Source organism: Lycium barbarum, chromosome 3 (genome assembly GCF_019175385.1).
Source record: "Lycium barbarum isolate Lr01 chromosome 3, ASM1917538v2, whole genome shotgun sequence".
Taxonomy (NCBI): Eukaryota; Viridiplantae; Streptophyta; class Magnoliopsida; order Solanales; family Solanaceae; genus Lycium; species Lycium barbarum.
The window spans coordinates 21,148,225-21,268,763 of NC_083339.1; the positions used below are offsets into that span (position 1 = coordinate 21,148,225).

Genomic DNA, 120,539 nt, shown 5'->3' on the forward strand with positions numbered 1-120,539 from the left:
CCCTCATATTAAATTGTCCACACTCCAGATGTCCAAACCTGGGCGTGTGGGGGGGGGGGGGGGGGGGGGGGGGGTGCGAGTAAAGGCGATTGACACTGCTTAAAACAAATGAGCTTCTTTGGCTCGCTGTTGCTGCCGCTAACCTCCCGAGTTCGAGTCTAAGCAAGCGCACTTGCGCCTTCACTTTTTATGCTTTTTCATAAATGGCCCTTCGTCTGTACTAAAAACGTCAATGTTGCTAGTCAGATTCGAACTCCTAATTCCTTGTCAAGTTAGAACAAAATAAACTAGGTTGACCAGATTCACTTTAGAGAAAATTGTAGAGATTAAATTACTTGTCCAACGAGGAACTGGACACAATAATAAAGTTTAAAGCTAAATCCTGGTGTTGAAAAATAAATCATTCTCCAATCTTGAGAATAGTATTTTTGTTAACATAACATTGTTATGTCAATTATTCACTTGTTTTTTTTTTAAAATGTCGACACTGCTTAAAAAAAATCCTATGTACGCCAGTGAGTGGGTTTCTTTTTTATTTTCTTGTGTTCGGTACGTACGCAAAACAATCTTATCCCAAAAGCATTTGTATATAATCTAGACACATATTATGAGAGGTGGGGGAGGGGTTGGGTAAGAGTGTATGGTGGGTGGGGGTGTGGGGTAGTTTGGATGGGGCCTATGGTGGGGGTGAAGATGAGGTGTCACTACTGGAAACAAAGGTTTTTTCCATTGACATTTAGTGGAAAATTTGTGCTATAAAACATGATTTTTCCACCTCATTCTCACCGAACCAGCTCACTGGAAAAACGCATGGAGGGAAACAAGTTTCCATTGAAACGCTGGGAAACTTCCAATTTTTTCTGTGTTGAAACCCTACTATTTAGGTTTTTCCACGGACATTTATTGGGAAATAGTCACTGAACATTTTTCAGTGAGAAAATAGAGAGATTTTTTTAGTAGTGTGTGTTGGGTAATGGGGAGGACACAATCGATGTGTTGTGAAACTTGTTTCCCTACTTTTACTAGGAAAGTCATTTTCCTCATTTTTAAGCAACTTGTTTTCCTAGAGAAAATATTTTTCAAAAATTTTGACCAGCCAAACATGAAAAAATTCAAAAAAAAATCCTCCAGAATACACCGTTTATGTTATGAATTTGACTGATATAAATGGCCTGCATAAAAAAGGTTTACATAATATATGCATTTTAACTTCTTGTAGTAAGTAACTTGACTAAATTTACAGGTTGTTAAACATTTTCCACTAATTATGGTATGAACACACATAAGTACCGAGTCCGTGGCATTTTGCACCCTTAATGTGTGTTTTTTTTTTCAACTTGCACCCTATCCTATTTTTTTTTATGATTTAAACCCCAATCTCTTTATTTCCTTGCAAAACAATAAATTCACCCTTTTTATAAATTTACCATGAGGGCAAAATAGAAATACAAATAATATATCTTTTTTTCCTTCAATTTATTTATTTTATTAGAACTGCAACAACAATAAATTTTATTTTCAAAGCTCTTTTTTTATTTTTTTATTTTAAGTGATATTTCTCTATCAATAGTTGCTAAACATTTGGAGTTCTTATTGTTACAAGTTTGTCGTTTTTCCTTTATAAATTAGTAGTAATTAAACTAACTACTCTCGTGAATTGGTAGAGTTACTTTATGTTAGAACATCGGGAGGTAGTGGTGGATCTAGAATTGATTATGTTGGTTCACTGGAACTCATTATATGTTTGTTCCAAACTCATTTACTCTAAATATTGTATTCACCCCTTGAAAGAAAGGTGTTCGCAATTGATTTTTAATCCTTCTTTATCCAGTACTTATTTTGTAAAATTATTTATGTGATTCCGCTTTGATTATTATTCCCTCACGTATGCCAGAACTCCACAAGAGATTGCCAGGATTGTGTACACCACTGGAAATGAGAGTATTCCTGGTGGATTCTATCCCCATGATTGCCAGAGTATTCCTCAAGAACCTGAAAAATGAATAATTGCTGTGAAGTTTACTTCATCATCTTTGCCTTTAACTTGTATTGCTAAGAGCCTGTTTGGATGGGCTTATGCTTATAAGCTGCAAACAGCTTATAAGCTAAAAAAAATAAGTTGGGGTAGTCTAACTTATTTTTTTTGGCTTATAAGCTGTTTTCAGCTTATAAGCTGCTTTAGATAAGCTAAGTCAAATGGGTCCAATTATTTTTTTGAGCTTATTTTAAGCACAAAATAACTTTAAGCTGGTCAACCAAACACTCAAAAAAACTGAAAACAGCTTATAAGCAACTTATAAGCCAATCCAAACGAGCTCTAAATAAACAGAGTTGAGATGGAAAACTTTTATGTTGTCTTCATATGTTCCTTGAATCCTCATCATACTTTTTTGGGTATGTTCGGTACAACGGAAAATGTTATCCAAAAACATAAGTGGGTTGAGTTAGGCTGTCCATTTCTTTAACACCAACAAAAAAAAAAAAAAAAAAAATTGAAACGTACGTCATTCAGTCACTATTTTTTTTTTTTTTGGCTAGAAAGCTGTAAAAACTTCGTAATCGGAAGGCCAATAACTCGTTTCTTCTACTCCATATAGTATGATATTCCTTTTTCAGAAACTAGAAGTTCACATGAGTTATCAAGGAGCAACCAAATTGGATCATCAACTAGAAATGGGATAAATTTTCATCATATGCATATTATTCACCATCTACGCTATGCATCTACTTTTCATTTATGTTAAAATTGAGCCACATGTCTAACATCAAATAGTAATATTTTGTAGTGTACAGACACGTGACATGTCTTTGGACTAATTCGAAGTAATTACCTTTATGGAGAGTACAGAGTTTTTTCTTCTTTTTGCATGTATGTTCTGAATCACATTATAAAATTTTCAAATGATGAATTAATAAATGGTACTAAAAGACAAGTATTTAACACCCAATTCATCTTGAAGATGAAAGACACCTCTTTTTCAGTAAGGTGCTGCGCATTTGTTCCATGGACATTTATAGAAGGAAGAAAATGGAAGTTCAACTAACCCTCCAAGTTCCTTGAGCTTACAAAAAGTACTTTCATCTTATTCTATGATATTTTATTTTTTATTGTTTTGCTTGAAGTGTGACGCGTTGACGAAGGGCGGGCTGATGAGGGCGGGTCAAATCATAATTCGAGTGTCTAAATGAAATTTACTGGCAAATTTAAGGGGTTGTCGATGTATTAAGACAAATATAAAAAGCTGTTTTTATGTTAGTTTTTGAAAAGTTTTAGGAGAAAAGTGTTGTCTTTGAATTAGCTTTGTAAATAAGTTTGGGGAAGATTTTTGTGATAGTTTTTGTGAAAACTTATATAGTTGGGATAAAAAAAAAAAAAAAAAACCAAATATAGGTTTATATATATCTCGCCAATACATCTCCCCATAGTTTTTGTTACATAGATATCTTTTTTTTTCCATAGTTTCTAGGGAATTTATGGGGAATCTACGATAGGATAAGTCAACATTCAATCTAAGACATCGTGATATCTTGTAGTGAACAACAGATTCACTGCAAATACTAGCTTGGCTCATTATTGCCCAGATAATGGTCTACTTCTTCACATTCACTGTGCAATTCATGTGGTTATTGATAGACAGAAGAATCATGGTTTCCACTTCTGGGTATTAGCAAAAACGCTATGTATATGTCTGGTGGGACGTCCACTTAGCTGTTCTCTGAGCTTGCTTTCCCGTTTATCTTCAAAAGTAGAGAAGGTTTAGCTGTCAGTAAGAAACTCCTCAATCATGATGAATGAGAAGGACTTTTTTCCTATTACATGTTAAGATCCTTTGTTAGTTCCATATTTGTTCTCCCATCTGTACTTTTTTGTATCTATTTTATTTGGATTGCTTTTGAAGTGCCGATGCAACACAACTCATATTTTTAATTTTACATAATTCATAGACATATTAACTTGGTTTAAGTTGGCCTCATAATTATCCTCTTGAACTTGTATCTTAGTTTTGAGAAGATACTCAAACATTGCGGGCCCACCCCCTCCCCTCTGAACCAATTCGAAGTGGAATTAATACAACCTTTCAAGCTCAATATCAGTTTTAAAGAAGGGTGTGTACATCATGCACCAATCTTATTTTGACACGTCATTTTTTATTTTTTATTATTTTTACATTTTTTTCGTTTTCCTTATTTCTTTTTCTTTCTTTTCTCTTTTTATTTTTTCCCTTTTCTCTTTATCCGCCTCTCTTCATAAGATTAGGGGACTTCATTTCCAGCGTCAGCCATTTTTTCGATGAGGAGAATAGGTTTTACGGAAACTAAAAGCCCAACAATCACAAGAACAAAACAAAAAGAGCAGCAAAATGAAAAATCACATCGGCTAGATTTGAGAAAGGCCAAAACGAGGCATAATTGCCGACAAAACATTCCAAAGCGATGAGATTATCAACCATAAGTTGAAGCAATTAAAATATATAAAGGATACATCAAACTAAGCCGCCAATCGGCCTAAAAAATAGCAGAACATCGGGCAATGTATAGGATTCTGGCAAAACATGTTGCTTCAATGGTGAAAGAGCACCGGAGCAATGTGAAAAGAATCAAAATCACCAGAAAAGTGTCGAGGATGAGTAGGTTTCCATCGTTTTCCCAGCGTGGTGGTTTCTGTGGCAGAGTAGTATGAAAGGATGAGGGAAAGAGGGGTCGCCATGACTGTGCTTCATCGTGGTGCTCGGACGGAGTTCTAACAGAGAGAGTCGTGAGAGAGAAACAGCGGTTGGTTTTGGACGAGTGAAGGAGGAAGAAAATTAATAATAAAATATATTTAATAAATTGTCAAAAATAAATTTTTAATCCTATCTATTTTATCTTTCACGCTCTCTAAGAGAGTGATATACACTCTCTATGTCAAGTCACCTCAAAGGGGTCAAATAATTCAACTTCAAACTAGTTCAGGGGTATTAGGACCCTCTCAAAGTTCTAGCGTCTCTTTTAAAAAAAGGTCATAGTTCATGAGGGTTTTTTAGGTATTATCTCATTTCTTTTCTATATTATAGAAAGAGGGGGTTCAACATGGCTGCTTATATGCCATTTATAGAAAGATTGAGAGTAGTTTAGTAATTGAGCTTCACTTCCTAACGCCCATACGTGGCATTTAACTGATTATACCCGGTTTTACATGTTTAATTTTTCCTGACTCTCTCCTCCTTTGACAATTATTCTCCAAAAATCCAATTACCTAGCGGCCAGTGCCATTAAATTCTCACCATTCGGTCGTCAGCCTCCCCTTAGACCATTCAATGTCATCGATGCGTATAGAGTTCGTTCTCTCCTCTTTCATCCTTACCCAATTGTTCAGGTTTTCTCTACCTATTCGATTTTTTGTAGTGGTTGATTTTCCAAAAGTCAGAATTGTCTAAGTTGGATTTGGAATTCAGAAATCGTTGAATTAAGAAATTGGGTACTAGCTAAGCCGCATAGAGTTAACTTCATCTACTTTACCCAGGGCCGACTGAAAGGGCAGGGCCTAGGCTTCCACCTTTTTGGGGTCCCCCACTTTTTTTTACCCCCTATATGTATATATTTACTACTAAAAAAAAAGTGTACTTTGAATTGGAAGTTTGAAGAGATATTGGGAAGAAGTACAACAATTATTTCTTTTTTTTATTATGGAGGGTGGGGTCCGCATTGGGGGTATTTTTGGGGAGAGAATGATAACATCTTCCCTTTTATGGGGGAGTGGATACGTTGAGCATAATTGGGGGAATGGGATAACTATTCTTGGTAATTGTATATTGTAGTATCCTTATTTATTTGGGTAAGTATTTTATTTTCTATATTTACGTATTTTCTTGTTCCTTTCATCATTCTTGTACTATTATTATTATTGAAAATTCTCAATTCTCCTAAACATCTAAACATTCTGCTGCAAAACTTAGTACTTACTGTTAAGGATCGCATTTCGCGGGCGGGCTTAGCTCTCGGAAAGCTACTAGGAGGTAGTTGATGCTCTTTCGGACTTTGTTTTCGAAAAAGAGTTGCCACCTAATTTTTAGGAAATTAGGAAAACCAGGTTCAAAGGATTTATTCAAATGCAGTGAAAAAGTCTTTGTAATCCAAAGTTCTAGGTAAGGGTTCTGGTGATCCCCTAGGAAAGGTGTTAGGCCCCCTAGCATTAAGGATCCGTACTATACGGTTAACCTTCAAATTCCAATGTGTGAATTATGCTTGTACTGTTTATTTCGTATTTATTTTCCTGTATTCATAAAAAGACTGTCGTTTGGCATATCATTTGGGTTTTGGAAAGAGTTGAATATATTCCCTTTATATATAGGGTCCGGATAAAAGTAGTATCCTTTTATGTATAAGGATAGTATATTTTTCTTATAAAATTGCCAAATTATTTTGGATTTGTAAATATATATATATATATATATATATATATATATATATATATATATATGTGTGTGTGTGTGTGTGTGTGTGTATTTCTCTTTTTATGTCCATGCATAACTCATACATCTTGTTCTCGGTCAAGTCGTATAATACTCCGGAACATCCTATTCTAGAACCTCGTATTTACAAACGCGTTTCATACATTTGAATAAATCCAGTTTATAGAAATAATTTAACTTGCGGATCCGTATATGTTATACACATATAAAACTGCTTTTAGTTTAAGTTGGGTTTGGGCCCCAAAATGTGTGTTATGTAAAAAGGATATTTCAGTTTGGGCTTGGTCCCAAATCTCCATTTATGTTTTCTGAAAAAATCAACGGGACTTGGCCTAAAATCCTTAAACTTTTTCCATTGGGCTTAGCCCAACATTTGACTTGTTTTACACCATCTTAATTCAAAGTCTTGTCTCCATTTAAATACAACCCAGATTTTATATCATCTTGCAATATTTTATTTTGTTGAAAATCTTGTTTGAAAATAACATCCATGATATTTATAGGGATTTTTTCTGAAAAAATCATTTGGCCTTTTCAAATTAAGCACGTATTGTTAAATCGTTTTGTTGTCATGTTTTCAAAAGCTGTCACATTATTCTGGGGTTTTAAAAATCGTTCGGGGACTTAAAGTCTACTAAACGGCATAAGCGTCGTTATCCTAAGACGACTAGTTCTAATCATAATCGATTCCAATAATAATGTATTTTTTTTACAAGTAATACAAATACAACACCTTAAAATATGAGAAATGAAACAAATAAGGAAGGAAAGTTAAGCTAGTGGCGTACCAAGCCCCTAGTTAACCATTTTCACCCATGGTTGGGCCTTAAATGCTCGTTCATATAAATTAGCTTTCATTACTCGCCTTCGCGGACTATTTGATGCGAAAGAAGCGACCTGCCCAATAGGTTTGGTTTTGACCGGCCCAAGTGGCCCATGCAGTAGAGGAGAAGAGGGGAAAAAAACCTGTTAGAAATTGTTTAATGCCCTTATTACAAATATATACGCACAACATATACACAAAGAGGGCATATACATACATGTACAAGTAATCCCAGGAAAGTGGGCCTGGCAGCCCAATTATGCTACCAGATCCTACCCCAGCCCATTTGTTTCCTCTTTCTTATCTATTGGTGGCACCGTACCGGACTTGGTTGCAAGAAACTCTTAATCCTTCCATGTTCCACCTTAATACTAAGGTTCAATTTTATATCAGTCATTGACTTAAGTTGGCCGTACTAGACTGGGTTGCAAGCAACTCTAAGTCTTTCCAGACTTCCCTTTAGCCTTTGAATCTATTAACTACCTAATTAGCCTTTCAGTTAAATCAATGACATTAACTTAATCTAAGGCAGATCCTAACTAAATGACAATTCAACAAGAAGGGATGCTGAACAAGTTTCACTCCCATATGACCTCAAAACAGTATTTGACATAAACCACACCTAGCATCAAGTAGGCCCTTCCAGGTATTCATAGCTCTAGACAAGACGAATGACACAACAAAGTACAAAATGCAGTAAACTCAAGCATATAAGGAGACCTCTAGGCAACTCTTGTATACCAGCATCAACTATAAGAGCAAGGCATGTAAAGACCTTATAAGGCTATTAAACCGTTTCAACTTAAGTCCACGCTTAACTATTTTGCAAATTCCTATAAATAAAACAGAAGTAAAACAACAATTTCGGGATAATTAATCAGTTACTAATTAAGACAGTCTTGCTAAAATTTTATTTCCTCTTTCAAATCTCAAAAGGCATGGGAATTAAGGGACCAGTCTTAAGATAATGCATTGACAGTTTTTTTTTTTGGACCTAGAATGACCATTTCCATGTAGAAAGGAGTTCATTTTGGACATAGTAAACTTGATTCAATGATGGGGCAGGAGATCAGATGTGTATCTATGGAAAAATGTACCCCCACAGACTCAAAGGCATGCCATGACACCTCTTATTTTGGAGAAGAGATAATAAGAGGACAACTAGGACTTAGCCCTTTCCCAGTCTTCGTTCTAAGGTGTCTTGAAAAGGCTTCCTGTGTCATGGAGCTCTTAACTTTGCACATCTACACACACCACCCTCCTATCCTATCATTAAACCGACTATGTTATTCTTGAGAGGTGAATAACTTTGTTAAGCTTATATTCTTTAAATGAATTATTTCAACTTCTTTTACCCAAACAGAATCTAGAGGGCCCTACATATTCCATCTAGTGTCAATTTTAAACCAAACAGTATTAGCAGACCCTTCCCAGATGTTAACTATAACACAACACACCTGACTTAGTCATCTCTATTTCCCCCTAGAGCAAGTAAATGCCTTTAACAGGTTAAGCTGGTATGAGAATGCCTTAAAAATCCTATCTATGGCATCTTTCTAACAATTTGCACATCATTTGAACTAATAGCTTGGCAGGCAAACATGAGCAACTCATGGCAATCATAAAAACTCAACAGGAAAATAGGCAACAAAATCTAGTTCTACAGAAATATTTCAACTCAAGCAGAGATAAAACAAGATTAAAGAAATACAGTAGAGAGGAAATGGTGCAGCACAACAGGTCTTATTATTCAAGACAGTTCCCCTCTCAACTCCTTGCACTCAGATTATCAACATCAGGCTAGGTGGTTTAGAACAAGCCAGGTTCAGGGTATATATATATTATCCTTATTCTTTGATTTTTATAAAGGACAGATCCATAGTAGATCAATGACTTTCATTTTTAACCATTTTAACCTTTTAAGACTAGTTGACTAATTTTTGTGAAATAGTATCAACACACATACCATATAGACATGTTATTAGCATGCTTAGCCTTTAATCCTTTTCTTAAGACTATTATAGAGGTTTAGCATCCTAAATTGAAATTTAGGCCAAAGCAGCAATTCTGAGACTCAAGCAGTTCTACTTAACTGGTTGATTAGCCATTTAAGTAACCAGAAATCGTATTATAGTTTTAAAGTTCATTCTTCCATTACTAGTGTTACCAAGTCCTTTTTAAGACTTACACATGAATCTGATTAGAGGAAAACAAGGTCTGTGACATAGGCACACATATTAATTCCTATTCAAGTGACCAGTTATCTCATGTATAGTTGATATGATATAATCTAGGTATTCTAATTTAGACTAAGTGATGCCATAATTTCAAGATCCTATACTATCTACTAATGAGCAATTTCAAAGCATTTTCCACAAGCAAATGAGTTTTAACTTTAACCTTTCATTTTCAGTTTCCATATCATACTTACGATCTTTGATCATTGCATATTTACCTTGTTTGCAACAATCAGACCATTTAAAGTCACATTTAAGCACATTTGGATAGAAGCAGATTAATTATAGCATCCAAACTAGATTATCAAGACTCAGAACCAACCAAACAAGCATAAACCTATACAAACATATACTTACACTATTAAGAAACTCACACCAACATTAAAACAATACTAAAACAATATTAACACATCTAAACTAAGCAAAAAATTGAAGAAAACGCAAACACTAAACAAGGAATTACCTTGTGTTGGTGCAGTCGCGGCAAGAACGAATTTGGAGCTTTGTGCTTCTGACTCCAACCTCAGCCAAATAGGAAGCAAAGCAAATAAAAATTTTAGACTATAACACTTAACTTCGAAAGCTAAGTCCTAAAATTTTTACTTGAAAATCCTATTTCGAGTTCTAATGCTCAAATTAGGATTCTCGTCTGTCTCCTCCTTTTTTGTTGAGATTTGGGTGTTCTGTTTATAAAACCCCAAAATTTGAGTGAAACCCCAAATTCCCGATGTGGGGTTTTTCAATAATCTATGAGAGTTTTTCCTTCGAGACACAAATCAACAGCTAAGATAAGCTTGAATAGACAGTGAATGGTCCGGTTTGGACCTATTCGAGTCGATCTCAATGGAATACAAACCTCCCAATGAAAATCGCAGATTCGAAGCCACAAGAAAACAAAGATCATAATGAATTCTTAGTTTTTGACTGAAAAATGACTAAAGAAAACAAAAAATGCTAGAAATTACCTGTTTTGGTGGTGTTTTGGTGAGAGAAGTGTGGAGAGATGACGATGCAATAAATTCCTTGCTCCATTTGGCCATGGTAAGGACTGAACGGGTTGTACCCTTATGAAACAGTGTCATTATATACATGGTATATACATCGTAGTTTGGGCCACATTTTAAATATTATGAACATGAAACAAAGTTTTTTCATTTTAGCAAAGTCAAATAGCCTTAATCATATTAAAATAATCTTCATAAAATTAATTAAACACTTAATTCAAACGGTTCATTATTAAGAATTAAATTACACTCATTATTTTACTTAATTAATTCAAATCCCTTGACTTTTGATGGAGTAAAATACTTAATAACTAATTGCAGATGCTTGAAATAGATGACTCGTAATTGTTTTACTATTTTTGAGAAAATAAATATTTCTTGAATTTCTAAAAAAATATAAAATAAGATACAGTTGCACTCTCGTTGGTGTTTTGCCAAATGTAATGGAAAAAATGTCACCGGGATAATTTTGTAAACTCAGTTTTGATTTATGAAATGCATATTCTACTCCGCCAATGGTCCAGGGACTCTGAATAATTAAATATAATTATTGGAGGTCAAAAATTAGGTGTCAAAAACTGCCCCTTCTTTACGCGGGGATGGAAAAGCCATATGCAGGCAACGAAATATGACGATCCTGATTTTTGGCCGGCCAATTCAAAGTGCTTTATTTTTATTCCAATTTTCAAAGTGATGGTCGGGCCCTGATCTCTGGGATTCTTACATATCTCGGGCTATACGATAATTCAGGTCACTTGTTGTTTGACTCAACAAAACTTCTAAGTGATTTGAAGGAAAGTTCCGAGGTCTCGGCATTGTGACTGGGAGATCCCAGGACGGTTTGTTAGAATGTGACTGACTCTCTATTTTTGAGCCCGCCTACATATCCTTGATTTTTGAAAATCAGGTCACATGTAGTTCGGCTCGGTGTGTGTCTAATCGGTTGCGTTTTTTTTTAATAAAGAAAAGAAAATAGACAGAATTGTGGTTGAGTCTGACATCAGATGGCTTCCAAATCCTGGCCGGAGAGCTTGACTCTTATGGGCACCCTATCTTGACCGGCTGCGCAAGAAAAAGTTCCACGTTTTTTCTACAAGCGTCTGGATCCAATTCAGCAGGCTTGTCCTTTCTGGCGGATCTGTACCTATTTCCGTATGTTGACAGCATTGTAGATGTTCCACGTGATTTATGCATGATCTCTTTGATGAACGACCCTCTTGGCCTGCTTTTCTTGAATGAATAGCCCTTTTGGCAAAACATGTTTGAATGAATAGCCCTTTTGGCAAAACCATTTGAATGAATGGCCCTTTTGGTATAACGTCTTTGAATGAATGGCCCTTTTGGCATAACGTCTTTGAATGAATGGCCTTTTTGGCAATGTTGTTTGTATGAATGACCCTTTTGGCAATGTTGTTTGTATGAATGGCCCTTTTGGCGAATGTTGTTTGTATGAATGACCCTTTTGGCGATGTTATTTGTATGAATGACCCTTTTAGCGATGCTCGTTTGTATGAATGAATGGCCCTCTCAGCATGGCTCTCTTGGCAGTGCTTGTTTGTATGAATGAATGGCCTTCTCAGTGATGCTATTTGTATGAATGGCCCTTTTAGTGAATGCTATTTGTATAAATGGCCCTTTTAGTGAATGCTAGTTGTATAAATGGCCCTTTTGGCGATGTTTTTTGACAAATTAATGACCCTCTCGGCAGTGCTTGTTTGTATGAATAAATGGCCCTCTTGGCGTGCAGATGCTTTGTTTGTATGAATGGACCTCTTGGCGTGCAGGATGACATATATGACCCTTGTGGCTGGATAATCTTTCTTTCATTCGTAGTGTTGGTTGTGACCCTTATGGTCGGATATGTCCTTTTGTTCTTTGTCATGACCCTTTTGGTCGGATGTGTCCTTATGGTTATTCATTGTGACCTTCTTGGTCGGATATGTCTTTAAGCTCATTCATTATGACTTTTTTGGTCGGATATGTCTTGATCCTCATTTGTTGACCCTCTTGGTCAGATGTATTTTTCATTTATCCGTTGACCCTCTCGGCCAGATGTATTTTTCATTCATTCATTGACCCTTTTGGTCAGATATATTTTTCATTCATTCACCTTGTGGCCTTCTTGGCCAGGTGTGTCTTTGTTGTTCATTCATCTTGTGGTCCTCTCATCCATTTTTTTATTGGCCCTCTTGGTCAGATGTATTCTTTTCATTCATTCATCGTGACCCTCTTGGTTAGTTATGCCTTTTCGTCCCTTCATCTTACGACCCTCTTGGTCAAATACGTCTTTTTCATTCATTCTTTGTGACCCTCTCAGTCAGATATGTCTTTTCCCTTCGTTCGTCTTGTGGCCCTCTTGGCCCAATATTATGTTGAGTTGTTTTTCCCTTTCATCACGAGAGAACACGGTTAATGATATAGCTGTCTTCCTAATGACATTGGGGGAACCTGCATCCACAAAAATAGGTTAGTTTCCTAAGAGGCTGATTAGCGTCGTCTCTCCTCCCGGTGTCCTTCTTTTGATTGCTTCCCTGAATCCGCTCCTCTTGGACTCGGTATTTCCAGAGATGGTTTTTTAGAATAAACTTATCCTAATTGTTGTTTGAAAAATCTAAAGACCAAGTTATAAAATATGTATCGTTTTCTTCAAAAATCTTGTTTTAATTTTAATGTCATGACATATGTTTCTGAACGAGGTTCTCATGTCTTTGGAGAAGGTCTGATTTTAGATTTATGAACTAGTAGAATTTTTGAGATCCTTCTAAAAAATTCTCCCCCAGTTTTAGGTCTTGTGTTGCCTGACTCTTGCATCGTCTTGACGGGAAGGAATTTTGAGGTTCCCTTAAAAATTCTGCCCAGTGTGCGGCCTGTGCCGATCGTCTTCTTCTATTGATTGTTTTGAAAGGAAATTTTGAGGGACCACAAAAATTTCGCCCCAGTTTCTAGGTTGATGTTGGTTGACTCTTGCGTCGCTCCTTCTATTTTGATTTTGCAGCTTCCTTCCAAATTCCATGTCTTTGAGGCTTCCTAAGGTTTTCTTGAGTTTTTCTTTTGTGACAACCAAGCTTGAAAGCACCTACATATCCTATCGCAGCAGGAATTAGGTCGAACATAGTTCGGAATAAAGTAATTGAGTTTTTTGTTTTTACTAATAATGCGACCGAGTCCGATGTGGACTGCCTACGTATCCCACTCTGGGAAAGTCAGTCATTCTGTTGTTCATATTACATAGAGTCAATGTTTTTCCTATTCTATTACAAAAGTGCGATTACAAGCAAAAGTACAGCTACAAGAAAAATATAATAATTCGATTACAAGCAAATGAAAGTCCTAAATGTAATATCTCTTGAGGGCATCTGCATTGGTAGCTTTGGGCCACTCTTGTCCAATCATCTCGGCTAGGACAGTTTCTACAGAAAGTACTTTTCGGACCATGTACGGTCCTTTCCAATTTGGTGTAAATTTCCCTTTGTATTCATCTTGATGTGGGAAGAAGATTCATTTGAGCACGAGCTGTCCTATTTGGAAGAGTCTGGCTCTGACCCATTTGTTAAAAGCACAAGACATTTTGACGGTACAATTGTTCGTGACATACTGTGACCATTCTCTTTTCGTCTATCATGGCTAGCTACTCATATCGACTTCTAACCCTTTTGCATTATCTAGCTCAGTTTCTTAAATGATTCTTAGCGAGGGAATTTCCATTTCTGTAGGTATGATCGCTTTAGTACCGTAAACAAGCAAGTATAGAGTTGCTCCGGTAGACATCCAGGTTGTAGTTCTGTATCCCAACAAAGCATAAAGCAACTGCTCATGCCTATTCTTATAGTCGTAAATCATTTTCTGAAGGATTCTCTTGATGTTCTTGTTGCCAGCCTCTATGGCTCTATTCATCTGTGGTCGATAGGCAGTAGAGTTCCGATGAGTTATCTTGAATTGTTCGCAGATGTCTTCATCAAATGACTGTTCAGATTAGCTCCATTGTCCATAATGATGGACTCTGGCATATCGAAGGGACATATGAGGTTGTTCTTTATAAAGTTAGCCACGACCTTTTTGGTTACTGACCTGTGAGAGGTGGCTTCTGCCCATTTGGTGAAATAGTCGATGGCAACTAAAATAAAATGATGTCTGTTGGATGTCGGTGGCTCGATGGGTCCAATGACATCCATTCTCCATGCCACGAATGGCCAAGGTGAGCTATTGCGTGTAGCTCTGTTGGAGGAACCTTGATTAGGTCTCCGTGAATCTAACATTAATGACACTTTTGCACGAATTTGCAGCAGTCGTGCTCCACAGTCATCCAGTAATATCCTGTTCTCAAGAATCCATTGGCCAACCTCCTGATGGTCTTCTTCTAATTTCCTGAACTGTCAGGTAGGTATTCTCTTTTCTCCAGGTATGCCTTGAGGTCAGCGTACCAAGGTTTACCATCTGGCTCTACCTTGACGTGAGTGCAGTGAGCCTCTTCTTCTTTCAAAGTGAGATCCAGTGGATCGATGTGACTACTTTCACGGTGCTGAATCATAGATGCTATGGTAGCCAAAGCATCGGCAAACTCATTCTGAGCCATCGGAGTGTATTTGAAATTAATATTCTTGAATCTTCCGCACAACATTTGTACTAGATTCACATATGGCAGAATCTTGTCATTCTTGGTAGCCTAATCTCCTTTCACTTGATGGATGACTAGATCAGAATCTCCGATTACCAACGGCTCTTATACGTTCATGTCCAATGTCATCCTGAGGCCGAGAATACATGCTTCGTATTCGGCCATATTGTTAGTACATCGAAAATTGAGTTTTGCAGCCATTAGGTAGTGCTATCCTATTTCTGATACCAGTACTGCTCCCATTCCTGAACCTTTGTAGTTGACTGCTCCATCGAAGTACAGTCTTCATTCCGAGTATGGCTCGGTCACCTCTTCTTCTACGACCATTACTTCTTCGTCCGGGAAGAAGGTTCGTAATGGTTCCAGTTTGTTACCAACAGTACTTTCTGCTAACATATAGGGTAGTTCTTGTCCTTTGACTACCTTTTGTGCTACGTATACAATACCAAGTTCACTCAGTAGCATCTGCCATTTGACTAACTTTCCAATGCGCATTGGCCGTCGAAAGATATATTACCAAAAAATTCATGACTTCTTTCTTTGTCGTAGAAGGTGGTAATTACTGAATAGCTTTAATTTTGGTAGGGTCTATTTCAATGCCTCTTCGACTGACTATGAATCCCAACAGTTTACCCACGGGCACTCCAAACGAGCACTTCACGGGGTTTAGCTTCAAATTGAACTTGCGAAGTCTGTCGAAGAACTTGCACAAGTGTGTGGTGTGTTCTGAGCTTTCCTTTGATTTTATGATGACATCGTCCACATAGACTTCAATCTCTCCATGTATCATATTATGAAATAGGGTAGTCATTGCTCTCATATATGTGGCGTCAACATTCTTGAGGCCGAACGGCATCATTCTGTAGTGGTAGACTCCCCAAGGGCTGATGAAAGCTATTTTTCTCAGCATCTTCTTCACTCATAAGTATTTGGTGGTACCCGACGAAACAATCTATGAATGATTGCGGCTCATGCTTAGCGTAATTGTCGATGAGGAAGTGGATGTTCGAAAGGGGAAAGTTATCTTTTGGACTAGCCCGGTTGAGATCGCGGTAGTCCACATAGATTTGGATCTTTCCGTCCTTCTTGGGTATTGGAACTATGTTGGCCAACCACGTGGAGTAGGATGTTACATCCACTATCCCAGATTTGATTTGTTTCTCCACTTCATCCTTTATCTGAATACTCAGACCTGGGTTGAACTGCTGGGTCTTCTGTTTGCTGGGGCAAAACCCTCTTTGATGGGTAGTATGTGGGCCACTATCTCAGTGCTTAGTCCTGGCATGTCAGCGTATGACCAGGCAAAGATGTCCACATATTCCTTTAACAGTGCTACGAGCTCTTCTCTCTGCAACACTTCCAAATGCGCACTGATTCTTATTTCTATGACATCCTCTTCATTGTCGAGGTTGATCAATTCGGTTTCGTCCATATTGGGCTTCTCTTTGTTTTCCAATTGCTCTATCTCCTCTATGAGGCCTTCTAGCATCATCGTCTCTTCATCGTACTCCTCTTATTCATGTTCATCACTTTCCTTGTTCATTTCGAGACATGTCATGACATTTTCGGTTGTTTTATCATTATTATTATTACTAAAAATGCGAGGCAAGGTGAAGTCAAATTATTATTATTATCATGCATAATTATAACAAGAGTTTTACGTAAACCGAGGTTTTTCAGTAATTCAAAAGTAGTTGATTACAAACTGTGGTCCTGGTCGGGATCAAAATCGGATCATTTCCATTTTTAAACATCATGAAGTAATTCAAAAAGGATTATCAATCAGGCCTTAGCCAATTGCACCGGTTTTGACAAAAGATTAAAGACCCATCTCTCTATCGAGGAGCCAGGAGAGGAATGGACGACTAGTTATTTAGGCACTCTCTCGGCCTCAGGTTGTGGATGGTGGGCGCTTCCTTGCACTCTTCAATGATGGCATTGAATTCTTTCTCTCATAACAGCATCTCCAGGCTCTCGTCAGCTTCTCCGTCAGTTGGCAGTGGCATCCGGTTTGAAAATGACTGGTGCAAACCAGAAATTGGTTGAGGCAGTTCCTCATCCCTTGGTTCTCTCTTGATGGCCCTTTTGAGCTCTCCCTCACTAGGAGTGTACCCCAGGCTAAAATAATTGTTCTCCTTTGTGATCGGCACAGGCTCTGCCACGCCATTTTAATCCTTTGCCAGGCCTTTCGGTGGTTCATATCCATTTTTCAGCATCGTGGAGGTGATCATTTTGTAAATAGTTGGCATAGGTTTATGATTTATTTCTTCAGTATGATTTCCCCAATGTATTCCACCACATGGAAGTCCGAACCCTTCGGACTCCCTTCGATCATCGACACAGTAGTGTAAGGATAATTCTGTGTATCCTTTTTAGCTTCAATCATGATCTCTTGACCGTCCCATTCAAACGTCATTGCCTATTTTAGAGTTGATGGCACTGCCCTGGCAGGGTGTATCCACAGTCTTCCCAAAAGAAAATTTTAGTTGGCCATGATTGTCATGACTTGAAACTTAGTCGTGAAGGACGCGGGGCCAATTTGGATGTGGAGGTCCATTTTGCCTAGAGATTCACACTGAGACCCATCAAATGCTCTAATATTGTTCCGGCTCTGGCGAATTTTTCCCATGTCGTAGCCCAGTTGCGTCAAGGTGGTTAAGGGATAGACGTCCCGTTGTCAATAAGTACTCGCTCTACCACATTGTCACGACAATCCAGAGTAATATAGAGGGCCTTGTTATGGGTGGTTCCTTCTGTTGGAAACTCTTCTTTTGAGAAGTAAATCTTATGTTCTCCAATCACATGGGCCACTAATCCGGCCAGATCTTCACTACTTGTGCCTACAGGCACATGTGCTTTGTCCAATACTTTTAATAGAGCTTGCCTGTGAGGCGAAGAGTTGACTAGCATGGCTAACACAATATCTGTGTCGGTGTTTTTGTTCAAATGCTCAACAATTGAATAATCTTTTAGCGGCAAAATCCTCCGCTTCTACTTTAGTGATTGTCTTTTCTGATTTCTTTCCCCGAGCGAGTCATTACTTGTGCCACCGCCACTTGGAACACGAACTCTTTTCTTGGAGCCGGCGCTGTTTGCTGAGTTATTTAGGCGACTACCGGAGTTGGAATCAGCGTGTTGAGTTTCGAGATCACCCGGGGATTCACCGGTGCTGGGACCAAGACTTTAAAATTTGGATGCTCCTACAGTGTGAGGGAAGCTACCCTGGGCTCAATTATTTTGATGGTCCTGGGGATTAGAGCATTGCATGCTACCCAATCTTCATTTCTCTCAATCATGTGAATTCCATTACTTTCATGATTCGGTAATGGGTTTGTGATCACATTAGGTGCTGCCGCCTGTACGGTGATTTCTCTTTTGTCAGTCAAATTCTAAATCTTGTGCTTTAGGTTGATGCAATCTTCTGTGTTATGGCCATTACCTCCTGAGTGGTAGGCACAGGTTTGATCGACTCTGAAGAGTCTATTTTTGAGCTGAGCCGGATTTGGAGGGACCTTTTGAATAAAGCCTGCAGCATGTAGCCTTTCGAAGAGTTGGGTCCTGACTGAAGCAGTGTAGTGAATTCCCTAGTCGGCTTTCTCTCAAAAGTCGGACGTGGCCTGTTGTATGCTGGAGGTGGTGGTTGGTTTTCGTAATTTGGAGTTGTATGATTTTGGTAGTTTTTTGGTAGACAATAGGTAGGAGCCATAGCTTTGGTATTTTTATTATGGTGGTTGGTAAGTAGGTGCGAGTGCTTGGACGTTTGGTGGTGGAGCCATACAAGCTGGCGCTACGACCATGAAACTAGGTTCTGCGTAAAATATAGGCACCGAGATGTACATGAAAGCTGGGTAACTGGCAGAAGGTGGGGTTTGGCAAGAAGATTGTGGTTGTTCTCGTCTCTTGGTATTTGGACTTGGTGTGTGAGACATGCTTACCACGCCCTCATTCTTTTTGCGGAAGGCTCCCGCAACATTTTGGCTTGACGCTTTGTTGAACATGCTAATGATTTTTCCAGATTTAAGGATATCTTCTATGGCCTCTCCCATCTTAACAAGTTCGGAGAATGGCCTTCCGGCCATAAATAGCATTCGGTCATATAAATCCAGCTCTTGGGACCAGATAAATACGAAAACCAACTCTTCTTCATACATCGGTGGCAGAACATAGGTTGTTTCGACCCTCCACTGGCTAGCGAACTCACGGTAGTTCTCTATTGACTTTTGTTTAACCTTTTCAAGGTAATATCTGTCTGGCACTGTTTCGACATTAAATCAAAACCTTTTTATGAAGAACTCCGCCATATCCTCCCAAATGAGCCAGCGGTGTATGTCTTGGGATGTGAACCACTCGGCAGCTTCTTCGGTTAAGCTTTTGCTGAATAGCCTCATGATTAAAGGTTCGTTCCTTTTGATGCCAACCAGCTGGTAACAGTAGGAACGAAGATGTGCCTTGGGATTCCCTGTCCCGTTGAACATTTCAAATTTTGGTATCTTGAACCCTTCTAGCAGGTCCATGTCTGGGTGCATGCACAGGTCATCATAGCTTAGACATGTGGATTTCCTCACAACTCTATTGGACTTTTCCAACAACTTCTCCATTTTTCGTTCCATATCCTTCTCATGCTTATCGTGCTCGGCTCTCCAAGCTTTCTCCATTTCTTTATAGTGGTCCGACTCTTTGTGACCTGGAAAGGACTCATTTGGGATGTTAGGAGTGTAGAAGGAGACAGTTTGATAGGTAGGGTGGTTTTGTGGGATTGGTGTTATTTGCACAGTTGACAGAGCAGCGATGTGTGGGCGACTTGCAGGGTTGATGAAAACCGACTGAGGAGCTCGGTATGAAGGAACTGAATGAGTGGCTCCCGGGATTTGAGTATATTTGACTAGAGGTGGGGTGTGATACGAAGTACCGATGTGATGCGGGTTAGACGAATTTTGTGGAGGCGGGATAGTTCCTGGTGGGTAAGTTGGGAACTATTCAGGCATTGGAGAGCTGAGCAAGGGGAAAGGATGCGGGGGCTTCCTCGCCTCGACAGACATGTCCCTAGCAGAATTGGCTACCTCGGCCTTAGTAATATTGTCCTGCAGGACAGTAATAGTGGTGAGTAACATTGCAATTACATCATCCTGGGGTGACGCCTCTTTGGGGTTTAAGGTATCTCTTTCGCGAAGAACGAGCTCATTTCTTTTATTTTTTGGGGTACCAGTCATTTTTTTCTTTCCTTTGTCCGATTCTGAGTGGGATACTAACGCAACTTTGGATCTCATAAAGTATGACAGTTTGGGTTCTACACTAATTGGCCCCATTCTATAGGATAAAAAATAACTCAAAGGCAGGTAAAGTTAGTTATTGAAAGTAATACCAAAGCAAGATACCACATATGTTGTATTTAAAATGCACAGAGCACATAAATTCATTTATTTTAGCTTGAATAATTGATTGATCCTTTGTACCAAAGTTTGAGTATTGTGGGCTTTTTATGTTAAGTGGATCTTGGTCCAATGGGCTTTGCGATTGAATCACTTAGGCAACCCTTCTTCTTTGTTTAAAATTGGGGGGAGGGGGATAATAATTTATATTATACAGGGGCCGAGTCTTACGTAGACTGCCTACGTATCCCTTCGCGGGAAATCAGGCCCAGCCGTCGTTCAGTTTACAAAGGAGGATATATTTGTCCATGGTATATCTTTTGGCTAAACCTAACTAAAGATTCCCCGGACCAGGCCCTATAAAGGCTCCCACGTATCCCACCTTAGGGACATCAGGTCGGTGTGGTTCCTTACATATTTATAGGGGGGATGACATCTTTGTGTAAAAGGAGGGACACCTATTATTTACCCAACATTATAGCACCGCGAGTCGTTGTCCTTATGAACTCACTCTCTCATGTCTTTCTTCTTCTTTAGAACTGTGGGGGTATGATGACCAAGATCTCCCCGATTTTGATCAAATTCTCTAGTTCGAGCTTAAACGCATCACACTCTTCAATATCATGTCCCATATCTCCTGTAGGGAACAAACATCTTTTGCTCCTGTTGGGCCCCACGGGGAGGGGTTCGTGGAAATGTTCCACAGGCCTAACCCTTCCTGAGATTGCCAAGGTTTAGAAGATACGAGAGTAGGTCTTTTCGAACGCTGTGAAGTCATACCGCCAGATCTGTGTTTCGACGGTGACTACTTCTCTTTGGGCGATAGGGTCGTGAACCAATAAGGTGTGTGGTCCCCACAGTGTTCTAATTGTTCTTTCGTCTATCAGGCTGACGATTCCCCTTCACAGCCCCAAACACTCGTTCAATGTATGTGCAGGCTGATTCCAGTGAAATGGACAACTTTTGTAGGCATACACCAGTTTAGGAACCAGGAGCCTAGCCTAAGTGGTACATGGTATTCTGGCGGCCTGCATCTTTTCAAACATGTCTTTGCAGTTGACGAGTCAAAGAGCCACTCGAAAAGGACACGAATGGGCTTTAAGAGGTATGCCTCACCAAACGGGTGATTAGGGGCGTGCTCTTCAGAAGTTTCCGATACTATAGTAGATCCTTCATCCTCCTCTGAAACACCGGCTCTGTTCAGCCTCTTAATAGTCGGATCCTTCATCATTCTCAGATTCCATTTCATCGACATTGAACCCCACTCCCTGAAATTCGGGGATCATCTCTAGAGGATCTATGTCCTCTTCAGCCTTTATGTCGACATACTCTGACTCTTCTTGTTCCATCTCCAGAGGATCAAACTCATTTGGTTGTTAATTCTCTGCTTCTTGTGGTTCCAGAGCCATCTCTTGAGGCTCTGACTCTTCTTGAGGATTCGACTCATAGGTCGGTTTCCATTTCTCGATTCTCATACTTTTCTTCTGGAGTTCCTTCCTCCATCCTTGGTGTCTCTGGCCTCCTTTGGAGTGGTACGTAGTTTTGGACCAACTCCCTTATCTCTTCGGAGACATTCTCCTTATAATACTATTCCTCGGGTATTCCTTCTAGTGGATTTCCCACCAACTCCAGAAACCTATCGACCTCCTCGATCATTTGACCTATCTGCTCAAGGTGTTCCTCTATCTGCTGGATCTTGAGTCGTAATATCTCGGCAGTCTCTTCTAGAGTGAACATATCCTGATCTCCTTGGATCGCCATTGCAAGTCAACCTTTTTAGTGGAGATAAATTAGGGTAAGCTTTTTAATCAACTAGTCTTTCTTTTACGTATGTGGTTTAGAACGCCAGATCAATCGCATTCGGGCTTTAAATACATGATAGCATACAGAGAAAGTACGCATGTGAAGCACGTAGCAAGAAATCACATATTTAGTAAGCAGTTATAGTACTCTAAGGCCTTTTGAACCAAGGCTGTCTTAATCGTTTGAAACATGCAAGTGCCATTTGTAAAGCCGAACCATTCCCCCGAAATACATAATTTCATTAATAATGATATTTTCCCCGAAGGGATTACAAAAGATGATAATAAAGCCGATATGGGGCTATAACAGGAAAAGTAAATAGGATCAGCAACACTCTCTTCCTGTGGCTGATGTCAAGGCTCGATCTATTTTGGCCTTCTTGGCCCTCCGAAGGGTAGTCTAAACATGAAGACGTAACTGGAACAACTCCATCCTGGCTACCACGAGGTCTGGCTCCTCTCGGTTGTCCTCCTCTCGAGTTAACCTAGCTACGACTGCCTGGCCATGCTCCATCTTCTCTAAATACTTAGCGTCCTTATCACCCGCCCTTCTCTGAATCAGTCGGACTCTGGACTCAACCTGTGTAGATCTGTCCATGATAGTGTGATGAAGAATTGGCCCGGGAACAGTTGTGCCAGCTAAGTGACCCTATAGCAAAATGTGATATCCTGGGTCACACCCTACTCTGAATCTATTGGGGGCTAAGGTTTCTGGTCAAAAATTCAGGCGACCATTCAATTCTCGGAGTATCTCTCATGCATTTCGGTATCTCTGATATGTATGCTCAAGTGTGAACTTTTCAGTATTCCCTACTTGTGATATCACTTGTCCTCTCCCAAACTGTCTCAAAACTCGAGAAGGGTAGTAAGGGCGAATCCCTCGAATGCCAACCAGCGGTACAAATGGGCATTTCCGACCTCGAACCACTACTCTCTTGGAGATGAAGTCAAGAAACATCCATTGGATTCGATCTTCGCGCAATTCAAAGAAAAAGAGGGCCCAACCCTGCTTGAACATGTAACGGAGGTTCAGACAGTAATTTGTGAGGTGGTCTATCCTGTTGTTGTTGCTTAGATACTGGACTCCCTCGGCAATGTTGAGGTGTTTGATAATCCACCATTGTAGCAATATATTACACCCTTAGAAGTACCTAAAATGATTACGACATATATCTAAGGCTCGGTATATGTCCGCTAAGATGATAGGGACAATGTCTAAATACCGAGTCGCCTGATCCTTAATCACACCGTGGAAGATGGCATGAGCAACTGAGATGACTCGGGTATCTATGGCTAAAGATTCATCCGTTGGGAACACCATAGTACCCAACAACTCGATAGCGACTGCCAAGGGCCTAGTGGCTTCCCACGCCTCTCGTGTAATGACCCGTTTTGTCGTTACCGTGATTCTTCCATTTTTTCCCTCGTTGCCCCATTCCGGAGCCTCGTTAGAACTATTTTGACCTAAGAATCTAGTTGGCAAGACTTCCTAGGCATCATTTTTGGCTTTGGAATGTTTTCTAGAAAAAATTGACTTTAAGCGAAAACCGTTTGACCAGGAGTTGACTTATGGGTGAATATATTTTTTTAAAAAAATTCATCGATTTCGAGAGGTCCGGATGACCATTTGGGATTGATTGGTGGGTTTGGTTCGGTTCCTAATGCACTCGGTGATGTTTTAGGACTTGGCTTGGAAAGTTGATATTTAGGCCGTCGGGGGTTGACTTGGTCAACGAAGCCTCCGTTAGAAATTCTGAAGCCATGATTGCGTTTGTAGAGCATTTATCTGCATATTTGGTTTGTCTTCGGGAGGTTCCGGGATTGTTCCGGGTGTCGTTTTCAAGTTTGGAAGACACCAGATTTTTCGAGTGTCTAGTGTGACTGTCGCAGTGGTAAGGATGACCGCCGCAGCAGTAAGTATGACCGCCACAGCGGTAAGGGTGACCGCTGGAGCGGTAAGGGCGACCGCCGGAGCGGTCAACGAGCAGTTTTTATGTTTTAAAGCCTCCAAAAACCCTTATTTCCTCCCATAACTTCTATTATATTTTCTTACCATCTTGGAGGCGACTTGAGGGGTTTATGGTCAGATTTCTCTTGGAAGTAAGTTCCCTAATTCTAATCTCTTACATTTTCTTTGAGTAAATACTCAAAATACCCCGCAACGTTTAACCAAAATCCCAACTACACACCTAACCTTTGCGTTAGTCCTATTACCCCCCGGGACAATTTTTTTCAGTATTAAAATGCCCCTTTTTTGCTGATGTGACAGTCCAATATGCCAACCCCCAATTATTAACAGACGATTGTCCACACGCGCTTGACACGTGTAATTATTTCACTTTTATTATTTTTTTGATTTATAATTATAATTTATAATTCTTTTTTTATTCCCCTCTCGTCCCTTTCCCAAAGATCATTGTTGGCTCTCTTTGTCTCTTCTTCGACCAACCGGACCACCCCCACCGGAGGACTCCGATGACGACCCTCCCAAATCCACCAGCCACGACCCCAAATGGCACCACCGCGCTCCTGTGCTCCTTTCCCCTTCTTTTCCTTTACAATTTATTTTCATCTCTGTGGTTGCTCTGGCGAAATTCAGCCGGAATCCGGCGTCACAACAACAACTTTGCCTCTTTGTTTCGTCTTTTGCAGGAACTCACCTGAGAAGGGTCAGATCTGGCCATATTTTGTATCTTCCCAGGGTGTTCTGCGTCCTTTTTTATTTTTTCCGGTCACCCCTGCATTTTCCGACGAGCTTTGTCCCTGATGGTGTTTGGACTTTAGATGAAAGTAATAGAGGTGATGGGCGGAAATTGTGCGTAGAAATTGAAACTATTGAATTAACAATTAAGCCACATTAACACAATTAGAAGAAACATTTAAAGAGTAATTAATTGGTGTTCACCTGAAAGAGGAAGGATTAGAAGGCCATTCAAGAGCATATTTCTCAAGAGGATAACAGTGAAGTTTGAGATAATCTCTCCAATTGTGAACCATACTCATTCTCAAATTCCCAAATTCCCTTTTACAGAGCTAAATCGTTGGCAGAGCTAATGGTGACCAAAAAGGGGAGGAAAGAGTGAAGGAGAAGTGGTGGCGGAGATGGTTTTTTTAGAAAAGAAAATAAGGAAAATATATATATATATATAAGAAAAAAATTAAAAATAAAATTTTAACATATATATATATATATATATAAGAAAAAAATTAAAATAAAATTTTAATATTTGTTGTAGGTGCTCACTCTCTCAAGGAGAGTGTAATACACTCACTTTGCCGCGTAATGCCACGTAAGCATTTAAGGAGGTAGTAATTCTGGTTTTAAAAGGTCTAGGGGGGGTGATAGGACCCCCGCAAATATTTGGTGTGTACTTGGGATTTCGGCCAAACGTTGGGGGCTCATTTGGCTATTTTCTCCATTTTCTTTCCTAAGTAAGAATCCATGCTAGAAATTCCTAGAAGCTTAAGATTAAAAGAGGGTTTGTGGGGGTTTTCATAAAAGGGTTTTAAAAATTATTTGGATTACTAAGTTATAGTTAAATGTTATTGTTCATGCTAGATAATATCATATCTAGGCTTGTTAATCATTAATCTTCTACTCCGGAGTTGATTTTCGTGAATTAAAGTTAGGGTTCGTAGACTCAAATTTGGAGGTTTTCATATTAATGATAATTTTGAGAATTAATTGAGTATTCCTATGATTAAAGTAATGGGTTTTGACCTTTTAGCATTGGATTTGGTATTTTGGTCATAAAATTCCCGTTTTGCCCTTGAGACCCGTTTTTCCTAAAATCAGGGTTGGAATTTGACCCGAATAGAAACTAGCCAATATGGGTATCATTATTAATGGTTTCTTACATAGAATTCATATGCGATAGATTTTGATTACTTGAAGACGGTTCGAAAGACAAGGAAACGTGTGGGTTCATGGCACCTGTTCGGCTGCCAGGTTGGTTATGGCTTCCCTTTCGGTAGACTTCGGTTAGTTTCCCATATTCGTGTATTAGAAGGAACGGAGAATGCATGTGTAGGAATTGGAGATTTGGGATGCAATCCTAGGATGGTATTGATGTGTGATTGTGTATTCGGGCTTGTGACTTGTAGATTATTTAGGATGTATGATGTGGCTTTCTTGAAAATCGGTGGATTTTATGTGACTTGGGAGTAGCGGGTGATGCATATTTTTTGTGTCTAATGATGAGAATTCCCGTAATATTTGATTATTTGTGTTATGCCATCAATAGTGGATCTAGCTGATAAATGGAAGGATAAAATACACCAACGATTGTGACTGAGTTCTAGATTGGGTTGTGACGAATGATTGTGAGTGTAGGGTGAGATTACTTTTTCTAAGCTAATAGGATGATTTAGAGAAGTGGTAATAATGTATGTCGATTTGATTAACCTGTTGTGTGTTTGGGACTAGCCACCCCATTGTGTTGTGATTTGATTGCTCTATTATGCTGGTTTGATGCCATGAGTTGTTGATAAATATTGGATTCTGTTATCGTCTTGATTACGATATATTGTTGGCATACCCACCGTTGGTATTTGTGATTCGGATATATTGTTAGCATACCTACTGTTGATATTTGTGATTTGGATATATTGTTGGCATACCCACTGTTGGTATTTGTGATTCGGATATATTGTTGGCGTACCCGATTGTTGGCACTTGTGATATTGATCAGACTGTTGATGTTGACCCATGCATCGCACGCATTCTCATCCATTAATGATACATTGTTGATATCCTAATTATAATGGATAAAACTCTTTTACTTGAGTGACGTAAGATGGCCGATGTCCGATGTTTACCCCGGAATCATTGATTGAGTGAAGTTGATACTTGATAAAACTCTTTTACTTGAGTGACGTGAGATGGCCGATATCCAATAATTAGTTCCGGAATCGTTGATTGCATGGCCGATCTCTGATGTTAGTTCTGGAATCGTTGATAGTGCATGGACTCCGTGGGTCCCCCAGAGGGGTGCCGGTGAGAACCCCCCGTGGGCAAAGATTCGGGGTCCCATCTGTCTATTGGGTAAAGATCCGGGATGGGTGGCACTTAGACTTTGCGAGTCACGCTAGGTTGTGCTACCGTGACATCGATATTTCCGTCCGGAGCACATGTGTACACAGCATTTGCATGGCATTGCATTACATTCATACACTATTGCATTGCATTCATACACTATTGCATTGCATTGCATTATGATTTGATTTTGAGATGTTTGGTGTTGTACTTGTGGTGTTGGATTCGGACTTGATATATTCATACTTGGTACATTTTGGATTAGATGCTTTACTTAGGCAATGACGTGTACTTGAATCTAGATTTATTGATTGAACTTGTTGAAGTATCCCATAGACCGTCCGTAAAATTAGTTATATGTTTGGTCTCTATTTGATGTAGGATAACGGGTGTCTTAATGATGAGTTGACTACTAGACTAAAACGAACGATTTAATGACATGTGAGTTGCGAGATTATTGTGAGATTGACAGGTGATTATTAGGGTGAAGTTAATGATTAAAAGGTATTGATGTACAGTGTGTGGCAGATAGACGTATGACTTGATTGGGTTGTTATCATGTTTATCTGTGAATTCTTTTACTGATATGTGTTTCTAACCATTGTCGGCCTATGATACTTACTCAGTACGCATGGATTGTACTCATATTGCACTTGCTACACCCTTTTTGGGATGTAGATTGTTTCAGGTGGTTGATTGTGATATAAAGCGGAAATGTGCGGTGCCTATCTGGAAGGCCTCCTCCCATTTCATTCCAGGATGGAGGTTGAGTCTTAGAATGTAATGGTAATCTGAAATCATTAGTCGCTCTTGTGCTAGTCTAGACTAGGTCATGGGAAGTTGGATTGAGTCTGTCATCATTTATTTGTTGTAATCTCTTAAATACTTGAGTTTATGGGAAATATTATGATGTTCCGCTGTTATTTCTAAATATCTATTGGTTTAAATGAATCGTCTTTATTTAATTGATGTGTTATTCAATGAGAGGGTTCGCCTACCGAGGTGGAAAAGGTAGGTACCCGCACGGTCCTAAAATGGGTCGTGACATCTCGACTTTTGAATTTCTCTTGATACAAAGCGAACCCTGTAGCATCCCCAAACCATCAGTACAAATCTTTGAAGGCTATGGTGGGGCTATGTGCCCAAGGTGCTTAGGTCAAAAAAAGGTATTTTTGGATTTGGCCAATGGAAGGCTTTTAAGGGAAAAGTAGGTTATGATCGGGTTTGCGTCTCCTTCTCAAACACATTCCATTGCTGTCTATGGAATCCCTAAGTTCTTCTAGGGTTGGATTCATCTCGATACCCCAAATCGAAATAACATCTCCTTGTCATCCCAATTTCCGGCTAGCACTTCCATTATTTTTTATCGACCCCTCATAGTCATGATCGAGGGTAGGTTTCCTAAGAAACAACTAATGGTTTTTCGGTGCGAATCACCCAACCATTTCGACTAGGCCTTAAGCAAATCGGGCGCCTCAACGACAATGTCAAATTGGATTCTTCTTTCCAACTACAAAACAAAACACCGTTAATGTTTCCCCCCTTCCCATAGGGCTAATGGTCCAACGCATAGGCACAAGCATGTTTCCAATTAGCACATAAATGATATGCGGTGTCTTCGGTTCATAGACCGTTTGGAAATGGGGTAGTCTTCTTAATGAGCCTTAGGTACGTCTCAGATACCCAAGACTCATCTAAGTATGAATGCTATAGCTCAATAGGGATTTGGCTTGCTCTATCCTAGTTATCACTAGAGTGGGTTTTGACAAATGACGTTGGTACCCGAGCGGACTACTGGGGTTGAACCATTGGGGTCGTTGGACGTCCACGAACCAACCTCGCCTTACAACAGTTCCAAAGAAATGAATTTGGTTTTATAGTGACGGGTTGACCCCGGGATCTGTGGAGTCGCCTTTGAAGCAAAGTGTAAAATAAATGCCAGGAGGGGCGGAGTTTATGATATCCATGCAATGACATTAGAAGTGCGGGAAAGTAAGCACATAAACAGTTCAAGCAAATAATTCACATTGTATTGGAATCCTTATGGTTAGAACCTTAAGTTCCTAACAGAGTCTCCATCTGTTATGGTTTGCATTTCGCGGGCGGGGTTAGCGCTCGGAAAGCTACTAGGAGGTAGTTGGTGCTCTTTCGGACTTTGTTTTCGAAAAAGAGGCGCCGCCTAATTTTTAGGAAATTAGAAAAATCAAGTTCAAATGATTTATTCAAATGCAGTGTAAAAGCCTTTGTAATTCATAGTTCTAGGTAAGGGTTCTGGTGATCCCCTAGGGAAGGTGTTAGGCACCCTAATATTAAGGATCCGTACTATACGGTTGACCTTCGAATTCCAATGTGTGAATTATGCACGAACTATTTATTTCATGTTTATTTTCCCGCGTTCATAAAAAAACTGTCGTTTGGCATATCATTTGGGTTTTCGAAAGATTTGAATATATTCCATTTATATATAGGGCATTTCAGGCTTTGGATTTATAATATCCGGATAAAAGTAGTCTCCTTTTGTGTATAAGGATAGTATATTTTGCTTATAAAATTGCCAAATTGTTTTGGCTTTGTAAATACATAAGTATATGTATTTCTCTTTTTATGTCCATGCATAACCCATACATCTTGTTCTTGGTCAAGTCGTATATCCAAAACACTAGACAATATTTGTTAGGATAAACACATCTATGTCAAGCTTTCATTTTCAATATGCAACTGATCTTATTTCAATATCTCCATTTAGGAGTATACTATATCATGCTAGTAATTATAGCAAAATATATAAATGCATCAATTGCACAAATATATGGTACTTCAGGAACAATATTATTTTCTCCTTTCAACTTATTTTATCAGATAATCTACTACTTTTGAAAACTCTTCAAGAGCTCCAATAATATTCAAGTCATCGACTTGCACAAAAATATGAAAAATTATGATTATCATAAAGAGACAAGGGTAAACATGATTATCTTTGTTCCCTTCGTCAATGAATATTCACTAAGGTGATTAAATCACTTTCACCTTACCCAATTTAATCCATATAAGGATTATGAACAAGTTCTTCAAGAATTTGTAATGTCTGGACTACAGGTCCAATAAAGTTTACGCTTACCAAGATGTATCATATCACTTGGTAATTATTTCTACGTCAGCAAGCTTTAAGAGATGTAGAACTCAGATCCTCACAATCTTATACAATATTGCGTGCCATATTATATCAAAGATATCGTCGACGAGATATCATTTTGTATCGGTTCACAATTTGACATAACTTACTGAGATCTCATCACTTCATTATTTTCAGGTACTTGAACCTCTCATAAGGTTTATGAAGTGTTATGTCGTAGGCTTTTCAAGAGCACATTGCCTCCTTATTATGATCATTTGCTCCTCCTCCTTTTCAAGGATTATTATATTTGGAACCGATTGGTCTACCATGCTCATGCATGTTGTAGACTCTATCCTTCAGGGATATTAGGAGCATTTGTAGATGAAATATGAAATAGTTGGGTCAGCAAATGCTTCCAGCATTTGACTTGAATTATCTGAGGATCATACTGATGATAATTCACAACATATTTCTTACCTTCATATTCTCTCCCCCTTATGTTAGAAAAACTAAAACATATCCCCATCTCTTCGGGAAATCCATCTCTGTGCATCATGGTATATCCATTAATCATATACGGCAAATCAAAAGCTATAAGATGGAAATATCTAGTTTCTGACCCTGACCAATTATGAGGGGAGAATTTATCATAATTTATTGGTCTAACGCATACAAGAGTCGTTGTATGCAATATATCATATCTTAGACCAACATCTGAACCACTGTTCTCATAAGCAATGGTTTAGCCATATTATGGAGGCATCCAATTCCAAACCAGCTTAAATATAAACCATCATTATCAAGATGAATTGTCTTGATTACATATTCTGGAAATTGTGCTTCCAACACAATTATTTTGAGCAAGCAACTTCGTAGATCAACTGCCAGTTGACAATAAATGTACATGTGATCGTCTCATGGATGCATCTATCCAAGACATCATATCGCAGGTGAAAGGCCCACATTCACCTTTTGTATTTACCAGAATTTAGGGGATCCAATCCCAACATTAGCTGGTGTAATCAACTTATCATGAGAACAGGCCGCACAAACAAATTCTTGAAGAATCTTCTAGTTCTTCAATATATTTCAAATATTCAAATCAGGACGACCAAAATGATCTTGTTAACTGATAAAATTATTTGTACCCGTAAACTTCAAGTTTACTATGACAAGTGCTATTTATTTTAGTAAACTTCTGATTTACTATTGCATGAGAATTTATGTCATAAACTTTTGGTTTATTGTGACATGTGATTCCATCATGCTCAGGTAACGTATCACATACATGTTTCGTACTCGTAGTAACTTGAAGATATTCAATATTCCAATAATTTATAGTCTCAATATGATAACCATTTTTCTCTCTAGTAAACTTCAGATTTACTACAATTTATTTTCTGATCGTAACAATTACGATCTAGGATAAATGGTGCCATCATATATGACCTCTTCGAGAGACTTCAATTTCAGATATCTGCTACTTCAGGAGTAGATTTCAAGAGTTCTACTACTTCGAAGTAGAATTCAGAGTCTTACTACTTCGGGGAGTAAGTTGCAAGTTTTACTACTTCGAAAGTAATCTACAGAATATTTACTACTTCAAGAGTGAATTTCAAAGCCTTACTATTTCAGAAGTAAAGCACAAAATATTCAGAATATTTCTTTTCAAATATTCTACCTCTTCTGGAGGTGGCTCGTGATATCTTCATAACCAAGTGCACTTCTGTATTGATAAGCTTTATTATTATCACACTCACTTCAAGGAATGGATCTATATTTATAGCTTTTATCAAAAATTCTCATTCTTCAGGAATGGAACACAATCTTCTGAACGTGCCTTAAGCATATTAAATCGTGATAGCTTAGAAACTCTTTTAAGTTATTGCTACTTCAGGAGAAAATCAAGGCATACATAATTACATATGATGTAGAGGATTTTTCTTTAACACATCATCAGTTGTAATCACAACAAACCTATGTAAATATTACCACTTCTAGGTAATTATTGGCATATTAGCCACAACACGACATAGAAAATATTGTCACTTCTGGTGGCTATATATTTCTTGCAAATTTTTCATTTAGCCATTAAGGGATATGAAAGTAACAGCATAACCCCTCTTAACATTATTGTTCTTCAGGAACAAATTTGAGGCATAAATGATCCGGAACCAATTAGGTTCCCTCAGATCCAATCAAAATGTGTTTATGGAAGAATGACCATCTTCAAGTGATCACATCTATCTTTCAAATTATTCCACAGCATAAGAGGATCTTTAACAGTGAGATATTTCAATTTCAAACCCTCATAAAGGGGCGGAGAAATATCATTGCTTTGGCACAGTCTTGAATTAATACCAAATTTTTACCTTTGATGGTGTCTGTCAGATCCATTACATCAAGATAAAATTCAGCATGAAGCCCTCAAGATGTGATTTTGCCTAATATATATCTAGAGCAACAAATTTAAATCTAGAAGATTCAGAATTATTTAAGAAAAAGAAAGTCATACCTATATCGTCAAAACGAATGAAAAGCATTTGTCTAGAGAGCCTGGCTAAATCATTTAGCATATGTAATGAACATTTTCCAGGTATACTAAATACTTTTTCGTAATTACATGTATACATTAGATATGTTAAAATTTTCCTTTCCACTAAGTACTTGTCAAGTCCAGCTAAACTTTTGCACCCAATGAATTTAGTTAGTAGAAACTTGTATACGGTAAAAACCGGGTCGATGTGTGACCGGTGAGTCCGGAGCTGAGGATAAGTCCAAATGAGAACGAGCATGTTCGATCTTTTTCACATCGGGGTTTTGTACCGGATGTAATGGACCCGAGACAAGAAAATTATGTCCGCTGGTCCGGATACGCCGAGCCCAAATCAACATGTCTGTTGGTCCGAACAGACCGAGCCTATATCATCGTCTTCGTTGGTCCGGATAACCAGTTGTGAGGTTGCCACGCGTCAGAAAATCGTTCTGGCATTTACACTAACGATCATACGGATGTCAGACCGTACGGTCATACTTTATCTTTTTAGGGTTTCTCTATTCAAAAAGGCTTTTTGCGTTGCATTCATAGCCCACAAGGCATACCTATAAATAGAGGATATTCCTCCCCTTTTTGGGGTTAGCTTCTTTTTTCCATATCTCAACATTGTAATAGTCAAATATATAAAGCTCTCACTCAAAGGATATTGGTCGGGATCTCCTGGTGTTCTTCATTAGTTTGCTTATCCTTTCAATATTACTTTATATATTTGGCATAAATCAATCACCATTACACGCATGTGTCTAGCTAGTATTTGCTACGGTAAAAACAGAAGGAAACGGATGAAATCCTCATATTTGGTATGTACAAACACTAGCTATCTAAAAAAGTGTTATAAAAGCATACGTCTCAGACACGTCTTTGTATTAAATACCCTATACCGGGGATTATTGTCAAAATACGGCAAAAGTAGCAAGGTCAAGATGAACCGAGCCCAAAATCTTTTAACACCCTCGAGTGGGGACAGCCGTCTCAAAATTTGACAAAGGCATGGATTAAGGTATCCAAACCTAATCTATTATAAGTAGACGGTCGGGAAAGGTTCAAACAAATTAAATACCTCGACCCAAAATGCTCAATATGATTTGGAGACTTCTGAATTCACAAAGCACAAATAAACCCCGCGGGCAAACCACTCGATAAAACCCTCGATCAAAAACATACTGAACGGAGGAAAGGCCAATCCTCAATGAATGAAAAAAGGCTCAATTCGGATAAAAAGGTAGCTCCGAACCTTGGCTATATCTTATACGATACGAGCGTTTAAGGCAAAATCATAGCATACATTCGAATAAAAGAATGAAGAAAACAACAGCCAAAAAGGAAAATATACATTTCATAAACCAAGGCTTTACACTTAGATTTTTAACACAAGTCAAAACAAAAACAAAATGAAGGCTCATCCAGGCCCTAGTCTACTCGGTATGGTTGGAACCGGAATTATCAGAAACCGTTTGCTTGGAGTCTTCAGAGTCGGCATCAAGGGCTTTCTTAGCCCTGTCCTCGATTTCTTTGGCATTAAGTATCCGGGCCTGGATGTCCTCCAACCCTCTTTCAACTTGTTTGAGGGTAGCACGCCTAGATTTCCACCGTTCGTACTCGATCAAAATCGTAGAACGAGCCTCGACAGCCTCCATGTCTTTAAGAGACTCTACTAGATCGGCCTCGACTTTTTTTAATCTAGCCTCTAGCTCGGATCTCACTTCAAGAAGAGTTATTCAAATTTGACTAGTCGATTCAAACTCAGTCTGAAGCAGATCATTGGCTTCAGTAGCCTCCTCAAGCTTACTCTTGAGCTCATCACTGATTCGAGCTCGAGTCTCGGCTTTTTCCTCTGCCACCGTCAGTTTCTCCTTGTCATTGGCACTCTCGGATTCAAGCTGGTGATGCCTTTCTGCCATCTTCACGGCATCAGCCTTAACCGAGTCAAGTTCACTCTGAAGTTGGGAAATAGTGGCCTCAAGTTCACCAAGCCTCGTAGTAAAATTGGCATTGTTTCGGCCAAGATCGACGTTATCCGCCTCCAAGAGCCGGTTCTTTTCAATCATATCGGCTAACTCGGCCTTAAAGCGAAGGTTCTCAGCCTTTGCCGCTTCGAGCTCGAATTGAAGGTTGGGAAGAACAGCGGTCCGACTCAGCTGATCTTCGTTCTCCTGCAGGAGGAGTTGGAATTTCTCCATTTCTCGGCCCTGGGCGTCCAGCTGGGCTTTTAAGTCATCAACCTCGTGTTGGGCCCGAATAAAGCCCTCATTAATGAGCACAACACTCTGCAGAAGAAGAAGCAAATCAAGTTAGAAAATTGAGTAAACAAGAGTAGAAAATCGCACATAAATATTATGGAAAGAAGAGCATAAAGTTTACCCGGTTGCCTGCATACATGCCTTCGTTTATAAGGCACTGCCAAGGAACCCCTGCCATTTTTTTATTTTTCTAAATCTGAAATATATAAGAGGCCTTAGTTAACTTGCAACCCCCACAGGGCGGGATAAAAAACTACAATCCTCGGGGACGGTGACCATGGTCAACCTCGTCCTTCTCGGTTCTACGTCGGGGGCTGGGAAAATACCTATAAGGGTGTTCCTCGCACTCGTTTCAGTAAACCGGCTAGCCGCCCTCGTGGCCCGAGGAATGGGAAGATGGCCAAACCCGACAGCTTCCCCGATTGCAGGAGGGATATTCGAGAACATGTCATCCAGGTTATCGGACCTCGATGCAGGAGCAGGAGAGACCGGAACGGCTCCAGCAGCCCCGGTAGATGCGGGTACCTCAGATGTGGTTGATTGGTCGCTGCCGGGCAATGGGCTGGTAACCATTATAGCCTCGTTGTCCAGGGCTGATTCAGCCCTTTGATCAGCCTTGGTATCCGAGGACGGTTCAAATCTTCTAGGCCACTTCACCAAGGGTGCCGCTTCGGGCGAGGCATCACTTGAAATGTCGATAAATTCGATGGACCTTAGAGGAATCGGAAAAAGAACATCGTCTTCCCAAGCTGTGTTTGGGGTCGGAATGGCAGTTCCTTCCTCAGCTGTAGACAAGGGCGGAATAGTAGTTTCTTCCTCGGGAACAGAGGCGACAGAGGGGCCAGCACCAACCCTTCAAATAATAATATCAAGCTCGGATTCATCCCTCAGGGTCTAAACTTTGCTTCTCGACCTTTTCTTTTGTTTCCGCCCTTTGGCCGAGGGTTTCGTTTGCCTCTTTTCGGCTGCGGCAATAAGCCGGGATGATCCTGCCGTATCAAATTCAGATGCCCGTGTGGCAGGCTCAGCCGTTGGTTCAGGCCGTGGCTCCACAGAGCCCTTGGGCAAGCCTGAATATCAAAAGAGTTATAGAAAGACAAGGCAAAACGGGAGGGAGCAATAAGTATCGAATCAAGGGGAAGATTACCATGATTTTGGGCAACCCACCAGCCACGGAACAGGTCTCCCCATGTCCGTTCAGCGTGAAGGTGTTGGCTGATGATTGCCTCAACCCACTCGATAAGGTTCTGGACAGCGTCGGGTATCCATACCTCGGCTGAGATAAAAAAAAATTAGATATGCATGTAAGAGAGCAAATTTGGACAAAGTATAGAGGGAAGACAACTGAGGAACTTACGGCTATTATTCCACTTTTCCGAAAAGGGCATATAATCAGCCGGAATGATGTCTGCAGTCCTTACCCGGACACAACGTTCCAACCATTCTCGATCTCTATCCTCGTTCAGTTTGGAAAGAATCGGGTTCCGACCTCGTTTGGCGACCTTTATCACGCCTCCCCGGAAGATCCTTGGGCTATACAATCGGATGAAGTGTGCCAACGTGAATTCCTTGTTGGCATTATTAGACAATAGATGGAGGCAGGCCACGATCCTCCAGATGATCAGCCCGATTTGGGCTAAGCATACATTGTATGTCCGGCACATCGCGAGAATAACCGAATCAATTGGGGGATCGAGTTTGAGCGTGAACGGGTATGTGTAATAGGAACCCTTCCTTGTAGTCGGCAATGGACTCATCGGGGCCGGGGGCGAACACTTGCACTGGATGCTTATCCCATCCACAATCGGCCAGGACCCGAGGGAGGAGATCCTCTGTAATTGACGAAGGGTACCGCCTCATGTCGAAACCTCTATCGGCGATTTGTACCGGTTTCTTAACGGCAAACTCGTGATTATAATTGGGTTTGGATGGTATTATGTCCAGGGCAGTTGGTTCCACAAAGGTTTTGCCTGTGGGTTTAGAAGTAGGCTCGGCGCCCGGGGAAGAAACCGAGAGAACGTCCTGGGAAGCAGAATCGATGTTGGCTGACATTTTAAAGATGAAAGAGTTGGTATGAAGATTTGAAGATGCAGATGAAAGTTTCAGGACAGGAACGAAATAATAAAAGAGGAAGATTAGAAGGATTGGAGACTTGGTCTGAACTTTGTTGCAGAAAACGTTGAAGATTCAAAGCAAGTAAGGAAGTTAACGAAAAAGCTTAAGATCAAAGAGGTAAGAAGTAAGAAGTAGAGAGTGAGAAATGAAAATGAAAAGTAAAAAATGAGCAACTTTGGCCCTTATATAGACGGTTCACTGTAGCAGTTACAGAGGACGGCCAATCGAGAGACGACACGTGTCCTAGAATTAATGGGACGTGACTTGAAGCGATGTGAGTTAAGGCAGTTCCCGAGGCTGGCCACTCGGGGTGAGACACGTGGCCGAAGTCAGAAAGACGTGACATAACGGTTCCCGCCTAATTTGCAGATAAGAACGAGCTTGTGGAGCCACCGGTTTTGGGACTTATCCATTTCCCGTCGCTCCGATAAAGCTACGATTCGGAAAGTGTGGGGGCTATCTGTATACAGTAAAAATTGGGTCGATATGTGACCGGTGAGACCGGAGCTGAGGATAAGTCCAAATAAGCACGAGCATGTTCGATCTTTTTCACATCGGGGTTTCGTACCGGACGTAATGGACCCGAGACAAGAAAAGTGTGTCCGTTGGTCCGGATACGCCGAGCCCAAATCAACGTGTCGGTTGGTCCGAACAGACCGAGCCTGAATCAACGTGTCCGTTGGTTCGGATAACCGGTTGTGAGGTTGCCACGTGTCAGAAAACAGTTCTGCCATTTGCACTGACGATCGTACGGATGTCAGACCGTACGGTCATACTTTATCTTTTTAGGGTTTCTCTATTCAAAAAGGCTTTTTGTGTTGCATTCATGGCCCACAAGGCATACCCATAAATAGAGGATATTCCTCCCTTTTTGGGGTTAGCTTCTTTTTTCATATCTCAACATTGTAATAGTCAAATATATAAAGCTCTCACTCAAAAGATATTGGTCCGGATCTCCTGATATTCTTCATTAGTTTGCTTATCCTTTCAATATTACTTAATATATTTGGCATAAATCAATCACCATTACACACATATACGCATATATATATATCTCACAAGCACCTATTCATATAAATCTAGCTACAAATAAGTCCATTCGCACTTCACACTAACCTAATAGATTAAAGTTCATTCACATATTCTATACCTTACTTACAAATTTAGTTGTTATTGAAATTCGAGGTAAACAAAACTGACTTTGTATGAATTAAGGAACAACGAACAAATCGGTTAGCTGACCAAATTACCTACCCACAACGTAATCCCGCAATGGAGAAACTTGAGCAGCCGTAGAAAGATAATAAACCCATAACTGATTAGCGGTATTTACATCAGATAAATTAACAAGCACACAAAACTTCAAAAATAAACAATAAGAAACTACTAGAGCATCATGACGAAATCTATCACCAACGCTCTTTTTGAGTCAAGAAACCCGCAAGGAAAGGAACAAATTTGACAAATATGAATTCTTCTCAATGAAAGGTGTAAAGAATAAGCTGGCTGGCTATAGTTTTTATACCAACTCTAGGCCAATTAACGGAAAAAATATCTACTTTTACCATATCACAACGGTGGCAATGTAATTATCAGTCATAATATGAGGTGTCAATTAAACAAGCTGAACACCGATCTCCAGTAAAGCATGAAGGAGTGGTATACACGTGTAACTTCAAGAATTGCACTTGAAACTAAAAATTAAACTCAAAATGGTCCAGTCTTGTGCTGATAACGTGTTATGAAATAATATTAAAAGTACACGACAATAAAAAATATAGCCAAAGAAACTGGGAGAGAGAGAGATTTTATTGCTCTTTCAATTGATCTACAAATAAACTGAATTGACTTCCTATTTATAGAAATAAGGAAGCTGCTACGAGGCTTTTCAGGAAGCTGTTGTGAGGCTTTTCAGAAGCTGCTGGCAAGCTGCCCGTTTGAGCCACTTGCAAGCTACCTGCTTGAGCTACTCGCAAGCTGCCTGCTTGATTGTAAGTTTATTCGGTTGACTGTGTATTTGAATAGACATCCATAATATGGTGTATTTATAACATGCCCCAGCTTTTATAATATAGAAGGTTAGGGGTATTTTCATTCGAATATTAATAACTTACTACAAATTAAGAACTGGTCAATTAATTCCAAAAAGAAAACAGGCTACTTGTTAAATGGTGGCACTAATAATGGATATTTGTGCACTTACCTCTCTCCTCTCTCCACTCTCCTCCCTCAACCCAAAGAAAATTGAAAAAAAAAGCCCAAGAAGTTTGGTGCTGTTTGTTATAAGTTGTGACTATTAAGTCATCGACCATAAATTTTCCTTGTGCTATTTTTTGGGAAATATTTGCTTACTCTTTTGGAATGTTTGGTTTCTTTCATTAGTATTGCCTTGTTGGAATTAAACTGGCCCAATATGCAGCAAAATAGATAAATAGAATTACTAATATAATTGAAAAAAGATCCAAGTAATTTGATATTAAGCATAGCAATTATATTGCTCGTTTCTTCCATTACTTGAGTCGTCGTTCAAGTGACAGAATTTTAATATTTCATAATAGCAAGATTTGGTCAGTGTCAAAAGGAATCTACCATTTTACATAATAACAAAAATAGTCTTTAAATCATCTAGAATCTCATCACGAGTTTACCTTTTTGTTTCTTTTGTCACCTTCTTTCTTTTCTTTTCTTTTTTTCTTTTCTTTTTTTTTTTTTGATTTTCTACCGCGATATCCGTTTTGAGATTTGACTAAGTCAAATTCACACATGAAAATCCCACTTTGATGGGGTAAAGTGCTTCATATCAAAGACAACACTATTTCAAGAACTCCAACTCGAGATCTCGTATGAAGTTTGACTTATATTTTTGAAATGCCTAAAAATAGTTTAGTTTGGTAGTACTTTTCTTAAAATAATACTCCTATAAGAAAGGCAACCATCCCTTATGATACTCTTTTGTTAGAAAAAGGAAAATTACTTTAAATCTTGTGACAACACAAATAACAACAACAACAACATGCCCAGTGAAATCTCACAAAGTGGAGCCTGGAGAGGGTAAAGTATACCCAGATCTTATTCCTACCTTGAGAGGTAGAGAGACTGCACAAGCAGGGGCGGATGCAGTAAGAGGCCAAGGTGTTCACCCGAACATCCTGGATAAAAAATTACAGTGTATATTTAGGGTAAATTTTCTGTATTCATGTACATATATTAACTTTTGAACACCCTGAACATATATTACAGTGCAGATTTAGGTCCAGTTATTTTTCCGAACACTCTGAGTGAAAATCCTGGATCTGCCACTATGCACAAGGAAAGACAATTTAAATCAGTGTAGACAAGCAATGGCAAAATATTGTGAAAACACATCCAAAATATTGTCCCAATGCCTAACGAGGGTCAATTCAACTACTTATTTGTTTGGCGTCATTTTCCATAATGAATGACTGCTGGTGGACCTTTGGAACACTGTCAATGGCGGCATTAACTGTCTTTTTGAAGTATCATTTTCTTCTCCTACCACTAATTAAGCAGTAGCAGGTCAACCATGTTGTCGATTTAATTTTGCAACATGCAATGTTTCCATTAACATTGGATTCTCAAAATAGTAAAAAATTACTCTTTTCATCCCTTTGATATGGTAAATCGGGGTAAATACTTACTTTCATTTGCAGTGTTTGTATCAAACCAAGTACTTTACTCCCTCTGTCCCAATTTAAGTGTTTTAATTTAATGAACACAAAATTTAAGGAATAAAAAGATTTTTTTGAATCTTATGGTCCTAAATTAAAGATGTGTGTACTGTATTGAAATGTTTTTTTAATCTTATGATTTTAAACTTGCATGTTTGAATTGTCAACTTACTAAATATAGAAAGAAACACTTTTTTGGGACATACCAAAAAAAAAAGTAAGACACTTAAATTGGGACAGAGGAACTAATTTTTATTGTTGAAAAATTAAAGTGATAATACATATTCCCTTCGTCCCAATTTGTTTGAAGGTTGACCAGTTTGGAGAGTCAAATAGCTCTTTCTTTGACTATGATTTTTTCTAACTCTTTTCATATATTATGAATTATTAATTAAATTGGGACAGAGAAACTAATTTTTATTGTTGAAAAATTAAAGTGATAATACATATTCCCTCCGTCCCAATTTGTTTGAAGGTTGACCAGTTTGGAGAGTCAAACAGCTCTTTCTCTGACTATGATTTTTTCCAACTCTTTTCATATATTATGAATTATTAATTAGACAGACTTATAGTACTTTTTATGTAGTTTTCAAATATGTTAATTTTTTAAAATAAAATACTTGAAGAATCTATATTTAAAATAAAATCAAAGAAAAAGTTGTTTGACTCCCCAAATTAGTCAACCTTCAAACAAATTGGGATGGCGGGAATATTACTTAACTGATATTTTGCACGACTGAATAACACAAGAGGGGATGAATTGGGTTATGCTTGATTTTCGCCTAAATGATGGACCGGTTACTTTATTTGTTTCTTAAGACTAATTAACAGAATAATAAAGAACAGTAAAGTAACAACACAATATTTTTTCGTGGAAAACACCTAACTCACAAGGATGAAAAAATCATGACCTATACCTCCGCAGGATTTGTCCTAAACTTCACTATAACTGTGAGCCTCAACAAAATTCAGATAACAAGAGATGCAACCTAAGAACTAACTCTATTCCCTCGTACAACAATCTACATAGATCGTTGCCTCCCATTCAAAATACCCTTAACTTGAAGCTGAATGTCACTACAGTTTTTACCTAAGATAATGCTTCTAAGAAAGCTGAAAATAGGTACAACTCAATCACAATCCTAATACAAGATATTTAGACTTGAAGATTGCAAAACATATGACTATGAAACAAGTTCTTCAATCTGGTCCTTTGTATCAGGTAGCACTATAATAGCTAGTCAAAAGTCTCTCAAATATGTTCTTGCTTATTTGCTTGATTTCTACTTTTACTCTCGAAGTAAGTGTGTAAGTCTCTTTAATGAATGACCTGCATATATGTACCAAACAGTAAAGACAAACAGGTTAGTCACAAACATTATTGGATAACGACTTGAAGATTGATAGTGTTTGAGATGGAGACAATTCATTTGCTTTCACACGGCTAGCTATAGATATGCTTGAAGAAAGTTCAAGGCTTATCCAGATAAGCGCACCATAGACTCCAAGATCTAATACACGATATCAATATCAAGATACTTCTTCATTCCAAGAGTCCTACCATGGCTAGGTTCTGGAATGGAACATGAAAATGCTTAGCAGGTTCATTTGGCATAGCCAACTTGTGTCCATGTTTGTGCATTTGGTCCAACCCACTTATTTGGCTTAAATCATTTTGTCAATCATCAAAACATACTAAGTCCAACATTAGCCACGGTTAAATGATAAACGTGTGTATAATATAAGCTTATCAAGAATTAATTGGTTTGATAAATATATATATATATAAATTTTTACCCTAAACAATGCAAACCTCTTTACCTGACAGCCTAACATTGGCGCTTACTTTTTTTTTTTTTTTTGGTCATGTGGAATTTTATATTAGGATACGGATTCAAAATTTAGAAATTGTGCGTTTAAGTTGAAAGAGTGAATTATATTCTAAGTATAATTATTTATATCTGTACTTATTTTCTATGATTTGATTCCGAAATTCGGAATTTTGTTATTTTGTATTTTATCCAATGTGCAAACCCAGTGTTAGATTTGACACCGTTCTTCCTCCCGAACTTTTGTCAACTTTATCGTTTGAGGTCGAGGCCCAAGGGTTTTTACAACTTAACTATCCCTCCCTTGCCAAGTGCATCAACGTGGTAAAATTTTCAAGCCACCAAATTGGGGTGGGACGAGATTGACGCTCAATATATATGAACTACCCGTTAACTGTATGATGACTATCAATAAACTTTGCACAACAATAAATGCTATTCGGGTCTACAATAAGAATAGTCTGAAAAAGTTAAATTACGGACATAACGTTAAAATCTAGATAAAACCTGGTAGCAAGTCATGATCTTCTAACTAACTTCTGAGTACATAAGTCTACAGGACATTCTTTGAAAATAATAATTCTATCTGAAGATAATAAAAGTCTGAAAAGAATCGCAACTGTTGGGATGAAATCAACGGGGCCTATAACTGAATCTTAAAAACATCCACCCCTACCCACGTGCTTTATCACCTGGGCATTTAACACCTACCACACAAGATGCAGCCCCAAATGGCCTAAGTATCTCTGATTGATACCCAATAATTCTCATTGACAACCCCTAAGAAGAGGACAAGACTAGTCTGGCTATATATACACGTCAAGAAGTGCGAGAAGTAAAGAAAAACAATTCACACAATAAAATACTGTAAATCTGCAAGCTGAAACTGAATCTGAAAATCGAGTCTGAAACTGATAATAAGAGCTAAAAGTGGAAACTGAGTCTGAAACTGATAATTGAACTGAAAATTGAGTTATTTTCTGAAACTGGTTTTATTTGTTATTATCTTTTTTGAAAAGTTCAACAATAATGAACCTGCATACGTGCAACTAGGATCACGTACGGGGAGTGTCACACTGCTAAAAAAACAGGGATTTTCGACCAAAAATTTCGACCACACGAGGTCGAAAAAACCTTTATTTTGACCAATTTTTCGACCACACGTAGGTCGATAACAGCTTGGTCGAAAAAAAAAATCGACCACACGTGGTCAAAATCACATTCTACCGAAATTAAGGGAAAAATTATTTTCGACCACATGTGGTTGAAAAAATTATTTTTATATTAAATTATATTTAACTTTTTCGACTACGTGTGGTCGAAAACATTATTTATATTTTAATATAAAAAGAAAATAAAAATTCAATTTCGATCACATGTGGTCGAAATTGTAAATTGGGCCAAGAATTTCGACCACATGTGGTCGAAATTGAATTTTTCTGGGTACAATTTCGACCTCATGTGGTCGAAATTGTGAAATATCTGGGGTCGAAAATCTGGAATATGTTTTCCAGCATTTGCCTGCTTTTGGCAGCCCACCTGCCAATTTCCAAATAGTCAAATTCATCAACCAAAACAACCATCCAATTCATCAACAATGCAACACAACAACCATAAACAATGTTCAAACACTTGAACACTTAAACATTGTCCATTCAAACACTTATAAACAATCAAATTCAACCTCAAAGTACTTAAAATTAAAACTACATTCAAACACTTAAACATCATAAACTACATTCAAACACTTAAACATCATTCAAACACTTAAATATTATAAACTTAAAATTACTTCTAATTCGAACTAAAACTACATTCAAACCCTTAAAGATAATATACATATCCATTTAAACATATCCATCATAAACTATTAATTTGAGCTTGCATACCCAACATCCTAGCCTCCGAGGAATTAAGTGTTCTTGTTAGCTGAGCAACTTGATGCTTCATAGCTTCATACTCCTTAGGATCAACTGCGCCATCATCAGCAACATCTATGCTTTCAAGGGCCGACGGGTATAAAGGTGGCATCCAGACCAATTTAATTTTGATCAAGAATGAAAATAATATAGCAGAGTTTTATTCATTGATCAAGAATGAAAATAATCTATTAACAGGAAAAAAGAAAGGATGTGATAAGTGACTACAAGATGAATATGGAACTTCTTTTCCAGATACTTCTTATAAATTATCCAAAGAAGAAGGATTTCTGTTTACCTTTTTTGCAACAGTTGTTGTGTCTTTCTTCCCCTTGAAAAGTTTGTCCAGCAATAAGTGAAAAAAATGCCCGAATGATCCAAGATAGGCAAAGTCAAAAAGCTGCATGTAACTATGTTATAAGATTCTTATTTTTCAATATTCAACATCAATATACTTAAATCAAACTCTCCAAAACCGGCAAAGGGTCCATCAGACCATCAACATTAAGCGTGGCAAAACAAGTCATCAAGCTTTTACATCAAATTATGCCAAAATATACTAGAAGTTTTCTCTTGAGTGAATTAATTTCAGAACACTCTACAGAAAATTTGAGTAAATTATGAGATGAACATTGATGACAATCCTATCAGTATATATTGACTGGGTGTCTTTTGTAGGGAATCATATGGGTGTAAGATTTCGACATTTTTTATACGTCTTGTAGACAGAGTTTCTCCCACAATGAAGTTAAGAAAATTGAACACATGTGACAAAGCTTTCAGATGATAGACTCTCCTACTTGAAGAGTATTCTTTAAAAAATTGCCTGTACATTCTTGGTGCTACAATATACGAATGAAAATTCAATCTTACTTATCAAGGGAGTTTGAAAAAGTTTCAATAGCGTACCTTAACATGTCGAACTGGAGACCTTGGTGTCACAGTAATAGACTTACACCGACCAAGGGCTGCCCTCAAAGACGTGCGGGTTTGATACCTGGGACGGGAAGGTGAAGCCTCTGATGGTGCAAAACCCTGTCAAAAACCAAATAAGCAGCTTTATAGTAGGCACACTTGACATGAACTGACACTGTCGTTTTACATAATGTAATCTAACTTCTAAATGCTGGAATATTACTTTGATGAATAGCAAGCAATATAACTCCAAAGTCCAAACATATAGCTTATGTACATTACAAAACAGTTTAGAGCAAACATGCCAATGATAAACGAAATAGGACCACAAATATATTTTGTAGTAACATGTTAAGCTTCTAATGATTAATCTTGAAACACCATTACCTGCCTATAGGAAAATTATATCCTTCAAGAACAGAGAAAGGGAGTCTATCTCTGTTTCTTTTATTGACAGAACAAAAACCAAAACATGATGATTTCAGTCCACAAAAACAGTCTCAAAAAATAGTCCAAAAATAACAAAAACAGTCCCAAAATAAATAAATAGCACATAAATAAATAATCAAAATAGCCCCAAAAAAAGGGATCAAAACAGCCCAAAAAATAACATTCAATTTCAACTCAAAATCCAATTTTTTTTTACATAAAATAAACCCTAAAACAAATATTGAACACTAAATAAAGTTATCAAATCTACTAAATATAGAAGGTAATGTAGCTAATAACATGAGATTATTATGCATTGGTAAGTGTTCATGACATTGGAAAAAAAAAAACCAAAAACGTACCTGCGCCGCCGACGGTGGACTGGCGGTGGTCGGAGGCTGTGGGTTGGGGTCTGGGCTGGTGGGGCGGTGGGCTGGTGGTGTGGGTAGAGAGAGGAGAGGGAGAGAGGTGGTGTGTGTGGGTAGAGAGAGGAGAGGGAGAGAGGAAATAGAGAGAAAGAAAAAATAAAAATGTGGTCAAGTGTGGTGCTGAACAAATCTGCAAAGAAGTGTGTATATACAAATGTGGTCCAATTTTCGACCACATGTGGTCGAAAATTGTTTTTTTTTTTTTAATTTAAACGTTTCCCATTTATTATTTATACAAAAATTAATTTCGACCACAAGTGGTCGAAATTTTATTTTCATTTAAAAAAATCGATCACGTGTGGTCGAAATCCTACTGAAAATAAAATAAAAATTAAATTCTTGATTTTTCGACCGCGTGTGGTCGATTTCTTTTCGACCAAAAATGTGATCGAAATTTTTTGGTCGAAAACGCCCTTTTTTTTTAGTAGTGTCAGTCTATCACCCAAAACAAATAATAGCACCTACCTATGGGGTATCTGACCTTGCCCTTTGATCGCATTCACACTTTATGAAAGTACTAGATGGCCCAACACGGGCATCTAGTACTAGATGGCAGCACGGGCCCAACACTTCGGATTATAGTGTATCTATCAATATGTAGTTGTGTTTAGATAGTGATAATATATATATATATATATATATATATATATATATATATATATATATATATATATATATATATATATATATATATATACACACATTATGTTCAAAATATGATTAATATAATATTATAGTTTGTGTTCCGTATCTAAAACTTTATTATATTCGTGTTTGCTATGAAAATTTATTAATACTTTTTAAAAGAGAAGACTTGTTTAAAAGAAAACTATTTTCCTCTCTTTGAGATAAAATAATTGCAATATTTAAGCATCAGTTGATACTTTCAATTTTAATTCGATTAATTTAAAGGTGTAAAATACTTATTATTTTTTATCAAATTTTGATTTGGATAATTCTAATTCAAATTATTAAATTAATTTTACATGTTTAAAACGAAACAAAGTAGAAATTGATTTTCTATTTAAACGAAGAAATGCTATTTTTTAATTTTTGATAAATATTCTCGGTTTAGCTCATTTTACTTGGCATGTTGTCTTTTGCATGGTTTTTTAAGGAAACGTGAATTAGAATTATAATTTGACTAATTTACCTTATTCATTATTTGATCTTCATTTGATATTAATCTTTTTTCACATTTATTAGAGTAAGAATAAAAATAAAAAAGTAATTAAATTGTATCTTATTTTTTAAATATATATATTTTAAGTATATTTATTTTAGTAAACATAACAAATAAATGACATGGTGAAATAGCAAATACAACAATTAATATTTTGAAGAAAAGTAATAATATGGGGTCCATATTTTTTGTTGTGCAATAATTTCATTTGCTCCCACTAATGGGTTAATATGCATGTGGTAATGAATCCACTATTATTGACTTGATGGGAATACTTTGGGAATTACATGAATATTGTTTGATTTTTTAATATATGAGGTGCACGTTTTTTTTTTTTTTTTACGTTGCCTTTTTTTTTTAATATGGGGTCCACTTTTTTTTTCCATGAGTTTGGAGAGTGTGGGGTCCACTTTTTTTTCATGAGTTTGGAGAGGGTAGGGTCCACTTTTTTTTTTTTTTTTTAAGAGTGACTGACGACGAAGCATGGGTAAACCGATGCTTCTATATAGTAGAAAAATAGAAATATAATAAAGTATTTCTATCTACTTTTTAGAAGAGTTGGTAATATAAAGCATAAAATGTCACTTTTTTGCCCTTAAATAAAAAAGTGCGTGGGACCACAAAGGATTTTTTTGCTCTTAAATAAAAAAATGGGACCGAACACGGACAACGATCTTGCCTCTATAAACCGGCTCCTCTATATAGTAGTAATAGTAAAGTAATACATATATTATGTTCAAAACACGATTAATATAACATTGTATTTTGTGCTCTGTATCCAAAACTTTATTATATTAGTGTTTGCTACGAATACAAAGTTGGCAAAAATTTATTAATACTTTTTAAAAGAGAAGACTTATTTAAAAGGAAACTATTTTTCTCTCTTTGAGATAAAACAATAGCAATATTTAAGCATCAGTTGATACTTTGAATTTTGATTCGATTAATTTAAAGGTGTAAAATATTCTATTGTTAAGGTATTTAGATTGGGCCTAAACAATACCTATGATTTTTTTATCAAATTTTGATTTGGATAATTCTAATTCAAATTATTATATTAATTTTACATGTTTAAAATGAAACAAAGTAGAAATTTGATTTTCTATTTAAATGAAGAACTTCTATTTTTAAATTTTTAGTAAATATTTTTTGTTTAACTCATTTTACTTGTCATGTTGTCTTTTACACGATTTTTTAAGGAAACGTCAATTAGAATTATAATTTCACTAATTTACCTTATTAATTATTTGATCTCCATTTAATATTTTTTTTATGACATTAATCTCTTTTCACATTTATTAGAGTAAGGAAAAAATGAAAAAGTAATTAAATTTTATCTTATTTTAATATATAAGTATTTTAAGTATGTTGTTGTACAATAATTTCATTTGCTCCCACTAATGGGTTGATACGCATGTGGCAATGAATTCATCATTATTAATTTAATGAGATACTTTGGAAATTACATGAATATTGCTTGATTTTTTAATATATGATGCACTTTTTTTTTAGACATTGTTTGTTTTTTTAATATGGGATTCACTTTTTTTTTTAATATTGCTTGATTTTATTAATATGGGGTCCACTTTTTTTTTCCCAAGAGTTTGGAGGTAGTGGGTTCCACTTTTTTTTCTTCTCTTTTTTTTAGACATTGTTTATTTTTTTAATATGAGATTCACTTTTTTTTTAATATTGCTTGATTTTGTTAATATGGGGTTCACTTTTTTTTTCCCGTGAGTTTGAAGGTGAGTTCCACTTTTTTTCTTCTCTTTTTTTTTTTTAATATTGGTTGGTGTTTAATATGGGGCCCATAATTTTTTTATTTTAATATTGGTTGGTGTATAATATGGGGCCCACATTTTTTTTTTCTCCGTATCTAAAACTTTATTATATTAGTATTTGCTACGAATACAAAATCTGCACTTTTTTTTTTTTTGACATTGTTTATTTTTTTAATATGGGATTCACTTTTTTTTTTATATTGCTTGATTTTGTCAATATGGGATAATATGTTCAAAACACGATTAATATAACATTGTGGTTTGTGCTCCGTATCTAAAACTTTATTATATTAGTGTTTGCTACGAATACAAAGTCTGCACTTTTTTTTTTGACATTGTTTGTTTTTTTAATATGGGATTCACTTTTTTTTTATAATGCTTGATTTTGTTAATATGGGGTCTACTTTTTTTTTCCCGTGAGTTTGGAGATGGTGGGTTCCACTTTTTTTACTTTTTTTTTTTTAATATTAGTTGGTGTTTAATATGGGGACCACACTTTTTTTTTAATATTGGTTGGTGTTTAATATAGGGACCACACTTTTTTTTTAATGTTTAACGGATGACGAAGCATGGGTTTAACCCAAGCTTCTATAATGCTTGAAGAACGACGAAGCATGGGTTAAACCCATGCTTCTATATAGTAGTAATACCTACAAGCATGGGAGTGCTAACCCTGCCACTAGGGGTGTCGAATATGGCCCAAATGATAATGGCCCGCCCAACCCGCCTAAAATTTTATGGGTTGAGCTCAAGATAATTTCATACTGGGCTGATTTTAGCTCGACCCAACATAACCCATTTTAAAGTGATCTCTAACTTAGCCCAATACTAGCCCAATTCTAGTCCGTTTTTAAGATTTACTTAAATTTGGGTTTATTGCTTGAAATTTACTTTATTTATTTTATATATACACTTTTCTTGTATCATGTACTCCATCTTTTAAGTTTGCGGTGTGTTTGATATGAACGAAAGATTTTTCACGAAAAGATTTTCCACGGAAGATTTGCGAAAATATCTTTTATTTGGAAAAATATGTTTTGCGAAAAATGTAATTCTAGAAAAACATTTTCACGAAAAATATTTTTCTAGAAAATAGACCCTTCAAAAAAACTGGGTCAATTAGGGTGGGTCATGACCCAACCCATTTTTAACTCATTTCAGCCCAACAAATTTCAGCCCAAGTCACTTTTGAGCCAATGTTAGCCCAACCCATTTATGACCTCAGCCCATTTTAATTGGGTCAATTTCAGCCCAACCTGCCCATTTGACACCTCTACCTGCCACCTTGGAACTCGTGCTCGAAGAGGTTGTCTTCTTCTCTCTTCTGAATGTGATCACCTTATCTGAGTTTGAACCGAATTTGAGCTAATTTACACAATTGCACACATAATAACAAGTAACCAAATCACATCATAGAAGTTATTTGTTTTCTATCATTCTGAGTGACAAGCAAAAATATGCACATAACTGAGTTCTTTTGTATAATGCATTCTGACGTGTAAAACTAACAATTTAAGCACAAAAATCATATGCTCTCTTGAGTGTTCAAAATATAGGCTGGGATTATACACTTAGGAATTCTATCAAACACCTAATTTGTGCAGTCCAATTTAGCCCTTTGACTTAGGGAAGAAGTCTCGACTTACCGAAACAACGATTAAGGTCTTCTATCAACAAACTCGTGTACGTAGTCCCTTCGAGATCTATACAATCAATGGCTAAAATTAGGGGTGTACGAAGTAAACCGATAAACCGCATCAAATCGATAAATCGAGTCAAATCGAGAAAAAAACCCCACTAGTGGTTTGGTTTGACTTGGTTTGGTGTTGGAAAAAAAACCCGATCATAATTGGTTTAGTTTGGTTTTAGCTAAAAAAAGTCAAACCGAACCAGACCAACCCGACATTACATGTATTCAATTTTTAAAATACTTTATAAATAAAAATATTTATTTGTAATGTAATATATAAATATTTCTTAATTTTTTTCGTAGTTTTTCATCTATTATCATATTATTCAAGCTTGAACTTAGGATTTTGAACGTGAATAAGTTTTATATTGATGTTAGTAACTCATATAAAGTCCAAACCAAAACCAACTCAACACTAATACTAACAAAAGAATTTCAATTTACCCATAGAAATGACAATAATGTTGGATATCTATTCTTTAGTTTTGCATAATTGGTTTAAAGAGTGAAAATACATAACTTAAGTTTTTTTTTTCTTGTCATATAATTAATACTTATTAGCCGTACTTATTTTAGCATGACTTAGTATTTTTAGATTATGGTCATTTTCTTTATGGCTTATTAATTAGCAATATTTATTTTAACCAATTTTATTATCTTTTGTTGAATATTTTAATACAATGTCATCACTCTTCTCACATTTTGTGTTATTTTCTTTTGAAACACCTTAATTACATAGTTGTATCTTACTAGGACTAATGAAATATTTGAAGAAAAAGTTATATGTTTCGTATCAAGACTATTCCGGAAAAAAATCCGAATACCCAAGACAACCGAATAACCTGAAAAAACCCGAGGTTGAAAAACCCGAATTTTATTGGTTTGGTTTGATGTATAAATTTAAAAACCCGACGCAATTGGTTTGGTTTGGTGTTTAAAAAATCCGAACCAACCCGGTCCATGTACATCCCTAGCTAAAACTATTAACCCAACTACCCTCTCAACAAAGTTCTTCAATTGAGGTCTTGTTTTGGTCATTTATGGCTTAACGTCATAAATTAATTATATTTACCATCCAAACATTGTGTTACGTTGTTAAGATACTAATTTTAGTACTAGAACGTAGCTAACTCACCTTTCAAATTGTCTCCACAAAATTCTAGGTTTAGGTCTTGAAGAACTTCCTGAATCTTTTCTGAAACAACTAGGATTGTGGAATTGATGAATGTTATGGAGTTAATCTAATATTTTTAACTCGAAACCATGATAGAGATCTTACCTTGGATGGATTGGGGAAACTTATATATGTCGTTCTCCCCTCCATAGCTTTCCAAAAACTTAGCCAAATATTGAAAATTACACAAGAATTGCGTTTAAGGGGTATATATAGGCCTGGGGCTACTGTGTGCAACGGTTGGGCAACCATGACACATAGTTGAACCCTTCCCTTCAGCCCAAAACTGAAATCGGCCACGATTCAACCGTTTGCCGCGATTGGCATCCGTTTGTCACGGTTAGCTCGAGGTCTCGTGACTGTTGTGTTACCCTTCAATAAAAAAGTTATAATACCTTGTAGAAAACTCCAAATCACGAACGGTTTGAACCGTCGGAAACTAGACTTCTAAGTGCTAAAATTGCCATATATAAATTATAGTCAAATTCATTAAAAAATGAGAGCGGTCCTCCTTATAATTTAAGCCTCATGCGACCTAGGCGTCTTCTTTCGTATTTGTTTCCCTTACCCCTTTCTGCCACTCCAAACCTTCTCTAATGTACAACCTAACCTCGTAATATACTCCAAGAGATATAATACCCTCGTGTAGGTTTCACATATATCGAGATTATCTAAATCACGTCATTAGACACGTAATTAGTCCAAAATCAAATTTTAGAACTTACAGGACGACTTTACAAAAATGGTCTTACAACTTCCGTCTTTGTTTCATTGTGGGATCAAATATTAAATTTACATATGAGTTTCTTAAATGAAAAAGATACACTATATAATATGATGATCTTCCCCATTTGATCTTATCAATTACCAAAACACTCTTTAGTTGTCTGGTCCTTTGTTGGACCTTAAAACCAGAGATGGCCAAATTGTTCTTTAATGCATGAGTATTCTTTTTAGTCAAAGAAGAAAGGTAAAGATATATAGGAGTGATTCCCAATTATCCACGCCAGTACCCCCACCACATTTCAAAACAGATTCTCCTCTTTTTCTTCTCAGTCTTCGTCTCTTTCTCTCCATTTCATACACACAACAAACACATTCAATTCAAAGAGGGCCATACTTAAAAATTCTGATACCTCTAACAATGAAAAAGTAGGAAAAATGGCCTAATGACTACCAACTTGCACTAATGTGTCATCCGATTATACAAATCTACGAATTTTCATTTAAACACCTCAATTCAACTATTTGTACATTAATAAACCTCCATCCGATGCAAGCTTAAGGGGCCATTAGGCCGTAAGTTTGTATACCGGAATGACAAAGTGATGCAAGTTTAGTGGTCCATTAGGCCGTTTTCCCTAAAAAGAAAATAAGAGGATTTAATTTATATATATACGGGCAATTTAGATAATTTTTATATACATCATATTTTAATTAGTTCTAGCAGGTAATCTACTTTATGATTCAGCTTAATAATCTTATATTTATGAACGGTCACATGGTAATATTTTTTAGGTAGTATAATAGCTAGTGTAAAATTCTTTTAATTCGTTTAACCGCGCTTTACTTCTCATCTTACCAACTCTACTATACATTGATAATTATTTGTAGCTATGTTTTAAGTTATAAATATTTTACCTTATCAGTGTATAGAAATTAAATCAATGAAAACTGGAGAATCAAGTGGCAAGCAAAAGAGAGAAGGGAGAGTCATTGAGCAAGTCCAAGCATTGGATTGGGAGCACCTCTTAAATTTAAAGCTGAGGAGGATTTTTTGCCACACCCCTTTACGTTTTTGGATATATTGATCTTATTAATTAATTTTCTTATACCGAAAAAGGAAAGCAAAACTAGTTTCAACATCTAATTTGAAAAGTGCAAGTATGAGAGCACAAATTAGTAAAATATAATCTTTTCAACTAAAATTAAATGAATCATTCAGAAAACAGTCGAATTTCAATGTGATTGTTACGTAACAAACTTGACATGTAAAAATAAGCTTTGTGGTCGATTTTTTTGAGTCACGCTTCTCTTTCCAATGCATGATAGTGTAAGGTGGGTGCAACCACAAGCTGGAGCAGGCGATTCTCACGCAATAAAAAATTTGAAAAGGGCAAAAATGGTTCCTAACTTATTGATTTTGGCTCAAAAATATCTTCCTTTTGCCTATTAGATCAAATATGTCCTCAATATTATTTTTTTGCTTAAAATGCCCCTAAAACTAACATTGACCAGATGAGATTTCGTAAAAGTCATATGATAGTGTATGATTAGTCCAACTGATAATTCAATGTGAATTAAATTACTCAATTCATATGTATTGATCCGATTCACTCATATAATTAAACTCCGATTTCCTAGATTATTAACCCCCACGCTAATTTTTTTTTTCTTCTTTTTCTTCTTCTTCATATATTCTTCCAATATTGTTATGTATTTTAGGTGCAAGTACTCTAACATTACGATTAATGAGATAAAGGCTTGAGTTGACATTTAGAAGAAGATTTTATCATGATCTTATGTTTCCCTTCTTCTCATTTAGGTGTGTACAAAGTAAACCGACAAATCGCACCAAATCGATAAACCAAGTCAAATCGAGAAAAAACTCGATTAGTGATTTGGTTTGACTTGGTTTGGTGTTGAAAAAAAAAACCCCGATCATAATTGGTTTGGTTTGGTTTTAGCTAAAAAAAAGTGAAACCGAATCAAACCAACCAGACATTACATGTATTTAATTTTTAAAATATTTTATATATAAAAATATTTATTTGTAATGTAATTTATAAATATTTCTTAATTTTTTTGTAGTTTTTTATTTATTATCATATTATTATTCAAGCTTGAATTTAGAATTTTGAAAGTCAATAAATTTTACATCCTATGGATTTTAGTAATTCAAATAAAGTCCAAATCAAAACCAACTCAACACTAATGCTAACAAAAGAAATTCAATTTACCACTAGGAAAGACAATAATGTTGGATATCTATTCTTTAGTTTTGCATAATTGATTTAGAGAGTGAAAATACATTACTTAAGTTTTTTTCTTTGTCATGTAATTAATACTTAGTAGTGGTATTTATTTTAGCATAACTTAGTATTTTTAGATTATGGTCATTTTCTTTATGGCTTATTAATTAACAATATTTATTTTAACCGATTTTACTATCTTTTGTTGAATATTTTAATACAATGTCATCACTCTTCTTTCATTTTGTGTGATTTTTTTAAGAAACGCCTTAATTATATAGTTGTATCTTACTAAGCCTTAAAAAATATTTGAAGTAAAAGTTATATGTTTTGTATCAAGACTATTCCGAAAAAAACCTGAAAAACCCGAGAAAACCGAATAACCCTAGAAAACCCGAGGTTGAAAAACCTGAATTTTATTAGTTTGGTTTGGTGTATAAATTTAAAAACCCGACGCAATTAATTTAGTTTGGTGTTTAAAAAATCCGAACCAACCCGGTCCATATGCACTCCTATTCTCATTACTCTAATGTTAAACATATAATGCAAGGTGAAATATAATAAGTGGACTCATGACATTAAATTTTGAATTAAAAAAGAAAAGAGAAATTATTGTCTCTTAAGAACTCTCAACACGAAACAATCGAAAAAATGGACAAGTTTATTTTCTAAATTTTGAAAATTGTAAAAGTTAAAAAACCCTTTCCATGTTTTGTCTTTTCCACCTAAGTTCATATGTCCTCTTCTTCACCCTCTTCTTTGTTTTACCAAATGTACATAATTTCACTTTATCCCATTCCTAGTAGGGGCCCGTCATCCCCACAACACTTTGTTCTCCTTTTTTGACCAAATTTTATCTTTTCTCGATTCTTCTCTAATTTTACACTGATAAAGTTCTCCCAAGTTTAGCTAATTGTTGCTTATTACTACTAGTTCTCTAGAAACTAAGATTTAGGAGCCAAATTCTAAAACCATAAATTGTGGCAAAAGTAGATGTTCTTGATTGCAATATCCTAAGTCAATTTGGAGGAAAATTACCAAGATATCAAAAATAAAAATGATACCTAATGATGATTAATTATTATAAAATGATATTATAGCTTTTGTAAAAAGCAGTTCTGTGGATAAATATCCTATGCTAACCCCATGATTGCCCTCCATGCACGTTTTATCAATCTTGAATAAATCAAAGTCATCATGCCCCCTAACCAAATCCTAATGTATAGTTTCTTTGTGCTACATGTTTTCTTTTGCATCTTTCAGCTTAACTTGCTACCCTTCCTTTCAAAAATTGAAACTATCTAGTTTAAAATCCAATTAGTTTGAGAATGCATGGATAACTTAGTACGATTTCTTATATGATATTGGATAATTCTGACCTCTTGAGCTAGTTTTGTGGTTTAGATAAGCATAGGTCCATTTCATACCATAATATTAACCAGAAAAATCTCATGAATTCTTGGTTAATCCAATGTTGGGTCCCATGTTATATTGTTCACACTCCAGATATGCAGTCCTGAGTATACGAGTATATGGTATTGGACAATTTTCACCTCATTAGTTGGCTTTTGGGATTGAATTACGCCTAATGATTATTACTTTAACACGATAAAAAGCTAATATCGTGCGTTTAATTATCACCGCGCACATTGCCAAAAAAGAATTTCATTTGTTTGGTCCATGAAAAAAAAAAAACAAAGTAGACACCAGATACGTGACATTTGTTTGCATACAGATTTCTTTCACTTAATTATGGTTGTCAAAAAGAAATATACTCACACCTTATTAAATCATGAATAGGCGAAACTCACCTTATTAAATCATGAAAAGTCGAAACTGATGTAACTATATCGGGTACGAATATTTTTTAAATCGAAATGAAATCATGCATGATAGTAAATAAATGAATCAAACACTAACTTGGTCAATAGTCAAACTGATATGAATATGGGCCATGAAATTTTGCAGGATACCAGTTAAAGTTTGTCTTTGGTCTTATTATACAATAAAAATAAATATAGGTCAAGTAGGTTTGAATCTTCTCCTTTTCTTTATTACCACAATAAAAACTGAAATATGAATGTCCCATGGGAGTAGTAGTGTAGGCCCAATTTATGTGTCACTTTTTGAAGAATTAAATAAGTTTTTTTTTATCGGAATTTTTTTTATGTCTTTTAAATATTTTGAATGGTTAATTAACTTATAGTACTCTTTATATAGTTTTCAATTATGTAAATTTTAATTTCAAACATTTAAAGATTTTGTATCTAATTCATAGTTAAAGCTAAATAAATTAACTCTCAAAATTCCAACTAACCCGCGTAAACTTTATTAAAACGTAAGTATCCTTTTCTCTCTCCTCAATTCTCAATAAATGCCTCTCATCATTTTCCCAACTGCCTGTCTTCTTCATGTCACAACTCTTCCAAGAACAAACACACACACTAAAAGCAAAAGAAAAAAAAAAGAGAGAAAAAATGAGTAGAAGAGTAAGTTTTAGCCCTGATCAGGTCCATGACCAAAACAATTTCTACTTTAAAAAGAAGCCATCATCTTCATCTAATTGGAATTCTAGCCTTCAAAAGAGCTCTTCTTCTTCTTCTGAATTTTCTATGGCTAGTTTTCTAAAGAATATTGGAACAAAAGTGAATAGTGCACTAAATTTCCTTTCAAATTCGAATAGAAAAAGATCATCACGTAAAGTGTCATCATCAGCAAGTTTAGCAAGGTCACGTTCATATGCAGAAACATTTCATGATTCTCAAAGAGCTGAAGCTATTGAAGATTGTATTGAGTTCTTGAATTCTTCTTCTTGTTTACATAGATCAAGTTCTGTTTCTAGCAGTACTTGCTAAAAAATAATATATATTTTTTTTTAATGTTAATGTAATGTAATTACGTAGATGAATTGAAGAGGAAAAAAAAATTTAGACATTTTTGTTGTTTTTTTAATGTAGGAATTAAGTTTTTAGCACTAGAGTAGCATAGAAGCAGAAAATTTCTGATATTGTAACGCCTGGCTTTGATTTGAAGATTTTGGGTGTATTTACTTTTATTTATCCTTTTTTATAAAGAGGCTCCTTGTTTATTCCTCTCTCCGATCCCGCCCACGGTGGTTTTAGCTCGGATACACTTCTTTAAAACTTTACACCCAGAAAGTAAAAGATGTTTTTACTAAATCATCTTTAATTAAATAATGTACATAATTTAATATGATATGCTTTGGTTACGTAAATACACATTTCTAAATAAGGGTGAAAAAATTATTAATACCTTCGTGGTTATATAAAAAATTTATATTTTTTTTAACTGAATATAAGAACTAAAAATGAACCAAAGGAGCAGCATTTTGAAAACTTTCGTAAGTTCATTTTTCCGGTTGTACTTGATTATTTTTCTAGGTGAATGCTGATAGATGATAATCACCAATATTTTTCATTAGGGGTTAGTTAGTGGCCGGCAGACAAGACTTGTGAATTTTGATTTGTCTAACTCATGCAGTCCCAAAGAATCTTCTCAAGTTCTTACCAAACTGTTACCTTATCCGTCCAAGTTATGGACGTCTTTAAATTTTTATTTTGACTTGTATATTGTATGTATACGTATAATGAAAAAGTCTATTCATCATAACAGTAAAAGAGTTAATTAGAACCAGAATTAAATAAAGTTTATTGTGAAATATATATATAGTAAAAGCTGTAAAAGTAGTGGCTTTATGAATGTACGAATATGAGACTCTTTTCTTCCTTTCATACCAAACTTGTTCTTCCTGTAATTTGATGAAGAGACAATAATGGGGATCTAAGAAAGATGGTCACGGTCGATTTACTATTTATTATAGTGTAAAGTGTTTTATAATATATTAATTTAATTTTCTTTGTTTTTATTAGTATTGTTTTAAGTTACAATCAATTACTCCCTCATGATCAAAGGCTAAGTGGACACTCTTTTTTTAATTCGGACGGAGTACTTCCTCCGCTCCATTTTACTTATCATGGTTACTAATATTAATCGATCAAACATACTTCTCATTTTAGAAAATCAAGATAGAATTAACTATTTATTTCCACCTTTACTCGTATTCAAGAAATATGAAGAGGAATCCATGTGATGAAAAAGAGAGTAGCATTAAATTGAGATAAAAAAATAATAATTAAGGGTAATTTAGTCTTTTAGTTAATATTTTCTTAAAGGATGTGCAAAAGAAAAACAAATTTGTGTAATTTTACCTGTAATAGCTAATCAAAAATTTTAACATGTTATGAATTAATGTTTATTCTAAAGATCTATTTTTAAGAATTTAACTTACATAGACTAAGGCAGGTAGATGGTTTCATAACTTAAACTCCTATATCAAAAGAATTGATATGCACTGAATATACAAACTTGTTTACATTAGTGGTGCAGTTTAACCGATTATAATAAGTTAATACTTTATTTTTGGGCTACCATATCAAGTTTGATGGGAAAAGTCATGTGTTTCATGTCAACTTAACATGATAGTATGACCGTTCTTTACACAATATGTGCATCTAACATAAATTCATTTTAAATTATCTTATATATAATCTATGACCTAATTGTGTAAATCAATTTTGCCTCATAAATACAAATAAACACTGATATGGTGATGCACCGGAGTAGAAAGCAGATCTAGAAGTCCGATTACGAGTTCTTCATGTATATCCAATAGTGTTTGCCTACATCCTGTATATGTATCAAAAAATTTACTTAAATATTTTTAGAATAGTTGTAGTATTAATTTGAGATCGTTATAAACACTCATAAACTTCAAATTTTAAATCCAGCATAAAAAGTAGATCATCGGTTTTTAGGGGTGTCAAAGGTTGAAAAAAAGAAGCAACTGCCGAGGAAATTGCTGCCATTTTCTGCACAGTTTCAGCTGAATGTTAGGAATTTCTATTGACCCGTTAATTCTAAATCTGTATCAGTATAGGAATTTCTATTGACCCGTTAATTCTGAATCTGTATCAGTATCGCCTATGGACTAGCTTTACTGGACTTTACCAAAAATTGCAGGTACTTTGACCGTAAATGGAGTAAAATACATTGTATACTGTTAACACTTTAGTTTTGTTAGACTGGAAAAGAGGAATATATACTTGTTCCACACTCAAAATTCACATGGAACACACCAAGTCTTAGAGAAACCAAAATAAGTTACGACACAGTTACGTTTCATTATTCTAAAAGAAACTTTTGGAAAACAACACCGGTGGAACAACGATTTTGCCATCAATGGCATGAAAAAGGCCTATCTTATAAGTTATAACCATAATTAGCTATAATCTAGAAACTCATTTGATACATCTAAAGGACTACTGCCGCTGGAATATGCAAGCAATGATCTTTGTCCGTTGATTGAATATTTAAACACCTAAGTAAAAGAAAATTTGCTATTACACAAGTGTATGACTATGATCCTTTTTTGATGACCGAAAATCAGTTGTTTTAAACTTCAGAACTTGATGAATAATGGGCTCGCTTCTCTACCCTTCTCCACTTAAATATCAAGCTTGGTTCAAAGCAGGACTCAAAACTCGTGACATGCGCCAACCATACATCCCGCAGTGGGGACACAAGTATATATCTCTCGTCTGGTTCTAATTTTCAAAGCCTACGGAAACACATTCAATTAATCAATTGCAAGAGCAGTTAACAAGGAGCCATTACATTTGGTGACATATAAGCCCTGTTCTTGCTCAGGGGCCAAGAGAAAGCTTGTCAAAATTATGGATTCCTTGACTTGAAGCTTTCTTCATTTCTAGAGCTCGTTTATACGGTGGTGCAATCGGAGGTTGAACAGGATCTAAACACTGATAGGTTCCGTCTGCAGCTCTAGAAAGTGGATATGAACGATCTGAATCGTATCCACTTAGGTCTCCACAAGCCAGAAATGGGATATACACCTTATTAGGACCTTCCAGCCATCCACTACTGCAATCTGTCATTTGATAAATGTTTGAAAGATGATGCAAAGGACAAATATAATCGGAATTGCATTTAGTCTAGCATTTAAAAAAGAGATACTTACGGTCCAATACCTTACGGTGATCTAATTTACAAAATAGCTAGCAAATGTATAGGTTTTGTATATTTAAGTATAAGTATACGTATAATATAAATATTGTGTGCATATATATACATACAATATATACAAATATACACATGATATACATAATCAGTGTATATGTTTTGTATATTTTGGCTAGTGCTCGTAATTAATTTCAGCCGCAGGCCAAAAAATGAACAAAGCCCTTTAAAAATGGAAGCCACATAGCATCAAAACAGCAACAGAAACTTTACTCCAACACAAACAAATTAATATAGCGTGCTTCTTTATTAATTTAAGATCTAAACAAAGAGGTGGATTTAAGATCCACAAATTACCTCCATGATCATATAAGGGTAAAATTTAGAGTTAGTGTGAAGTACAAGGCAATTTAGACGAGAAGCATCCGCACATTGAAATTACCTAGGTCCTCAGTGCCAGATGGACTTCCAACTTTTTCAAGAAGGCGATGAAGGTCTTTCTCATTGAATCCTTCAGGTGGAGAGTAATTCTCGCAAACTGCAAATGCCTCTGCAAGCGGAAAGCTTGAATTAGATTTATGTTACATAGCAATTTTAGTGTTGCTTTTAACAAATTTTTCTCGACCAGAACTAAACGAGTCAAAATTTCATCCCAATTTGCATTTGATATGCCTCATTGACTCAAATAATACCTAAACACCATCCACTAATTCACAGAAATAAGCAGAGTTGAAGATTTATGAACTAACCCTGGAGAGGTATATTAAGGCAATAGAAAGCCGTCAATATTATGACCGTTTCTGTGAAAACAACAAACTTGGGGACCTTTTTTTAGATTGCAAGGACATAAAGTCAAAAAAGAAATTCTTGAAATTTTACAACATTAAGTTTTGACGAAATATGACAATTGACAACAATAATAACATTTTCAAGAGCTGTCAAATGAATGTGTTGCATTCACAGTAAAATTTGCAACATAAAAAAGGTAGAAAACATAATATACTCACCTATGCTAGAATTGCGACTACTTTTTGGCTTAGCAAAAGTCACTTCCGTGAAAAATAGTTTTAGCTGCAGTATGAAAGTAAGATATCAGCAATTCACCAATCAGACAAATGCAAGAATATAGAACATCCGACAGCAGAAAACATTAAACTGAGACCTCTAAGACCAGACGAGATTTTGAATGAGTTAAGAAACCAAATCCAGGAATAATGAGTGCACGTGCAACTAACCTGACAGTAAAGGAGGCTTGTGTCTTTTCCTCGAAAAATTTTTGCTATGAACTTTCCGCCTGTTTTTAGTATGTGAGTCACAATGGTTAGGCCCTGCAAGTTCAACCACCAATGTGACAACTGAGATATCTCCACAACAGAGACCGAGAACAACTTGGTAGGTTTATAAGAGAAACATCTCTTCAAGCACATATAACTGACCTTTCAAGGAATAATTAAACATTATACGCAGGATACCGAAAAACTAAGACCACGCAAGATAACATACAGAAACAATTGTTTTCCTTTTTTGGTGATCTATATACAAAATAGATTAGGAATAGAGAGATAACATCACCAGATAGAAGAACTATTAATCTTTCTGAAAAGAAAATGCTGGTTTCATGGTACTCTACTCTCCCCAGACCCCACCTGGTGGGATTATACAGGGTATGTTGTTTTTGTTGTTGTTGTTGTATGGTGGAGATTCACCAAAAAGGCATTTCTTCCAGACACCCATTTACTCCTAAATAAGTTTTTCAAGTATTCCTAGACAACCCTTTGCGCCCACTAAATTTGGCACAATGACGCTGATATTTTTATAGATGCAGGCATGCAGCAAGCCGTGAAAACTACAGATCTATATGAGTGTTTCTTCCAGTGTTATTATGGTGTTGTTACTTATAGATATAGGTGAATATTATTCCCTTAACCAATTGCACCAATTTCTCTTAGAAACTAACCGCCAATATCAGCTGGGATTGAACAAATTCATCCATGTCATGAAGTCCCGTTACTGCAACATAAGAAGACCATAAGCACTGATTAGTTTCATCAAATACAGCAAAAACCAAAGTAATGTATCAGGGTAGTTGAAAGCAGTTTCTTACCATCAGGTGCACCATCACAGACAACAAGGTCAGCCTTGCATCCATCAAAATGTCTAATAACCTGTTAAGAGTTTGACAATGATGCATATAAACTGTTAACCACAAGAATGAGGAGAAATATCATAGTACCAATATCTCCTTATATACCCCTCAAAAAATGAGAAAAACAAATAAGAGCAGATGTACAAACAAAGATAATAGAACAGACTAGTACATTAAGATAAGAAGCCCAATATCTTACAACATATTGAGTAGCATGGACCTGTGAGGTGTTTTTTAAGTAAATTGCAGAAGCCATCCCTACTGTTTTGTCTAAAATTCAAACTTAATGTTTTCATATATCTTAACTCATGCCTTGTGTTATAATAGTAATTTGTCTACTGGTCCAGCCAATAGCGACACTGATCAAGGTTGTAAGAAGACAAAATCAAGTTGAGTTTCACATCTAATTCTAAATCACACGAGAATCATCAAAGATGCAGTTGGACACCAAACTAGCCACCTTCATTCCAAATTTAACCTCTTAGTTTTCTCTGAGCATTGTGTCTAATGGACGTAAAATAGGAAATCGATCAACGTCCTCAAACAGCTAATATAAAATGCATGTTCCTTTCTTCCACTCTATTAATCATGCCCTGAAACATCAACCACAGTACATAACTCATCTATTGTGTGCTGAAATCGGAAATTTAGATTCCATTTAACCCACTTATCCTGATTCAATGCAGAGTTAATGCCATGTACCATCCCCCATTAATCTATATGTTTAATTTCTTGTATGAGTAATTGTAATACAGATACTTATTATCTCCAAATGTATTCATTGCTACAGTAAAGCAAAAAAGGATATTTGAGAAAATGTAGCACACTCTAAGCATGTGCATGTTTACTTTTAAAAAAAAAAAGCTCAATATTATATGTTAAATGAAAGTTGCATTGATTCTTAAGTGAGATTATTCTTTAAGAGAAATTTTGGAGAAAAATTAAGCAAAATAACTAATAACACTAAAAGTAAGAAAGTAGAGTAATATAAGTGTTCCATTTATACAATTTTCAGTCATCGCATACTCCGTCCATTCAAAATGCTCTTCTTTCTTTTTTCTTTTTCTTTCTTTTTTGATAATTAATTTTAAACGTTGTTCAAATAGTTCTACTATGAAAGGGTGTGTTACGTTCCTTTTTAGGTAGTCAATTTTATCAACACGTCTGCCTCATCTCATTTCAACTTTGAAAAAATTCTTCAAATAGAAAACAGTATGCAAAAAAAACAAATAGTAAAGTCGCAATACGGTTACTTAATTGCTTATCCTCCCATAGCAATATCATTATTGAATTCTAAGAATTTTAAAGTTTTTATATTGCATATCATAGATAATTATTACCTTGATTCATGAAAATGTGTCAAATGTACCAAAATACTACCAGCCTTCAAAATCAAAATTTCCACAATAAACAATTGGAAAAGCAAATATGAATCCATACCACTTCAGCTGTTTTAGCATTTGTTATATCACCCTGTACTTGAATAACACCTTCAATGGGAGCCATAGGCTGTAAGTCAATAGCCACAATAAGTGGTAGATCATCGTCCCTGGAAACCACATGAATAAGAAAGATTGTAGCACCTCATGTTACATGTTGGTGACATGGCCAAGAAAACAGAAACCATAAAGGTGCTAGCAATTGGACTTGTACAATTTTAAAGTTGGTCGAAGAGTGAATGTCAAAGCAAAACTTCCACCACCACAGACATATTATAGCTGCAGTACCAAGCCTCTAAGGTAGGGAACTTGTCAACAGCTTAACTCAACCACAATTAGAATTTTATTTGATAAAATGAAGGGCTAATATCTTCCACTCCACGTGGTCATGTGGAGCAAGGTCAGTGTGATACTAGGACTCTAGGAAAAGGGGGCCGCAAGCTGAAGCTTTGGTTCATAACTAACTGTTCTTCCATATTATTACATGAAGAATATGATGGCATGCTAACTTTTAGCATTGCACATTGTCCGCCATGGAGCAGATTGGTGTGATATTAAAAAGTGGATGCATCTTTTTTGGTTCATTATTTATTATTGTTATTATTTGGAATGGGTAATGCTGATCCACTCTCTTTCCAAAATATTGGATGATAAAATTAGGAAGATGAGAAAAAGGGAAAACAATTCACAGAGGCACCAACTACACAAGAAGACCTCAATTACAAGATCTGAAGGAAAACTTTAGAATAGCATTATAATGGGCCTCTTTTAACTTTTTCCTAGTAACGAGCTAGCTAGTTAACCAAGATTTGTTGGAATAAGCAATTTTGACCTGGACAGCCATCATGAGCTCCTAATATGATTTAACCATAAAAAACAAGAAAAAGAGGTACGAGCAATTGTCATAGCACTAATACTAAAAAAACAAAGTACACATACTTGGTATCAGGTGACAGCTTTGCTGGGAGATATAACTTCCGACTTAAAACCTATAGAGAGAATAACACCATTCAGAGAGTTAGAAATGGGGCTCACAATAAGGAGAAAGACACATAGCGCATTAATTATATTTCTTTACTTTTTCATATGCTTCTTTGTGAAAAGTAATGGTTCAATCAGAAACAAGCCAGATGGTGGTGCATCACAAACTATCATGCCAAATAAAACAGCACATAGATACTTGTCTAATGAGTACCTCTAAATATCAGAAAAAGAAAATTCTTTCACATAATTTCCCAAGTAAAGTTCAAGATCACAATCTAAAACATAGTACTTTCTGGGCTTTAGACTGCATCATTCTTTTTAATGCTCAAGATACTTTCAGTTCTTATGTTATATGTCGGTGTGATCCAACAGAGCTAAAAGAAAGCACAGAGGGAAAAACTTTCAAGTTTAGAAGCCAAATCACACAGCAAAACAAAAGTTGTCTGAAATAGGATAGCATAATAGTGATAACTTTATTTAGAGAGAGAGACCTCTACATATGATAACATTCATCCAATGGCATTAATCACACAAGACCAACTATGTACATGTGCAAAGATATGTCGAGAATCCTGTTCTACCTCCAACATCTTATCACTATACTCCCTCTGTCCCAATTTATTTAATATAGTTTGACTATGCACAGAGTTTAAGAAAGAGAGGAAGACTTTTGAAAGTTGTGGTCCAAAACACGCCATAGATATTTGTGTGGCTGTAAATCATTTCATTAAGGGTAAAAATGGAAGTTTAGAATTGTATCATTCTTTTTGGGACAAACTAACAAGGAAAGTGTATCACATAAATTGGGACAGAGGGAGTAATGAGTATGAATTATAGTAATCCATTCAAAAACTCTTTATAGCCGGTGGTTATTGGTTACAGAGTTATAGACATAGAAACAACAATAGTCCTAATTGTAAACACCTGACTCCAGCTGCCTGGTGCTGCACACAAATCCACAACACGCTTCACACCTGCATATGGAAAGGGTTGTTAACGGAATTCTACAAACAAGCAATTCTGACGAACAAAGCAATGAAAAATAGAATTTGCGAACTCCTAATGTTCAGCACTTCTCTGAAAGAGAGTTCACTAGCATATATTTGCTCATTCAACATATAGTTATTTGAAGCTCTAACCAAACATGTTGCTTCAGAATTCAGGGATGTAGTTTGTCCACAACTTCTTTAATTTTCATAGAGGGCTTAAGCCCTACATCAGGAACTGCATTGTAATGGACTACTAAAAGTTTTTACTCGTTAACATCTGTTTGATAATGGGAAGCCGGTTTTTTCTTGGTAATGATAAAATGCAACAACTTTTATTAGATCCACAGTGGAGACCTTACGATCTATTCTTTCCATACAGGGGGAATCGGGAAAACAAAAACTAAGAAAATTTCAAGCCAGATGTTCAAAAGAGAACCTTCAAAGATGTTAAATTCCTCATCAATCTGAAGAAGCTTGAAGGCGCTTCGAGCACGCCACCCTTCTTCCTTTGCTTTGCGGTAGTAAATATCCTACAAAATTGAAACTTGTTAAGGAAGAAGCATTTGGCTATAAGCAAAAGAAAACACCAACTGCTTAAGTCAATACCCTTTTGTCCCTCGATGCTTTTCCCATCGGATTAACTTTCAACCGTCCAAATTGCTTCAATATCGATAGAGAACTTGAATGAGGTGGCAAATTATGCCAGCAAAAGACCAAGCTTTGAATTAAATTTATCACTGTAACCTTTAAGAACATTAATGCAACAATGTCAAGCTCTTAGAAAACTGACTCACCAGTTACCAAAAAAATAAATACTCCCTCTGCCCCAATTTATGCGACACTTTTTGCTTTTCGAGATTCAAACTTCTTAAGTTTGATCGTACGTTTGGACATAAAAAAAATTAGTTTTTCGAAATAAAATTTACATATATGAAAACTACGTAAAAAATACTACTTATAAGTTACAATAATTAATAGTTCAAAATACATAAAAGACATATGAAAAGATTACTGTAAAAGAATAATTCATTTAACTCCTGAAAAACAAACACCATCACATAAATTGGGATAAAAGAAGCATAGATTATTTTCTAACTTGTCCCAATAAATATTTAATCATAGGCAGATTCAAGGTTTAGAATTAGCGTGTTTGGTTCATTTTATTTATACATACACACTTTCCGAAAATTTGTTACACGGTTCAAATGAGGTCATAATCACCCAACAATTCCTTTTGGAAGCTCTTTTCCTGATACCCGTAATTCTTTAAAAAAAAAAAGCCATATATATGATTAGCTTTCCAAATATGAATCGTGTTAATACCTAAAGGTTGTGCATTTTCTCCTAGGAATTTCGTCAAACAGCTTATGAGCAAACGCTGGGGCTGATTAGTGTTAAGACCTATAGGTTGTGCATTTTCTCTTAGGAATTTCGCCGAACACCTTATGAGAAAACACAGGTTTCATTTACTGGAGACTATTTATTTAGATCATTAAGGTTTTTGAATTCTAAGTTTATTGTTTTCTTCACTGGTGTTTCAGTACCAAAAGGTATAATGGAATAAAGAATCAGGCAACATCTTGCTGCAGAAACAGTAATATTTGAATTTATAAACACAAAGTAAACTAATGTTAAAACGTAAAGGAGACGAAGAAAGGTCATTTACCAAAAAGAAACTTGGCTTACCCAAATCAATATGCTTGCTTTTAGATGCAGAAGAGAGCTTTCTTAGAACCTTGGTTGTACTAGTTTATGGAGAGGTTTTAGGGGTTTTATTCCAATAAGGGTATTTTGGGGATTAAGAAATAAAATTAGGGATGGAATTGTAAAATTATTGGTCAAGCTTAGTCTATGTATTACTCCCTCCGGTCCACTTTATTTGTCGTCCCTGCTAAAAATAAATGATCCAAAATAATTAACATTTTAGAAAATCAAGAAAGAATTAACTATTCCACTAGTTTCCACCTTTATCGGTAATCAAAATAATTGTGGAGAGAGACTAATGTTGTGTAACATCCCGTAAATCCGAGTTAAGTGTGAATATATAAAAACCAGTATTTAAGTTGATATTTTAGCCATATGAATTTATTCGGGATGAATTCGGGTGATAAACAGTCGTTTTGAAGTCAAACTAAAAAGTGGAATTCTTAAGGGCTTCTAAATTCATCTAAATCTGAGATAGTCTGCACTTATGGTCAGTTTTAGGGTATTTGCGTTGGGAATTTGAGAAAACTTATAAAATGAAAGTTGTAGGCCTCTAAAATACCTTTCCAACCATATAAAGCGGGGCCCAAACGGAGCTACGTACAGCGAGTTATGATCGTTTTACTCAGCGAATATCGATTGTCGAAAAAATGTGTTGGGCGTGCGTCGCGGACCCAGCACGGAAAAATTCAGCTGCAGACAAAAAAAAACATGATCAGGTGCTGAACCTGCGACGCGGACTCAGCACGGAGCGGGGAATATTTTCTGGTTCCGAATTTTCTTTAAGTCCTACTTCGTTGTGTTATTTCCCACTTCGTTTCAAATCAATATTTCTGAGGAAAAGAACCCTAGAAAAGTCTCTCTAACCCTAAGGTGAGTTCTCACTCAATCTTGATCATTCCCACACCATATCCATTCCCAGGTGATCTCTCTAAAACTCTAAGTTCTTGAATTCTCAAGAAGAAAAAGATAGGGGCGTGTGGAATTCGTTTAAGAGGTAAAGTTTATGAATTTTTCTAGTATTAATAAAGTAATGGGTTAGAGTAGAAGTTCTACAAGGTTGGAATCCGTTAATGATTCATGAAAGGGTTCAAGAACCCGTTTATAAGGCTTACAAAAAAACCCTAGTTTTCAAAATTCCAAGAAAACTTCAAGAAACTATTCAAGTTCTAATCTTTATCATCTAAAACCATTATAGTGTGATTATTGAATCTTGGAAAGTGCGTTTGAGCGGGATTTGAGGTATGTCTAGATTTTCCCAAAAATCTTTCTTGAAGTATGTCCACTTTTCAAAACCCTTCTTTGAAGTATGTTATTTTGCTTGAAACGTGTAGATGATTGTTTGTGACTTGAAATCTTCCTTTGGAGTATGACTATGATTATAACTCTTGTTTGGTGGAAGTTCTTTTGGAATTAAAGATGATTTCTTTTAGACAAGGTCATGCGAGTGTAGGGTCAAGCCCTCATCGAACCTTATACGATTTATATGACTTGTGAAACTCATTTTTTTCCATTATTGGACGATTGAACTCACTTTTCTAAAGGTTGGACCTTAAACTTGTTTTGCTGTTGAATGGATTTCTTGAACTTGAAAATTGAATAAGAGATTTGAATAAGATTCTAAATCGGCTATGACTTGAAATGCCTCTATTTTGAAATAATGACTTGCGAAATGAGATTCAGCTCTAAGCCATGATTGATGATTCGGTAATATGCCATGATTTGTATTTTATTTCTGTTTGGGCCTGTATGGGCAAGCTGTGCTAGTCTAGAGGATGATTAGCTGTTATGGATCCTAACGTATCGATACGAGTATTGTTATGTCAGTCCAGAGGACGATTGACCTCTATTGCTTCCTAGCCCAGAGTATCTATTGCTATGTCAGTCCAGAGGACGATTGAGCTCCGAGGTATATTGCCCGGTGCATTTGTTGTTGTGCTAGTCCAGAGGACGATTAGCCTCCGTTGGAGTATCTATTATTTTGCTAGTCTAGAGGACGATTAGCCTCCGTGATTTCCTAACCCGGAGTATCGATTGATTGATTTGCATGTGAGTGGCTTGGTTCGTACTTTGATTAGCCTATGAGTGGCTTGTTTCGTATCTTGTTGCCTGTGAGTGGCTTGCGGTTATAGTGAATTCATAAGTGAAATACTTGGCCTGGTAAATGGTAAGGAGTTAAGTTAATGTGTCTGTCATTGTTGGATTCTTTGATGACTCTTTAATATTGCTGACTTACTTTATTCCTGGGTTTGGAACTACTATTTCATTGATATCATTTTATTGATTTTATTCATCAGATCTTGTTTTGTTAACTATTGCCCCTTAGACACTCACTGAGTACTCAGTACTCAGACATACCATTGTTGTTTTTTATGGTATGTTAGGTAACGAAGAAGAGCAGGTACAGACATATCTCGCGGGTTAAGAGTACTTGCTGCTTTCCAGATTGTTGGTGAGCCCACACATTTGTTCGTGGGTTTTCATTGAGTCAATTATTACTCTTCAGTAGTTTCAGGCTGTGTCCCGTGTTAGTTTATTTTTCTTAGAAGCTCCATAGACAAGTGTCATACTGTGGGTAGATGTTGAAGTCTCCTATGACTTTTTAAGGTGTTTTCCACGATCATAACTATTCCTTTTATATTTAGACTTTCGCTGATTTTGTTTCATAATTGTGATCTTAGATTTTATTTAGTTATATATTACTTGTTTAATTAAATAATGAAAGATTATCGAAAAGGGGCTTGACGTTATTGATTTATAAGGTTCTTCCGATGTTGTTCATGACGTCGAATGTCGGTTACGTTTAGAGTGGATTTTGGGGCGTGACATGTGGTGAAATAGTATTAAATTGAGATCAATGAATTAATAAGAATAGTTTAGTCAAATTATTCTTTTAGTTAATATTTTTAAGGGGCGTGCAAAAAAACTGACAAGTAAAATGGAGCTGAGATAGTATAATTGAATGTCTTGTTGATTGTTTTAAAATGTAGACTCAATGTTACACCCCGTACCTTGGAGAAGCACTGGTTAAATTTGAATGTAAGTATGTCGAGCTATGGCTAGGTAAAACAACTTTGGATTCTGAGGAATGAAGCATTATTAAGTATATTGTTTAAGTAAAGGATGAATTATGATCTTGTAAGTCGTAACCGGGAAGGACAACCTTGTAACCAAAGTACATGACCATTATCAAGTATGATTAATGATAAGTATCATTTATGGAGAGTTTCAGAAGATTCCGGGATCAAGCAAATCGAAGAAAATACGTTTGACAAAAATTTGAAAAAAGTTGGCAGGATTTTGGGCAGATTTTTGGGTCAACTTTGGAGGGGTATATATCCTAGTATATTAGGAGTTTTAAGGTGTTTCAAAAGCCTAAAATGAAGTTCGTCAAGTCTAGTTTCCAACGCAACAAACCGCTTGTCGATACGACATCGGGGTAGAGAATTATGGACGTTACAAGTTAGGCTGACAGAGCAGAAACGCCTGCTACAGTAACCGACTTGCTACATTAACTGCTACAGTGACCCAACCCGAATTTAGAACCTTATAAAAGGGGCAAAAGCCCATTTTTTTTTTCACCAAAAAAATCAGACGAAGAAGCTCACCAAAGTTCTATAAAAAAACTATGAACTTCCAATAGCTACAAATAAAGTTTCCATAACCAAATTAATTAAGGATCTTAGTTGAAGATTTAGAAAGGTATATCAAGGGAACTAACTCATGGTTCTTGAAGATGTATTGATCTTGTGGGCATAGACTATGCTTGGATTTTGTGTATTCTCCATCCTAAGGTAAGACTCTATACTTCATTTATTGTTTTGGAATTGTTTTGGAAGGCTTTAGTGTAGAAAGATGGAAGATATTATAGTTTGAAGTTAGAATATAATTGTGATATGGAATGGAGTTTATGGAGTTATAAAAAGAATTATGGTGTTGTTTTCATATGTATCTGACGTTGATAATGATGTTGGTATTGTTGTTGCGAATTGGGATTAACTTCCGAGAGTAAAACCGTTGGAATATCATATAATTAATGAATCGATTATTAGACTAAAGAAACATCGTGTGGGATGTTTCATGGAGCATATTGGTGTTGATAATGTTGTTGTGATGTTGGGATTGTTGTTGTTGTTGTTGTTCGTTATTGGATTGTGATTTCGGGCTAGGCATATAAACAGGGAAGATGCTGCCCGAATTCCGACAACTCTAGAAAGATTTATTTGAAGGATTAAGACAAGCGTATAAAGGTGAGTCTAACAATAGTATAAATTTTCTTGAATATAGATTTATGAGCCTGGGAGGCCAAGCGTTGAGTAGTTAAAGTTAAGGCGACCAAAAAGGTATGTTAAGGCTCGTCCCTTTCTTTCAAAGACATGATTCCTATGTTATGATTCCATTAATGTTTCCATAACCTCCTTGTTTTCAAAAGCTAGAAGTTCAAGATTCTTAAAGCTTCTCATGATGTTAAAGATGAGAATGATTCTATGATGATTACAATGAAAATGATAATTTTATGTTTAAAGGTTCCAAGTTTATGATTTCAATGTTATTATGAGATTATTGAGTTTATTTCATGACCTTCTTGATTTTATTCATTGTTGTTGGTCTCACCTTATGTTACTTGTTCCTTCAAGGTGAGATATAGCGATAATGATTGTTCCATAATATAAATCGGAGGTTACCGACCTTACGTCACTCCGATAGAACCTCCGATAGAGAAGTAACATTTAATTGGGTTCTCGTGCATGTTATATGTATTTATATATGTGTAATTCAGATACTTACCGAGCCTTAATGGCTGGACAAGATACTATATATATTTCACCGCGCCTTAATGGGCGGACAAGATACTATATATATGTAACACTGCGCCTACATGGCCGGACAAGACCGCGCCTTAATGGCCGGACAAGATGTTATATATATTACCGCACCTTAACGGTTGGACAAGATATTATATATGTATATATGGAAAAGTCTTTTTTTTTTTTTTTTTTTTTAAAAAGCTAAGCATGCACGACAGCCGCCTTAAAAAGGCATTCAGAGGCACAGGTTGATCTCTTTTATATTACTTTATCTTCATACTTTCATTATGTTATTTTTCATGTTCAGTATTTCTTACTATGTTACTATTCATGCCTTACATACTCAGTACATTGTTCGTACTGATGTCCCTTCTTGTGGATGCTGCATTCATGCTCGCAGGTTCAGGTAGTCATTCGGACGAGCCAGACCAATAGGATCTCCCCAGCCGCAGTCAGTGCGCTCCTCTTGATCCGGAGCTGCAGCTTTTGGTATGTTATTTATGATGTGTACAAATGTGGGTATGACAGGGCCTTGTCCTGCTTTTCTACAGCTAGACTCCATAGAGGTCTGTAGACAATTGTATATAGTGGGACTATCATGTAGCTTTGTGGTCTCCTATTTTCCGTACAGTGCATGTAGTGGCCATGTTGGACTGTGTTGTCATCCATTGCATGTATGCCTATATATGCATATCCACGTGTATAAATTATGAGTTTTTCGAGACAGATTTCATTGCATAAGTTTTGCAGCAGATGCTATCGCTCAGATATGAGTTAGAAATGGACCACCAAGTTATTCAGCATATGGCAAGTACGAGTTTGGGGGTGCTTGGTCACAGTGATCAGGCACTCGTAATGGTCCATGGGTTTGGGTTGTGACACTCAAGTAGTACTAGTTTTTTTTATCCTCATACAATTACTTATACTATTAAATGTTAAGAAGAGGTTGGAAAGTTATTACAAGCCAGGAATGTACGAGCTTTAAAAGGCGTCACCTGTGTTTAGTAGGTTTATTGCAAGTGATCTAAGGTCTAAGAAGAGTCGTCGAACCAAGACAAGTTTGAAATTATGCGGCGGACTAAAGTTCCAAATGAGCTTGTACAAAACCCTACTTCACACAAACACACCTTCTAAGGTATAAAGAGTTATGATGTGAATTACCTATCAAATTAAAAGTCTTCAAATCTAGTTTCTAATTCTTCAAACTGCTAATATTTACAGGGAGTTATGACTGTTTTACTGCAGAGTATCAGAGTGTGAGGCATGCGTAAATACGCAGGCCCAAAGCCAAAGCTATACATGGAGACAAGTTTCCATGAACGGGGACAAGTTTGTGCAAAGAAGCATTCCTGCACGTAGAAAGCCACAATCACTGTAGCTACCCCAAAATTTTCATAACCTTTCAAGACTATACACCACCTAAGGATGCTACAGACTAGTATAATACTACTTGAACATAATATTAAGTGCAGGATATGTTGGGAGTGATTTAGAGTCTAAGGAGAGCCTTATAACCACGCAAGTTTGAAACTATGCAACAAACTAAAGTTCCAAATGATATTGCACAAGACCCAACTTCAAACGAGCACATCTCCTAAGTTATAAAGGTTAATGTAGTGCATTGCCTATCAAATTAAAGGACTCCGGGCCTAGCTTCTAACGCTTTAAATCGTTTGTCATTTGGACATTTCTACTGGAAGTTATGACCTTTTGACAGGCGGGTAGAAGAGTAGTTACACGAGGCATGCATAGCTAGCACAGGGAGTGCCCATCTACGCGTAGAAAACCAAATCTATGCACAAGGAGAGCCCATCTACGCATAGAAAGCCAACGCTACACACAACGAGTGCCTACCTACGTTTATAAAGCCTCAGCTACGCACAACAGCCCCAAATCTACGCACCTAGCCTCAGCTATGATCAGATGGCCTTGACATACTCATCTTCTGTGGAGAAAACATGTTTGTATTGTTCCTCTATCTCAAATTCCCTTCTTGCTGGAGTTAACGATAATTGAATAAGTTAACTTGCTATAATTATTAACTGACATAAGGAGGTTGAGGCTATTTGTAGCGGCTAAATGTGGCAGCAGACTATTATAGCGCTGCAATTTAGTACTACTAATTTAGAAGGCCCTTTGTATTAGGATTATCACATCGTCTATATGCAAAAATCCCACTATATAGGTTAACATTATGCTCTGGAGATCTAATAGTTGATAAAGCTCAGTTACTTTAATTTGAAAAAATTACTTTTTTTGCACGGATTTCCCTTCATATGGACTGGTCTTTAATTTTTGCCCCTCAAATTGTTGGTACCCTTATTTGCTGGTCTACAAAACCAGAGATTCTAGGTTCGAATCCCAGCAGAGTAAAAAAAAAAAGACACAATTTCACAAGGCAAGATTTCATAGAAACTATGCCTATTCGGGCAAAATACATAGAAACTATGCCTTGTCCGGCATAGTGCTGTAGAAACTAAGCTATCCAGCATAAGTCTAAAGAAATTATGCCTATTCGGGAAAAGTTACATAGAAATTATGTCTTGTCCTACATAGTTTTGTAGGATAACTTAATTTCTACAGTACTATACCGGACAAGGCATAATTTTTATGTAACTTTGCTCGAATAGACATAGTTTCTATGAAACGTTACTTTGCGAAATTAGATCATAGATCCAAATTGTTGTTTTTGTTTTTTCGATATCCGGGTCTTTTCTGCCACTTTTTTGTTACTTAAGTACCGAAGGGTAAAAATTAAAGACTAGCGATTTGAGAGACAAAGATTAAAGACCACCCAGGATACGGACAATCGTGCGAATTGTCCACAAAACAATAGAGACCTTACTCTTACGTTAAAAAGGGATGTAGCACGAACAAAAAGAGAAAAGCAAGCGTGTGTTGTTTTTTTTATCTTAGAATCCCCAACTACATGGTAAAGCTTATAACCTACATATCAGGGTTAAAGACATTTCATAATATATACTGCTCCTGAGCTGCTGCTTTTACAAATTGTCTTAGCAGCCTACAAGAACATCACACATTTACACCACACAAGAGTCAGAATGCACAAATTAACCTTGCCAAGTAAGGTTTCTCAACCAAATCATCAAGGCTCTCAAGCCCTCCTGTGTAAAAGATTCACTTCCTGAAGTAGTACCACAATCTATAATCAACATGTTTACGCCACAATATATGAGGGTGCTAGTACAAGAGTAGAGCCATTTTGGCAAACCAATTTACAACTACGACTACAACAATTACGCCTCAATCCCAAGCAAGTTGGGATCAACAATATAAATTTTCACAGGTCATGGTTCTCCATTTAAGTTCATCTAAGACCTATATTTTTTACAATATAGGAACAAATTAGAAGTACTAAATTCTCACTATTTTCTCTCGCATATATATATATATATTACACACCACTGAGCTATATATAATCGGTTGGGTATGGTACCCATTGTGCGCTATATTACTACTATATATAAGGGAAAATCTCCATTTTTTGTAGTCCTCACATGAGTTTTTTTTTTTCTCTTTTACCCCTAATTAAAGTTGTTATGACTTTATAAGTTTCTCACATTTTGATAATTTTTAAGAACTCTAGGGTTTTTTTACATGCCACTATTAAATGATAATGTTATGAAAAAGATGATAGACCTCACAAAGCACACTGATACATATTTGATTTCTTTTATGTGCAAATTTTATTAAAATTATTGCAAATTATAATTTTCTTTAAGAATTTGTTATAGACATGTAAAGAATAATCCTGTTATTCAATTTCTATTTTGATATAGGAGTAATTATTATTTAAACATTATTCTTATAATGTTATGTATTATTTATTATTTATTGATGTTATTTTCTATTTATCATTTGCTATTTTAAATTTTTATTCTATCGGTTAAACTTAAGTTTATTTTTATTTTTAAAGTATTTTCTCCTATAATTTAATGTCGTATATGCTGGCAATTATAAGTAATTAACAAAGATTTTACTTAGGGTAGGATTAAGTTTTAAATTAAGAGAATAAACGGAATTAAATTATATCATTGTAAGAGAATAAACGGAATTAAATTATATCATTGTTAAATAATTTAAAAAGGTATCAATAACGTAAATTATGTTCCTTCCGTCTCAATAGAAAAATGAATTTCAAGGTACGGTAGTTAATTAATCTAATTTTACGTGCTCACACTGTTAACATAAAATTTATCTAATAAATAACTATATAAAAAGAGGAACTATAAAACGTAATTTTTATATATGTTAAGAAAATGTTTGAAAAACACTATAGTGAAAGAAATACAATTTGATCTCTAAACAATACAATTTGATCTCTAAACAATAATAATACTTAACAATTGCAAAACATATATTTTTTACATTTTAATATTAAAATATTTTGCTAAATACGGGATAATCAATATTTTATATAATTTAGAACAAAACTGTTAAGTTCAACGTGAAAAGACTATTACAATGTAGATTCCATAAAAAAATCATTAAATGGGAAAAAAAAAGAGGAAAAACATGAAAGTACTTATTAACATGCATATTTTGGAAGAAAAAAGTAAGCTTAAAGTAAAACTTTAACTTCATTAACTTTTCAGTATTTTGATTTAATTTGAAAGAACATTTACAAAAGAATGCAATACCAAGGCTTTAATTATTTTATATTTATTTATTTCATCATATAATATATATTGTACAATTAAATATTTTTCACATGGTTCAATATTGTAGAATCTTCTTTCTTGCCAAAAATAAGGTAGCCATTATGGGTTCAATTCAGAGAAACAAATAAAATTAGTTTTGCATATGACAAAGCTCGATTTGGATCATCAGAAACTATAAAATCAAAAAAATTTAGTAAAATAGAAATTAAAAGAGCTTTTATGCTTGCTTGTTTTTATTTAAAAATCTAATGTATAAACTAGGAAAATATTCTCCTCTAACTCTGAGATACCTTTTTGTACTTTAATATTTTAGAAATATTTTAAAAGTATCAAACTGATGTTACAAAAATAAAAAAAGTAAGAGTAGAAAAATTATAAAAATATCTACAAATATACGTTGAAAGCCCGGACCAACCAACACTAGTATATATATATATATATATATATATGACAGAACCAAAAGACTCCTAAAAGACATAGGACTTGAAGTGAATGTACTAACATGATAAAGAATAATGAGGTTACCAGACCATAGGGATCTCTAAGCTCGGGCCAGCCAACACTAGTATATATATATATGACAGAACCAAAAGACTCCTAAAAGACATAGGACTTGAAGTGAATGTACTAACATGACAAAGAATAATGAGGTTACCAGACCATAGGGATCTCCAAGCTTGCAACTCAGCTGTTTTGGTAGGCTTGCAAAGTGGTAACTATCAAGAAAAGTACTGGTTCGGTAACACTCAACTTCTTCTTGCTCCCCCCCCCCCCCCCCCCCCCCTTTTTTTTTTGAGGTAAGGTGTTGTATTAAAGGCATCAAGGAATTTAACCAAAAACCAAAAATATATGGCTGTTAAACAACAGTAACGTCATTTACAAGGGATAGATTGCTCCAACTGAAAAGACTCATTAGACATTTAGAATTTAGGTTACAGTTGGGAGTTGAGATGCCACTAGTACATATGTGATTCCTCTCTCCAAAGACACCAAAAAATACATGATGTAATCATCTGCCATATCTTAGTGATAGTACTGTCAACTTTCCAAAGGGTCCAACTTACAACTACATCCTTAATGTTCTGCGGGGTTGATCAACTGATTCCAAAGAATTTTTTATCAAAATGGTGTCCTTTCAGGGATAAATTCAATAAGTGGGTTTGTCAGAATTTCTGTAACCAAAATGGTGAAAACGCACGAGTCGTAGAGCACCTTCAGTGTACTATTTTCACGTCTAAAAACAGATGGTCGGTTAAATTTATCTACACTAAAGGTGCTTTGTGATCCATGAGCCTTTAGTTGATATTTCAAACTTTGGGAAAAGGCTCATCCATCGTAGAGAACCTTCAAAGTAACTTTTAAAAATTCAAAAATCTTAAAAAGCAAAGTTTTCTGCTCCGATGTGTCAAGTGACACAACCTTTCATACCTAAAGGCTCATACATCCTAGGGAGCCTTCCCTTAGAGAGCCTTCAACATTATTTCTCATTCCTCTATATCAGAATACATTGTCGTGTACATCATTTAATTCACAATTTTGAATGCTCACTAATCTGAATTTGGAGAAAAGAGGTTAGTGATTTTTTCATTGTCAATTGCTCTTCCGATTGAGTAAATATTTACTGATAACGAATGTATTTTTGCGAGTCTAAAAATGTCAAATGAACGTCGTGTTAGAGTTGCATTGTATTGGGGAGGTGAAGTTCTTTTGGAAATGCATTTAGTTAATCATCTAGGCAACACATTTTTGAAATCCAATCATCCTTTCTGTTCATTATTGAAGCAACACTATCCAACACCAATTAAGTAATTAAGTTGATTATTTAAATTGTTAAACGAAACCAAACCAATTACGTAAGTTATTCAAATCGTTAAACAAAACCAAACCAATTAAATCGGTCTTTTATCGCTTCTGTTTACATCGGATTTTTTGGGTTATTTTGATTTTTTAAAATTAATTCAACTTTTAGTAGTCTACAAAAATTAATATATATATTATCCTTCCATTATTCTATGCTTTGAGACTTGCAAAGTTGAAAAACTAGCAGAAAAAGACAAGAAAATGTCGATGAGTTCGAATTCATTTATAAGGCAACTGAGTGGGAAAGAAAGGTGGAAATCAATGTCAAAGAGATAAAATAGCGAAAAAGGTGCAAATTGGAATTCTATAAGATGAGGGATAACAAATGGGTATAATGCTTAATCATAATATACTAAAAGTGGAAAGCTCCCATTGTTGATAGTTAGTTTACAAAAATACCCTTTAAAAATTAGATACCTAAATACCCTTATTTAAAATAATATTATTACAAGTTTCTCGTAGTAAAAATACAACTTCAACGCTGAGTTTTTGTAGATACAAATGAATATCCTAGAGGCTTTTCAACTCCTACCGTGCAAAACTCTACAAATTACCGGATGAATTATATATAAATGAAACATTGATAGAGGGTATGTATTTAATGAATTTCTACTAAATACTAAATAATTGGAGTCCGCAACTTAAATGACCCAAATATTGGGTCTGTGAACCAAAGTAACGGCGTTAAAAAAAAAAAAAAAAAACCAAGTACTTTTGCGCACTAAGGGTATGTATTTAATGAATTTCTACTAAATGCTAAATATTTGGAGTCCGCAACTTAAATGACCCAAAAATTGGCTCTGTGAACCAAAGTAACAGTAAAAAAAAAAAGAAAAAAAAGAAAAACCAAAGTACCTTTTACGCACTAGGACTTAACTGTGACGGCCACAATTAACGCCTTTTACGCACTAAATTAGTGCGCAAAAAGGTCTTAAATATAACGCCCCATCATCTTCCCCCTCCCCCCACCCCCCCTCTTAAAAAAACAAACCGCCATTGAAGGCCAAAAAGCCAAGGTCCCACATTCGAAAAACGTTGTTTTCGTGTTTTTTTTTAACCCAAAAGTCAATATTCTTGGTATATTCAAGTCAAGGAACAAGTTTCGGAGCTTTGATTAAGGAATAAAGCGGCGTAGAACTCAATTTCAAAAACTCAAAAACAACCTTTAATCTAGGTATTTTACAACGAATTTTTTATTACATTGTTATATATATTATTATCCCAAGCATGATTATTGTGTAATAGTTGCGGATTTCGAAAAAAAAACTTTTACGCAATATTTTCTTGCGCAAATAGGGGCTGTCCAGCCCCTTTATTTATTTATTATTTGTTAATTGTTTGATTAGCTAATTGTTAATTATTTGTTAATGATATATTAATCTTTAATTATTTGTTAGCTAATTGTTAATTATTTGATAATGAATTATTAATCTTTATATCTTTATTTGTTTAATTTATTTATTTGTTAATTATATGCAAGTAGTAGATATAGAGGGAAAAAGACGAAAAAGGTGGCCTAAGATGATTTAATCATGTCACACGAAAACTTTCGAATGCACCTATGCATATAGGTTACAACATGATTATTGATAGTATTAGAAAGGATGATGCATCCCTAAATTACATAGCGAAATGTATAATTTTAAGACTTTGCAATTTCATTGGGATAATAGGATGTACGAAAACTTTACTCCTAGTTTTAAAAATCCCTAGTTTTAAAAAAGTAATTCTAATTTTTATTCTAAAAGATAAATTATTAAGTAGGGAAATGAAAGGAGGATAAATAGATCGAAGTTGATACAATTGATACACACACGAATCCCTAATTATTTTTTAATTGCGATATACAATAGTTGTTATTGTTAATATATATTGAAGAATCATTCTCAGCTTAGTGTGTTTTCATTTTTTTCCTTTTGTTTCCTTGAGCATGAGTGAATAAAAAGAGTGATTAAAGTGAATTTATATATGATAAGAAAATAATATTTTCCTACGTACATTCTGATCAGTTTGATTCACCAGTGTAAATATTCCTTAATTGCTCTTGGTAAGCAGTTTGAATAAATTATAAACAGACTAAATTTATATATAAACTCAAATTACATTGATACAGTTAATGGTTACATATTTATTAGATAACTGATTTTTTTTAATTAGACAACTAAATCTCATGCATATTTGGTAATATGTTAAACTTTTTACTAAATATTACAGTACCTTAGATTACTGTTCAGAGCTATAATTAGTCCTACTTTTTCCTATCCCATGACAACACCTAATAATATTAAAATTCTATAAGACGGAATGAGCAATATAATACAAATAAACACAATAACAAATAAATAAATGTGGTAAAAAATTAATACAACATTTAGAAAAGTAATAAAGTACAAAAAAGTAAAGCAAAAGCAAATAATTACCTCCTCAACATGCGCTTTCTGATTTGAACAGTTGATTAATCACAAATTTTTGGACAGAATTGATCTCCACCTTCCAAATATTGAAAGTTTTATTTATTTATGGAGAAGGTTTCTTGAGCGCAATGGGTAAAGGAGAGACCTCAAAAAAGGGGTGGGCAAGAGAGAGATATCATCATTGAAGGTGTCTTGAACACTATGAGCCTTTAGGTCTGAAAGGCTGTTTCACTTGTCACATCAGAGCAGAAAACTTTATTTTTTAAGATTCTCTAATTTTTAAAATATACACTGAAGGTTCTTTACGATGAATGAGCCTTTCCTCAAAGTTTGAAACATCAACTGAAAGCTCATGGATCACAAAGCACCTTCAGTGTAAATATATTTAACAAACCGTTTATTTTTAGACATGAAAATAGAACACTGAAGGTGCTCTACGATTAGTGCGTTTCACCATTTTGGTCACAGAAATTCTGACAAAGCCATTTATTGGATTTGTCCCTAAACGGATACCATTTTGGTCAAAAATTCGATTCCAAAAGCTGAATGGTACATATGACATAGGTCTGTAGCCACTGTACAACGTAGAAACAGATGATTAATGGACTCTGAGCTGTTCTGCCACATGTAGCATCTACCAACCAACTGAAAATTCCTCCTGCATAGGTTATCCTGGGTCAGGATATCAAACCATGAAGAGGCACAGAATATAGGCTAGTGATTGTAAGGCCCCAATTCTTGACTGGCATCTTTGAGGGCTGTCCAGGAGAAGCATATAACTTTTTGTGGGAAGTTGGGAAGTTTTGTCCTCCATCTCACTTCCATCGCCCGAGCAACTTCTTCTGCATAGACTCTAACAAGAACACTATCAAAGCAATAGTCAGCAGCTTGAATATTAATAATAATTTGTTGACCGATCAAAAGAAAAAAACATAATCAGCAGCTTGAAAGGGTCAGTTCAATATTCTACAGTAGAAATAAACTCTAATCATGTTAGTTTTAACTTTTAAGTGAAGTATATTGTCATGAAAGAGGTATGCATAGCACAGGTTGATTATATTCTGCTTCTCTTAAAGCAGCGATATATTTTTAAGATTGTATATCCAAAAATATGCTGAGTACCGCCGCACCAGTGTAGACAATTAATTCTCTTGAACAACTATTAGATGTTGGCACAATTACTGTGACAGATTCATAATTTTCACCGAGAGAAGTCAAAATATAAAGAAGTAAACATATGAAGAAGACAAGGGGATTCAACATATAGCATATACAGATTAAAAAAATACCTATCTACACAGTAGAATTTCCAGCGAAGAGGTGTCAATTGACACCCCTTGGACAAGTGTGGCTCCGCCACTAAGCACAAGAAGATCTAAAAACTGAATTTCAGCTAAAATCATAACTTAAACAAAGCACTCCGAGGGAAGAACGCTAGTTCCGTCTCCAACAACACCCAAAATCACTGTTTTATTCCACACTTATGTGATGTGATTGACGACACACTTTAAAAAGGACCGTAAAATGTGGAGTCATGGAATTATATATATATTGGACGTGTGTCACAAATAAGAAAAGAAAAGAGCAATTGATGCTGAGTGGGGGAAACCAACTTCTGCTATAGCTTATAAATAATGGTTTAACAGTGAAAAAAAAAAGGAAAAAAATAATGGCCTGACAGTGATAGGGCGTTAACAATTTCTTAATGCATTTGCAAGTGAAACATATCAACTTTTGTTCTATTTGAGAGGTTCTCGAAATAAGATGCTACAAATGAGTAAACTTGCAACATTATCCTCTTAATTTCCTTAATCTTTTCCTCAGTTTTTACTATTTTAAGAGCTATTCTTTCCCATCAACTGTCCATTGTCCAAACAAAAAGCCAAAGGTTTATGTTCCTGTTCTTTTCAGTGAAGTCCTTGTTTCTACTCCTTCATGATTCGACAGAAAAGGTTACTTGAAATGCTTCCTCCATAAAAGAGAAGTTTCAGTCTTGGTTTGTGCATCAAACACTTTGTAATCGCCAAGTACAGCAACCTTTAGATGATGTGAAGGCTTAACAGATTGGAAAGATTGTTCACAAATAAACAAAGAAAAGCACTTTGCCCTCTTGAGCGTTGATTGCAAACAGATAAAGAACGTACGAGCTTCTCCTAAACAAAGAAAGGTATTCCTAAACCAGCAATTCCCTTTCTTCAGTCTTTTTTTTTTTTTTTAAATGTTTTTTTGATACCATGATGTCCGGGGCACCTTGCGCACACCTCAACTAATTCCACGGAATCACCTAGTGTTTTGTCTCTACTGAGATTTTAACCTCTTCACTCTTCAGTCTTTCTTCGCCTTTTCTCTTCATTATTTTCCTTTTTTGTTTGGAGAGGAGGGTGGGGGAGGAAGGAAACATTGTACTACTTGGCCCATCCAGTAGTCCTAGGGATTTCAATCTTCTGAGATTTTAAGCCTAATTTCTGAATTTCACAATTATAGCAGCACTTGTTTCTTGTTCAAGTGAGCCCGGACTCAACATCTAATAAATTTTCAATGTTTACTTATAGCTTCTTTAAACTGGAAAATATGATTACTGTGGAGTTGTTTCTGATGTTCCTTAAGCCATCACTTTGCTTGCCTTCTAGACTAGTAACACAACCACATAAACCCAGGAAGTTGCCTCCAGCACTTATATTACAGCAAATGACAAGAAAAAAGTGTTAAACGTGCTTTTCAGTTTATTACTTGGAGAGAGACCAGGAAAGAAAATAGAAAAATCCACCTGCTGGAGAGACAAGTACCAATAAAAGGAATAGGGAATACTTCTAATTTCATATAAAAGCGACATGTAAACTAAAAGAGTTACTTTGTGTTGAAATGACTCATCATCACTAGCAGCTGAAAAAAAGAATACAATGCTTACAAATCTCCTATGCATCTTGTTTTCTAAGGAATAGGGTATAAATCATGTCAAAGTGGAAGTATGCATGAAACTAAGGTAAAAAGTTACAAGCTCATGTGTACACAATGTAGCTAACCAAATGATACGGCAATTTAGAAACCAAAGACATGAATACATATAGCATCAAGTGCAACAGTAGGCTTACCTCTGATACAACTATCCGAACACCCTTGGATTCCATTTTTTATTGATAAGGGATGCCCAAATTCACCAATAAACCAAATTTATTCCATTACATGGTAGCATAACACCTTTCCACATTGTTCTTGATCGATCAACATCGTGTCCAAAAGGGATCAACAAGAATCCAATTTCAGGTAATTGTCATGATCATATTAACCTTTTGCACGTTGTTCCTTGATTGATCAACTTGACATCCAAAAGAAATCACCAAAATACACAATTCATTTCATTGATGATCATTGCAAGCTGTAGTTGGACAGCTCAAAAAGATATAACAACAACAACTATGCTCAATCTCAAAGTAGATCAGGTTAGATTCTAACTTTACTCTGACTGTCAACCTACTACAACCCATAGAGACGACAACAATTATGCTCAATGTCATAATAGCTCAAGTTGGCTTCTAATTTTACTATGATCATCAGCTTATTGCAACCCTCTCCTCTGTTCGGACATGAAACAGGCAATGTGAGCTCATATATACCAACACAAAAATAGCAGTTAACAGGGTCCTGAGCATCTGAAAGCTCTCTTAACGCAAGTCGAACCTTAAAACTGATAGGCCTTCCGAGTCAATCGATTCACAGCTACAGTTCTTCATGAAGCCTTTCCCATAAAAGTACCTACAAAACACGGTTACGCCAACGAAACTGATTATTATTGCCGATATAGTGTCCCAACCACCACTGCATTGACTCAAAATCTGTAGAGATGCGAAGCTCACAGCTCGGCACGTTCACAAATTCAAAAACAGCACCAAAAAACTGCGGACTTTGCCACACCTCAATCCTCTCAGCATCATCTCTAGTAACAAAAAGCCTATCTCCAGCTCCCTCAATCTACTTTATGTTCCTTTGATTGATCAACTTGACATCCAAAAGAAATCACCAAATACAGAATTCATTTCATTGATGATCATTGCAAGCTGTAGTTGGACAGCTAAAAAGATACAATAACAACAACTATGCTCAATCTCAAACTAGTCCGGGTTGGATTCTAACTTTACTCTGACCGCCAACTTACTGCAACCCGATAGCTCAAAAAGATACAGACAAACCTCTGGAACCGATCTTTCATGTTATGTTATATTATATGTTCACAGCTCCACAGGATCACAAATTTAAAACAGCACCAGAAAACTGAGAACTTTGCCACACCTCAATCCCCTCAACATCTTCTCTAGTAACAAACAACCTATCTCCAGCTCCCTCAATCTTCTTTATAATCCCTCTTTCTTTATCCTCCACTTTATCCATATAATTCCTTCTATACAACCCTTCATGCAACACCCTTTCCCTCTCCTCAACATCACCACTTTCCTTTTCTGCCATTCTCGACCACACTTCCAACTCTCCACCTCTTCCCACAAACACCTGTTTTCTATAACAATGAATATTCAAACTACTACTCCCACCACCCCCATGCCTCATACACGGATTCTTCTCTTCCAAATAAACCCACGGATCATCGCTCAATTTACGCACATCCGCCACTGCCAAATCACCCGATTTCGAACAAATCTTGAACATTGTCATATCCTCAAGGTCAAAGTCAACATCAGCAAACGAATCCCCAAACCTACTACTCCTACCCGACCCAGGCTCATTCGCCTCCCAAACAACATGCCCGGACCGGGGGTCCCACAACCTGACATAACCCGAATACCCAAACGCTCCTGCAGTAACCGAAACACCTGCCACAACATTAATTTCAGACAAAAATGTCAACTTTCCTACAACAGTTGACTTTGCTGAATTCCCAGATTGTCTCCCCAACTCATGAACAGCTCTCAACGTCGATTTATCGATACAAAGAACAACATTTTCTCTATGTTGACACTCGAAAGAAGCAAAACAAGAACCCGGCGAGTCAACGATAGCGTTGACTTTCGCCTTATAGATCCTCGGGTCAGACGGGTCGGTCCATTCGACAGACCCGACCCGTCTCCCATTAGCCAGGTTATAAAAATGGAGCCCCGACTCAAACTCCGACCCGACACCACACAATTCGGGCCCAACCTTCTTAATCTCACTAATATAATCAAGATGAGTCCGAACAGTCTCACTATGCGCTAAGCTCCAATCATAAACCGACACCTGTCCACCATGAGCCACCCAAACAGACCCATCACTATCAACGGCGTTAAAGTCCGTTACAACACCGTCAGACGAAGGACGAATAGTTGTGAAAAGTGAAGCATCGATGCCGTTGAGATGACACGTGGCGAGTGAAGATCTGAGATTTGATTCGATACCGTAGTAAAGAGCTTCGTCTATGAGTTCTTGATTTGTGAACCGGGTTTTGGAAGTTGATGGGAGACGGTTAGACCGGAGAAGTGATAAGAGTGCTGAGAATATTTCTGGGTCACGGTCTATGAAAACCGGGTTGTTGGTGGACCGGTTTGATAAAGCGGATAAGAGGGAATCAGGCCCACCGGAGCGGAGTGTGGATACTGTTGTTTCGAAGAGCTTGCCGCCTACGTTGAGTTTTATGCGATCGCCGGTTTGAATGGTGGTACGTTGTGCATCGTTGGTTGTACTGTTCTCCATTGATCTGAGATTTTTGGAGAATTAGAGATGCTATGAGGAAAGGTTTATCTGATCGGTTGACCGAGTCACGTTTGATCATTTTTGGGTGTAACATAAATAAAGGGTTTATAGCATTTTTTGTCCCTTAGTTAATGTTAAATTTAAATTTTAGTCCTTATGTATCTGACTAAGTAAATTAAGCCTTCAAATAATTTTATTGTGCACTTTTGATCCTTTTTAAGGTCTTTCGGTAAGAGCCTCTATACCTCCACCAGGCAGGGGTAAAGTCGGTGTACTCTCTATCCTCCTCAGAATCCACTTATGAGATTATACTGGGTGTGTCGTTGTTGTTGTTTGTTGCACTTTTGAACCTTTTTCGCGTGAATATTTAGAGATTTACTACAATTATTAACCACTAGTGTACATTTTGTGCTTCGCGCGGTTTGAAAAAGTTAAAATGCAATTAAATCATAAATCATAAGAGAAAATTAATCTTTCTAAATCGAAAATCTTTTCATGATCGGAGATTGTACGTTGTGCAGCGTTGGTAGTACCGTCCTCCATGATTAAGAGATTGGAAAAGGTTGAACTGATTAGTTGACCGAGTCTCACTGAGCTACTACATTGTGCGGTTTTATCTTTTGATTATATTTTGGATGAAAAATAAATACAGGGTTAATAGCATTCTTTGCCCCCCAGTTAATGCTAAATTTTGATTTTAGTACTTAAATTTTATTTTTAATTAATTAAAATGAGCACTTTTGATCCCTTTGCTCGTGAATATTCAGAAATTTGCTACTCCCTTCATCCTAATTTATGTGATACTTTTTGCTTTTTAGAGTCAATTTGACTAAACTTTGAAGCTAAATTGAGATTAACTCAATATTTTAAGATTAAAACTTATATATTTGAAAATTATATGAAAAGTACTATAAATTGCAACTCTTCTCATATCAATTTGGTAAAAAAATACATCTTAAAATGTTGGTCAAAATTCATGCAATTTGAATCTCGAGATGCGAAAAGTATCACATAAATTGGGACAGAATGAGTGTAATTATTAGTCATTTCACCACTTAATTACTTTTAGGTTAATTTTTTGTTGTTAATCCATATTTGATGTAGTATAGTTCTAAAAATAATGCCAATGTAACATACTTCCTACATGAAGCCACCAAAAACACATATCTTAAGTAACTAAATATTAAATATGCTCTTTCAGATATTGTAAGGACTATAATCAGAATTTATCAATAAATTTGGGGACTACAAGTGCTATTAACCCCATAAATAAATAAATAAATGTGATTGCTGTTTAATTTTTGTTTTATGAGGCGGACATTACTTTAAAGGGCAACTGAGACAAAAACAAAGGAAAAGGAAAACTGGGTTCGTAATACAGTCTTCATAATACAGGTTTGAACTGATTAGTTGACCGAGTCACCGAGCTGCTTTTGTGCTGTTTGATTATTTTGGATGAAATAATAAACGGAAAAGGTCCAAAAATACCCTGAACTATTGAAAAAGGCTTATAAATACCCTCCTTCCACCTTTTGGTCTAAAAATACCCTTAAGGTTTGTTTTTGGCTCAAATATACCCCTCAAACTAACAAAGTTAAAGTTAACTCTTTTAAAAAGCCAAATGGCATTTTGTGATTGGACACATATATTATTTAATTTAAAAATTAAAAAATATGAACAAAACTGATTTTTTTTTTGCATTTCGTGAATTAATCAACGAATTTTTTTATTTTTTTTTGCATTTCGTGAATAAAAAAATGAAATAGGAAATTATAATTTTTTTTTTGCATTTCGTGTATTGAAAAATGAAATAGGATAAAAAAATTAATTTTGTTCATATAAAAACAAAATTGGAAAATATATTTTGTCCAATTTTCCAATTTCGTTTTTATATGAACGGAAAAAAAATTATCCTATTTCGTTTTTTAATACACGAAATGCAAAAAAAAATATAATTTCCTATTTCGTTTTTTTATTCACGAAATGCAAAAAAAAATAAAAACAGTTTCGTTCATATTTTTAAATTTTTTAGTTTTTAATTTTTAAGTTTTCACACAATTTTTTTTAAAACAAATATGTAAATTACGGAATTTTATTAGTGGCAATTTTTTTTTAAATCTGGAATTTTAAATTACTGGAAATTTATTATTGGCAATTTTTTTTTTAATTTGGATTTTTTTTAAATTACGGAATTTTATTATTGACCAATTACAAATTGCCATTTGGCTTTTTAAAAGAGTTAATTTTAACTTGTTAGTTTGAGGGGTATATTTGAGCCAAAAACAAACCTTAAGGGTATTTTTAGACCTAAAAGGTGGATGGAAGGGTATTTTTAGACCAAAAGGTGGAAGGAGGGTATTTATGAGCCTTTTTCAATAGTTCAGGGGTATTTTTGGACCTTTTCCGAATAATAAATGGGTTAATGGAGTGACATTTTTGGTCCCTTATTTATTGATGAGTTTCAATTATGATCCTGGTGATATTTAACGAGGCATATTTTACTTTTAATTAATTGAAATGTGCAATTTTGATGTTTTTGCTTATGAATATTTATAATATATACCAAAATTATTAGTCATTTTAAAAGGTCCTTCGGAAACAGCCTTTCTACCTCCACGAGATAAAGATAAAGTCGGTGTACACTCTCCCCTCCCCAGACACCCCGTATGGAATTATACTGGGTATGTTGTTGTTGTTGTTGTTTGTTGCACTTTTGATCCTTTTGCGCGTGAATATTCAGAAATTTACAATAGTTATTAACAACCAGTGTACATGTTCGCAAACAATGCATATTTTCAAGAGAAAATTACGGACATGCACTGTTGGCAGGCTCTTTTCGATAGACTATGTGTCCCAGACTCCTAGTCTATTCGAAATTATCTTTTTTAAAAAAAAAAAAATTGTAGTTAATCGACGGACACGATAAATTTTGCGCAAAATGATTTTTTGGTAGTCTTCATTTGTATTTACACGGAATGATTGCACGAATTTAATTTTTGACAAAATCGATGTAGACCGTCAGTCGTTTCGCGCGGTTAGAAAAAGTTAAAATGCAATTAAATAATAAATCATAAGAGAAATATAATCTTTTTAAATCGAAAATAATTCTACAACTTCTTAATGATTCTTTAAAAAACTAACGTTGAGCTTTTAAGCGATTGGAGATGATACGTTGTGCAGCGTTGGTAGTACTGTCCTCCATGATTGGGAGATTGGAAAAGGTTGAACTGATAAGTTAACCAAGTCTCACAATGTCGTGTTGTTTTATCTTTTGATGATTATTTTGGACGGAAATCAATAAAGTGGTTAATATCACTTTTAGTCCCTCAGTTATTAGTAAATTTTAATTTTAGTCCTTAGGATATTTGATTAAGCAAATTAAACATTCAATTAATTGAAATGAGCACTTTTGATCCCTTTACTCATGCATATTAAGAAATTTACTATTTTATACATTTTAATTTAAGGGTGTGTTCGGTACTGAGGAAAACATTTTTCGAAAAATGCTTTCCAATTTTCTCATGTTCGTTTGGTCAAAATTTTTGAAAAACGTTTTCCTTAGGAAAACAAGTTCCTAAAAAGTAGAGAAAATGATTTCCCTAATCAAAGTAGGGAAAACAAGTCCACAAGTAATATTTCACCAACCACCCAACCCCCAACTACCAAACCCCAACCACTCCCGCAACCCATGCACCACCCACCTCAACCCCCAAACCTACCCCCCACCCTTCGCCCCCCCCCCCTCAATTTTTTTTTCTTTTGTGTTTTCTACACCACCACATCCCTCCGACACCCTGCACCCCACCGCCCCACCCCCCTTCCCCCTCCCCAAAAAAAAAATTGATTTTTCTTCTACCACTCCCGCACCCCTTGCACCACCCACCGCTACCCCCACCCATCACCCTCCCTTGCACCCCCCTCCCAAAAAAAAATTAATTTTTCTTTTGGGTTTTCTACACCACTCATTTTTTTTTAATAATTTTTCTTGTTGGTTTTCTACACCACCACGTCCCTCCCCCCCCCCCCCCCCCTTCTCAAATACTTTTTTTCTTTTTTCTTAAAAAAAGTTTTAAAAGTTTTTTTTTTTTCACCCCACCACCCCCTCCAAAAAAAATAAATTTTTTTTTTAAGTTTTCTTTTTGATTCTCTACATCCAACCCCTCCCAAATTTTCTACTTTATAAATTTTTTTATAAAAATTGAAAGTTTGTGTGGTTAAAAATTAAAATTTTTGGAGGGGGTGGGTGGTTTAAAAATCCAAAAAAGGTAACTTTTAAAACTTTTTGTAAGAAATATTTTTTTTGGGGGGGGGGGGGGGGGGGGGGGGAGAGGGGAGAGGGATGTGGTGGTGTAGAAAACCCAGAAAAGAAAATTAAAAACTTCAATTTTTTTTGGAGGGGGGAGGGGAGGGGGTGAGTGTGGTATGGGTCCGCGCGGGGGGAGGGGGTGGTGGGGAGCGAGATGTGGTGGTGTAGAAAATCCAGAAAAAAAAAATTTAAAACTTCCAAAAAAATTCCCGGGGGAGGAGGGGGTGGAGTGGGGTTAGGGATGGGCATGGGGTTGGTGTGGTATGGGGTGGTGGGGTTGGGTTGGGGTGGAGTTGGTGGGGCTTGGGTGGGTATTTTTCTGAAAATGTTTTCTACCAACCAAATGAACATGAGAAAATAAGTAAGAAATTTACTTATTTTCCACTACTCAAATGAACATGAGAAAACAAGTAGAAATTCACTTATTTTCCAAGAACACATTTTCCTTGGAAAACATTTTCCTCCATACCGAACACACCCTAAGTGTCTTACTTTTCTTTTTGGTCTATCTCACAAAAAAGAGTCTCTTTCTATATTTAGTAAGTTTTCCAATTCTGACATTCTACACGGCAAGTTTAAGATCACAAGATTTAAAAAACTATACACATCATTAATTTAAGACCACAAGATTCAAAAGTCTCCCTTTGTTTCATAAACTCCGTGTCTATTCAAACTAAAACACTTAAATTGGGACGGAGGAGTGAAATTATTAATCATTTCACCACTTAATTGTGTTTTATGTTAAGCTTGTATTGTTACTCCATATTTGACGTAATCTATTTTTAAAAATAGTTTAAATATATCATACTTCCTATATAAAGGGATCAAAAATACACATTTCACGTGGGGCTGGGCATAAATACCGAAAACCGAAAAATCGGACCGAATCTAATTAATTCGGTTTTTCGGTGTTCAGTTTTTCGGGTTTTCGGTTCGGTTTCGGTTTCAGTTTTTAGAAATTTCGGGGTTCGGGATTTAGTGTTCGATTTTTTCGGGTTTTCGGTTTAAACCGAAATTTTATGTATTAGCCATAAAGTATTAAATAGTCCAATCTTTTTATTTGGGGATACATTTTGGTGATGAAATGTCTTGATTTTGCAGATGGGTTTTAAAAGTTTGTACCTTGTAGTTTTGCTTATTCATTTCTCTTATCTTTCTTAATAGATCTATTTATGATGGAATGTAATGGTTGTGAGAGATTCATGAGGTGGATTTTTATTTTTTTTATTTTGCTGCTTCACCATTTGATTTTGTAATCTAAATCTTTAGAGAATTAGAATACAGTGTATGTTCTTTTTATCTCCTTTCGTGTGTTTGAAGGCATCTTTTTCAATTAATTAAATGTATGGTTGATCAAGTTATACAATTGGTTTTTTTGCATGTTCATCCACTGGACTAAACTAAGACCGGGCAGACCTTGAGGATCCGTCATGCATATCAAAAAAATCGAATGGAAAAAATCGAAACCGAACCGAACCAAACTTCAAAAAACCAAAACCGAAAGAACCGAACCGAACTAGTTTTGTTCGGTGTTCAGTGTCCACCTTCAAAACACCGAAACCGAATAGCCGAACCGAAGTTTGACAAAACCGAACCGAGGAACCGAACGCCTACCTCTAATTTCAAGTAACTAAAGGTTAAATATATTTGTCAGATATTGCAAGGACTAAAATTAAAATTTATTAATAATTAGAGGACTAATAATGCTATTACCCCATATATAAATAAATCTGGTTGTTGTTTAATTTTGTTTTATTAGGTGGAAATTACTTCACAGGGCAATTGAGGCAAAATGAAAAAGTAAAATTGGGTTCATAATATTCTTTATTGATGAATTACAAATATTCTGCAAATGCAAATGCTCAAATGCATAGATGTTTGTTTCAATCAAAAGCCACCATTATGTTTTATTCTGATAATTCAGAGACTGAAATCAGCACTTTGGACTGTGCAAAACATATATGAAGATATCAGGCAGCTTCAAGACATCTTAGATGTAGTTCACTTTTCTTTTATTAGAAGGAACAAAAATAGGTGTGGTCATCATCTAGCTAGTTTTTCGAAGACTTTAATCGATACAATTTCTTGATTTCTACATGGCTTGTACATGAAACTCATGACTCTTTTACTTTGTTATCAAATGAATGAGTAGGTCAGCTTTTGATTAAGAAAAAAGGTCGGGATTGAGGCAAGACACATATCAAAATGCAAAAAGTAAAGATTAGGAGAAGTTGGACAGAGTGTTTTACTTTTCAGACATATATCATACTCCCTCCATTCCAATTTATGTGATATGTCTCACCTTGCACAAAGTTTGAAGGCTTTTGAAATTTGTGGTCTAAACAAATCTTGAACATCTGTATGGTTATAAATAATTTCATTAAGGGTAAATGGGGAATTTAAAAGTTTATTTGTTTTTAATTATAGAAATATGACAATTTTCTTGGGACAGACTAAAAAGAAAAGGGTATTATAAATTGGAAGAGGAAGAGTATGAGTTAGACCTATTAGGTCTAATTATTCTTTTAAGCTTACAAAAGCTCCAAAAAAAAAAGAGGAATAGGTATGTTTAGTAATGAGAATGTCAGAAGAACTATTTTCTTGAACACTTACAGAATATACAAAAGTATAGAATCAATTACTATCATACAAATCATCAATATTCGGTTTTCTCCCAACTTGTTTAATTCTGAAACTTGGAAACGAAGCTCTAGGAGTGATCAGTGTTAGGTTCTTCAGTTCGGTTCTTCAAAATTTTGATCAGGTACTTCGATTTTCGGTTCTTCACTTATATATACCGAACAAAAATTAGTTCGATTCAATTTTTCTAGTTCTGTTTGGTTCTTCGATATGAGCCTAAAATTGTATAGGGTAAAAATCAACATGACACATGGCAGGTTTAGGCATTGACGCGTGGCAAGTAAGATTAGTTGCGGATTCGGATTCGGGTGAAGACCCGGAGATGGTTAACCGCACATGACCGATATAAGTAAACCTATCAACTTGCTACGGACAAAGAGGAGTAGTTATTTATATCAACTATTACATATCCGGTCCGAATATGCAGCCAAACGTTACTCCTTTTCTATTAAAGGCCATTTCTTATTCATTTAATGTACATTAAGAGTGAATGATTCTCAGCCCTTGACCCCTGAATTCACCCCTATAAACGGAACCCAATCTCAATATTGAAAGGGCATCCAATCTACTGCTTAACAATTTACACCTTATTCATTTAGCAAAATATTAGCAATCTCATTTGTTTTACCATCGGTTACTCACTGTTCTTCAAGGCGTGAAGTCGTCCCGAAGACATTCTCATTGAGAGATTCCTCCAAGCTCAAGTTATCCAAGCTAATTTAGCTTTATTATTGATTTCTAGTTACTTGATTTTTCCTTATCGTTACTTTGTCATTTTCATTATTATTGTTAATTACAAAAATCAATCCACGTATCCTTTAAACCACTAACCAATTCAACTATTACTTTTTAGGGTAAACAAAAAAGTTTCCTCAGCAACTAACTCCTAACTCCTAAAAAAATATTTCCTCAGAAACTAACTCCTAACTCCTAAATACAACAACTAACACCTAAGGCAAAACTCTAAAATGCAGCAGATTAAGGCATTAAGCAAAGCCAGCAAATACCTAACTCCTAACTTTGTATGCATAATGCAATGTTGCCTGGTCTGCTAAGTCTAGTCAATTTGTGGACTCTGTTGACATTTTCCTGCCATGAGCTGGTTTAGAAACATCTCTCATTTCTTATTCACTATAATATATGTGTTGTCTTGTGTATAAATTTTTGATATGTTCATCGCCCTATTATTTTACATCTCTTTCCCTGGATATCTCGGAAATGATGTCCAATTAGGTTAACTTAAACCACGTGAGCTTGCATATGTTAAGTCTCGATACTCATAAAATGTGATATTAATTTAAGTAAAACTTTGTGTTGATGAAAGGTTGATGGAGGGTGAACCTATTGGTTCTTTCAACCTTGTAAACCCGGGAGAGTTCACCATGTTAGAGCTTGCCGAGGTAAGTCGTATTATTGATGCATAATGAATTAGTTTTGGTCCTTTTGTTAGAATTGTTTATTAAATGTGGACTTAACATTAACTTATTATTACGTTTTAGCAAAACGGGTTGAATGTTAATAGTTGGTGGATAAGACAGACCGTTTATTTATGTGGATTCTATGATGGGCTCGAGTCATTTCATGTAATAGTTGTGGGCCGGTAATAATGTAGGCCTGTTGGAGACCGGTGAGCCTGTAATGAAGAGGTTATTAGGTTTCACTCAAACCTGCGCTTTCACTCAAAATAATAAAGATATTCGGTGAGCATGTAATAGAGAGGCCACTAGGTTTCACTCAAACGTACGCTTTCACTCAAAATAATAAAGATATTCACTGTAATATTTCCTCATAAGTTATCCCAATACATAAAGTCTATTCGAAGTTCTTTTAACCTTATTATCAGCAAAGTAAATCAAAAGAAAATTAAATGTTATTTGGAGTAATGAATAAAGATTTTGTCAGATTCCCATCGTTTACACCTTAGTCTTATTTATATATTTTTATGGTTGTCTTATACATAACTAAGAGTGTCAAACGGGCGGGGTGAAAATGGATAAGCTTAGACTCTCAGGGGAAAAAAAATTAAAAATTTAAAAATAAAAATTGAAAAAATAATTTAAAAAAGAGTTAATCATGTTTTGTAGCTTTTACACTTCTGAACTGAGGGCAGTTGATGGGTCATTTTGGGTTGATGCTTTTTGATGGATCAATTTGAGCTAGCCTAAATCAGTCTACCTTCAAAATCACTCTAGCTCAAATCCATTAAAGCTTAGACAGGTTGAACGAGTCAAATGGGTTTGGGCTAATTTTGTCACCCCTACTCCCGAGACATCAAATGATGAGAGACCTGCTCTTCATGAAACTGTGGTTTCCTTTGTCACCTGATCAACACGTGGGAGACAAATGTTATTTTCAAAAATAATTTACTGCGGTATTTGGTAAATTTAAATTTATGCATCAATTCAAATCAAAATTGATAGCCAATCATTAACCGATCAGTCTAATTAATTAGGTTGATTGGAAAGACAAGGCAAAACGTGCAAAATTTCTCAACAGGTGTTTAGTCAAATTATTGCAGCAAGGCTCGATCAAATGAGTTATTTTAAACGACCAAATGCACCAGATTTATTAAGCAACAACTAGGCAACACCAGCATTAACTGAAATGTCGAAATATCGAGATTTTAAAATAGAGTACCCAATTGAATACTGAAGTTTTTTTTTTTTAAATTATCGACATCAGACTGAAAAATCAAAATCGAAGAACCAAATTGTATACATGGCAAGAGATAGCTCGACACGTGATAGGATGGTAATGGAGCACATGGCATTTGAAGGTGGAACGTTGCTATTCGTTTCATTTAATTAGAATGAGAAACCCCGGATCCATCCGGAGCAAGCCCACCGAGGCAATTGTACCGGATCATTAATGGAAGAATAATGTTGTGTGACCGATTCAGATTCGAAGCAAACATTACAATTCAGAATTAAAGCGGCATTTATTACCCATTATTACAATTTAATCACAGCTTAAGAGCTGATATATCTGTACTATAAAAGGAGCCTAACAACCCTTGAAAAGCATCATCGAATAACACTTACTAATATCAATTACTTACACTCATTTACATAGCTCAGCCTTAGCAATTTGTTTACTTAGCCATCCTTTTTTGCACCGAAATACTTTGCAAGGCTAGAGCTCATTATTGTTCAACCAGAGGGATTCCCATTAGAGAATTCATTCTAAGGATCAAAGAAGCCCAGTCTTAATTATTTCATTACTGCTTTATTTCATATTGATTTTATTTAATTGGTTTCTATAATTGTCATAGGCTATTTATTCACTATTTATAACAAAGCAAATCACATATCCTTTAAACCACAAACAAATTCAACTGTTAAACAGTTTGGCGCCCACCGTGGGGCTAAAGATAATAGTGATATTGTTTTGTTGCTCTAATTATTTTACTTATCACTTTTAAATCTCTATCACCAGATAAATCTTGAAACATGACAAACACTGAAAACCAAGTTGATGGAGTGTTGAATAACTAGGATGATCATGAGAGAAATCCAGCAGCTGGAGAGGATAGGGCGAGGAACCAACAGGCCCTCATTTCACCTCACGGATCCAAGCACACTGGAGATGATTTGATCCCTAATGACGATCATGAAGAAGAAGTGGTTGCGAAGGCGGACCCAGTGATAGCACAAATAATGGGCCTGCTGGAAAAAGCAGCAGAAGGCTATTGCGGACTTGCAAGCAGGGAGAAATAATGCTGGAGTTAATCCACCCAATGCAGAGGCAAACACGGAGAAGGCAGTGGTGATGTCGTAGCAATGGCGCGGCACCTGAAGTTTTACAGTACCTAGAGGCTCTTACTAGTCGGTTGGAGAAAAATGAGAAAGAATTAAATAGCCAGTTGGATCGAAATGAAAAAGAATTTAAGGCGTTCAATTCCCGGATATATCAGATTCCAGGAGCCCCACCAGTACTGAAGGGACCGGACTCAAAAAGATATGTGCAGTTTCCATACCCGCCGAGCGCAGCGCCTAAATTAATCCCAAAGAGGTTCAAAATGTCGAATCTGCCCCAATATGATGGGACCACGGATCCTCAAAAGCATTTGATACCTCGTACACATGTTCCACTAAAGGAAATGATATGCAACCGGATGAAATTGAATCCATTTTGCTCAAGAAATTTGACGAAACATTGTCCAAAGGGGCAATGACTTGGTGCTCGTTGCTTCCAGAGCATTTGATCCATTATTTCGAAATGCTTGCAGATGCCTTTATCAAAGCACATGATGAATAAAAGAAAGTGTTAGCAAGGAAAGCAGATATATTTAAAATTTCCCAAGGCGAGGACGAGTTGCTCTGTGAATTCGTTATAAGATTCCAAAAGGAGCGGATGCTGTTGCCGGTTGTTCCCGACGAATGGGCAGCGGAGGCATTTTTCAAAGGATTGAATCCTAAAAGTTCTAGTGCCTCGTTAAAATTAAAAAGAAAACCTATTGAAATTCAATGCTATAACATAGGTAGACGTTCATAATAGGTACGAGTCAAAAATTCGGGTGGAAGATGACCAATGAAGATTGCCGGCTGGATCAACTGGACGGAGTTGGAACTACGACCGGCCAAGAAAGAATGTTGATTATGATTCCAGATTTGGAAAAAATAGATATCAGCCGTATGGTCAGCAGGAAAGGCCTCGCTCGAGCCAGAACATAGTCGGAACAATCAGTATGAAAGACCAGTTTTTGATAGGAAGGGTGACTTAGGTCAAAATAGACGAGGACTACAGCCTAAGACAACAACAGTTGATTCTGTTACAAGTAGAACAAAAATTCCAAGGTTGTCGGAGTATAACTTTAATATTGATTTGGTGGAATTGGTTGCCGCGGTAAATAAGATCGATGGTGTGAAACGGTCCAGACTAATGAGATCAGATCCAGGACAGAGAGACATGAGCTTGTTTTATGATTATCATGGAACTCATTGACATCGAACGGTTAAATGCTGACACCTCAGGGATGAGGTAGCATGATTGTTGAAGGACAGTCACTTAAGAGAGTTCATGAGTGACAGGGCCAAAGATAACTATGGAAAGAATAAAGACTTAGTCGAGCAAGAGCTTCAGACTGAACCACGTCATGTTTTAAACATAATAATTGACGATCCCAAGAAAATTGAATAAGTTCCAGAATGGGAGCAAATTATTCTTTTGATCAGCATCCAGAAAAGAAGGTACACCTGGGCACCGAGTTAGCCCCGAAGCTCAGGTTTGATTTTCTTAAATTTCTTAAAGATAATATCAATTGTTGTGCTTGGTCCCATTTAGGAAAAACAGGGATTTTGTCAGAAGAAATATCTCCGGTTGATGAGGCGGCAGGTGTTCTCAGACAAAAAACTCTGGAACTTAAGCGAAAGGAGGTGTTATCAATAGGGAACAAAATTATAAAGGAAATTTCACCTCGTCCCAATGATCTGGTGATTTCTGCTTTGATTAATAATTGTGTAGTTTTCGGAGTGGCAGTTGTTCCTAGAAGTGCGGTGAACATTATTCAATAGGGAGTCATAGAACAGTTGGCAGCAATGGGTGAAATTGAATTATCCAAGAATGGAACCATTGACTTAGTTAAACCTAGAGTTGTAGAATTGTTGGTAATCAACGGAGGAGGAGGAGAAAGGAGTACAAATTTCGAGTAGTAGATGGATTCATAGATTTTAAGGTTGTATTGGGAAAACCTTAGATTCAAACGCCGTAACCTCGGTTTCGCTCAAGCGATTGAAATAAGCGATAAATAGAGTGAGATAAGCGAAGGGTTGTTTAGTTGGACAAGACCACAGGGAAGGAATTTGTGCCAAATAGTTGCAGGCCAAAGTAGTTTGAGGTAAGTTTTTAATTCTTTGAATGATTCTTTTCAAGAAAATTTCAGCATTTATTGTAGGAGCAGAGGGGTATCGGTTCCCATAAAGGATTGAGTCTGGAAGGGTTCCCAGCAAGGATTGAATCCGGAAGAAAGGGAAGATCACACGGTTATCTGGAGGACTTAGAGAACACATGCTGCACTCTTTTTCCCTTCGTCTGGTTTTTATCCCTGAAAACAAAGAAAGGGTTTTTCCGATAAGGTTTTTAGTCAGGTAGCAACGCCCGTGTTACTTTGGATGAAAAGTCAAAAATGATATCAAAGAGTTTTCAAGAAAAGCGGCCGCAAGAATTTTCAAATTCAAGAGTTGTAGCAACGACATTAAAAGTTAGATGTTGTAAGAATTGGAGCTATTGGCCAAGCACTAAGCTGGTTAATCAAAGTTTGTACAATCACTATGAATTTGTTTCTCAAAAGCTTGATTTACAGCAAAAAGAGAATTATATCGGTCAAATAGACTTTTCAAGGAAAACTTTGATTGAGAGTTATGCATACTCGAATTATATACAAAATTATGAGTTTTCACTTAAAGCAAATAATGCCCAAATGAATTGGAGACGTCTTGTAACGACTCACTTGGTCGTTATAGTCTTTTCGACACCTTTTTGACCTTTTCCCGAGCTTGTTAGCTCACTTTTGACCTGAGGGGACCGTTAACATGTTTCTCGAGGTATTTAGATATTATTTGGGTGACTTTTTGGGAAATCTGGGCTTAAAGCAAAAAGAGTTGGCTCAAAGTTGACTTTTGGGTAAACAGACCTTTTTCGAAAATGCATCCATTTCGAGAGGTCCGGATGGTCATTTAAAACTTGTGTGCATAGCTGGTTCGGTTCTAATACACTTGGGTGCATTTTGGGACTCGGGTTGGGAAGTTGGATTGAGGTATCGGGGGTTGACTCCATCAACGAGACCTCCGTTGGGAATTCCAAGGCAAGGGGTACGTTCGTAGCGTATTTTTATGTGTGTCTGCATATATGGTATGTGAGCAGATGGCCTCAAGAGATAGTCGGGATTTCGGTTTGGGTGATTTTAGAAATTCTGGTGTCTGGTGCCCGCTATGGCGACACCAGAACCACAGCAGCGGCACCTCTATAGCAGTTGTCAGGTCGCAGAAGCGGCCAAGTGTATTTTCTGGCTGACCATCACAGCAGTCTGAGTGTCCGTTGAGGCGTGACCGTCGCAGCGGTCCGTTGTCATGGAAGCGTTATCGGGCAAGTTATTTCATTAAATGAGTATTAAAAGCTCTAAGTCCCTTATTCTTTATTATTCCGACTTTAGAGTTATTGAGAGCATTTCAAGGTGATTCTTGGGAGAAACTCTTGGTGGTAAGTTCTTCTATTTTCTTTGCTATTCCATTGTCCTTAATCACTTTAGGATTCCATTATCATGATAGTTTCTTAAGGGTTTGATGATTAAAAGAGGGTTCTATGAGTTCTTCTTTCTAGGCTTCTAAACCTTGATTTATTAATTGGGTTAGCTTATTTAAGCATGGAATTGATGACTAGTGTAACACCCCGTATCATTAGAGCTTTAGTGGAAAAACTGACGGGTTGGACGTTTTGTGAAAATGGTTGATAAGCTTACTTTGGGCAGCCATAACTCCTTGATTAGTGGGGAATTTGGGAAATTACCTTGAATGAAAGTTGTAGTACGTAGAAATACCTTTCTAACGATATAAGGACCAGGCCAATCAGAGGTCGGAGCAAGGAGATATGATCGTCTAAATATGGCTAATAGTAAGGCACTTAAAATTCTATAGAATCGGCTAAGTTTTCGATACGTCTGCCTTCCAGTTAAATTTAGTGAAAATCTATTGGGAATTTGAGGAAACTTAAAACTTGAAAGTTGTAGCCCTTTCAAATATATTTCCAACGGTATATTGTGGAGCCCAAACAGAGCTCTGTACAAGAAGTTATGTCCATTTTACCGAACACTGCACAGAACCAACACACGTCGCTTTTCAGGGCGCGTGCGATGACCCCGCGTCGCGGGCCAATCGCAGAAAAACACCCTCTCTGAATAGTGACCTGCAGGGGGTCGTGCGCTTCATGCGCGACGTGGGCCCATCACATAACAGGTCGGGTTTCGGGTCAAAAGTTGGGATTTCGCGTTTTAAGTTATATTTAAGTTTAGGGTTTATTTTCCTAACACCCCTAGTCACGAAAAATTACCCTAAAGTCAGAGAGAACAAGTCCCAAGCCTCAAGAACCCTACAAGGTAAGTTTTATCATGATTCTAGATTGAATTCAAGTTCCTAATCGCTTTCTAACTTGAGTAAACCCTTCTAATCGATAGAGTTGTGAGTGGAACATTATTGTTGGGCGTGGAAACCCTAGAACTCGAATTCAAGAGGATTGAACGTTAAAAAGGTAATGCTTCTACACTCTAATCATTCATAATAGTGAATTGATGAGTTCTTGGGAGAATAGTAAATGAGTTTAGTAAAGAGAATTACACGAACTATAGTAGGGTTTTGGATTGTTGACTTGAGATTGTTATAATCATATGGGTGATGGAGAATGATGTTAATTACACCCAATTGAGATTGTAGAATTACCTAGAAGTAATAGAATGGGAATTGGGTGAAGAAATCACCATTAATGGAGATTGTGGAGCTTTATGCCCACTAAGTATTTGATAAAATGCTTAGATGACTAAAAGCATGGATATTATTGCTAATATAGAATCCCTTTGACTTGTATTGATATAGATCAGAGTTGAAAGGGTTGACGAACATTGTATTACGCTCAAAGGCTGGAATTAAGGTATGTGAGGCTAACTATCTACGTTAGGGAATGTTCATGATTCTCCCTACGCCTCATTCTTCATACTTGTCAGTAATTTGACTCAGAATACAGTTTAGCCCAGTTTTATGATATGTTGTAGAACTGTTATCTTCTAGGGTTGCAGTTACAGAATTCGTTCATGGCTATCAATTTGAATATCATGAAATCAACACGTAATCTTTATAGGCTTATGTATTGTTACCACATAAGTCTCAGTTTAGAAATTCAGTATGCTCAGAAACAGTCAGTGTTTTCAATTCAGTCCAGCATGTCTATTTCAGTTCAGCATTGTTCATTGTTGTTATGGTCTCAGTCCTTATTAATTAACCATAATTATACATATGTGATTTTGCCCGAGGGCACAACACAGTCTTGTGTATACGTATACATGGTCGAGGCCATTGACTGACGCACTACTAGGCCGAGGCCATAGCGTGCATTTATTATTGGGCCGAGGCCTCACATGTACAAACACAGATAATACAGATGATTCAGATACATAGCAGAGAGTATTCATATCTCTACTTCCTTGCTATTACAGTTACAGTTATCAGTTTCAGTTTCAGTATTTTATTGCTTCAGTTGCGTTACATACCAGTACAATTCAAATGTGTTGATGTCCCTTTTTATTGCTTGGGGGCCTGCATCTCGCGATGCAGGCAACGATATACAGGTTGACGACTCAGCTGTTTAGGAGTGCACGTATCAGCTACTGGTGAGCCCCAAATTCCTTCGGGGCGTTGTCAGCTATCTAGTTAATTCAGTTTATAGACAGCTTTATTATTCAGTACTCTTAGAGACTTCATAGACACAGTTCAGACAGTCAGATATTTGTTATGTTAGCCTTGTAGACAGTTATATTCAGTCATTCAGTTGTTTTGGTTTAGCCATGTTGGCTTCTTTCAGATATGTTCAGATTGTCTAAGTATTTCCGCATTATGATATTTCAGTCAGACTTTTAGTTAATCAGCATGTGTTAGTTTTATTTTATAAATTAGTTATGTTTTGGTATCACATGTTGATTCAGCCAGCCAGTTGGTTCGCTCGGTCACATGTAGTCAGGCACCGGGTGTCGTGTTACGTCCAGGCCCAGGTTTGGGGCGTGACAACTAGAACCTATGATTGCATGATTCTTCCAGCTAATTTATGGGATTAGAAGTTAGGGTTTATTCCCAAATTTAGGGGTTTTGCCTAGAATCTGAATTTAAGTAAATTGTTTGTTCTCATAGCTTGTAGTTGATGGGAATTGATCACCTAGAGTGTTAATTTCATGTTGCAACCTTTAGATTCCTAATTTCCCCTTTCTAGTTCATAAACCCCATTCCATAAGTTGGGAATTTGGGTCTTGAATAGAAGTAGGATTTGATTGATGTTCTTCTTGATTCTAATTTCATGATTTGAATAAGCTTAGACTTTCATTATCTCGAGGCTCGAAGGAAAGGAAAGACTAAGGTGTGATTGCTGGAGACTTTGTTATTTGGCCTTCCAGGTAGGTTACGGTTTACCCTGTGGTGAGACTTCGATTAGCGAAGCATATATTTAGGCGATATTATCAGAGAATGCATGTAAACCTTCGGGTATGAAGTTGGGTTGGATATTTCCTTAGGTTGGGCCCTGTTGTGTGATTTGGGGCTAGCCACCCCGTTGTATTGTGACTTATATTGTTCTATTGTTGTTGACTCGATGTCACGGGGAAATAGTAGATATTGGTGACTAGTGATATATCTTGATGATAATATTGTATCACCTTACTTGTTGTCGTTGAGACGAGGATAGTGATTCTATTATGGCATATTGTGTAGCCTTTTATGGATATTGTTGGTGTGCCCATGCGTGGTACTTTTGATATTGATTTGATTATTGACATTGAACTCGTACATTGTGCGTATTCTCATTCTTCATGATATACTGTTGATACATTGATGATATTTAAGGAAACACTGTTATGAGCTGGGCTAAGTTGGATGAGAGTGACGTGAGGATTGATGTCCGATGTTTATCCCGAAATTGAGGTATGAGTGTTGGTAGCGATTGTCGAGGTTGTTGCCGGAATTGTGAGGGTACATGGACTTCGCTGGTCCCCCAAAGGTTATGCTGCCGAGATGTGATGTTCCATCATCGGAGTACATGTGTACGGTGCATATGCATTGCATTCACACTTCATACATTATTGCATTGCATTGTACCATGGCTTCTATTATGATATTCTTGTGATTTATTTGTGGTATACTGGTTCGGATTGAATGTACTGAGACTTGGCACATTTGGGTTTAGATGCTATAACATAAGTGATGACGTGTACTTGGTTACTGGCTCGTGATTGACTTATGCCTTGTTTATTTACCTGTTTATCTTACTTTATTGCCTTGATATATGTTAGTTAATCTTAGTCGGCCTATGATACCTACCCATTCTTGTTATTTGTACTGACCTGCACTTGCTGCATTCTTTTATGAATGCAGAGTTCCAGATGAGATCGACCCCTACTCCTCGTGGCTGATAGTAGTTCGAAGATTGCTGTTTAGAGTCTTACAGGGTAAGCACGAGGACGTTCGCCGCCTTGAAGATTCTTCTTTTATTTATGTCTTACTTGATATTTTGAGACATATTGAGACTATTGGTGTATTATTATTACTTCCAGAGTTGTAGATTCTAGTTAGATGCTCTTGTATGACTAGACCAGATTATGGGGTGTATTTCCTTACTTCCGCATTTTCCTTATATCATTATCCTAAGACTTACGTATCTCTATCTCTCCCGCTTATTTATTTATTTATTCATGTTTTTAAGATTGTTGGGATAAGAGTTCGCTTACCAAGGTGGGAAAGGTACTGTTGACATCTTATTTTTGACCTCCCATAACTTATTTTAATTACCCAGAGTCCTTGGATGTCAAACAGAGTGAAATATATATTTTCTGAAATCAAAATGATTTTATAAAAATTATTTTGATAATATTCTACCATTCTCATTTGGTAAAATAATTTCTATAATATTATAAATCATTTAGAAATTAATTTACATATTATTGCACAATTATGATGCATTTGCTAAGATTAACCAAGAGATTTTTTTTTTTTACAACAATTATTTATTTAATTGTCTAAATTGTTAAACCATCAATTAGCAAGTATTTTACTCTGTTTAATTCAAGGAATTTGATTAATTAAACGAATTAATCATTTTACTCCTCAATTCTCAATTTTTACATATTCAATTTATTAGAATTTTATCATAATTAATTGAGCATTTAATTGTGATTAATTCTATAAATTGTTTACTATGTAACAAATAATGGCTACAATTGAACTAACTAATTGTTAGTTCAATTATGGCCTTAATTGAAATAACCAAATTCATTGGTGTAAGTTAATTAAGGTCATTAGCCTCTAATTTGTTTGTTAGTTCAATTAGGACCTTAATTGAAATAGTCAAACTCATGGTTTAAGTTTAACTAAGGTCATTCTTGCAAATTAGCTATTAATTGGTCAATTAGTTATTATCAGGTCACAATTAGTTAATGGACATTACTTCAATTTGGCTACTTATTAAAATTTGCATGTATGCCCTCCCCGTATACATGTATACACAAATATACACATGTGTATACATATACACACATGTATATCATCTATACATATATATCAAACCAGGCCCCTTGTAATTCCTTCAAAATCCGGCCGGGCCCAACCCATTAAAGGATTGACCCAGCCCACTTCATTTATTAAGGTGTAATATCCCTATCTTCTCCCTCGTTTTCATTACAAACACCCCCCTAACCCCTTACACCTTTTCCTCCTAAAAAACCTAGCGCCGCCTGCCTTTTCTCTTTCTCTCTCTTCATCATCGACGCCTGAAATGGCAAATTCTCAAAAGACAACAACCTTGTACAGGCTTTGCAAGGCCGAGAAAGGTAAAGCAGTAAATGTTTCCGCCATTTCTCACCTAATCCAACCACAAAAACAGTATAACCCTCTCCCTCTCTCTTTTCTTTTGCTTAAACGGTCAAAACTCCATAAAAATTTAATTATTTTTGTTTGCATTTGTTTGAAATCGGGTAATTAGTTCATGAGAAACCAAAGGGATTGACCCAATTTTAGGTCGATCTCGACCCTTGATGTGTTTTGAGAGTGAATCTTGACCTTTGAATGTTGAAGCAAGGCTGATTCTCAAAGATTTGTGAAAGTCCCACATCGGTTTGGGATTTAATTATAGGTTTTTTGGGTTCTATATAAAGAACCCCCAATCCTTCATTTTGAAGACACCGAATATCAAAATATATTCAAAAAACTCGAAATTCCTAAGTTTTTTTTAGCACTTTGCTTCAAAACTTTAATAGTTTGAGTTAAGTTTAATTTTAAAGTATTTTTGTTCTTGTGTGGGTTTGTGGCTAAGTATTGGAATTAAGGAGGCAAAAAGGGTTCTTCCAAGTTCAATCTCGATCTACGGCTGCGCATAGAAGAGGTAAAATTCCCTTCCTTTCTATTTAGTTTAGTTTTGTTTTAGTTTGTTTTGCCATGCTTGTTTGTTGCTGCTTTGTTTTTCTTTAGCTCAGCATAATTAGGTTGTGATTACTGTTAGCAGTTAGTTTAATATGCTTTAATATGTTTTACTGTTAGTCCTGCCCTGGTTAGAGTTTAATATGATTTAATAGCTTGTAAGTTAATTGCTTGTAGTAAGCATGATAAATGGCTGTGTTTTGTTTTAGTTACAATATGATTAAGGATTAGTTATGGCAATTTCTTAGTTGTAGAGTATGATTGGAAGATTAATGTTAGTCTGCCTTGATAACTCAGTTAAGATTGTTAATATTGTGAGCATGATTAGGATAAAAACATGTTGATGAAATCTGATACTTAAGATTAAAAATAACTGTTAGTAAGCTTGGTTAAAGAGTTTTAGCATCTCAACTTAGTCAAAGTTATCACTGAACACCTACTTTGAGTGACTTGTCCTTTTTGTCTGATTAAGTGGTCATTATATAGTTAAAAGGACAATTGTTGATTTCTGTTAGCATGTTTAACCCCTAAATGATGATTTATGGATATGTTTAAGTATGTATTAGGACTGATTCCATGTTAATATGGTTAACTACCAAAATGATTATCTTGAGATATCTTGAAATGCTGTCTATATGTCTTTAACTTGCATTAGGTTTGTTTGAACTTACCTAGACTTGAACTATGCTGATTAAGACTAAAAAGTGATATTTGACCTGATTCAATAAGTGAACAACACCATCTGTATGCTCCCCTTTATGACCCTCCCATGTTAAGAAACAAGTGAAATGCATGTATACTTGCATGATGAATCCTGTATATGTGTTATACCTGCAACAATATTCTAATTTATGTGGATTTTTGGGTCTGTATGCACTATGTATGTTGATTAGTTCATCTTTTTTTACCCCTTTACTTGGTCTCTTTGTGATGCTGTTCAGTTTTTAAGGTTTAAATGTCTTAACATGTTTTCTCTCTGCTGTTTTTCCCTGAATTGGATGACTTTCCTTCATGATGTATGAGGTAATATGCTCAGGTATACAAAGATATACTCAGTTCTTTATACATACAAGTTGTATACGGGTTGGTATATTCAATATACAAGGGTGTATCACTCATTTAACTTATTAATGTTGGCTGTTGTCGAGTCCATTTAATCTTTGGGCCTGTCACTGGGTCTCTGCTTGTGTGCTAAATATGAGTTATATTCGGCCCAGTCTGCTTATTCCTGTAGGACCTATTGGGCCTTGAATTCTTCCTTTTTGATAACTTGGGTTTGGATTCGTTCTGTTTGATAGAAATTTGCCGGTTTTATATCATCTACATAATTGCTTGATTTATATGTCTTGTTTCGTCTAATTAGGTACTGTTTGAGTACTTAGAATAGATATTAATCTTTATCCCCTTCTATGTTCCATGTAAAACCCATTCTGGGCCATTTGAGCTACCTTTTGCATTGAGCCCTACTGGGCCAAAGGCCCAACAACACTTCCTTTATCGAGTCCATATGGCAAGGGAAGCTAATATTGTTTTGAAGGCCCAGTAATGGGTGAAAATGACTTGAAGACCCAGCTATGGGTGAAATAGCTAATTGGTGGGCTTAGGTATGCCCACAAGCCTAAACTTTCTTTTTATATTCATTATTTGTGCAGAAAATGTGTATTTGTAAATACTTGATAATATTGAAACCCATGTGAATGTTAGAACTTAGGAAACACATAGTATTTTAGGAAAGTCGCCCTAAAGCGTTTTCAAAATCGATTAATGTTAAAATTGCATGAATTCGGATACTTAATTTGATGTTGCTAAGTTTAAAACTTGTTTAGTAATAAGGCTAAATGATCTTCAAAAATGATTAAGTAGCAATTTTGGGCCTTCCGTCCTTAGAAAATCTGATATGGACAATTGTTTTGGGCCTTAAGCCCGTGATCAAATGGTCATTTGTTTAACGAGGCCTTAAAGCTGAATCTGGGTTAGAACAAAACCTGATTTCAAAGTGTGTTGTGACTGTAAAAATGATAAGAGACAACTTTTCGAATCTGGGCCAATTATTAAATAAAAGAGGTGACAAGGTTGGATATTTTCAGAACACTAAAGGACGACTCCTGGACTTGAAATAAGTTTGGACAATTTGGAAAAACTAGGTTTGGACTTAGACAAAAAGTCTGAAGGAAATAGAACTGCTTTGGGCCTGGAAGCCCATGACTTATTTGGACTGAAAAAGAGACAAAGGAAGAAATCTGTTGGGGCCGAGTTTGAGGCATGTGGATCTGGACTTAGAATATTATTTGACCTTGTGGGCTTCAATGGTAAAAAATGGACAAATAAAACTTGTAATTTTCGTTATATATATATATATATATATATATATATATATATATATATATATATATATATATATATATATATATATATATATATATATATATATATGTATAAAAATCGAAGATATACTTCATATTTTTTATATATACGTATAATAAAACTCGTAAGAGCTAAACTCATTTTGTTAGGACTAAAATAATAGTGAATCTACTTGGGAGAAATTCCGGGTGTGTCTAAGTCTGACAATAAAGTGAGTTGAACAGTGGATTTTTAAACCCAAAAAATTCTTTTCTAAAAGGGATTTTTTTGCCAAATTTTTTCTTGAAATTATGCTATCAATGAAATGACACTTTGTGGGAACTTAAATAATTTTTAAGCAAATAATTACAAAATCATACATTGAAGCTCGTAGGTCAATCGTAGTCTATGGATCTTTAATACTAGGGTGTGTAAAACTTTTCATAGGAGATCACCAGAACTCTTACCTCGAATTTCGGTCCAAAAGACTTTTTCTCTTGTTTGAAAAACTCTTTAAACTCGATTTTCGTATTTTTCCTTAAATAAATTAGGTGGCGATTGCAAAATACTAAAATGCAATTAGAGCACCAACAACCTCTTAATAGCTTTTATGTACCCGCGTAAAAGTGAACCGTAACAGATGGTGACTCTGCTGGGGATTTTCTAGGTTCTAACCATAAGAGTTTTAATATAATGTGATTTTTTACTATATTTATTTTCCTATATGTTTAATTTCTGTAATTATAACTGTCATTCATTCTCGTCTCATAAACTCCGCCACTCCTGGCAAAAAACATAGTTTCAAAGGGTACACGCGAGATCGCGGTCTAGCCTTAACTTCGCGGAATTGACCTTGACTTCTATTTTGTAGATGTCGATCAACTTGAGTTTCGACATGGTTTTGACTACACCGGAGTTGCTGCGTATTTGGTATGGCCAAATGTCACCGGAAGAGAAAAAGGGGATTTCTTGTCATTTAGGAAATCTGACATCCATCATGACTATGACGGGTTGCAAAGAATTGATAGTAGTAATTACCGGGTTTTGGGACAGAGATAGGATGGTTTTTCGATTTTGGGACGACGTCGAGATGAGGTCGACTTTAGAGGAGTTCAGGGATGTGTTGACTAGCGTAGGCTCGGGATTGAAAAGAAGAAAGAAACTCGACCAAAATGCCTTAATCCCAGAAAAACCCACCTATTCCCAAATTTGCAAAATGCTTTCCTTGAACTACTCCAATTGGGCCCGTAGCCCCGCTATACCCTTTAGAGAGTTATACAAAAGGTTTGGAAGCCCAAATGGATTTGTGGAGCATCCTGGGGAGTTTAAGACCTATGCCGAATGGGCGGCCACCAGACCTTTAGCTTTCGCTATTTGCTTTCTGCGAACCATGGTTTTTCCCAAAGATTGGTCCTTAGCTATTGACAACCGAGTCATTTCGGTCACCCATGCCATCTTCTATGGTATAACCCAACAAGAAGAAACTAAATACTTTAATTTAACCTCAATCATCCTAGCCGATTTATACTGAGCCTTTGAGCCTCTGCCGAAACCACTACAAATACTTCCAAGGCTGTAACTTACTTCTACATTGGTGGATCCTTAAGCTCATGATCACAGTTAGAGGTGAACGACACTTAAGTAAGCCAGCCAAAAGGGATGGCCTCTTGGATTTTTGTCCGAACTTCGGGGTACAAAACAGACAAAGTTGGACATTCACCTTTTCCAGGTTGAAAGAGGATAGCATTCAATGGATGTTCCACAACTTCGTGTCTGATAAAGTTGTGGTTAAGGGTAGAAAGTGTCCATTCTTACCACTTATGGGGATCCAAGGGATTCACCCTTATGCACCTGCTAGGGTGTTGAGACAATTTAGGAGGATCCAAGTCGTACCTCAGGTCGGAGGCATGGGAGATTTTATTATTGACTATGACATCGATAGACCGCCGAGGGCTTTGGATTGTGTACGAGAATTGAAGGATCGCATGATTTGGGGTCCCGATACCTTAGCTGAAGATAGGTTCCGTCTGAGTTGTGTTGTAGAGTATAAAGATTGGTTAAGGGCGACCTACAAGTTACACTTCCTCCCAGACCTATCCTCTACAGTTGTGTGCAAGATAAGGATTCACAAGCCTAGATTCGAGCGCGTTTGGTTCAGAGAAGATTGAGCATGACAAAACCGTCATAGAGAGTCTGAGACATGAGTTGGAGCTTACTAATGACTGTTTGGTTGAGCTCGGTGATCGGATGAAGAAGACTTTAGATGATGTTGCTCCACTGACTTTCACACAGAAGGGATTTCTGATGGAAGCCACTTTGACATCGGCCCATCTTCATATCCAGACTACCTGCGAAGAAGGCCAAGACCGACCGAGATCGGGCTTCATCATCCACCACCGGAGGATGCTTTTGTTGATTTATTTTATGCACTGTCTTTACTTTATCTTTTGTACCCCTTCGGGAAAGAATATTATTATTAATGATTATGGGGGCAATGGTTCGATTCAAATGGCACATTTATGTTTCAAATGATTAGTATGTTTAGGAACGCGAGTAGTGTAAATTTTATAAACTGCTTTGTGTGACTCACTTGCTTTCATATGTTTCGCCTAAATGCTTAATTGATCTCAAGTACCGTCTACTCTCCCAAAGAAAAATAATGAAAAAATATAGTCGTACTAAGTATAGCAACCTTCTAGGAATCTGAAGATGAACACCAAGAACGCACCAGAGCTGGAAGTTATGAGGAAGAATGAGGTCTCGCTTCACCGAAAGATTCAGAAACTCGAAAAGCAAATTTGAGCAGTCAAGGCCAAGATCAAAGAGGCTGATGAGTTAATGGATTCGGCGGAACCAATTGAAACTCAAGGAGAGAATGTCTTGGACAAGGGAAAAGAAATCTTTCCCAAATACATCCTGATAATGGAGGAGTCCGAAGAGGAAGAAATGGAATTGGACCCGCAGGAGCCTACCTGGCCATCAAGGGAGGCTGCCTCCGCTGCGCCATTAAGCCCAAAAAGGGAAGGAACTTCTGTTGCGCCGTCAAGTCCTAGGGGAGAACCCAAGGAATGAATAGAGTATGTCTGACCAGCCTCGCCTGAATAGTGGGCTATTGCGCTTAAGCGTTGGATTGTCCCTACAGCGTCTTGCCTAAGCACATAACGAGTGAGGAGATGATGATAAAGTTTCGAGGCAAAGGGATAGTCAGTATCAACTTCGGCAGGTTGCCACCGTGTGCTCCGGTCTTCGCGCACAAAAGATGCCCTTGTCACCGGGATCAGTCAGAGGACACCATCAACGAATGTTTGGCCTTTAAGAGAAGGCTCATCGAGCTGATAGATAAGAAAAGTATCACCAAGATGTGGGGCCTGTTGACATCTAAGTTTTGACCTCCCGTAATTTGTTTTAATCACTCAGAATCCCCGGATAATAAATAAAGGAGCTGAGCATTTTTAAGTCTTAAATGATTTTAATAAATTGTCCATATCAATATTTTCCCCCCTTAAATTAACAAAAAGGGATTTTCATGCATCATAAATTTTATTTAGAGATTAATGAGCATTTTTCATGATATTCTTTTTATGTTTAATTAAAAAAGGAAAGGAGAGATAGAGGAAGGGTTCTTATTTAATTATTTAAAAAATACTTCTTTCCTTTTTATTTCAACCTTGAAAATTTGAATAATTTAAATAATTTAAGTAATTAACTATTTAACCTTTTAAACTTCTGATTTTTATATAATTTGCATGATTTGTCAAAATAGGCATAATTTCCCTTAAATGTTTTAATTAGGCTAATTAATTAATTAAGTGATAATTACTGCAAAATTGATCCTTTTATATAGACATATTTTTTGCCTTGGCCAGAATTAATTTAATCAGTTGATAATTTAAAGAAATTAGGGTTGTTTTGCAAAATCAGTCTGTTAACATTTGATTTGAAATAATAGGTTTAATTTAATTTTCAAAATTGATTAAAAAGGCCATAATTGAAATAATTATGCTAGGCTAATTAATTAAGGCCATTTTAGGCCCATTAACAAATTTGACCAACTTTTTAAAAATTATTTTAATCAAATAATTACAGCCTAATTTTTCCCGTAATTAAAACTTTCTCCAATTTTAATGTTATTTCTAATTATTTGTTTTTAGGGATTAGATAAACCCAATGTATACACATATATATGAAATATATATGTATACAGTTGGTGTATACATGAAGTTTAGGCCCCAATTAAATTAAATTCGAATTTGGACCGAGTCCAGCCCAAGCCAGGCTATGACCCGGCCCAATCCCTTTTAATTAAACGATTAGTATACCCCCCCCCCCCCCCCCCCCAAAAAAAAAAAAAAAAAACGCCCCATTTTCATTTTTTCTTTCCCTCCTACTAGTTTCTCTCTCTCTCTCTCTCTCTCTCTCGCCTTTCTCATGAAACCCTAGTAGCTGCCTAGGTTTTCCCCGCCTCTTTCATGCCTAAAATGGCATATTTATAGACCTGGGCTGACTCGCACAACATTTGCATGGTTATTGTGGTGAAAAGGTTAAAGTATTACTCGTTTTTCCTGTTCTTACTCCCCATTATGGTAACGAATGCTTACTTTACCTGTTTTTTTTCCCAAATATTTTGCCAAGATCGTCATTATCGTTACTTTAAAGTTTATTTTTTCTTGCATTATTACTATTGGTTCGTGCTTATTGGGTCAGATCTGACCGTGTGTTGGCTTGCCTTAAGATCTGGGTCGTTGATTAGGTGTTACTGAGTTTGATTGTAAAAAAAAAACAAAGAGGTTTTGTCCCACATCGTTGTTATTTTGATTTCAGTTGAACTTTGGGGTTCTATTTTATAGAACCCCAACCCTCGTACAAGAACAAGTTTGGGGAAGGTGAGAAAAATAGCAAAAAATATAGAGAAATTTGAGAGTAAAAAGAAGTGGAAAAACTCTGATTTTTCGAAAAACTTCTTAGTAAAAGAATTAAAAAAAAAAACCTAGACTGAACAGTTAGAGTTTTGTAGTTAAAATATTTGGTCCTTACTTCATTTCGTTTTTCGTGTGTGTGTGGCTGGGTTGCTGAGATTTGGAAGCACAGAGGCTCCCAAATCCGTTCTTTTCTTGGTTGCACACCTAAAAGGTGAACCTTAATTCATTTCATTTTGTTATTTAGTATTCTGCCTAGTTTAAATATGTTTGTAAGTTAGTTATGTTTATATGTCTGATGGTGCTTGTTTGCTAAATATGCCTTATTTGGTTCTATGCTTAACATATGCTTTATTTGACACAAACACAGTAGGAATTAGTGTAAATGTTATTGTGAAATTCATTTAGGAAGTAGGTTGTTTGAACCACCTAATGGTTTTTGTTTGTTCATGTGATCTTAAGATTCTTTGTTTACCATGAAGAAGTGTGTGTGAAGTGCTTATGAAAGTCCCTTTTCCTTTCCTATCTTTCTTGAATGTTTTGTTAGTTCGTTGATTATGATCCGAAGTAGAGTCAACATAGGAAGTTCAATTTATTTTTAAAGAAAAGAGATGAGACAGTCTATGTGTTGGTATAGATGAATGTGAGTGATTTGCTGGTAGTGTGTGCTTGTGATTACAGTTAAGTCTCATACTTTGTTAATCAGTCATGAACTGCCCCTATTGTGAAGTGAAATCTTTTGTCAAAGTCTTAACTGGGCTGTTTGAAATTGAATAGTTGGTTGGGACACAACTCCTGATGTGTTCTCTTTCTTTTGAAAAATAAGTAAATAAATGAACACTTAGATAGAATGTGAACCTATTTGCTGAATCTCTGAACATCTAATAGTATGTTACCTTATTTCTTCTTTCCTTTCCTCTTAAATGATCTTGCTCACTTAGAATAGAGTAAGACAAGATACGTCAATGGTTTGTTTGTTTGTTTGTCAATTAATACTAAAACAAAGGAGTATCAGGTTCATGTTTTAAGCTTGTAGTTGTTTATGGCAGTATTTGTGGTTGTGTTATCATCTAATGCAGGATAGACAATGTGTAATCACCTGTGATTTTTGGCAAATATGTGCCAATTTTCCATGACTTATAGTAAATTCTAGAACCATTATGATTAAGGCATTTGAGTGTGAATTCTGTTTCCCTTTTTTTTTTTTTTTTTTGGTTTGAGGCTGGTTTTCTTGACTGAATTTGTTGCCTATACACATGGTGTTCATAACCTGCTATGTTGGCTTATGTCACAAGTCTTTCACCTAAGAATAGTCTACTCCTAAATGTACAGAGTTTGATAAAAGGGGAAAAGTGAAAATGGAAAGAAGTGATTAACTATAGGAACTATAGGATTAAGTCGTCATTTAAAGACTGATTAGGGTTAACCTAGTTGACAATGGGCAAATAGGTTGGTTGTCAACCTGTAGTTTAGTCATGATCATGTTGAAACTGAAAAAGTATAAAAAATAGAATGAAATGGTGTCTAAGAGAGTGGCCTGTTCTCTTATTGGTGATTTCTTCTTGTTGATTCTGCCCTATCAGTGATTTTACTTAAAGGGAGAAGTAAATTTATTATAAAAAATAGACTGATATGCTATGCTCTTGCATCTGTGTTGCTTTTCATCCATGTATGGGTCTTAATTTGGTAAGTGATCATAAGTGTTCCAATTTTATGAGTTTAAGTGTTAAAAGAAGAATGAAAGGAAACAACTTGGTTTTGATTTGTCTAAGTCTTGAACAGTTTGGGGACTAAGGCTTTTGCCTTGAGACATGAATCCTTTCTCTGCTTCCCTGTGTGTATAAGTGGTTGATGTAATAATAATAGCCCCTAGTTTTCAAGCTGACTAGGCTTAAAGATGGACACAGATAGGGAGAACAACTTTATGATGCTAGTCTAAGTAAAAGAAGAGCATGAAGGAATAGAAAAGAAGAAAACAGTATTTGAGAACTTAAGAAAAGCATTTGTCTTTGATCTGTAAACTGTCCAGTCTCTTTTAGTATGTGAAAGAGGGTAATAAAAGATCATATGTGTAGGGGTTGAGGTTGAAAACCACTTGGCTAGGTAGGGAAGGTCTTTTAAAGACATCTTAGGAGAGGATTGAGAAAGGGTCAAGCATTGCTTGACCCATAGTATCTTTTTTCCCAAAATAAAAGATATTCATGGCATCTCTCTCAAGCCTATGGGGGTATAACCTCCTACCTTTGCATTTTAGTGTTTCCTTGTCATTCTATTGAGGTTATTGAATCCTAAAAGATGAAATTTCTTTACACTTGTTAGTTGTTCACTAGGACTGATTGGCCTGGCTTTGTTGTATTTGTCCTGATGTGTCTTAAGAAAATGTTTGGATCAGTTGGATGATGTATGATGATTTAGAAATTGTGATAAAACTAGAAAAGGGAAAAGTTGTTTTAAAAAAGAGAATACTGATTGTTTTGGCAAATAAAGTAGAAGAGTTTTTTTATATGAAGATGACATGATAACATATGACAGACTCTTTGACATTTGGTTAAGTTAGGATCATGATTTAGACCCTATGTGGATTCTGTGTGCATTGATGTGGTTTTAACTTGTATTTTTGAAAGGTGATCTATTGTGCCCTTATATCCCAAGTCCTAATAGTGCCCTTTAAAAATAGGGAGGTCAATGGTTTGCATTCATTCAGGATAGTCATGTAGGCTGAGGGGTATATTTGACCCTTTTTCTTTGTGATACTTTAGACAACAAGTCATGCTTTCTTTCCATCTTCTTCTTTGAAATATGTTATGAGTCCATTAATCTAAAGTCCCAGTAAAAGATAATGCTGAACCTAATCTGATTATGTTGGAAGAATTTTTTTTCCTTCTGTGCAGCATTAAAAGTTAGTAAAACTATGTGATGCTTGTCTAGTTTTGAAAAAATGAAGATTAAGATAAGGCCACAACTAAGTTACGTGCATCCCTTTACAATCAATTTAGACCTTTCTGCAAATGAGATAGAATCAAGAGTAAAGGTTAGGAAAATTCTAAACTCTGAACTTAGAAATGTGAAATTCTTGTGCCTTTCTGGGACCTTGACTTTCCTACTTGTCTAAGTCATGGATAAAGGTGTAATTGTTGTACCTGAGACTTGTACATTCTACATGGGATCATGATGATTTAAAGGTCTCTTGATAGTTTGTTTTTCTACAAAAGGATCCTAGTTTGGTTTTGATTATTGCTTGTGTCTTGAAATGGGTTATGTGAGGAGTAATATAGTATCATACTAATAAAGGGTTGTTCCATTTTAAAAGAACTCTGATTTTCACCTACTTGGTTTTTGTTATACTATACCTGTTAAGATTACAATTTGGTTCCCTCTATTTATTTTTTATCTTCCCTAGAGGAATCATTTAAACTTTGGAACATAATCTCTAAAAAATGGCAAGAGATCTTCACTTGAATTGCCCATAAAATGTCCAGGCTCATTCGAGGGTTATATTTAGATAGTTCTACATATACTTCATGCATAACAAACCTGTTGTGATTGTACTATACTTAGAGGATGGTTTTCCTTATCCTTGTGTATCTCTATACTTTACCACATCTACTTGATTCAATATTGTCCAGAATTGTATTGTTTCCATGTGACTGTCACTGCTGTGATTACTTGGTTTAAGTTCAGTCTAGGGCACACTATGCCTATACAGATTGCTTTCATTTTCATGCTCAAGTCACTTCATTTCTTCCCTATTTGTTTCGTCTATTCTTGTTGGCTGATAGTTGTTCCATACACATGTATATTGGGCCTATCCTATTTATTCTGAGCTATGTGTGTGTGTATGTGGATCTGTGTAAAGGGGGGTCTAGTTTGAACCCTTCCCTGGTGACCAGTCATGCTAGAGGTTCATCAAACCTCTTGGAACTTGTGTGGCATCAGGAACAAAGGGGGGGGGGGGGGGGTGATGACTTGGCCTTCAACCACCTAGTTTGGTATTTTGAGTTTGAGGACATGGAACACACATATGCCTCTGACATGAGCTTATGAATAAATAGGCTATGTTTCTTATATGTGTGTATATTTATGTATAGAATGGGATTTATAAACGGTAATGTGTTATGTATATTATGTGCATATATCATATGTATGATAGGAACAGTAAAATATTAACTAACCGGGGTCTTTTGTTTTTCCCCTCTCTACTGCATGGCTACTTGGGCCGAAGTCTAGCCACCCTACTGGGCTAAAATCCCAATAGGGAAAATTCTTTCAAGTGTCTTTGAGTCCAAAAAGAAGAAAGGGAAGCTAATATATTAAAGGCCCAGTCATGGGTAACAATGATATGAAGGCCCAACCATGGGTGAAAATGGTTGGGGTTTGGTACACCCTATTTCACTTTACTCTGTTATATTTCCCTATTTTTTTTGCTTATTTGTATTGTATTCGGTACTTGTAAAACCCACAAAAATTACTGGAACCATTATATTATGAATTAAGCATCTTGGGCAAACGGTGCATATGCCGTTTAGACTGACTTTAGCACCTGAAAACTCTTTTCTAATTTTTTTTTTGAAAATGCATCCTGATTTTTGGAGGTAAAAATGAAAAAACAAACTACTTTTTATCTTAATAAACGGGGAGCCAAAGAGGTCTATTTTGATAGAGATGGTATAAACGTGTGGTGTAAAATTAGGTAGATCACACGAAAATTTACTTTTATCTCTCAAAACAGTCAAAACATGTCTCTTTTCTGGTCATGAGTCAATAAAAAACGCAATGTTTTGAGACCAAAACCCACCTGAGTCTTTTCCTTAAAACTGAATGTTTTCAAAGAATTGTTTGGGTTGAAATACATTTCAATTTGGTCTTCAAAAATAAGGATTTGTATAAAGTCACCATTTGGGCTAGGAAATTTCGTTTAGTGTTTTTACATAAAATCTGAGGCTAATAAAAGGAGACTAGGGCCCATAATGTAAGCGGCCAAACGAAGTATATTTGGGCCAAGGCCCACGCAGGTAGTTACTTTGAATAAAATAAAAAACATTTCT

At 36.0% G+C, this 120,539-nt stretch overlaps 4 protein-coding genes and 1 long non-coding RNA gene across 16 annotated transcripts; 2 read left to right on the forward strand and 3 right to left on the reverse strand.

Moving 5' to 3' along the window:
- Positions 1-44,496: 44,496 nt before the first annotated feature.
- On the reverse strand, positions 44,497-46,691 carry LOC132633801 (uncharacterized). Of its 3 annotated transcripts, none has more exons than XR_009579825.1 (4): positions 46,508-46,691; positions 45,711-45,836; positions 45,100-45,201; positions 44,497-44,876 (listed from the first exon to the last, which is right to left on the reverse strand). It is a non-coding gene; the product is annotated as an uncharacterized LOC132633801 (long non-coding RNA). The 3 variants fall into 3 exon arrangements; XR_009579827.1 differs by having other exon boundaries at positions 44,497-44,881; XR_009579826.1 differs by having other exon boundaries at positions 44,497-44,989.
- An 11,159-nt stretch (positions 46,692-57,850) lies between these two features.
- LOC132630471 (uncharacterized) lies at positions 57,851-58,228 on the forward strand. Its single transcript, XM_060346043.1, has one exon. The coding sequence runs from the start codon at positions 57,851-57,853 to the stop codon at positions 58,226-58,228; it is 378 nt and encodes a 125-aa protein (XP_060202026.1).
- A 2,501-nt stretch (positions 58,229-60,729) lies between these two features.
- Positions 60,730-68,810, reverse strand: LOC132630717 (uncharacterized). 3 transcript variants are annotated; one of them, XM_060346280.1, is made up of 12 exons: positions 68,672-68,810; positions 67,592-67,729; positions 67,422-67,515; positions 66,921-66,970; positions 65,952-66,001; positions 65,014-65,122; positions 63,532-63,592; positions 63,385-63,437; positions 62,663-62,755; positions 62,435-62,498; positions 61,870-61,977; positions 60,730-61,338 (listed from the first exon to the last, which is right to left on the reverse strand). In XM_060346280.1, the coding sequence occupies exons 2-12, from the start codon at positions 67,616-67,618 to the stop codon at positions 61,097-61,099; spliced, it is 951 nt and encodes a 316-aa protein (XP_060202263.1). In that variant the 5' UTR covers positions 67,619-67,729; positions 68,672-68,810; the 3' UTR covers positions 60,730-61,096. The 3 variants fall into 3 exon arrangements, with proteins under 3 accessions (XP_060202263.1, XP_060202264.1, XP_060202265.1); XM_060346281.1 differs by having other exon boundaries at positions 68,652-68,762; XM_060346282.1 differs by having other exon boundaries at positions 61,127-61,338; positions 61,859-61,977.
- Positions 68,811-82,924: 14,114 nt separating this feature from the next.
- LOC132630718 (protein ENDOPLASMIC RETICULUM-ARRESTED PEN3) lies at positions 82,925-88,210 on the reverse strand. 2 transcript variants are annotated; one of them, XM_060346284.1, is made up of 2 exons: positions 85,546-88,210; positions 82,925-83,306 (listed from the first exon to the last, which is right to left on the reverse strand). In XM_060346284.1, exon 1 carries the CDS (start codon positions 88,130-88,132, stop codon positions 86,696-86,698), a length of 1,437 nt encoding a protein of 478 aa, XP_060202267.1. In that variant the 5' UTR covers positions 88,133-88,210; the 3' UTR covers positions 82,925-83,306; positions 85,546-86,695. The 2 variants fall into 2 exon arrangements, with proteins under 2 accessions (XP_060202267.1, XP_060202266.1); XM_060346283.1 differs by having other exon boundaries at positions 82,925-83,318.
- A 19,296-nt stretch (positions 88,211-107,506) lies between these two features.
- Positions 107,507-120,033, forward strand: LOC132630720 (uncharacterized). Of its 7 annotated transcripts, none has more exons than XR_009578664.1 (3): positions 107,507-107,701; positions 108,132-108,200; positions 119,722-120,033. XR_009578664.1 is itself a non-coding variant. In XM_060346286.1 (3 exons), exons 1-3 carry the CDS (start codon positions 107,595-107,597, stop codon positions 111,635-111,637), a joined length of 312 nt encoding a protein of 103 aa, XP_060202269.1. In that variant the 5' UTR covers positions 107,507-107,594; the 3' UTR covers positions 111,638-113,092. The 7 variants fall into 7 exon arrangements, 1 of the variants encoding a protein (XP_060202269.1); XR_009578665.1 differs by having other exon boundaries at positions 107,507-107,649; XM_060346286.1 differs by lacking the exon at positions 119,722-120,033 and adding an exon at positions 111,450-113,092 and having other exon boundaries at positions 107,507-107,649.
- The last annotated feature ends 506 nt before the right edge of the window (positions 120,034-120,539 follow it).

Coding starts and splice junctions, on each gene's coding strand:
- LOC132630471 (XM_060346043.1), top strand. CDS start 57,851: ATGAGTAGAAGAGTAAGTTTTAGCCCTGATCAGGTCCATGACCAAAAC.
- LOC132630717 (XM_060346280.1), bottom strand. CDS start 67,618: ATGGGAAAAGCATCGAGGGACAAAAGG. Junction 66,971..67,421: donor GGAATTTAACATCTTTGAAG/GTTCTCTTTTGA, acceptor TTCCATATGCAG/GTGTGAAGCGTGTTGTGGAT. Junction 61,978..62,434: donor TAGTCGCAATTCTAGCATAG/GTGAGTATATTA, acceptor TTCCGCTTGCAG/AGGCATTTGCAGTTTGCGAG.
- LOC132630718 (XM_060346284.1), bottom strand. CDS start 88,132: ATGGAGAACAGTACAACCAACGATGCACAACGTACCACCATTCAAACC.
- LOC132630720 (XM_060346286.1), top strand. CDS start 107,595: ATGGCAAATTCTCAAAAGACAACAACCTTGTACAGGCTTTGCAAGGCC. Junction 107,650..108,131: donor GCTTTGCAAGGCCGAGAAAG/GTAAAGCAGTAA, acceptor TTTGTGGCTAAG/TATTGGAATTAAGGAGGCAA. Junction 108,201..111,449: donor TACGGCTGCGCATAGAAGAG/GTAAAATTCCCT, acceptor TCTATTTTGTAG/ATGTCGATCAACTTGAGTTT.